We start from the raw sequence: 141,981 nt of genomic DNA, 5'->3' as shown, positions 1-141,981 counted from the left end.
TTTGTGGTGAAGACATGTCAAGAGACCGCGTCCTTCTTTATCCAGCTCTATCATCTCAGCTCTTGTCAGGTCCCCACTTCCCATTCTCCGCTCTACCATCAGGTCAGGCCATGAACTGCATCCTGCTCGCTGTGGTAACCTTGGAACAATGAGACAAGACTGGCTGAGAGTAGAGTACTGTTCTGTACTCTTTGATGCAACAAGTACATCAGTTGTGTTTTTGGTTCCGGTTGATCTAACTAATGCAGCCTAAACCCTCTGAAGATTTATATTATGGAAGAGTAGTGTATGCAAGATTAAAAAGATGCGTCTTTAGTCTAGATTTAAACTGACAGAGTGTGTCTGCCTCCCGGACAGTGCAGGGAAGACTATTCCAAAGTTTAGGCGCTAGATAGGAAAAGGATCTACCACCTGCACTTGATTTTGAAATTCTAGGTATTACCAACTGACAGGACGCCTGAGAGCGTAATGCACGTGAAGGACTGTAATACAAAAGGAGTTCATTCAAGTACTGAGGAGCTAAACCATGTAAGGCTTTATAGGTAATAAGCAAGATTTTAAAGTTAACGCGATGCTTTATAGGTAACCAGTGCAAGGTTGACAGAACCGGGCTAATATGTTCATACTTTTTTGTACGTGTAAGAACTCGAGCTGCCGCGTTTTGGACCAATTGGAGTTTTTGTAATAAGCCTGCAGGGCAACCACCTAACAGTGCATTACAGTAATCTAGTCTTGATGTCATGAATGCATGAATTAACTTCTCTGCATCTGCGATTGACAGCATATGACGTAGTTTAGATATATTCTTAAAATGGAAAAACGCAATTTTACAGGTGTTGGCGACGTGGCTCTCAAATGACAGATTACTATCGAATAGAACGCCAAGATTCTTTGCTGACGACGAGGGTTTTATGGAACATCCGTCAATAGTTAAACAGTATTCTTGGTTGTTACTTATAGCAGTTTTCGGTCCAATAAGTAACACTTCCGTTTTGTCCGAGTTCAGTAATAAAAAGTTGTTACTCATCCAGTTTTTTATATCGACTATGCATTCCATTATTCGATGGAACTGCTGTGTTTCATGAGGCTTCGAGGAAATATAAAGTTGAGTATCATCAGCATAACAGTGAAAGCTAACTCCGTGTCGCTTTATTATATCTCCTAGAGGTAGCATGTATAATGCGAAGAGCAGAGGCCCTAAGACTGAGCCCTGTGGTACACCGTACTGGACTTGCGATTTGCGTGACACCTCATTGTTTATTGCTACAAATTGAAAACGGTCGGATAAATAAGATTTAAACCATTTCAAAGCTATTCCCTTAATGCCGACATAATTTTCGAGTCTATGTAGGAGTGTGCTGTGGTCAATGGTATCGAATGCAGCACTAAGGTCTAGCAGCACCAATAACGAGATACAACCTCGGTCAGACGCCAATAGCAGATCATTTGTAACTCTGATCAAAGCAGTCTCTGTACTGTGACATGCTCTAAATCCAGACTGGAATTCTTCATTGATGTCATTCCTTTGGAGGAAGGAGCATAATTGAGCATCTGTATATCACCTTGTATAATGGTGTAGATAATTAATGCATGTACGTATGTTAAAAATGTGCTTTTGTTGTCTTCATGAATTAATTGTGGTTGAGCACACCAAGAAAATTCCAGATAAACTGTTATTTGGCAATCAATAAAATAGTTATCATGCACACAAGGAATTTGTTGTGGCTACATGAACAAAAACAGCGCATTTTAATATGTGGCCTCGTGGGCAGTGCTCCAACATGTGGCGCAGTTGCGCATCAGGCGACCCAAGTTCAAGTCATAGCTGGAGGTCCTATCCCGACCCCACCCCCTTCTCTCTCCCATGTCACTTCCTGTCGTCTCACACTGCACTGTAAAAATAAAGACAAAAAGGCCAAAACGAAATCTTTAAAAAAAGGATAAAAAGGTGTGATGGAAGTTATGTGCAAGTATGTGTATGTGTAGATTGTACATTTTTATAACCCTAAACAATATAAATAAAAAATGAGGGCTGTCAAACGATTAATCGCGATTAATCGCATCCAGAATAAAAGTTTGTGTTTACATAATATATGTCTGTGTACTGTGCATATTCATTTTGCATTTATAAACACATACACATACACACTTGTATATATATTTAGGAAATATTTGAATGTATTTATTTATATTTACCAATAACTGAAATTCTATATCAACGTTTATTCATTGTTATATTTAATATTTTTCTTAAAAATACGCATTGATGTGTATGTGTTTATAAATACAAAATGAATATGCACAGTACACAGACATATATTATGTAAACACAAACTTTTATTCTGGATGCGATTAATCGCGATTAATCATTTGACAGCCCTGCAAAAAATATATATATACAGTATATGTACATTTACATAAACCTTACTGTAATATATTGCACTGACACAGATAGGTAGTGGTGGATGTGCTGACTGTTCAAGGTGGAGAAAAAAGCGTTCTTGTGCCTAGATGTTGGAGTATGTAGGGATCTGTAGCATCTGCTTTGTGTCTTTGAGGGTGTAACCGGCCCGTTGAGTTCTTGGAGATCCTTTCAGCTGCGTTATTATTTGGTGGCTGAACCAAACCAGACCGTGATAGCTGTACACAGGACTGACTCGATAACAGCTGTGAAGAACTGTGGCATCGGCTCCTGCGGTAGGTTGAATTTGCTCAGTCGGCGGAGGAAGTAAAACCCTTGCTGGGTGTTTTGGACAATAGAGTCTATGTGGATCTCCCACTTCAGGACTTGGATGAGATGGTAGTGTCCAGAAACCTGAAACTCAGTGCTATCAAGAATGGTGAGGTGAGGGAGTGATGGGCGCTTCCTCCTGAAGTCTAGTGTCATCTCCACAGTTTTGAGTGTATTCAGCTCAAGGTTGTCTTGACTGCTGTTCAGCCTCTCTCCTGTATGCAGATTCATGGCCAATGACCGTGGTGTCATCTGCAAACGTCAAGAGCTTGACAGAGGGCTCCTTTGAATTGCAGTAATGGGGAAAGAACACGGCGCTGATGGTGCTGATGCTAGATGTGAAATTCCCCAGCCTCGCTAGCTGTTGTCTGTCTGTCAGGAATTTAGTAATCCTCTGACTGGTGAATGTGGTGGGTACAGATTTCTGGGTGAGTTTAGTCAGAAGGATGTTTGGTATGATTGTGTCGAAGGCCGAGCTGAAGTCCACAAACAGGATCCTGATCCTGTATAACGTATCCCCATTTTGACTGCATCTTCCACTGACCTGTTTGCCCGAGAAGCAAACTGAAGAGGGTCCAGTGATGTTCTTTAGGTGGGTTAGCACCCGTCTATCAACCGACTTCATGAGCACAGACATCAGAGCCACAGGTCTGTAGTCGTTGTGCCCGGTCATCTTGGGGTTCTGGGTTTGAGGCACGAGGGGGCTATGCACTGCTCCAGAGATGTATTAAAGATCCGTGTGGAGAAGGTTGACAGCCGATCAGCACAGGCCTTAAGATCTGGGCCTTTAGCTTTCCTGATCTTCTGTTTCTGGGCACACATCTTCTTCACAGAGAGGATGGTTGTGAGTGGAGCTTTTTTAACCCTGCAGTAAAACTCTGGACCACCGATGGCATCTTGTAGCTGGTGACGGCTTTCAGGCCTTTCCACACTGAAGCAGGGTGATTCGTTGAAAACTGGCTTTTCAGTTTTTCAGAGTAAAAAGTGCTTTTTCGGTTCATTATTCTGCTCTTGTATGATGAAATACACCCAACCTGCAGTTCCGTTCTAAGATTGATGTTTGAGTGCGTTAATATTACAATGTGTTGATTTTTTTCAGGTCATCATCAACAGCACAATCACCCCCAACATGAACTTTACTAAAACATCGCAGAAGTTTGGTCAGTGGGCTGACAGTCGGGCGAACACGGTGTTTGGACTCGGCTTTGCCTCTGAACAACAGCTGTCCAAGGTCTGACAACACACGCCACGCACGCACAGTTTACACATGCCTCTTAACCCTGATTTCTGAGATGAGTTTATTCTCTTTCTTTTATTTCTTTGCAGTTTGCTGAGAAGTTCCAGGAAGTGAAAGAGGCGGCGAAACTGGCCAGAGAGAAATCTCAGGAGAATATGGAGACGTCCAGTAATCAGTCACAGGTGACATCAGCATCATCATTCACATCTTGATGTTTTCCTTGCGTCTCTGCTGTCTTCTGTCTGCATCCATGCAAACCTGTATAAGCACTGTAAACAACACGCAATACAATTGTCAAATTGCAATAACAAGAAAAACACTAAGAGCACATGAACACATTCTCACACACACACACACACACACACACACACACAACAAGGAATGATGAATCTGTGGGACTGATAGAAACCTGTTCACTCAGACACCTGTCACATTGAGTCTTATATTTGTGTCTTCCTTCCGTCAGGAATCTGGGCGTGAAACTCCAGTTGCCAATCAGGTGTCCAGCCTTAACGGAACCGACGATGAGAAGATTTCACACGTTGGCCCAGAGACTCCAGAGCAGAAGAGCGAGAATGACCTCCTGAAGTCTGTTGTGGATCAGAGGTAACACGTTGACGGCAGGTGTTTAACTGTTCTATTGAAATGATCTCATTCATTCACATTCAGTACTGAACCGTACCAACCGTCAAACGTCTGCAGACATGCAGTATGTCATTGTGATGTGATGTAACCACGTGTTGATGTCAGACTCTGTGTGCTGTCTGATCCTAGAAAGCTGGAAACGGAGCTGCAGACGCTGAAGGAGAGCAACGCTCGTCTGGTGGACGCGCTTCAGGAAGCAAATAGCAACACAGACAGCTGGAAGAGTCAAGTGAGCAAATGTCAGGAGGAGAACACCGAGCTGAGGAAGCGAGTGAGTGACATCACAGCTTCACTGCTGTGGACGATCATCTCGTATGATCACGTGATCCAATTAAACACGCGTACGTGTGTGTGTAGGTCTCAGAGCTGGAGGTTCAGTGTCAGGAGGTGAATGTGGAGAGAGAGAGAAACGCTCAACTTACCGTCAGGATTCATGAACTGGAAGTGGATCTACAAGACAAACAGCAGGTGAGTCTCTCACACACACACACACACGTGTTCCGCGCATGCGTGTCATAACAAGCACATGTGATTATGTTTTTCAGGAACTAGAGAACCTTCGCAAACAGGCAGAAATTATTCCACAGCTCATGACCGAGTGTGAGAGCATTACAGCCAAACTACAGGTAAACTGACACACAGCATGCATACAGACAGACATAAACTCTAGAAATATATGGAGCCAGAAATATGACAAAACAATCTGAATTTGAATTTTGTAAATCTGAATTATTGACAAGTGTTTTTTAACAAAACTGAATATTATATGGGAGTTAAAATAGTTTTGAATTAGATTTTGATTTCGAATTTGAATTTTTTTTACTTGAATATTGAACATTTGAAATTTAACACAATTGTTTTTTTTAAGGCAGAGTTTTATAGGCATGCATTTTCAAACAACATATTTTTTGCTCTGAATTCTTAGATTGCAAATATCCTTTTTTTTTTAATACAGCCTCACGTTTTCAAGATGAAGAAGAAATTCGGAACATCAAATTCAATTTTCTAAAATTCAAAACGCAGAAATTCAGATCGTACAGAAAGTAGGTCAGAGGTCGTCCACAGGGAAGAGTAGAAGATCTCGGAAAAGTCAAACGGAGCGCTTTGGCCACAATGGCCAGTTATTTGTTCTTATTATCCAATCAAACTCCAAACATGCTGTTTTGGAGAGTGGAACTTCTTACATTGCAATAAAAAGGATTTACATTTTTCAAATTGCGACCACGCCCACAAGACTACACGGGTTGATCGTTTGTTGTTGCTGCAGCATAGCCAAGCTCATACCGCTGCAATCTTAGGCAGCTGCCCGGGATGTGTGCGCTCACTGCCTGCGTTTTTGCCTGCTGTGCCTCCACTGTTTGCGCTCACTCCCAGCGTTTGCTGTTGGTGCTTTTACCCACAGTGTGCTTAGTGCACGCTCGCTGCTAGCTGCCCCACTATGCGCGCTGGCTACGAGCGTTTGTGGGTGCATATACATTTAATATATTAGACATGTATACAATTTTTATAAAGAACGTTTGTGGGTCTAAATATAGCCTACTTTGTCAACGCAAAATAAAAAAGCTATCAGTTTATGCGTTTTAGTGAATACAGTCTAAATGAAATAAAAATAAACACATTTTCTATCTACTATACAGTAGCCTGCGAAACGAACGCAGCAAAATGCACCTGGATATTAAGGTATGGCGTTTTCATATATTACTCAACATATTATTTATAGTGAACTATATCCACAACAAACTTACATTATATCCTGAGGAATAAATGCTCTCTTGTTATCATTATCAAAATGTTTAATCTGCATGAAACAGAAAGTGCATAACCATACAAAAACACGAACATCATGGTTGCTTTACTGACAAAACGGGAATATAACATAGATCGATAGATTAGTTGGTTCAGCAGAACGTCCAGTCATTGAATGTGTGGTGTAGTGGTCTGGCACAGCAGTTAGGTGTGTGCTCCTTTCTGACTGACAAAGACTGGAATCGGCTCTAGTCATAAGAAAAAATCTTTACGTGTGTTGTGTCCAGATTGTTTCAGCTGGTCGTTAAATGTGTCCTGGATCAAAGTTATAGCATTTCAATACTATTACACACTATTTTTTTATTACAAAAGTTATTATTTCAGTCTGTAGCTTACATAGTTTATTCATTTTCTCTCTATTGTAGCATTAAATGTTATACATAACTTTTATTGCAGCGTGCCACGTACTTCATTAAGTGGGTTTCCATCACTTCGCATCAGAAACGAGTGATGGAAACGCCAAATTTTGAATTAAAAACCCTTAATTCGCAAAAAGTTTTTACGCTCGCTTGCCACGTAACTGCACTATGAGATGGCGTAACCTGACTAACCAGAGAACTGATCTTGTTACACAGCATGAGAAATGTTGCGGTCATTCTTAAATGCCTGAGCAAAGTCGTCAAAGTATTCTGTAATTGCCTCTTAGAACTGTCACGACGGTTTCCCAAACAGCAGACATCCACAAAAGCACCGCATTTATTGTGTTTCGTAATCGTCTGCTTGAGCAAGTATTATTCTATATGAAAATCATTATATTCAGTGGCTTCTCTTACTTTTCTTACTGATATTTAGTGCCAGTTTATTAGGAAGTGACGGTTGACTATTTGGATGGAAACGGTGCTTATTCGAAAATGTTTTATGCGATATTCCAATTTTGCGCATAAGCTAAATTCGCAACTTTGGATGGAAACCCGCGGCTATTATTAGAAATAATATGTTGAGTAATATATGACTGAAAACGCCATACCTTAATATCCAGGTGCATTTTGCTGCGTTCGTTTTGCAGGCTACTGTATAGTAGATAGAAAATGTGTTTATTTTTATTTCATTTAGACTGTATTCACTAAAACGCATAAACTGATAGCTTTTTTATTTTGCGTTGACAAAGTAGGCTATATTTAGCTTAAGATGGAGGTGTGTTCGTTTGCTAAATGAAAATCTTTTTGTTTTAATTGTACCTCATTGCTACTTGTACTTCATATAAATAAATGAATAAAAGTACTTTAAAACTGTAGTCTTTGTCATTTAAAAAATGTACATAGAAATAACACAACAATAGCTTTTATATTTTTCTCCTAATTTCTTTTATCTCATTGGTTGTCTGTGTTCAGTCTTTAGCTGTGAACACATATCTACCCAATATGAACAACTACTGAGCACAACTGGGGCATTGTCAACCATTATGATCAAATTCCATTCATAATATAGTGAATTAATAATAACATGATTAATGTTTACGACTGGCATGCTGGCTGCACTGACAAAAAAAATTCCTTTAGCCAAAGAATAGACAAGAGTACTATTACACACTATTTTTTATTAAAGTTTTTATTTCAGTCTAAATGCAGTCTGTAGCTTACATAGTTTATTCATTTTCTCTCTATTGTAGCATTAAATGTTATACATTACTTTTATTGCAGCGTGCCACGTATGTCATTGACTTTGCAAGACCCAAAAACGTTCTTTATAAAAATTGTATACATGTCTAATATATTAAATGTATATGCACCCACAAACGCTCGAAGCCAGCGCGCATAGTGGGGCAGCTAGCAGCGAGCGTGCACTAAGCACACTGTGGGTAAAAGCACCAACAGCAAACGCTGGGAGTGAGCGCAAACAGTGGAGGCACAGCAGGCAAAAACGCAGGCAGTGAGCGCACACATCCTGGGCAGCTGCCTAAGATTGCAGCGGTATGAGCTTGGCTATGCTGCAGCAACAACAAACGATCAACCCGTGTAGTCTTGTGGGCGTGGTCGCAATTTGAAAAATGTAAATCCTTTTTATTGCAATGTAAGAAGTTACACTCTCCAAAACAGCATGTTTGGAGTTTGATTGGATAATAAGATAAGATAAGAACAAATAACTGGCCATTGTGGCCAAAGCGCTCCATTTGACTTTTCCGAGATCTTCTACTCTTCCCTGTGGACGACCTCTGACCTACTTTCTGTACGATCTGAATTTCTGCGTTTTGAATTTTAGAAAATTGAATTTGATGTTCCGAATTTCTTCTTCATCTTGAAAACGTGAGGCTGTATTTTAAAAAAACTGGATATTTGCAATCTAAGAATTCAGAGCAAAAAATATGTTGTTTGAAAATGCATGCCTATAAAACTCTGCCTTAAAAAAAAAAGCAATTGTGTTAAATTTGAAATGTTCAATATTCAAGTAAAAAAATTCAAATTCGAAATCAAAATCTAATTCAAAACTATTTTAACTCCCATATAATATTCAGTTTTGTTAAAAAACACTTGTCAATAATTCAGATTTACGTAATTCAAATTCAGATTGTTTTGTCATATTTCTGGCTCCATAGAAATATTTCATGTGGTTATATCCGATTAGCCCCTCAAGAGACCCAAACAGTGACGTCAATCAGGAACAAACCTGAACTGATTCTTTGGAGACGGTCAGATGAGTGTCTTAGTAGATTCTTGAGTAAGTGACTCGGGGTTTAGGATTGAGTTCTGAGTCACTTTGGATAAAAGCATCTGCCAAATGCATAAATGTAAAGTTCAGCTGCATACAACCTATGTGAATAAGTTTCACTGAAGTCTTTATGTTCAGAAGAAATGTAATATTTAGGGAACCCTAAGCAAAATGCTTTCACAATTACTATAAACATTTTCGGTCACTATAGTAATCTAATACATAAATAAATGTAGTAATTTGTGTGAAATCGTGAGAATGACCAAATCAATATTTAGACATTTAGGAAATATTTTACATCTGTGAACACACCAAAAGGTGAATAACATTTTTTTATTAACTGTTTATCTTCTTATCGGAGAGACTGTTTTTCTATTATAATTTATATTTCAGGACTCAGTTTTAACAAATGAAATGTGTTTAAAGAAGTAGCAGCTTTTTTTGTCTCGGTTTAACATTGCAGCTGTCTGCGTTCCATCCTTTCGTCTAACTTTAGACCTGTGAAGTGTTCACACTAGAACCTCTCAAGTTCAGAATGTTCATATAAACCAGCAAACGTCTGTGAAACACTTCAGTAGAGTCGAGATAGTTAGAGAGGAAGGGTTTGTTTGTTTGTTTGTTTGATGATTGTCTGGTTTATAGTGGTGATGTCATGACTGTGGGAGGGGTTTGCTCGCTCATGTGAATCATTAAACAGCCCTGCATTTGGAAACGGTTGAATTCAGTGGAGCGCATAAAATACCTATAAACGTCTTGCATCCAGTTTGTGTTTTATAACCGTGTGTGTGTTTGTACGCGTGCGTTTGCTTTTTACAGGCGGCAGAAGTGACCAACAGAGACATGAGTGAGAACATGAAGCTTCTACAGGCTGAAATCGACACCAACCAGCAGAAAGAGAGAAACATGAAGATGGAACTGAAAAAGTTCATGGATGTTCTGGACGGAAAGATCGATGAGTTACATGACGTTCGCCAGGGGATGTCTAAACTGGGCATTGATAACTAAACACACACACACACACACACATTCTCTGTGTGTGTGTGTGTGCGCGTGTTTGTCATGTATGACTATTGATGGTCTGTCAGATGAGTCACACACACGAGTGTATTCTGGTACTGTTGGACTGAAGGGAGATCTCAGGGCTTCATGCAGTGTGGAATTGTTTGATATGCACACACATGCATTAACTGCAAAATCACAAAGTGCCTGACGGTGGCGCTCTCTGGAGTGTCCACCAGCCCACTGGTGATAATCTCTCATGGGGTTTGTTTGAAGGAAAAATGTCCCGTTTAAGATGAGGCTGAACAGCCGATTCTGCAATATTCGCCTCAGGCAACAGGACGCCGCTGTGTGTTTGTTTTTGCATAAAGAATATTCTTTCTTATTCTGCTGAAATGATGATAATATGAGCCAAATCTGCTACAATGTTAAAGAAATGTTGCTTGTATGGTGCAGGTTGTTTGTGATGTGCCCCTCCCCACCTCTGCTGATCCTGCGTGCGTGTGTGATATCAGTTGGGTGATGGGATAATTTGTATGTGTGCTTTTTTTAGAAAAATCTCTGCCTTTCCTGAGTCTTTGATGGAAGGTTAGAGTCTTTCGGCTCTGCGGGTTTGTTTCTTTAAGCTTCACATTGTGGCTAGTGTATTAACACGTGTATTGCTGTCACACCCACACACACACACACTTGTACTGAAAACTTTAAAGACACTTGACACTTTCCCTCTCTCTGAATCAAACTTTTGTTGATCAAAATTGTAAAATGAATAATTGTTGAAATATAGTTTCTAAAGGAAATCTGTGTGCTGTGATTTTTTTTTTACGGCTGTCTGTGGATTTATGAAGGTATTTTCTGTGTATGTTGATTTTTGTGTGCGTGCGTGTGTGTGTGAGAGTGTGTGTGTGTGAGAGTGAGAGTGTGTGTGTGAGAGACACTTGCAGACAGAACCAGTGGGCGTCCCGTTCTCGTCCTCTGATTGGTGAGAGGATGAGTTGCCTTAGCAACCTGCATCCCACACAGGGCTGCTATTGATTGTGTCAGTCTTATGAGTGTTGTGGTCCAGATGTTAAGATTCTCTTTATGTACATTCGTGTCTAGTTTTTTCCAGTGGTCAATTTTTGTGAAGATGTTGAAACTGTGCAAACCTTGTTTTCATAGAAACGAGAACTGTGTGAGGCTCAGGATCTTTGTGTGTTTGTCTCTCATACACGCACACAAATTGGTGAAGGAACATCTTTTCTCATGTGTGAGTGCAGAATCAGTTCAGTCTTTTACACAATTTTCCTCACATTTATTCCATGTTTCCTCATTGTTCTAGAGTGCTGCACTTTATAAATGATTCCTGTGCTCAACAAATGTTGAATCTGATTTTACTAACCAAAGGTTTGCGTCATTTTAATATATACAATACTAGATACTAAAAAAAACTATTACTTTGAGTGATTTCTTTATCTCTGGATTTTAGTGAAAATGATTTTACAAACTGTGAAACTCAACTAAACGTAGTTTATATGAAGTAAAAATGTTCAAATGTTAGGCAAGTAACTTCAACAAATAAAACTTAAAGTTAAGATTGACAGTATTCAAATTAAAATATTTAGTCATCTGCATGCCTTTGAAACCTTATGATTTAGAAATATTTAAAAAGATACATATTATAGAGCTATTTATATAATGACTGACTGAAGTGATGAATATATCTTCCAACTGCACATTAAGTTTGATGTTTGGTTGACATGTCAAGTTTGAGTTTGTCTTGTGTCTCTCAGTGATCACTGGTCATTCACATCACTGTAATTACACATACTATCCATGATGCTTTGTTTGTTTCTTTTTTTGTAACACTGCCGTTTTATGGGCCATTTCCATTTGCTTGTAAATCGTTTTGTAAGTCACTTTGGATAAAAGTGCCTGCTAAATGTAAAGATAACTTAATTTATTCACTTATTTGTTTCAACAAACTCTAACAACACACATATTTTAGTTTTTAAAATGTGTATTGGGTAGTCTCAGGTTATTACATTTTTTTATAATGGACCATGGATGCATTCTTAAACAGGCCTACAAGTATAACAGGACTGGATTTTTAACATCAGCCATTATATAGCTGCACGGTGAACATGCTAAATGCATGTGGACATAAAGCAAATTTTAACCCTACCAACTAACTGTATTTTTCAAATAACGGCTAAGAAATCATTTAGGTAACTGGACTGTATGTTAATATATTGTGGTTTTGAGATATTTGTTGCGCTGAAAAAAGAACTTGTAGAATTTACTTTAAATCCTTGTAACAATTAGCAATTTCGCATGCATATTTTTCAATTCAAGTACAACTGGAATCAAGTAAAATCTACTGAATAATACATTTAACATTTGTTACAATATAAAATAAATATGACTCGAGTAAACACATAAAATTGATCAAGTTAAACAAACATGTGTCTTACTCAAACTTCACAGTTTACTTACGTATTGAAATATAGCACAGCCTACTACAAGCAAGTAAAAAGAGACTAGTAGCTTCTATACGGCATGGCATTAGCACAGTTATTGCTCATGAGGGGAGTAATATACTTCATGACTAACATTGTGCCTCCCTCGGCCTGACACCGCTCTTCTGAATAATGGTTTGTTTAAAAAAAAACGTAGTAATTTTTGTTTGATTTATCTTTGAGATTTAGGAGAGTTTTGGTTTAATTTTTAACAAATAACTTAAACATTTTTGTTTTTCAAAATCATGTCATTTTATGTAGTCTCAATACTAAATAAATAAGTAAATTTAAGTGGGTTGAACATAATAAAATTGAGTTGGATTTACTCAGTAATTTATTCACGATCTAAATTATTACAAATTTAAGAACAATAATTAGTAGATTTCATTCCTAAGATTTTTGTTATTTTAACTTAATTTTAATCATTTATTTTCATAAAATCTACTAAGGCACAGAATCTTTTTTACCGTGTGTGTTTTGCACTAAAAAAAACAGCTCATCTAGAAAAATCTCTGAACATTGCACATTGGACTTTTCTGACAAGTTAACTTTTGTTGGTTTTCTAGGACACTGGAGGCAAAAACAATATGAATTCCCAAACCACTCTGTTACACATTTAGGACCGTTTTTAAATGTTTTATTTATTGTTCTTTAGTTCGTTTGAATATTTGAAGTTACCAATGCATAAATGTGTGAACAGAGGTAAGAGTAAAGCTTATTTTCCTTGTGTTGGAGCACTGATTGTTTTGCAGATATGAGTCGGAGGTCTTGACACAATGGTTCTGTTCGTGTTGAGTTGTGTTGTGTATGGGTGTGTAGGTTTTTTCTGTATGTTGACAGATTTATGTTATGTATTTGATCTAAAGGCATTTGCATATATATTTGACAAATCTAAATGTGAGAACACAATTGCCCAGTTTCACAGACAAGGCTTAAGGCTATAGTCCCATGAATGCTTACGCAGTCTAAACTGAAAACATCTTGTACTAACATATCTTAAAATATATCAATGCCATTGTTTTGTCTCAAGATGCACGCCAGTACTTAACGAAGGAAGTCCTGGCTTAAGCCAAGATTTGTCTGTGAAACCGGGCCAATAATTTCTATTCGAAAACTAAAACTTGTCTAATAAATAATGAGGAAAATGCAGTGAATAAGAGCCCAGAATAGATGCAAACTACTACACTGTTTAAAAATCATCTGAGGCCGGGTGACACCTGAAAACACTGTCTGAGAAGACACTGAAATATAACACAGATTGGATTTGTTTTTGTTTTATTTAGTCTCAACATAGTTCTCATTATCACATTGTTCTGATGTGTGTTTTGTTATTCTAGAATACATATTTTTACCAAATGAATAATTGATCCTAAACTCATTTCAGTACAAGAGTTCCGAGTCTGTAGACAAAATTTGACCTCACGAAAGCGCAATTCTTTGAACTGATAGCAGTGAAATCTTGTATAATGAAAGGGGAGAGAGCTGATTTGCTCTCGTGTATTTGAATACTCGTCCTTGACCGAGAATAAACATCGAAAAGACAGAAACGTGTTCTCCGAGTCGATTTTCTTTATTTGGATCATTTCAGTGAGAGACTGTTGGATTAAAAAAGGTGTCGTTATTTAGCAGATATTTTGAGCAAAACTTTGCAAACCATTGCCAGCTAACGTTTTCTTCTCTAAACTTGCTTAAATCTGTATATAAAAAAGGAGCTTGCAAAAATATCACACAATATTTTATTGAAATTCAGCAAATCCTTTACATAACCCATTTCACAGCAGATGTTAGAAACCTTTTCAATCCTGATCCGGCACTGCAGCATCTTCAATGTTTTCAAATAAAATCCATCGGATGTCAGCAAAACAATAATATAATTATATTATAATTAATAATAAATACGTTTCTACTAGCAACTTAAAGTGCCATTAACCCAACCTGTGATATTCAATATAAGGTTGATTCTAAAGAGTTAAGAATAAAACTCAATGTTGACTGAGGATGTTGGTTTGTCCCGCTGTTGTAACTGCAGCGTAACGGCTGAGGCGTCTTTGGCTTTATAATCTCTTGGAGAGGTGGTTGTCTACATTTAAGAGTCCCATTCGCCGGACGGCATATCTGAACTTTCTTCATCATCAGAATCATTGGTGACCTTCTTCATTCTCAACATGGCAGCTTTGATGCTTCGCTCCAACTCAGAGTCTGCTGCAGGGGCGGGGCCGGCAGAGGGCGGTACTTTCTTCAGTGCCACACCCTGTCGGATGGCTGACATGATGCTGTCTCTGACATCCACGTGCTCCGTGTGGTTCGGGACTTTACGCAGTTGCTTCTGACCTCGCTGCAGGGACGCTAAAAGCTCGTCCATTAACCCTGCAGCAGAAAGCGCCCCGTGAACGTGTGCTTTGACTTTTCATAGTCATTTTTACGCTAACGAAGTCAGACTCAAAAATCTATACTTATACTCACCAGTGTTTTGCTCCAGAGCGTTTCTTTTAGGCAGCTTCTCGCTGATCGGCAGAGCGGGAAGCAGAGGGAGGGGTGGCGGAGGAAGGGGTGGGGCAGGAGGTGGGGGAGGAGCTTGGGGTGGGGGAGGTTCTTGAGATGTAGGAGGAACCTGGGGAGGAGGTGTCTGGTCTGGAACCAGTATCTCCACAGGGATGTCGCTTGGCTTCAGGGCACGAGCCTTCCTACAGGGATCGGAGTTTTGCGGTCCCAGACTTATGATTGACAGAGGCTGTGATGAGTCATCATCGTCGTCATGTGACATCGGCCTCGACTGAGCAGCCTTTAACACACACTTACCCTGATGCCTCTGAACTCACACACACACACACACACACACAGAGAGAGAGACAAATAATTCACTGAAGCAAATGATGACGATGTTCATACACACTGTAAACCCAAATGAGTTGGCAAAACTGTAAAGGAATCAAAAGTCTTACGTTTTCAACGGAGTACAACTTTCACATTCTGATTAAAGTTACACAATTACAAGTACACAAAGATGCACAGTCATGTTAACATTTTTTTTAAAACTTTGACTTAAGAAAATCTGAATAAATAAGAGATTGATCTCTGAACACAGTTGACGCAACACACATCAAGATTGTCACGTAACCTCCCACAGTCTAAACACAAGTACCTGTCGTCTAAACAACACAAAACCGTAAAGATTCTTCGATTCTTTCACATGAAACAACAATTTACTCTCCTAACGCGGGCTGACGCAAGGAACTGGAAATCTTTCTATTGGACAAGGAGCAAACTTCTTTTTTCAGACTCGCACAGTAATGTTAAAACAAACAGAAATACGTGCAGTACAATGATATTTTGAAGTGACGTTTAATTCACAAATAGTTGAAGTTAAAGAAAGAAATCAGAGAGATCAGATTCAATCAAAGTTTCATCCGACTATTGATAACAAACACTCCTGGATGATGCTGGAAGAAATATTTTTTCATGTCTAATCTATTGAATCATTTTGAACTTTCCAATGAAAGTGCTTTAATCTATTGAAAGAATCATTTCTTACATTTCTCATGAAAACTAAAATGACACACCGTTCTGAAGCTGCGGAGTCTGTTAAGAGTTTTCTCTCTCTCGACCTCCACCCACTCCTTCATCTGATGCTCTTCCTCTCTCCTCTTCTCTCGCTTCTGAACACAAAACACTGCATCAAAACCCAACACAAGCTGATCAGAATACTGAAAAAAACATTAGAATGGACCACACTACTTTTAGTGATTTATATTTCTTTACTGAACTGTGTGCATTCTGGGATGGCACACCGCACTCAGCATTTCAGTTATGTGCGTTTTTTTCAGTGAGGAAAGACGGAGAAGACGTCGCTGCTGTCACAATAAAACCACATGTTCAGGTTGACGTTTCATGCTTTCATTCTGCTGAACACACATGTGACATGTACGACGTTTACTCACGGAGGGCAGAAACAAGCTCTCTGATAAACATATAGAAAGGGTGCAATGCATTCTGGGACTGTGACCCCTGCTGGACTCCTGAGGGTCTGACAGCAGGTTCAGTCGCCATGGCAACTCAGCCAGCCCACAGATGCCCACAAGATCCTGCAGCACTGTAACCGTGACTCATTATGGGATGCTTCGTGTGACGATGTAGTGGGCTGCGGTTACCATGGTAACGGGCAGATTACTCACCAGCTGCGCGGCATGGTGTTGGTGGTGCTGCTGGGATTTCTGCAGTACTGAACACTGCTGCAGCTTGTGAGCCTGAACACACACGTCCTGCAAACACACACACAAGATACACACCTTCAGTGAGTGTGTGTGTATAGACAGTTTCAAAGCAACAACACAAAGTTTACTGCAAATGCACATGTTTGTGGATTGCCTTTAACTTCCGGTACACATTCGCAAACAATAAAGTGTCAGTAGATTATTTCTGATAACAATCAAAAAAACTGAGAAGAAGCCTTACTTGGCTAAACTTGGCTCTCCAATATTTTGAGTTTTGACAGCGATACCAAACTCAACCTCTAGATGTCAATGTACCATACGGTTTCTTTAAATGCAACCAAGCTGACCTAGTATTTCTGTGCTCGAAACACTCCCCCAGCACTCCAACTTGTTTCAGAATGTTTTTGATACGTCTGGATCCCTGTTTCGTAACAGGGATTCTATTCCTTTTATTGGCAATTCTCCCGGAAAAGCATGCCCACGGCAAGGCAAAACAAAGAGCCCGCCCACACGCCAACCGACGAGCGAAAGGAAGACCCACTTAACAAGATGGTCTGCGCTGTGGGCCTGCAGCTGCTGCTCGTTACTCTTGCGATAGTGAGAGAAGTTGAGGTGTGTCTGTTTGTTCGGGGCATTTCAGTGATGGATGTTATATAAACGCTGGATTTGGAGATGTTTGAGACTGATAGATGGCGCGGTCCCAGCGCTAAAAGATGCCGGACATGAACCGCACGCGGTAAGTCAAACTAGGTAAGTCAAACTAGGTCATACGTCTGTGTTTTGTTGGCAATCGGCGCGTACGTGCATAATGTAAACAACAGGAAGGGATTAATGTGATGATGTGTTGTGTGCTCGTGCTGTAGTTCCATCCCACTCTCCCCACTAGTCCCACCTCCAACAGCTCATGTTTTTCCAGAAATAATGGTACAGCTGTATCTCTCTTTTATAAATGTGATCAAACTAAAGACTCTTCAAAGATACGACGTATGCGATACTACTGTACAGCCACTCAAGATTAATATGAGATTGGCAGAAACTGAGTGTGTTCCCCATCTTTAACATAAATTAAATCAAATTTAAATAGTTATAATTAGGGCTGTCAAACGATTAATTGCGATTAATTGCATCTAGAATAAAAGTCTGTGTTTACATAATGTATGTCTGTGTACTGTGCATATTAATTTTGTATTTATGAACACATACATGTACAGTATATTACAGAAAATGTTAACATTTATTTATATTTGCCAATAATTGTAATGATATGTAAATGTTTATTAATATTAATATTTAATTTTTTCTTAAATAAATGCGTATGTTTTTATAAATACAAAATTAATATGCACAGTACACAGACATACAGTATGTAAACCCAAACTTTTATTCTGGATACGATTAATCGTGATTAATCGTTTGACAGCCCTAGTTATAATATTAGACACTAACCAAACACAGACTGGAAGTTAACTGCAGTCCAGGCACGCGCATCCGATGAAACGGTCTATAAAGCTACAGACTATAACCAACTAGTCAACTAATGGTGAATCATTCAGCTGCTTTCAGGTTCTGTGTTAAGAAGAGAACTTAAAGGAAATAGTTCGGCCAAAAATGAAGATGAATTACTCACTTTCTATTTCTTCCAAACCTGTTTAAATGTCTTTGTTCTGTGAAACACAGAGAAATATATATGGAAGAGTGTTAGAAACTGAGATTTCTGGGGCATCACTGACTACCATAGTAGAAAAAAATAAAATGGTAGTCAAAGGTGCCCAGAACTGTTTGCTTTCCTAAATGTCAAAATATCTGCTTTCGTGTTAAACGGAACAAAAAAATAAATACAATTATTGTTCCTACTATGGTAGTCAATGATGCCCCGGGAATGTTAGTTGCTAACATTCTTCCAAACATCTTTCTTTGTGTTTAACAGAAATGTAAACGGGTTTGGAACAACTTGAGGGTGAGTAAATCGTGACAAAATTTTCATTTTTGGGTGAACTATCCCTTTAAGACTGAAGCGCCCATGAGTCATGACATGACACCAGAAGAGCAGCGTGTTGCTCAGAAGAGGATGGAGGTTTCACAGGTAAAGATCAACACACTACATGAACCCACAGTAACCCGCCCGCGTGTGTGTGTGTACCCGCTGGTTTCTGAGGTAAGCTCTGCGTGATGATATTGTTCCTCTTTTATTCTCCAGCTGTTTGAGTCTCTGCTGCAGGTGTGTGTGGGCGGAGCTTACATCCACCTGAACATCCAGCAGCTCCTCAGGGTCCTGACAGGTGTCATAATACACCACCTGCTCCTGCAGCTCTGTATCACACACACACACACAGTCTTTAGACCAGCAGGTGATGTTAAACACACAGATGTGTGTGTGTGTGTGTGTGTGTGTTCAGGACCTCTGATTTGTCGTCGTGTGGTGTGAATCTGTGTCAGCAGCAGCAGCTCCTCGTTTCTCAGGATCTCAAATCTGCAGTCATAAAGTTCCAGCTGTGTTTCATAATATTGCAGCTCCAGCGCACTGACGGCACCCGCGCTCTTCATCACACCACGGATCTGCGCGCACACACACACACACAAACACACACACACACACACACACACGCACACACACACACACACACACACGCACACACCAGAAACACTGAAACAGTCGCTGTGTCTCGTTTCAAAAGGGTACATCCTCTGAAGGGTGCGGTATACGGAGGGTCCTCAACTTAGAATTAAACAAGACGTCCTTCATAGGACATATTGGAAAAAAGGAAACAGGAAGTATGATGTTGCTATGACAACACGTTGCACTCTTACACATGTCAAATGAATAAAAACGAATTTAACATGATTTGAATAAATAATAAGTCGTTTAGTTTCTACCCTAAACAATGCCAGAAGAGTTTTAAAATTTCTTTCCTTACTGGTTTAAACATTTTAAATCACTAAACACTTCTAATCCTACTTTACTACATCTGTCTACTGAGGAAATAAAACGTTTAAAAAAATATATAAACACTACATATTAGCCGTTTTTCAAATAACAGACGTTGATCAAGATTTTGTGCTTATATCTACTCTTAATGCACACACACGCACTCTCACACACACACGCACACACACGCACAAACACGCACACACACTCTCACACACACACACGCACACACACACACACATGCGCACACACACACACACTCTCACACACACGCACACTCTCACACACACACACACGCGTGCGTGCGTGTGTGTGTGTACTTGTACATCTATATTTGTGAGGACCGGTTTGAGTTGTAGACCAGCGGTGTGAGGACAAGGAGAGTAAAGTGAGGACATTTTGGCCGGTCCTCACTTCCAGAGACCCCTTTAAAGGGCTGTTTGAGGGTGAAGACTTGGTTTTAGGGTTTAGGTTATAGTTAGGTTAAGGGTCAGGGTTAGGGTCAGGCATGTAGTTCTGACGGTTAGGGTGACGGGCTAGAGATTGCATTGCGTCAATGTATGTCCTCATAAAGATAGCTGCGCAAACACACAGGTTTGATTGACTATACTAGTGAGGACATTACATAGACTTCCATTGATTTTATATCAGGCTTATGATATATTCTATCCCCTATCCCTAACCCTGACCCTTAACCTAATAATCACACAAACATGTGCACTCTATTACATTTAAAGACAAACACTATTTGAGCGAATTATGAGCCTTTTTATTTAGTGAGGACCAGTCAAATGTCCCCACAAGTGGGTTCACACGTATTTCACTGTGGTACTGAGGACATTTGGCCCTCACAAATATAGCTAAACCAGTACACACACACACACACACACACACACGCACACACACGCACGCACGCACACACACGCACACACACACGCACACACACACACGCACGCACGCACGCACGCACGCACACACACACACGCACACACACACATGCACGCACGCACACACACTTTATCTCGTATGTGGAGTCTCTTGCGTTTGATGCACATCTCTCTGGCTCTCATGTGCTGCAGTGTCTCTTTAGCCAATAACAGTTTGAGTTTCTCTTGTCGGGGAGTGGCCATCGTCCAAGATGCCTGACCAAACCTTTTCTGATCTTCTTCCATCTGTTTCACCATACCTGAACACACACAAACAGATTGTAAATGATCAAACACTCCAAAAGTCTTAAAGGGGTCATATGACACGGTTAAAAGGAATATTATGGTTTGTTTTAGATGTAATGTAATGTGTATACAGGATTTAAGGTTGATAAACGCTGTATTTTCCACACACCGTGCATGTTTGTATCTCCTCTTTGCCCCGCCTCTCTGAAACGTGCAGATTTTTAACAAAGCTCATGGCTCTGATAAGCGAGGTGTGCTGTGATTGGCCAGTTCACCAGTGAGTAGTGATTGGTGGAATACTGTAAGCGTGTGAGGGAAATGTAACGCCTCTGACCATATTTGGAACATCAGGTTCCTCTTCAATTGTACTGAAAGGTACGCCCACCTTACTTGAGTATACATTTGGGTGGTCTTAGTCAAATCAGACCACCAACTGACGTAGATTTGTGGGGGTGTGGCTACACGAGGTGTTTCAGGCAGGTCTGGGTCTTTTGTTCCCACACTTTCATTTCTGCAATTTTACGTGTCTAATACATGCATGAGCAACTTATAACACACCAAAGACACAGAAAAACACGTATTCACGCCATATGACCCCTTTAACATTTCTAAAGGATCTGATTTTCTGTGTGTGCGTGTTATGATTTCTTATTTTCTTATCCTTGTTTTTCTTTACTAATGTTATAGATTTATTTGATCAGTTATATTTTCATTCCATTCTACCCATTAATCTATTCTACATGGATAAAGTCACGAGACAATGTTGTGAGTGTTTGTGACCTGTGAGAGCGTTTGATGTGTTCTTGAAGTAGTCAGCGGTGATGTCCTGTATTGAATGAACGGCCGCTTGACCTCGCTGCCTCCATTCATTCATCTCTGCCTCCAGTTCACGCACACGCTTCGGCCCCAACTCTTCATACTGCAGACACTTCTACACACAAACAACCAGTTGACAAATAATACCGTCACCTTCGTCTATTGAATATCCACTGTGTACACACCAGCATTTGTGTGTGTGTGTGTGTCTTGTTTTTATAAACCTGAATGCACAACAACTCACGTCACTGTGGGGACCAAAACTGAGGACCCCATGGGCAAAAAAGCTTAAAAAATCATGTGTGTGTGTACCTGAATCTCAGTTGTGTAAAGTGTGGCGAGCTCTCTCATGTCTCTGAAGGGCTGTAGAAGGTTCTGGTGAAAGTGGGTTGACACACTGACAAACTGTGTGTAGAGCTCATCTTCTTCATCATAGATCTTCATCAGCTGCATCAGTCCATCAGCACTCGAACGACTGTCAACAACCTAAACAACACAACTCACATTACATCAACACTGTCAACAATCCGATCAACACACACACACGCACGCACGCACGCACGCACGCACACACACACACACACACACACACATAAAGTAAAATTAAGCAAGAGCAGAACAGACAAATAAGTGTGTTTATGACAAATGTTGTTCATCTCACCGCGCGTAGCGCGTCTTCAGCGCGCGTGATCTCGTCCCGCATCGCCTTGCGTTTAAACTCGTGCAGATTTTCGTAGTATTCCTGCTCATCCTTTTCACTGACGCTGAAGAGCGCGTCCAGCACGATCCCGCGGCCGCACGCGTCCACAGCGAAGCTGAAGTATCGCTCCAGCAGCCTGCACGACGCGTCGACATCGCTCCGCGGCGCGCTGAAGAACAGCAGCTCCCACAGGTTGGGCTCGCGGAAGCGCGTCAGGTCAGGGAAGAGCGACGCGAGCTCATCGCGCACCGCACACAAATGCGCGTGCACGTGTCCCAGGAGTTCGCTGGAGAACAGTCCTGCGCAGCTCCCGCTAGCGTCTCCGCGCCGCTGTTGCGTCCGGTCATGACACGTCACAGCAAACTTCGACTCTATTTCGTTCCACTCCACGATAAACCGGAGTTTATGGTTCTCGCTGTTGTCGAACGCGTCGGTTTTAACGGCAACCCATCCGTCTAGACTGTCCGCTCGCTCGCTGTCCGCGTCGCTCATGGCGTTCATGGCCTTTGCTTGTGTTTCTTTTTTGATTTTGACGTCATCCTGCGGTCATGTGATCATGGGGAATTCCTGCGGCCACGTGATGGCAGTAAGTGTCTGCACTCCGTTGTCTTATCTGCAGTTGCTTCAGTCATCCGATACCAAATCCTGTCTGTATAGAGAAAGAAAGAAAACCCGAATGACAGATATCTGCAAACTCACGTCAGTACGGATTTCCTTCCGTAGATCTTCGTCGATTGATGATTGGCTGTTTTTACTAGAACATGTGACTGTCCAGATTTTCTCACAAACGTGATCGTGCAGATTTTCTCACAAATGTGATCGTGCAGATTTTCTCACAAATGCATGTGCAACAGCAGGTGGTGCTATTGGGAATTAGAGCAAGCCCTGATATAAACACAATATTAAATCAAGATTCCCTTATAAGAAAATATCCTTGAAAAAGTAGTTTGTTTTGTGAACGTAAACAGTTGGGAAACAAGAACGAGAGAATGAGATGGGGTGGAAGGGGTGACAACATTGCAAATGCATCCAGTTTGTTGTATGTTATTTGTATATTAAAACCAATGCATAATTCATTATTTATTATTAAGAACAGCAACTGATTACTATTAACAGTTTCAATAAATTTCATGAGACTAACTGAATGAAACTTGATGAATGAAACTAATTCAGTTTCTGGCACTGGCAAGGGTGGCACGCAAGGAAATGTTCATGGCTTCTTCCTATAGAAACTAATTCCCAATAGCACCACCTGCTGTTGCACATGCATTTGTGAGAAAATCTGGATGATCACATTTGTGAGAAAATCTGGACGTCACATTTGTGAGAAAATCTGGATGATCACATTTGTGAGAAAATCTGGACGTCACATTTGTGAGAAAATCTGCACGGTCACATTTGTGAGAAAATCTGCACGATCACATTTGTGAGAAAATCTGGACGTCACATTTGTGAGAAAATCTGGACGTCACATTTGTGAGAAAATCTGCACGGTCACATTTGTGAGAAAATCTGCACGGTCACATTTGTGAGAAAATCTGCACGGTCACATTTGTGAGAAAATCTGCACGGTCACATTTGTGAGAAAATCTGCACGGTCACATTTGTGAGAAAATCTGCACGGTCACATTTGTGAGAAAATCTGCACGGTCACATTTGTGAGAAAATCTGCACGGTCACATTTGTGAGAAAATCTGCACGGTCACATTTGTGAGAAAATCTGCACGGTCACATTTGTGAGAAAATCTGCACGGTCACATTTGTGAGAAAATCTGCACGGTCACATTTGTGAGAAAATCTGCACGGTCACATTTGTGAGAAAATCTGCACGGTCACATTTGTGAGAAAATCTGCACGGTCACATTTGTGAGAAAATCTGCACGGTCACATTTGTGAGAAAATCTGGACGGTCACATTTGTGAGAAAATCTGGACGATCACATTTGTGAGAAAATCTGCACGGTCGCATTTGTGAGAAAATCTGCACGGTCACATTTGTGAGAAAATCTGGACGATCACATTTGTGAGAAAATCTGTACGATCACATTTGTGAGAAAATCTGGACGGTCACATTTGTGAGAAAATCTGCACGGTCACATTTGTGAGACAATCTGGACAATCACATTTGTGAGAAAATCTGGACGATCACATTTGTGAGAAAATCTGCACGGTAACATTTGTGAGAAAATCTGCACGGTAACATTTGTGAGAAAATCTGGATGATCACATTTGTGAGAAAATCTGCACGGTCACATTTGTGAGAAAATCTGGACAATCACATTTGTGAGAAAATCTGGACGATCACATTTGTGAGAAAATCAAGCTGAGAGAATCTCATAAAAAGGTGAGACTTAAACACAGTACATTTATGTTACACCTTTGCATTTTCTCTCGAATTGCGTTATGTATTTGTAAAACGCTTTCTGTTTGTTTCAGATTTTAGTTTCTTTTGCAAAAAAGGTTGCGTTTGTTTGCAAAACGCTGGATTTGTTTGTTAAATTTAGGCACAATTTTCGCTCCATACAGCCACTTTCCGATCACATGTGCCATGATCAAAGTACCGCGACGTCAGCAAAACAAGACCGGCGAAGCAGCTCCTTGTAATCAGCTGACGACACACTTTCTTTTAATTGGCCGGAATGTACACGTGCATGTTTATTCTGATACTCTCGGTTACGCTGGCTTACTTACACGAATTTGCTTTTATATCTGCTCTTAATGCAAAACATTGATATGTCTGTTACGTTCACTTCATCGGTGACAGAGAAAACAAAAGCCCGTGGTGTGCTGCTCCCTACAGGACGCATAAAGTGTCTCTGCAGCATGCAGATCTCGCCAGGCGGTGGCAGGCTAGTATGGCTCAACTCGATCAAGCCTGCAGTCTTCTTCTTATTATAAACATTTATATTGAAAATATTACAAGGGATGCATTTCAAGATTATGTATAACAAAACATTTGTAAACATAATACAAAAAACGTCAATTATAAATTTAAATGAAAAATAATAATAATGAAAATTATAAAAAGTATAGTCTTTTTTTTAGCAGAGTAAGGGCCCGTCCACACCGGTACGACAATCGCGCGCGTTTATCGTTTTTTTGTTTGTTTGACGCGCCGCGTTTAAAACTGGCCTTCCAATGAGATTGGTGCTTTTGTTCACGTGCCTGGAGCTCCTGAAGTTACAGTAAAACACGACTTGGGGGCGCTCAAGCACAAAACGGTCTTGCCGAGCACACATTCCCTGCGTTCCTTTTCGAAGGGCTCATCCCCATGCCCTAAGCCCGTCGAATGGTTTACCCTCTGGAGTGAGAGCTTTGAAGGGTTAAAGAATGTAGGGGACCAAACAACTGTTTCTTGAAGTGCCCTTTTACGTCATCATCCCGCGCCCATAAGGGATGTCACTACGCAAAGAATCATGGGAGCCCGAAGTGACCATCAGTTGTACCCTTCGAAATCCTTCACTCTGAAGGGCCCTTTGAAGTGGCCAGTTATGAGCACTTCGGTTAGGAACGACCCTTCAGTATGGCGGCCATGCTTGTTGTCACTCCGAAGGGCTCTAACGGAGGGCGATATATCCCAGTTGGAACGCAGGGATTGACGAAGAGGAAGCAAGATGAATTCTTCTTCTGTGTGACAAGCGAGTGTCAGGAGCATAAAGTTGCGCAGCGCCACCTTGTGTACCGGGGTGTTTCTGTTTTTCCTCAAGCGGCATCTGTCAGAGTGAATTTGCACGTTCACTCGGCTCATCGCCAGTGAAAATCGTTTGGGTATGAACGCTGAAAAACATTGGCGATAAGTGCGTGCGATTAACGTCTCGGTCTGTACGTTTCTTAAGGGGGTAGAAAGGAATCAATTAAACATATTTCTGTTCACTGATGATCTAACAATTACATCTACATTTTCTTCAATTTATAAAGGGTTTCGGCAAAACTTTTTAACTCGGAGCAAAAAAACAATAATATTAGGATTAGAACCTATAACTTTACATTTATGGATATAACTTTTTCCAAGCAAGCACAGGATTCTGATAGCATTGTCCAATGTAGTGAAGCCAGTGTTGGAAAATAAACACAGGACCATTTCTTCTTTAATATCAAATTACTAAACAACTTAAAAATCAATAATGAAACCTCAGTCCAAAATAACCTTGTTACTGTACATCTAAAAAAACAAGTGAACCACTGAATCATCTTCATCACCCCAAAAAGAACAATCTGGTTGAATATCCATAAAGAAGCCTGCGGTCTCCGCACTTGACCACTTTCATGACGTATTTCCTGTTTTGGCCCACGTGTTCTAGTGGGTGTGAAGGTCCCAAGTGAGCATGTAATATTTCTATCCCGTGTGACAAACATGTAATTCATGTGGTGTTTGTAATTATGTGATAAAAAGCAGTTTTACAAAATACATAACTCTGAAGTTTACACAATTAAAATGTGCAGCACTTTACGTTTTACTATGAAATTATATGGAATCTTATTATATAGTCAAGTCAAGTAAGGTTGATTTTATAACACTTTATTTGTATTGTATCAAAACACCTGTACCCCCCCCAAAAAAAACACATGTTAGCCAAACAGAGAATAAATAAAGATATAACCTTAAAAAGTAGCAGTATACACTCGACAGCTTTCCGCAACATCTCACGAAATCCAGGTAAAAAGTCTCCTGATTTATTTAGAATTTAAAAGTTTTACTTAATTAATATTGCATATAGGAATTTATAGTCTGTTATATTTGACCTGTGCTTCTCTCTCCTTTATCCTAAATGTGTGCTCTCACTGAGCGTGTGTGTGTGCGTACTTGTCTGTGTACGTACGTGTGTGTGTGTGTGTGTGTGTGTGTGTGTGTGTGTGTGTGTGTGTGTGTGCGCGCGCGCATCCGTGTGTGTGTGTCTCTCTGTGTCTGTGTGTGTTGGTGCGTGTGCGTGTTGTGTGTGTGGAGTGTTTTGTGTGTGGGTGTGTCTGTCTTCTGTGTTTTCAACCTTTTCTTGTTTTTACAGGTACAACTTTAATTATTTTGCTTATAGTCAATATGTCTCATGTACAGCTGCTTTGTAACAATGAAAATTGTAAAAGCGCTATATAAATAAAGTTGAGTTGAGTTATACCTAGAACATGATGCATGATGGGATACACTTAGCCCTGAATAACAGTGTGGTTTTAGTGTGTGTTAAGGGCACTGCATTTTGCCGTTTTTAAGTCGGGGTATTTGGGCGAAGCCATAGAATACCTCAGAGATGACGACAGGTGTGTCCCAAATCGCGCACTTATACACTATTCAATGCCACGTAGTGTAAACAGTGTGAGTAGTGCGTACACATTGAAAAATCTCAAAAAAGAAGTGCACTTTAAGTACCCGTATGATGCACTTTTTCAATCGAAAATATGAAGTGTGGAACTGTGGACACTTCACGCACTTAACGGTTGAAAAAAGGGAGGCGAGGCTATCGGACGCTTCTCGGGCAAAACTCTCCTTCAGAGTGATAACTAGGATTGGGAATCGTTTCAATTTTATCGATTCCAATTCTGATTCTGCTTATCGATTTCGATTCTTATCGATTCCCAGTTTCAATTCCACAGTTGAAGTAAAACATTTAGATATCAACCTTTATGGTCATTTAGCCTGCTTATTGACTTGTTTGCAAAATATATACATATATATTTATGAGCACCGTTTTATATTTACACATAGAAACACACTTTTTCTGATTTATTACAATTTGTATTATCATAGTTGACCTACATCAAGGTTAAACTGCAGTTACTATAATGCAACTATGGTTAATTTGTGATTCCTGTGCTTTAATGCAAATTCTATAGCTAAACTATGCTTACTATAGTAAAAAATATCGTTAATTTTCATAAGGGCTTTTATTGAGATGTCAGCAGTTCATGCAACGCATGTACTTTTCTGAAAATATGCACACAGGAATTGATGAGGGGAATTCAAATTTTAATCTCAAGTATCCGATTCCTATTCCTTTCGATTCCGATCCGACTCCTAGCCTTTCGATTCCAATTCCAAATTGTAATTGATTTTCGATTCCCAACCCTAGTGATAACGCTTCAATCTGATGATGACTAAAGTCATGCTGTGCAAAACACATGAAAACTACATTAAACGTACAAGTTGATGTTTAGTCACATGCATTGTGCCGTGCGATTGACGTCATTTGCACTCGTCTGGGAAAGCGATATACTTCTGATTAATATAAAACCCGTTTAGTATTCCATTTGGGACGATACTACCCTTCATACACTACATGATTGAGTGCATAGTTTAAGTGCATAGTGTATAGTATGTCATTTGGGACACAACTGTATTTTTGTACGCAAACCCCAGAAGTGAGTTAGCATTTTACCACTTCCGGTTCCATCACCCCGAAGTCTAAACTATGCCCTTAAAGTATGTACTGCTTTTGTTATGGAAGAGTATATGCATTTTAGTGCGTAGCAACACTGTACACGCACTGGGACATACTAACACGCAACGGAAGTGGCCATTGTTGCCTAGATGACACTGTGATACTTACCTGTCACGAACACCAAAATACAGCTCTTCCTTGTATTTAAGTATTTATTCATTCGTTATTTCGTATGTAATGTTAACTGTATACTTACATTTATTAATTTAGCGAAGCATCTTTTATTTAATGTTATTAATGCAGTGTAGCATCACTAAACTCCACCCTCTCGCGGTGAGTTGTGGGTAATATCAGCAATTAAGTGTCCAAGGATTTATAGTGTCTTAAAAACGGCGGTTGCTAACAAGTTGCTAAAAGCGACTAACTTTGGGAGGGACGTTAGACGTCATAGCGCATTTAAATCTCACAAAAACAGTAACTGGTCATTCACGTAACATCACACAGTGTTAAGAATCAAAGTGCTTAATTTTTGCTTAGTTTTTTTCATTATTATTTTTTGTGTGTGTTGTTGTCTTATTCGTCTGTGCAAATGCCCCTTTAAAAAAAAAAATGTGAATTTATATTGTATGCCAGTTTGTTATGTAAATCTGTAATATTTTGTTATATTTCATTAAAAAAAATTTAAAAGTGCATATAAACTTTTGAACGGAGTTATTTTGTGTAAATATTCTCGTGTGGGCTAAACTTAAACATCAGTTATGTAAAAATAGCTTATTCATGTTTATTATGACATTTTTATGATCACACACATAAGAGATTGTGCAGCAGGGTGCATGTGAGCATCTGATCTGTATGTGTGTGTGTTAGCAAATGCAGTGACTTCAGACTGATGCGTGACGACTGGAGTCGTTCTGTTTGCTGTTACTGTAGGAGGTTTGTATCAGCAGAGAACACACACTCGATTGATCCCGCCTTCTATAACCTCCACACACACGCACACGCGCACACGCACACACACACACACACACACACGTGTATTACTATACTAGTGAAGACATTCCATAGACTTCCATTGATTTTATATCAGGCTTATGCTACCCACCTTATTAAGTAAACGATGTGACGTACTTCCTTTTTGTGTGGAGACTTCCGTTCTATTAGCCAGCCGGTGGGAAACAATGCAAGTAGTGTCGTGGGAGCACGCTCAAAACACTGTTAAAAACAGTTATGGTAAATATTTTCCACACCTGCGATGTATTACACAGTGGGAGGATGAAATGAAGAAGTGGCCTGATATATCGTATGAATATATATTTCAATATTTTCTCTGGGAGTTGACGGGACTTGGATGCGCAACTATAAAAGCACAGAGGCGTAACAGTAACTGTTACCTGCACAGTGGGTCGAGTGTTTATACATGAAATAGACCACGAAGTCGTGTTTTTAAAAGCAGATGTGAATGCCAGTTAAAATGGTGCAAACACTTTTGGGTCCTAACAACTAACAACGGGAGAAGCGAGACGACTGGTTGCTCTTGTTTTGCAGTGCTCAGCATCCACATCCAGCTCTGGTGCGTGGATGATGGTCAAAACAAATGTTCTGTAGACTTTATTTGCGTTTGTACTGGCTATTATGGCAACCTCTAATTGCACACAATAAGCTTGTGCATTTAGTTTACATAATAAATATTAACTAGCCTGTCAAAACTACACACTCGTCTCACTCGCAATACAACTGCCATGAGCTATAGCGGCTCACCGGAAGACTAAACACAAACAGCTCAAAGATGGCGGCGCCCACATTTACACCAAAACTACTGTGGATATTTTCTGCCTAACCCCACCCCCTAAAGCTAATAATCACACAAATCAAGACTTTTTGACTTATGAGCCTTTTTATTTAGTGAGGACCAGTAAAATGTCTTCACAAGTAGGTTGGCCCTCACAAATGGAGCTAAACCAGTACACACACACACAGTGTTAAAAAGAGACACACACGCCGGTGCTGTGACATTTCTCACGTAAGGGTCTTCAGTTGAAAGCACTGCACTGCTGAACTGATGAACCTGCAACACAAACACAAATTTACACACACCACATCAGCACGTGCACATGCCTTTACAAAACACAGTAATGTGTCTGATTGTGAGATGCTGATGATGATGTCACACCTCCTCTTGAGTTCTGATGTCAGTCAGCAGATTCCTGCAGTTTACTGATGTCTGAGTTCAACTTCAGCCACGATCCCATCATCAGGAATAGCATGTGGAGCCAGCGCGCGCACGCACACACACGCACGCACGCACGCACGCACGCACGCACGCACACACACACACACACACACACAGATGAGGAGACAGAATGAGAGCGAGGCATCATGGGATAAGGATGATGTTAGATAGTCAGTACTTTACTAGGCAGCAGCAGCAGTTTTTAGTCTCTGGCTATCAGCATGATGTTAATTTTAGCCGCCGCTGCCGCCTCACAGTGCCAAACACATTTCCCACAAGACCCTGCAGCATAGCCGCTTTGGGTTTGGTCCAATATTATCTGATCCCACCTGCCAAGGATGAGAACCTCAACAATGAACCGTGCGTGTGTGTGTGTGTGTGTGTGTGGTGTGTGTAGACCGCAGCAGTCTTGCAGCTATTGGTCTGTTCTGAACACCACGTGACTTCATGTAGGAGGGGCGTATCAACAGAGCTGTAGAGCTTCAACAGTCTGCCTTCATTCCCTCCACAAACGAAAGAACAAACACCGACAAACAATCCGCTTTCACATCACTAACAACACAAGAACGTCAAGTGAAATATGTTATCAAGTACTCGAGTATTACCTCATGAACACAATAAAACACTCACTGTGATGAGCGCGAGAGTCACATCACTCCACAAACACACTCGCGCAGCCACCCTCCTCCAGCGGAGGTGACGTCACTGACCCGTTTCCTCGTTCGTTTCGCGTTGTGGCTAGAAGGGATGCAAAATCTTGCCATAAAACTACATTAAATTACATTGGCTAACGCCTACACATACCCCAACTCTAAACCTAACCTTAGAATAAAATAAAATATTATAAAAAAATATTAATCAACTGTTTTCAGCGTGACAAAAATGATGCGGTATTGAAGTGCGCATGCCCAGTGGAGATAGCTGCATCCCTTCTAGTCAAAACCCGGCTGGATCTCTGTCGCGCCCAGCTCCCATTGGTTGTTGTTTCTATGGGCCTGTCTGTGAACACTCGCGCACAAGTTGACCTTGATGATAGTATGTATGAAAATCAAATGTCACGTGCTGCTGTGTAGACATAAACATTATATGACAAACTACCACAACGCAACAAGATAAAAGCGTTTACTTTTTAACACGACAAAAAAATTACGACGGTTAAAAACATGTTATATATATCGAGTTCATACAAACCAGCAAATTGTCACCTGTGAATGACTATATATCCCGTTGGCGGGTTTATAACCAGATGAGGTGTAGCGGCATCTTGTTCAGTAAAACTGGATTCTTTTACGGTAATGATGACCGTTCCAAGATGGCGGTGTCTGGCGCGCTCCAATGTGACGTCTACGTATATAATGTACGGCACTGAACAGCGCCGCCTGTCGTATATTGAAGTATTTATCAGACACTCACATGAAAAGTGACATACAGCTATTTCGTGATTATAAACGAGTTTCTGATGTTAGGGTTAGGGTGTCAGAGCAAACATCACATTACTAGTAAACATCAAACATCAAATTATTAGTATTTTTACTTAAGTATTGTGAGGTTATTAAACAGGTTCAGACATAATAATATGCCTCTATATGCCTGAATAAAGACAACCGAAATAAAGTGGATAGTTTGTAACAGTTTTACTGTCACATTTGTCCTGTAATCGTAGATTGCAGTACCTACCTGTGTGTGTGTGCGTGTGCGCGTGCGTGTGGGTGTGTTCTACTTCGAATGCCCTGATTTGAAGAACATTTTTGTTCCAAATGCTCAGATGTAAGTAGCATTTGTTTCTATATACAGGTGCTGGTCATATAATTCGAATATCGTCAAAAAGTTTATTTATTTCACTAATTCCATTCAAAAAGTGAAACTTGTATATTATTTTCATTCATTACACACAGACTGATATATTTCAAATGTTTATTTCTTTTAATTTTGATGATTATAACTGACAACTAATGAAAACCCCAAATTCAGTATCTCAGAAAATTAGAATATTGTGAAAAAGTTAAATATTGAAGGCACCTGGTGCCACACTGTAATCAGCTAATGAACTCAAAACACCTGCAAAGGCCTTTAAATGGTCTCTCAGTCTAGTTCTGTAGGCTACACAATCATGGGGAAGACTGCTGACTTAACAGTTGTCCAAAAGACGACCAAGACACAAAAGGTCATTGCAAAAGAGGCTGGCTGTTCACAGAGCTCTTGTGTCCAAGCACATTAATAGAGAGGCGAAGGGAAGGAAAAGATGTGGTAGAAAAAAGTGTACAAGCAATAGGGATAACCGCACCCTGGAGAGGATTGTGAAACAAAACCCATTCAAAAATGTGGGGGAGATTCACAAAGAGTGGACTGCAGCTGGAGTCAGTGCTTCAAGAACCACTACGCACAGACGTATGCAAGACATGGGTTTCAGCTGTCGCATTCCTTGCGTCAAGCCACTCTTGAACAACAGACAGCGTCAGAAGCGTCTCGCCTGGGCTAAAGACGAAAAGGACTGGACTGCTGCTGAGTGGTCCAAAGTTATGTTCTCTGATGAAAGTACATTTTGCATTTCATTAGAAAAAAAGGTCCCAGAGTCTGGAGGAAGAGAGGAGAGGCACAGAATCCACGTTGCTTGAGGTCCAGTGTAAAGTTTCCACAGTCAGTGATGGTTTGGGGTGCCATGTCATCTGCTGGTGTTGGTCCACTGTGTTTTCTGAGGTCCAAGGTCAACGCAGCCGTATACCAGGAAGTTTTAGAGCACTTCATGCTTCCTGCTGCTGACCAACTTTATGGAGATGCAGATTTCATTTTCCAACAGGACTTGGCACCTGCACACAGTGCCAAAGCTACCAGTACCTGGTTTAAGGACCATGGTATCCCTGTTCTTAATTGGCCAGCAAACTCGCCTGACCTTGACCCCATAGAAAATCTATGGGGTATTGTGAAGAGGAAGATGCGATATGCCAGACCCAACAATGCAGAAGAGCTGAAGGCCACTATCAGAGCAACCTGGGCTCTCATAACACCTGAGCAGTGCCACAGACCGATCCACTCCAAGCCACGCCGCATTGCTGCAGTCATTCAGGCAAAAGGAGCCCCAACTAAGTATTGAGTGCTGTACATGCTCATACTTTTCATCTTCATACTTTTCAGTTGGCCAAGATTTCTAAAAATCCTTTCTTTGTATTGGTCTTAAGTAATATTACTGAATTTGGGATTTTCATTAGTTGTCAGTTATAATCATCAAATTAAAAGAAATAAACATTTGAAATATATCAGTCTGTGTGTAATGAATGAATATAATATACAAGTTTCACTTTTTGAATGGAATTAGTGAAATAAATCAACTTTTTGATGATATTCTAATTATATGAGCAGCACCTGTGTGTGTATGTGTATATGTGTATATATATATATATATATATACACGTGTGTGTGTGTAAATAGACGGAATGAGTTTTTAGGGACATTTATGCTAAGCCCATGTTCATTCTTTGTTTGTACAGAGGGTTCCTGTTTATCTTCATTATATATTTATCTCTCATCTCATGAATTCTGGGCAACGAATTCATGGTATATTTCTACATGCTTTGGAACTCAGGAATACTGTGTTATTGAAATCATCTCGTGCATGTGCTTAATGTTCTGGATGTGGCAAATGTTCAACTTGTGCTTTTACTTGTATTAAGAACAGCTCTATTGTGTTTAAGCTTGGAATGCGCGAGTAGAGGAGCTTATGGATTACAAGGAATCTTCTACGCTAACCCTAAAGCTAAAGGTTAGCGGATGGTTCGACTAGCATTGACATTGTTCATTTCACCATTACTACAACTTCAATAGGATGTCTTTCATCTCAAAGGAACTTTGTCTCCCACTGGTATTTAAAGACTGAAAGACTCTCATATAGGTTTCTGATAGAATGTACTTTTGTTTGATTATTTGTTTGTATATACTCAACTTCACTTAATACACTTGACTCATGTAAAACTTCATTTCTGTGTGGCTCCCTCAATTTCCTATGCATCACTAAAACAAAGTGTTCCAAGTTTGTATGTGGTTAATGTTAAATATTCATTTGTGTTCAATTTTTCTCACAGTGACAAACTCGCAGCCGTCGCTACACCAGAATGACAGCCAGAAATAAAGAATTAATAAGAGTTTTTATAAGATCATGGCACGTTCTCTTCTTTATTTACAGCACTGCTGCTCTGAAAAACAAAGAGATCTCTGCTGTTCTTACAAAGATCCACCGAAGAAGCTTTATTGTAAAGAGGACAGGACAGTAAGGTGGACTCTAACAGTAAAATCCCAGAATGCACTGCAGTGGCCCCTTTCTACCACAATGAGGAGAAACGTCAGTGAGTGTTTCATTGACTTCTTTGGTAAATGAAATGCAACATCCACCACAGATCCTCGACTCCGAAACTGTAAAGTACTACAGTAAAAACATCTGAATGAGTGAGATACACTTCATTAATATTACAGACTGACAGACTCCTGAACAACCGGTCTGGATGACTATTTCAAGCCTTAATCAAATAAATTATGCATTAAAAAAATGAAGCCTGTTTTCTTCATAACAGGCACATTTAAGGTCATCCTATAAAAGTACAGAAAACATAACACGGACGTAATCTGTCATGAAAAGAATCTCTGTAACACACGTTACATGAGTTTACTATCATTTGTGCATAATTACATGTAACTAACCCCAAACCAACCCATAATCCTATAGTAAGTACATGTAGTTAATTTTTAAATGTATAATTACACTGTAACACGGGCACTGTAAAATAAAGTGTATGGTCTAAAGATGACTTCACTGTTGGGGAGGGGGTGAAATATGTCTGACTCGGCTCTTCATTCACAGCATTTCAAATCTTGAAACATTTCATTAACATGGGGAATAATGCAAACACTCGCTAGTTGTCATATATTAAACTTTATGATGGCGGTGGCGTGAACCGTTTGCGTGTGCGCTCCCAAATACACAACAAGTGAGTGTGAATAATGAAACTCTCTTCAGCGTCATGGAGCAAATGTCTCAGAACACGTCAAATAAAAGGCCGAGCGTGATCTCGGTTGTGTCCACTTCCACTTGACATCGTTCCAGTGTAAAATGTATTACCTATAAAAATATTGAGATTTACTTCACACAACGTGAGCGTGTTAAAAACTGCAGATGTCCATCGCAGGTCACCGGAGCGCCGAGCTGTATAAATATAACGTTACCGTAGAAAATAAGGCAGCAGTCTCGTCAGTAGATCGACCACATAGAAAAACGTCCCAATATTTTCACAGATTTACGCCAGACGGTGAACAGCGTCATCACGGGACCGTCGCATCACTCACGTCTATATACAACAGGAAGATTTCAACGGCTTCAGTCGATAAGAAAATAAAATGTGTTCATATCTCTAAATCTGCAAATACAGATCATTTCTGTTGATCACTTTGGTGTTTATACGTACTCTCGTTTTAGTTGTAGTATTTGTAATCTAACATGATTCTCCTCATGACTTGTGACAGAAATCAAAATAAATAGCGTTCCGCAGACGTGCCCGTGTGTAACAAAAGCAAACGAACAGAGCTGACGGCTAGCATTTCTTCACGGGTGTCATTCGGGAGGCGGTCGCAGGCTGCGCAGTTTCCGCTCGTCCAGACTCTTCCAGTATTTGAAGTTGTTGTCCAGGTGCTGCATCAGATTGGGCAGATCAGCAAACGCTACAGACACAAAACATCGTCATCATCTCACACCGTGATAATCGTGTTGAACGCAAATGCAATGGCTGATGAAGCAGGCGTGTAAGATTTACCGTCCCAAGCATCAAACATATCCGTGATGAAGTAATCGATGAAGGAGATCTGGGATTTGGGAACGCTGCAGGTGTTTCTCTCAAACACTGGCATCACCACCGGCAAACCCTGCTGCTTCTCCTCATCCGTCTGCACACACGGACATACTGTATTACAGCTGGAGTCTTGATGTCAAGAGCAGTGTTGGGTGTAACTAGTTACTAAGTATTTAGTTACTGTAATTGAAAATATCAAGTAAGGGATTACTCTTAGTTTTTCTGTAATTTAATTGCAGTTACTTCTGATGTATTTAAACTAAATACTGTGTGTAATATATGTGTGTGCGATAGTGGAATTGACATAAAAATTCAAAGTCTAACTTTAAAATCCCTGCTTTAATGTATCATTTTCACATTTGTAATATACTTTGGTCAGTTAATAATACTACTTTATGTAGTTTTATATTATTTATTTGAATTATATTTCATATCCTTGAATCACTTAACTAATCAAGGTTGATGTAGGATATAGAAAGTCATTAGTAATAAGTAATTAAATACTTTTTGGAGAGAGTCATTTGTACAGTAATCTAATTACTCTATTGAATATGTCATTAGTAACTAGTAATTCATTACTTTTTCAGAGTAACTTGCCCAACACTGGTCAAGAGTTATAAGTAAGGATCAAGATGACAAACACAAACGTCACCTGTGCAAAATACTCCTCTGATATGCGTCCAGCCCATTCTATGCACAGCTCCAGCGGTCTGCAGGGGTTTGAGATATCAGCACATTTGATCAACATTCGCTTCACCAGAATACGGTTTTCTGGAACCATCAGGATGCCCTTCGCCGACTCCTCCTCATCATTGCCCTGACACCAGAGAGAAGCACAATCACGTTTTCCAACAGTCCTCCCTGTGAGGTGCTGTAGAAACACAACTCCAGTCACATTCAAATGTGTGCGTGCACAAGCGTTTCTTACCCCGCTCTCCTCCAGAGCAGCCAGCGGTTTGTTGATGCTATTGACGAATTTGTTTACGTGTTCAAAGTGTTTTGTCATCTCAGTGGCGAGAACCATGTCAATAACAGCCTGCCGAAGCGTCCGGTATTCATTCCTGTGACACAACAACACTGTGTTTCTATACACTGTGTGAGTACAAAACCATCTAGTGTACATCTCCCATGAGGAATGGTGTAATTAAATGATTAAAAACACAGAAGGTACATTAGAAAAAAATGTGTTTCAGCACAGCAGTCTTCACTGGTAGAGTCGCTACAGAAATCTACAAGTTCTCTTAACTTAACTCAACTCAATTTTATTTATATAGCGCTTTGTACAATGTACATGAAACATGTCGACCATAAGCAAAACATTCAAGTTCTACAAGTAACAAGTAGTTTCAGGCTTGCTGTGTGTACCTCTCCATGTTCTTGAAGATGTTGCACTTCTCGTCTCTGGTGGTGATCTGAAAGGCGAGGGCAGCGTGGTGACTCTCCAGCACGGCCGTGTCGTTGTACAGTACGGCCAGTTCACTTCCTGCATTACACAGGAAGGAGTTTGTCCTCCCCGGATGATCAACGTCATGTACAGTCGCAGCGATGAGAGACGCCACTTCATCTATGGGGTCCAGACTTTGCTGAGGATGAGACAAAGCCAACGCATGATTCCTGCAGCCACATTACGGCAGGTCTGCGGATCAAACGTCTGCATGCTCACCTTCACGCGCTCCTTGCGCAGGAAGTATGCGGTGGCGTGCAGCACGTCTGCAGCGTGCGTAGAGTTGTGGTAGGAGTTACTGGAGTGATAGTTGGCTTCGATGACCTGCAGCCACGAGCGAAGCGTCGCCTCGGGACAGTTGAGAAACTCACAAACGCCGAAGCGTGAGAAGATCTTTAACCCCAGATAGGTTAAAGGGCTGAAAACAGAGCAGAAGAACAGAGACACAGACCCAAACGCTTCATCTCAATCCTTCAAGAGTCTTTTTCTTGCCTTGTGTGTGTGTGTGTGTGTGTGTGTGAGTGTGTGCGCGTGCGCGCGTGCGTGCATGCGTACCGTTTAATGGTGGCTGACTCCAGGTTAAAAATATCAAAGTCCCATGAGTCTTCATTCTCCATCGTTTGAGTGATGCATGCTGGGATATCATTGAGTGACAGTGGTGTGGTCAGGTGACTCGGGATGTGATGCAGTGCTGAAACACATGACGTGTGTGTGAACATCACAGTCAAAGGTCAGCGAGAGAGGGTGTGTGAGATCTGAACTTACGTTTGGTGGCTAAGATGTACTCATTTCCAGATGATCTGCGCAGTCCGTCCTGCAGACACACGGTCAGATGAGACGTTAATCGCTCTAGTCTGCACGTGTCACACATTCGTGTTGTGTGTAGAGAGGCTGTGTGAGACTTACGGTCATGAGACCCCCCACCAGATCACTGGTGTGAGGATCTTCTTCTTTAGTACCGAGTTGAGGTGAGTATAACTCTGTGGTCCGCAGGATTTCCAGCACGCGATCGAGAGCCTCGGCCACAGGCATCGGGCTGCTCTCCTGAGCCGCATTAATGATGTTTATCACCTACACACATACACGTCAGCCTTAAAACACGCCTTCTACAACAATTGCAGGATAATCACATGACGTGCAGCGACCTGTAGGCAGCAGGGGTACACATCAGTGTGTTAAATGTGTTGAAGAATTCACTCTACACCAGTTGTTCTCAAGATGGACCCAGGGAGGCCACAAATTTTGTGGCATTTTATGAAATATAGAAATTGGTCATACATTTTATGCAATCAAACATCAGAAAAAAAGCCCACCAACCAAAAGAATTGATGTTCCAGCATTGTATAATGGTGCTTTTCCCACTGCATGGTACCGTCAGGTTTAGTACGACTCGGCTCAGTACAGCTCACTTTGCTTTTCCACGGCAGTTTAGTAGCGCTTCAAAGTGGGTGGGGATTATAAACTTATCCTCATGGTTGCGCCGCCTCTACTGCCGTAGCATCATTGAGAACGCGACAAACACACGCACAACACACTTAGTATTGGAGCATATCCATGGCGGATGGCAGCAAAACAAAATACTGCTAAAATACCAGAGAGTTTGAGAAATCTTACACAAAGAGCAGACATTTGGTTTGCTCCAGCGCACGAGGGTAAGCTAATGTAGCATTTAGCATTGCGTTAAGGGTCTCAATCTCTATATTACTGTCACGAAGCATATAACGAAATGGCAATATTCCATATTAAAATGTGTATTCATGTGTTGCAAATCCAATGATGCTGGTCATGATTCTCTCTGGCCAATCAGTGATCTGTGTGTACAAGTACAAACCCCCCCAAAAGTGAGCTGTACGCACCGTACTATGCAGTGGAAAAGCGCCATAAATGACAAGAGAAAGTTCTGGCATGAAACCAAATACATTTCTATATGTACACTACCCTGCTAAACCCTCCGAGAGTTGTCATGACGGAACTGGATACGTTTTTGGTTTCATTAAAATTTGAAGTTTAAGATGATAAGTCTTTATTTGGGGGGGGGCGCAAAGCGATACACTCGACACAAAGGGGCCTTATGACTAAAAAGTTTGAGAACCACTGCTCTACACTGCAAAGCACTTCCCTGTCTGACTTTATTCTGCAATAACAACCAGCTGGATGTACATTATTTCTTATAACATCTCATCTGTCCTCTCCATTACACACACACACGCACACACGCACGCACGCACGCACACACACACACACACTCTGTGTACCTTAGTGATGGGTGCTTCAATAGTCATGGAGTGGATTCTGGCCATAGATGAGTGTCTCCTCTGAGAACTGCCTGTTTAACACAAGAACACTTTAATACTGCACACACACAGCCTAAAGACAGGTCAAAGGTCACGGGCAAATCCTGAGGGGCTTTAGGCTAAAGGGTTAGCGTGAGGGGTTAGTGGTAAAGGGTTTTATGGTCAGGGGTCAGTGGTTTCTCCTACCGTCACTTCCTCGAGAGGTTGTTGAGCGGACGTCCAGAGAACCTTTCCTGCGATCTTTGTGTTTGCTGGACTGCTGAATTTCTGTCACACAACAAAAACAGCAGATGAACATAAACACACACGCGCGTGTCAAACGTCACATGACTGACACTCTCTGAAGATGACTTTCATTCAGGCCTCCGGATGAAGAATTCTCAAAAGAGGTCTGCAAGGTTTGGGTTAATGTTTAATGAATAACGTGTGCTTGCGTGTTTGCTGTGTTGTGACCACAAAAAACACGAGAGAAAACACACACTTTTCACATAAACTGTTCTGCGCACGTGCTCCCGCTCTTGTCCTCGTCATCACGACACAGCAGGTGATGGTAAGATGAGTGCGATAAAGCAAAAGATTAGCGATGGAAAACGTATTACAGTTCTAAATGATGCAGGGAAAACTGCACTGAATGAATCGTGTCATTACTGTCAAGACCGGCCCGTAGTGTCCTTCCTCAGCATCCCTGCAGCCGCAGCGAGAGGAACTTCAGTGCCGCTGGACTAACTTTTAATCAGAGGAGGACGGCGCTTAAACCAACACTTCCAGAGGGTTCAACAATGATTTTTGACTTTTACACCTGTTCACCCACAGCAAAGTTTCGTTATTGGTAAGTCTGTGCTATTTCTTATTTTTTCTTGTGTGTTCACTGCTGAGGGGGCCGCCGTGCCTTGATGAAACTGTGTTTGCTTACATGGAGCTATTTGTTTAATTTCAAACAAAGCACATTTCAACAAAGCTTGCTGTTCAACGCACTTCGGGTTCAGGTTTAAAATGTAACTGTAATGGTCGGGCCGGGTTCGGGCTTTCGTTTAAAGCCCGTGCAGACCTCTAATTCTCAATATAAACACATCGCCTCTGACTGGACAACTAAAGCATGATTGACAGTGAGGAGGCGGAGCTTCACTGCTGCTGTGGTCACATGAGATTCTCTGTGTTTGTGTGCTTAATCTTAATAGCATGATTGAAGAAGCCACACATACACAAACAAACAACAAACATACAGCAAGTTTGACTACACAAACACATGCTTGTGTGATTGTGTGTTTTGTAGTAGTGTCCTGCTAATGCCTCTTCATGTACGACCAGATTCATGCAAACATTGTGTGGTCATACCTGTCTGTGATTCCGCCTGAACTCTCTCACAAGACTTTTCTGTCTGGATCAGAGCAAACACACACACACACACACACACACTTCATTAACATCAGCCGCACAAATAACATATATGACATGTGTGTGTTTGCTGAACTGGATCTTCTTACCCTGTTATTGTCATTTAAAGGCCTGTTTACAGACACACAGTGTCTGATTTTACTGCAGAAGAGAGAGAGAGATTCAGTATCATACTTTAGGTTTATCTCACGCAGTTCTTCTTTCTGACTCTTGACTACAACAGCAACATGACAATCATAAATGTAGAGTAAAACATTCGAGACGGAGAGAGTCAAAGAGCGCTCACCCTCCCTGACCGACCACAGGTGTGATCTTCACATTCTGCTGCACACTATCACCATTCTTCTTTTTGGCATAATAAACGCCCTGCCACTCCTGAAACACACACACACACACACACACACACACACACACACACACACGAGAGAGAGAATCTAACAGCATACAGAAGAAGGTCTGAGACAGAATGAAAGTTGAACCCCTGTGTGATGAAAGCGTAGCGAGTGCAGCTTCAAAGCTGTGTGTGTGTGTGTGTGACCTTTGTGTTATGTGAAGTCAGATGGCAGGTTATTCACACCCGACACCAGCAGCACATCTCTGACCGTCACACTGTTTGTACCCAGAATTCCCAGCTGAATTATTTACGTGGATGTGGATTGGACAGAGCACCTGAAGGTTGTGAGGTGGTCTGCATTATGACATGAGCTTCACTCTCTGACCTCCCACGGATCGTCCCTACATTACACCACAGCACACACACGCACACTCACTCACTTTTCCTCTGCGGATACAAGCGTTGATGGTCTCCAGCAGGTCAGCTTTGTTTTTCTCACTCTTAGGCACTTCTGTGTTTTCCTTCAACAGTTCTCCACGCTGAAAGCCCATGATGCACTCGTACGCTGGATTGACATACTGACAGACAAACTCAGATCACGGACACTGCAGCAGATATTCGACATTATTCTGTTTATCAGCATAAGAATTAACACAGATCTCACTAACATCACAACAACCAACATGTGTGACATTTCACTGCACCTCACGCACTTGTTTTTTTATCCCGGTGGGGACCTAAACCTGAACGCACACCAACTCATGGGGACTCGTGTCACTGTGGGGACCAACATTGAGGTCCTCACGGGCACAAAAGCTTATAAATTGTGCAGAACAATATTTTTTGAAAATCTAAAAATGCAAAATGTTTTCTATGATCTTTAGGTTTAGGGGATAGAATATACAGTTTGTCCAGTATAAAAAACATTACGCCTATGGACTGTCCCCACGGAGATAGTAAACCAGACATGTGTGTGTGCGTACCTGTATGAGTTGATCTTCATTGCTAATCTCAATGGCTTCTTGACTCTGTTCCAGTGCAGTAAACACAGCATTACAGGCTCTGAGGACACACACACACACACACACACACGATATAATAAAACACACAAAACACTGCTTCCTCCTGTAATAGCCACACACCAGACTCACCTGAGTTTGATCTGAGCTCGTATTTCTCCATGATAGAGTTGAATGAGTTCATTGTAACAGGTCATCATGTTGGAGTTTTCTATAAATCTCTGAGTGACAGTCACACACAAACACATCACACGCCAGCTCGAACAGCACAGCAACATGTCTACTGTTCTGATGGATTTGTTTTTATTTCTGTAGTGGCACAGACACACACTCACTCACCCGGTTAAATCCAGCTGATATCAGGGGCATCACAGTGGATTCTTCACGATCCGGCCTTCAAAATAAAACACATTCATTATTATGATTCTTTTTTAAATCACATGATACTTCAACATGTAATCTACAGCTACACAAGACCGTGCGTGCGTACAAACCTTTTCACAACTGCCACGATCACAGTGTTCAGAGAGCAGCTCATGGCTCGGATTGAACTGAGAGAGAAAGTTCACACAACATGAGAACTCTAGATCCAAACACTCATTCATCTATTCAATTCTTTTGATTGGACAGTAATGGTTGAGAGAGGAACGTACCGACACAGAGCTTCAGCATCAAAATGTCTGGAATGTCTGTGATCGATGAGAATCAGATCATGGTTCTTCTCCAGGAAACTCTCCAGCGCCGCTTCTGGTGTTCGAGCTATGTTACACCTGAACCCGGCTCGCTCGCACGCCCAGCAGAAGGCGTTACTCTGAGCATCGTCTTTGGCAAACACTAACAGTACCTAAAGACACACAAACACATCACAGCACGTGTGGAAAAGCGTCGGTCGTCAGAAGCGTCACACCTCCACAGAGACACAACACCTCTGTGACGCTCAATCTTCCCACTGATGATCTCCTGGCTCAACACGCTGACAGCAAACACAAAACATACAAGATACACGCAACATTTCACAACTGAACTGTGTTCATCAAGCTTATCAAGCTACTTCACATCCCTCCCTCACACCAAACATAAACAGCAGAATCGCTCGTTTATTATTTTGTAATGCTTATTTACTGCAACTGAAAGTGAAAACGGCGCATTTGTGACGCTCGACGTGATGACATCAGCTGTGAGGAGAAAAACAAGAAAAGAAAATTCCTTTTGTTTCACTTTCAATGAGACGACACTAATCTACTATTCACCTCAAATATATGACATCCATTCAACAGACGCTTTACTCACACAATACTCACAGGATGTTTGTGAAGAGAATAAGATGATGCACACACACACATGTCTGGTTTACTATCTCCGTGGGGACAGTCCATAGGCGTAATGAGTTGTATACTGTACAAACTGTATATTTGATCCCCTACCCCTACACCTAAAGATCATAGAACTATAATATTATAATAATAACTAAATATTGTTCTGCACAATTTATAAGCTTTTGTGCCCGTGAGGACCTCAATTTTGGTCCCCACAGTGACACGAGTCCCCATGAGTTGGTGTGTGTTCAGGTTTAGGTCCCCACCGGGATATACAAACATGAACACACACACACACACACACACAGACACAGAGCTCTTCTATGACACTGTCACAGTTTTAGTCAGTTTAGTTTGTTTGGTTTCGTCTTCAGTGTTTCTTGTCTGTGTTCATTATTAGTTATTGGTCCATCACTTCTTTCTGTTGATTACTCATTCAGTTCACCTGTGTTCAGTTTAGTCCCTCATTAGTCGTGTTATTCAAACACTCTGTTCTGTTCCAGTGGCGATCGGTGCCTCCTCTTCAGGGGAAGCAGGGATTCAAAATACGTGTTCAGCGCTTCACGTGAACCATGTGCATCACGCATCATGTCAAAATACGTGCCTGCTGCAGACGCGTCGAAAGGGTTTATGATAAAAGAGGAAAAGACCGTTCAGGGAGCAGGGAGATCTGGCATGCCTTACGAACTTCCCTGACCACTCGCTCTGTTTTTATTATCACCACGGCCTGAACGAACGTTCCCCGCGAGGAATTCGCTGCTTTTGTGGAGTGGGTGCTGGAGAGAAATGGACTCTTTTTTTTCTGTTTGCCCGGCTGAGGACATCTCCAGCCCCACTCCCAACCCAGAGACCAGCCAGCAACCATCACCCGATACACAGAGCGTCTGCCAGAGCCCCTGCAGATGGAGAGTGACGCAAGCGCCAGCACACGACTCAGCCCGTCATCGCCCTGGAGCCTCATGATGATAGCAGGGCAGTGTTGGCTTGCTCACCGGGAGACTGCATTTATTTATTTATTAGATAGTATTTATTATAATGATCTGGCTTGGTCTATAAACACCATGCACTGTGCTGTGTTTTACCTTTCTGTGTTTTTCTGTTTTTCTTATTTGCTCCTGTAAAGCTGCTTTAGAACAATGCACATTGTGAAAAGCGCTATATAAATAAATTGAATTGAATGATACGTCTGACCAGGTGTGTGAGCAGGCAACACAGTGTATCACCGTGGGAGTCCTCGTGGAGTTCGCGGGCCTTGAGGGAAGCCAAGTCCCTGTACAGCTCTTCATCAGGCAGCACCTCCTCTTCAGCCTCCAAGAAGGTCCCACCCAGCCTCCCTCCTCCTCTGTTATTGTCAGCAAGTCCATCTGCCCTGGGTCTGCTGGCATCCGGAGACCCCTCAGCTCACCCTCTGCATGCCAGCGCCGTTGGGTCGGATGAGCTTTGGGATCTCCAGCCGCTAGCTGCCTCGGGGGTTGAGTATCCCATGTCTCCGCCTCCGAAACCTGGACTCCACCTCAGTCCTCCGACCCAGCGGCTACACCTTGGCTCCCATCTTCCTCATCTCCCCCTTGGCCCATCATCCCACCAGCTCCACCACGCTCCATCATCCCTCCGCTCCCTTCGGCTCTGCCTTGGTCAGTTGTCGACCACTCTGCCTCGGTCGCCTTGTTTGGTTTCGTCTTCAGTGTTTCTTGTCTGTGTTCATTATTAGTTATTGGTCCATCACTTCTTTCTGTTGATTACTCATTTAATTCACCTGTGTTCAGTTTAGTCCCTCATTAGTCGTGTTATTCGTACCCCCTGTTCTGTTCAGCTCGTTGTCGGTTATTAATTGTGTTTCGCAGTGTGGATGCTCGTGTCTCGCATTTCAAGGTAAGAAGGCATCAAGGCACGTCTGAATCCAATGTTTGCTTTACTACCTGTCTCCTCAGATACCTCCATCAGGTTGATTTTTGAAGGCAGCATAGATGTATCCTTCGCTGCCTTCAGTGTCCCATAATTCTATGCGTGCGCTCATGGGGGGATGTGATTGGTCGAGCAAGGTCGAGTTAAAAAAAAAATGGCGGCCAAGAAAGCGGCTAGAGCACAGATTTTGTGTAAATAAAGTTCTAATTTTTCTTTTTACAACTTTTGATTGCATTTCTATCGAGAAATTAGTATTGTAGTTTTAAAATATTCGATTAGATATCACAAAGGCGCCCTCTGTTTATATTTCAAACAGAATTCCGTTACGCTGCCTCTGAAGGCTGTCCGAATGTGTTTCTCAGAGCTGCCTTCGTGCCTAAATGCTGCCTGCCTCATGAGACAGCGAGGCATCAAGTCGGCTTCCTAAGCTTTCGGACGCAGCCTATGTGTGATGATGACGACACAAAATGAACAAATAACTACACAAACACATCAAACATCTCTTCATTACGTGATGTTCTCACTCATTGATTGGCGTAAACATGTTACATGTGTACATGTATGTCAGTCAGTACCTGTAGCTGATCTTCATAGAGCTTCATTGGTCCAAACTGCAGCTCTGTTAAGCTTTTCTGAAATGACAGTAAAAAATAAACCTCAGTGCTGCTGCATGTGTCAATCTAACTCTTTACTGAAAATATCTCAAAAATAAAAAGAACTAATAAATGAACTTCTGAAAAGCTAAATATTCCAGCATGTTCAGTTACCATGGAGATCATTCCCCTGTGGGGAAACATCCCAAATGATCATTACACACACACACACAGGATGGGTTGTTACTGCATGTGTGAGTTTAAAGTTATAACTTAAACACAACAAGTTGTGAGATTTGTGAGCGGCACAAGCCTCAGCCGAGCCGCAGCCGAGCCACCGATGAGCCGCAGCCGAGCCACCAATGAGCCGCAGCCGAGCCACCGATGAGCCGCAGCCGAGCCACCGATGAGCCGCAAGAGCCACCAATGAGCCGCAGCCGAGCCACCGATGAGCCGCAAGAGCCGCAGCCGAGTCACCACAAAGCCGCGGCCGAGCCACCGATGAGCCGCAGCCGAGCCACCGATGAGCCGCAAGAGCCACAGCCGAGCCACCAATGAGCCGCAGCCGAGCCACCGATGAGCCGCCGAGCTGTTCGAGCCACAGTAGTGCTGCTTTTTTTTATTAACATCACTGGTTACAAATTGTTATTAGTCTGTAACTGGTTACCTGTCTATACCTCTAATAATAATAATAATAATAATGTTTTATTTATATAGCGCCTTTCCAGGGCTCAAGGACGCTTTACAAATGAGGCAAACAGTAGTACAAATAGAACAGAACACAGACATCAAGTAAAAAAACAGTTTATGAGAAATAACAATCATGAAAAAAAGTGAGTTTTGAGCAGTGTTTTCAATTCAGACAAGTTATTTGCACAGCAGAGTGATCTTGGAAGTGAATTCCATAATTTGGGAGCAATAATACAAAATGATCTGATACCGAGGGACAGAGAGGAGACTGGAGTCAGAAGTGAGCGAGACGGAGTATAAGGGAGGAGCAAGTCACTGAGATATCGAGGAGTCAAACCATGCAGACATTTAAAAGTTAGCAAGAGAATTTTAAATTTGATACGCTATGCCATTGGTAGCCAATGCAGATCGGCCAAAATAGGGGTGATATGGGCAGAACGTTTAGTGCGGGTGAGTATCCGTGCAGCAGAGTTTTGAATGTACTGCAATTTGGCAAAGGAGGTGGCGGGTAGTCCAATGAAAAGAGCATTAAAGTAATCAAGGCGTGATGAAACAAAAGTATGTATAACCGTTTCTGCATCTTTTAAACTAATGAGTGATCGAAGCTGGGCAATACGACGTAGATGGTAAAATGCTGATTTAGAAATGGAGTTGATATGAGACTGAAAGGAGAGGGAGGAATCGAAAATGATACCAAGGTTTTTCACAGTAACTGATGGAGTGAGGAGAGTACCAGTGATGTTACAGACACAGTCAAAAGGAATTTTGGAAGAAAGGGTCTCTGTCTTCTCCATATTGAGTTAAAGTTGAGCCATGCTTTTATTTCATCCACACAATCAGAGATTTTTCCAACTTGGTGGTCAAATGATGGCCCACAACTTGTATAAATCTGAATATCATCCGCATAAAAATGATAGATAAGGCCATGGCGATGTCAAATCTGACCCAATGGTAATGTGTATATGAAAAATAATAATGGCCCGAGCACAGATCCCTGGAGGACTCCTTGCTTCAGGGGGGCAGTGGGAGATCTAGAGTTCTGCACTGAGATGTAAAATTGTCTACCATGGAGATAAGAAGAGAACCAGGAGACAGCAGTCCCAGAAATACCCATATCAGAGAGACGGGAGATAAGTATCTGGTGAGAGATTGTATCTAGTGCTGCAACGACGCGTCGACGTCGTCGATTACGTGCGTGAAATGCGCCGACGCTTCGTATTATTTACGTTTATCTGCTGTAATAGCAGTTTCTGTTCCCGAGCGTGTGTAAATTAATCAGCAGAACAAGAGAAAGTATAATTCACCCGACAAAAAGCGATCGAGAGCCTCGGATGCAGTAAGTTAGTGAATGGACGGAGGAATTCCCCCTAACGTTACCCCAAAAAATTACTTTTTTGTAATTTACTTTTTTGTAATGTAAAACTACACTTTACATTAATGATTTACATTAACGCTATTGTAGTAGTGTAAGTTAGTGTATGTGATCCTTTGCAGATTGTGACCCTGCATAAATTACTCTTAAGCTTCAAAAAGGACTGACTATCATGAAACCACCAATGCACTTTTTATGTAATTCGATAGCTTTATGCGAGGAATAAACCAATATAGCATAATTAAGAAACTCTGACCTCCGCTGGTGCCGTCTGTCAATCTCCAGTCAGCATGCGTGTGTACGGTGACGGTCAGGATGCTACTCTTTCCAAGATGTTCCAATGTTTTCATTATTCTTCATAATGACAAGATGATAGTCTGTGGTTTTGTTTAAAATGTATTTTGCTAGAGACTGTGAGTTAACGTTACTCGGTGAGTATAGCTTAGTTTATTAGAAGCACTCATACAAAATAACTCTTTTTAAACCTCTGATTTAACTGTATACTGTCGGATTGATGCAACGCACTATGGCCCGGTTTCACAGACATGGCTTAGCTTAAGCCAGGACTATGCCTTAGTTAAATCAAGATATTTATGTCGCTTTTATAAAAATGCCTCAGAAGAATACATTACTGGTGTGCATCTCGAGACAAAACAATGGCACTGTTATATTTTAAGATATTTCTGTGCAAGTTATATTCAGTTAAGACAGGTCACACATTCATTTTAGTCTGGTACTAGCCTTAAGCCTTGTCTGTGAAACCGGGCCTATGTGTTAAACATGTAACATATCATCTCTTCTCGTTGTGTTCTAACTATTATTTACTTTGGGGAGCAAAATGATCCCCGGGACTTCAGAAGGAGTAGGTGCTTTAAGCGCATCATTGTGCGTCCGGGATGCGCATAACTGTAAATAACGAAGCGAATGCATTAAGCGCATCATTCTGAGTTCTGGGTGCGCGGGCTCGCTTTAACGCCACTCTGCATTAAAGTCTTTTATTCGGTGATAGTTTTGTACAATAAACAGAGACTGATAATAGTATTTTACTTTTACTCAATTATATTATGAGACTGACAATAGAGTCGGAAAAAAATACAGAGCATATATCATGCTCTAGTATTTCATATACACATTTTTAAAGTTTTTACATTTACATTTAGTCATTTAGCAGACGCTTTTATCAAAAGCGACCTACAGATGAGGGAAACAATGGAAGCAATTGGAACAACATAAGGACAACAAAAAGCATAAGTGCAATAAAACATTTTTTTCACCTTTAATACAGTACTTAAGTACATAAAAAATCTGTATTTTTTTTACTTTTAAAATTAAAACTACTTAATTAAAAGAAGATGGTGATTTTAATGTAAACACGGATTAAAATGTTAAAACAACAATATTTACTTATAAAATGTAGTGGAGTAAAAAGTATGATTTGCTTTATAATGTAAGAAAATTAGGGCTGTCAACATTAACGCGTTAACGCATGCGATTAATTTTTTCAAATTAAAGCGTCAGAAAATATTTATCGCAATTAACGCAGCATCCGTTTGTTTTGACATCCTTTGTCTAGCGTTACATTATGTAATCACGCTCTTATTCGTGTACAGGCTTTTAAACCACTTAAGCGCGATTTGAAACAGTTGCTTTGACGCGTTCAATGAAGATAGACAGCTTCTAAACTGTGGGACGCGGCAAAACGCAACGCGAGGTCCAGTCTGGTGTATACAGTCACGGGCTGAAGGCTGCGTCGGTGAATCTCTGTCAGACAGCGCATCCATGTTAAGTTCTCTTTCGTGCTTGAATGGATAAAACCACACAAGATTATGTCAGAAAGCCCATTTTGTCTAGCATTTTCTTAAGCACAGACTTCAAAGTGTAAAATAAAATCTTAAATGAATGCAAAGAGTTGTGAAAATGGGAGTGCGGTGACGGTCAGATCTGCGTACTGAGACAGCTCTTAAAGGGGCCGCGTTCTTAAACGTGCTGCTGTGACTCCTGTCACTAATGTTAATCAAAGAACAAAATAAAAGAAGAAATCAATGTGATTTTATAGCTTTAATGAGAATTCTTCTGCATTTAATTCATAATTTAGCATTAAAGACTGTAAAGTGTCCTTCAATTTCCTACATGAGCTCTCAATTATACTGTTGAATGGCTATAATTAATGTTAAAATAATCAATTTAATAGAGACATCAGTTACAATACTAATATCAAAATGTTAGCTTTCATAAAATGATGCTGTTAAAGAAATATGTTGTTTCTACATCAATTTGAAGATTAAATGTGAAATTATTAAAATGTAAAAGTATATTTTAAAATATAATTGTTGTGTGCGATTAATCGTGATTAATCACAGAAAAAATGTGTGATTAATCCGATTATTTTTTAATTGATTGACAGCACTAAAGAAAATACTAGAATTTATTGTTTATTTGCAAAGTTTGCCAAAGGATTAATCCAAAAAATCTTTATTAGATTAATAAAAATAATAATCGTTAGATTAGTCGACTAATCGAAAAAATAATCGTTAGATTAGTCGACAATTAAAATAATCGTTAGTTGCAGCCCTAATTGTATCAATTGCAGAGCTAAGATCAAGTAGCAGAAGTAAAGATAGAGAACCAGTGTCACAAGAAATCTCTCTAGAATGCATTTATTATCACTAACTCTCATTTTAATACTGATAGAATCAAAACACAATGAATGTACACAGAGCAATGTGTGTGTGTGGACAGTGACACTGTGGCCTGTTTTTCATGAGATAATGAGATTAGTGAAGCTCTATCGGCTTTCCACCATCTCACAGAATTAAAATATCTGTTATCTAATAGAAAGAACTTGAAGTTTTATTCCATTCATTCAACTGTTGAGCCGCTTCATTTCACGACATCAGCAGCTCTTCAAATCACACATTCACTTAACTCAATGAGAAACATGTGAAATGAGCAGACACAAACTCACTGTCTTACACACACACACTGCATCCTGTCTGTTAACTGCATCCGCCCGATGGATCACACACACGCACGCACGTGCGCACACTGAAGTGAATAACAGGAAGCTGGATGACATTGTTAAGAGGGGCAGACATCAGTGTTAGAGATACAGAGGGGCAAAGCTTCCTCACTGCTGCACTTCAGAGAGAGAGAAGAGAGACAAACATTCAAACTCATGCACACACAATGACACCTCGGCTCTCTCTCCTGACAGTCACGCATGGAAAAACATGTCTGCGGCCCCGGGGATCAACACAACACCAAATACACCCTCATAACACACCAAAGTTTACCAACACAAACTAATTCAATGAGTTCAGAGACACAAAACAAAGGCTTAGGCTTACAGTTAGTTTGCTTACACACTTACAGTTAAAGACCTCGGCGTTATATTAGACAGCAACCTGTCATTTAAAAATCACATCTCAAATGTCACAAAAACAGCCTTCTTCCACCTTAGAAATGTTGCCAAATTGCAAAATATTTTATGTGTGGCTGATGCAGAGAAGCTTATTCATGCATTTGTGACCTCAAGACTTGACTACTGTAATGCACTGCTTAGTGGTTGTCCTGCATCATCAATAAACAAACTACAGTTAGTTCAGAACGCAGCTGCCAGAGTTCTAACCGTACTGTCGTGTGTGTGTCATATGTGGTGAGTTCCTGTCTTGTCAGTGTAGTTTAGTTATTTTGTATTTAATTCAAGTGTTGTCTTAGTCTGGTTAGGTGTAGTTAGTCCTTGGTGTCATGTTTATACCCTTGTGTTTTGTTTTGTTTTGTTTTTGTTACCCCCACGTGGGTCTTTGTTTTGTATTTATATTTTATTAAATGTCTTGTTAACCCCTTACCCGCTGTCTGCACTTGGGTCCGTGCTTGCCTACTGAGTCTCTGGTCTCCACCCTGGATAACCGAGTTGACATAAAGTTACTGATTATTTTATAATTAACTTTTTGTTTAGAATATATTTTCTTTAGTTTATGTCTAAATTTTAATCATTGTTTAGAAATGTTTTGAAGTGTGCCTCATTATCAGCTGCCAAGGTAAATTGGGAAAAAAGTGATGCTGGCTGTCGGAAAATGGGAACAGGGTCTTCCTACTGTACCTGGTGGAATGANAGGTCCAGAAAATACGATCACATAACCCCAATGTTATCAACCCTTCACTGGTTACCCATTAAGTATCGTATTGACTTTAAAGTTCTTTTAATTACTTATAAAGCCTTAAACGGTTTAGCCCCTACCTACATAACAGAGCTTCTATCACACTACAACCCATCACGCTCTCTAAGATCTCAAAACTCCAGACTTTTGATAACACCTAGAATAACTAAATCCACCAAAGGGGGTAGAGCTTTCTCATACGTAGCACCTAAACTCTGGAATAGCCTCCCCGATACTATTCGAGGGTCAGACACACTCTCCCAATTTAAATCTAGATTAAAGACACATCTTTTCAGCCAAGCATTCACTAATACATAGCTAATGAACAGCAGCTACGCTAATTATTCTCTTTCTGTTTCTGCCCTCGCCTCGGGATGCCCATCCCGAGGTAGGGAGAGATTCCGCCAGGCCCAGATGAACGTCATATGCCCATCCACAACTAGAGATTACGCCAGCTACATCGGAAAATCCCGTGCCATCCTCCTGCGAGAGCCTGCGGACTGACTGACCATCCAGCTCCATCCAAGGCAATTCCATCACCACCCAAGAAAAAGGCGACCATCTGGCCGGCCCAGCTCAGACAATTCCATCCCCAACCGAGAGCAAAGACGGACTACCTGTCACATAAATGCTAAATTTACAATACTTGGTATTTAATGCTAAACTTACATCACACGACAGCAGTTTGAAGTTATGGCTGCACTCAGTGACTTTGATTGGAGGTAGCTGGGTGGGTGTTGTAGGGAGTGGGGGGGCTTGTTGGTTGTGGTTCGGGGCGTTTCATTTGTTGGGACTGTGTGGGTCTGGTCTGGTTGGTCTTGTTTTGTGGTCGATGTCGGACAACAGAGGAATAAAGTTAATTATGCCATTACTACTTTTCCCTGGTTGTTCCTCTGTTGTCTGTTGTTGATCGCGGAATGGGACCGGGTTGGACCTGCACGGTTTCGGCGGGTGGGGCTTCCTGGGTCGCGGCTCGTGGGCTCTCCCTGTTCTTCGTGGACGTTGCTCGGTGGCTTTGGTCGGGGTCACTGAGTGCAGCTATGACACGTCAGAGCTTGGAAAAAGAGTGGAATTAAGTATCTAGGAGTTTACCTTGGAGACGAGACTGCACAAAAGAAGAACTGGGAAGGCCTTGTGGAAAGAGTGGAGGGCAGACTAACCAAATGGAAGTGGATTCATTCACAGCTATCCTTCAGAGGAAGAGTGCTTATAGCTAATAATCTGGTCGCATCTACACTTTGGCATAAACTGGCGTGCGTGGACCCACCTGTTGGTTTGATGTCGCGGTTACAAACAATTCTTGTGAATTTTTTTGGGGACAAATTCCATTGGGTTCCTAAGAGTGTACTTTACCTGCCGAAAGAGGAAGGAGGGCAAGGCTTGGTGCATCTTGCAAGTAGGATGGCAACTTTTCGATTACAGTTTGTGCAAAAGTTTTTAACAGGCTCTACAGATTTAGTGTGGCGAAACATGACCAAAGTGATTCTTCAAAAAGTGGATGGACTAGGATTAGACAGTGCTCTTTTTCTTATGGATCCAAAAGAACTGTGTCTGAATGGAATACCTTCTTTTTATAGGGGACTCTTTAAAATCTGGGGCTACTTCACTCTGGATAGACCTGAGACAACAGAATCTCTCTTTTGGCTGCTGGAGGAACCGCTCATTAAAGGGGCTCGTCTTGATATTACTAATGATGTGTCAGGACTCATGCGAATGCTGTCTATCAGTAAATCCTTTAAGATGAAGAATTTAGTCAGCGTGGCTGGACCTGAGCTTAACAACTTAAAAGCAGTGGCTACCTTGCTGGGACAGAGATCAATTAGCCATACTCAGACAATACTGGACTTATGGAAACAAAAGCTTGCTCAAGAAGAATTTGATCTGCTTTTGGAGTATGGGTCAGGTATCTTATTTCCTGACGAAAGAGACCCTTTTCCAGTACATGGGATTACTCCAGATTTGAAAGATGTCTCTGGAAAGCTGTTGAACATCGATGAAATACAAAAATTGGACTTAAAGACAATTGAGGGTAAAGTAATGTACAAGTGTTTTGTTAAAACTTTAAATAAAGCTGCTTTGAATGGGAGGGTTGAAACAGTATGGAGGGATAAGCTTGGGTTGGGAGAAGAAGTTAACCCAGTTTGGAGGGTGCTTTACAAACCACCTTTGAATAAGCGTTCAGGTGATTTACAGTGGCGGCTATTACACGGTGCTATAGCCGTTAATGCTTTTGTGTCTGTTATAAATTCCAATGTTACGGATAAGTGTGTCTTCTGTGGCTTAAGGGAAACAATTTTTCACTGTTTTACAGAGTGTGCAAGACTCGCTCCGCTTTTCACTTTGTTGAGTCAAGTGCTTTTAAATTGTGGTGTTCATTTTACATTGAATGCGTTTGTTTTGGGTGCAGGATATAATAAAAAAAACAGGATACAATGGCAGCTAATCAATTTTCTGATTGGGGAAGCCAAACTTGCCATCTATATGACAAGGAAAAACAAAATAGAAAATAGGAATGGTCAAGATATCATGCATCTTTTCAAAGCATATGTAAAATCAAGAATTGTCGTTGAGTTTAAGTATTATAAAGCAATGAAGGACTTGGAAACTTTTGAGTTTCAGTGGTGTTGTAATAATGTTGTTTGTGCCGTGGTGGAAGGAGAATTAATTTTTACTTTGTTGTGGTGTTGAGTATATATATTTTTTTATTTACTTTTTTTGCTTTGTTTTGTGTTGTTTGTCTTTGATGTAATAATATTGTTAATAAAAGTTGTGGTTAAAAATCAAAAAAATCTTTCTGAACACCTATCAAACTCTCTCTCTCTCTCTGTTTCTGAACACCTATCAAACTCTCTCTCTCTCTCTCTCTCTCTCTCTCTCTCTCTCTCTCTGAACACCTATCAAACTCTCTCCTCTCTCTCTCTCTCTCTCTCTCTCTCTCTCTCTCCCTCTCCCTGAGTCACACGGTTGATGGTTTTGATTACGTTGTTTTTGCTACGACTGATTCTATGACGTGTTTCAATTGTGGAAGGGAAGGACCTGATAAAAATAGAGAGCAAAGTAATTCACGTGAGGCAGGTTTGCAACACAAAGATACAGCTGCAGAGAGCACAGCAAGGGGGGATGCACGAAACAATATTGAAAAAGAAGTGACAAAGTCCACAGAAAACATAATTGCATGTACAGCTGGTTCAAGCAAAGAAATAGAGATAGCAGGTGAAATTGCAGAGAATGTTTTGAATGGGCAGGAAAAAATGGACACTGAGGAACCAATTTTTAAAGTGCCAGTCACAAAAAGAAAAGCAACTAAGAGTGAACAGATTACCAAGAAGGGTCTTGTTAAAAAGCAATGTGGGACAAAGGAGATTTCAAGCAGGGCAGATGTAAATAGTGACATGGAGTTTTCTTCAGAATCGGACAGTGAGAGAGAAATTTCATCGCAAGTCATGACTGTCACAACAGGAGAGGATGATTATGATTTAGAAAGGTTTCGTAACTTTTTGAGAGTAACAAAAGGGAAAAGGAACATGATTGTTGATAAATACTTCCCTGATCGAATGAAGTTCATTGAATTGTTTTGATGAGAAATATGGGAGGGGATGGGCTTAGTGAAACGGAAGTCTATCGTCTCAAGAAATTAGTGCAGAAAGTGTGTGTACATTATTCAACTGATGATGTGGAAGACTCCCAAGAAGGACTGTAGATTTGATGAATTGTGTCTTTTTCTTTTTTAGGGGTGTTTTTTTCTTATGACTGAATGTAAGATCTCCTCTTTAAATCTAAATGGAGCAAGAGATCCAAGAAAAAGAGCATTACTGTATGAGTTGACCAGTTTGAAAAATATTGATATTTCTGATAACGAAGTGCATTGGCAGAGAGAATGGGAGGGTAATGTAATTTTGAGTCATGGGAGTTCTAGCTGTGCAGGAGTGGGTGTTTTATTTTCTAAGTCTTTTTTACCTGAGTCAGTTAGAGTTGAAGAAGTGATAGCAGGGAGACTGCTTAAAGTTAGTGTAAATTATGAAAGGAAAAATATGACGCTAATCAATGTATATGCTCCCATCAATGCTAGAGGAAGAATGTTTTTCCTAGAGAAATTGTCCGACACACTTGAAGGATGTAATTCTGAAGATTTTCTTTTTCTAGCGGGTGACTTTAACTGTACAGTCAGTAACTTAGATCGTAATCACGTTGAACCACATATGTCATCAAGAAATAAGTTTGCTGGTATTATAGAAAGGTTTGATTTAACAGATGTATGGCGTGAAATGCATGGGGATTGTATACAATTTTCTTGGTCTCAGTCCCGGGGAAATTATCTGTCAATGGCAAGAATTGACAGGATATACTGCTTTAAACATCAATCGCAGATTTTTAGGTCTTGTACTATCACTCCTGTTAGTTTTTCAGATCATTGTTTGGTCTGTGGAAATGTTCTTATTAACTCTTTTAAGGTTAAAAGTGCGTATGGGCATTTTAATGTTTCTTTGTTGAATGATGAAGGTTTTAAAAAAGGTTTCATGTTTTTTTGGTTGCATTGGAGATTGTCATTGCAGCAGTTTGAGTCAATTCAGCAATGGTGGGATGTAGGGAAGATTCAACAATTTTGTAAACAATACACTCTCAATAATTCCAGGAATATAGTTAAGCTAATAGAGGACCTCAAACTTGAGATTATGGAACTACAAACCCTAAGTGATTCCTCTCATGATCAAAGTTTTTCTCAAATAATTAAAGAAAAAAAAGATTTTTAGCAGATCTGCTTGGAATCCGAGGACAAGGAGCATTAGTGAGATCACGCTTTCAAAGTATTAATGAAATGGATGCACCAACTAATTTCTTTTTTTCTCTTGAAATTAAGAATGGCCAAAGCAAATTAATTCATTCCCTTTGGGATGTTGATGGGAGGGACGTGAAGGAGCCCGAAGAAATTCGTAAGAGAGCTATGGGTTTTTATTCAGGTCTCTATACCTGTGAATTTCAGGGGAATTCTGATTTAGCATAGGAGTTTTATGACGGTCTTCCAAAGGTGCCAGACGAAAATAATGTTGACCTGGAGCAACTTTTGACATTGCCTGAATTGCATTCAGCTGTGATGAGCTTGGCAAATGGTAAAGCGCCAGGTATTGATGGAATTCCAATTGATTTTTATAAAAAATTTTGGAGCATTTTAGGGCCAGACTTGCTTGCGGTTCTCAATGAGAGTCTTGCTGGAGGGCATCTTCAGTTGAGCTGCNCTCTCTCTCTCTCTCTCTCTCTCTCTCTCTCTCTCTTTCTGAACACCTATCAAACTCTCTCTCTCTCTCTCGCTCTCTCTCTCTCTGTTTCTGAACACCTATCAAACTCTCTCTCTCTCTCTCTCTCTCCCTCTCTCTCTGTTTCTGAACACCTATCAAACTCTCTCTCTCTCTCTCTTTCTGAACACCTATCAAACTCTCTCTCTCTCTCTCTCTCTCTCTCTCTCTCTGTTTCTGAACACCTATCAAACTCTCTCTCTCTCTCTCTTTCTGAACACCTATCAAACTCTCGCTCTCTCTCTCTCTGTTTCTGAACACCTATCAAACTCTCTCTCTCTCTCTCTTTCTGAACACCTATCAAACTCATTGTGTGAAAGTGTTTCTCACTCACTTCTTTAAACTGATCACAATGAAGGAGAAAGTGTGTCTCTGTTTCCATCTCACCAGTGTCACAGTGTCCTTTGGAAGTCATGTTTGTCTGTGTCTGCCGCTCTCTACGGCCAGACTGTGTTCACTGAGGATCCAGCTCTGTTTTACATCTCCAACAGTGTAGAGATAATACACTGTTTCTCTCTCTCTCTCTCTCTCTCTCTCAGCATTTTGATCCAGATTACAACTCAATCCTGCTAAAGCTGCTGAAACACACACACACACACACACAGAGCGAACACTTGCAGACTCATGTGAAGTCCCAGCATATAAAAATCACAGACACGGTGTAAATGAAGCTAAATATCATGAAAACTCAAAGATTAGACGTTGATTTGATTTTCGGGCTGAACATGTTTTCACTAAATGAACCAAACTGACCACCACCGTTTCACATAAGTGTAGTCACAGTCACTATGGTTCAGTTAGTGCAGTGTATAGTATAATTGTCATGTGTTGTTTGTGTATTAAATAAGGGAGTATTGTGTGTTCAGCACAGAGCCAATAATAATGATGTCATTTCCCTCCAGGAGCAACACTTACTGCACACGCTCAGATCAGCTCCTCTGTGTGCTCTGTACTACTTCCTGTCTGTGCCACCCAATCACATCTTAACAATCACCTGTCAATCATCTGAAGAATAAAGGCTCAGTGTAACAGACACACACTCGCAGTGACCGAAATAAACGAATCTTATTGAAAACCCCACTCACACAAACACTCGCTCACTGGTTCCAGCTGAATCCTGTGTTGAGGGAAGCAGAGCTGAAGAGCCCCAGTCAAGGCCAGTTAAACCACTAACCCTATATCAGCACTACACACACGCACATGTTGTGTTTTCATGTTTTACGTGGTCTTTCCATAAACATAAATTATGATTTTTTTAGTATACTGTACAAACTGTATATTGTATCCTTGGCTTTAACCGCTTTTACCATTTACTTTCATTTATAATCCGTTTAAAATCATGGCCACCACTGACTGGCACACACAATGTAGGTGGTTAAGACTTTTACGATCACGTTGAGGACATTTGTACACATGCCATGTACACAAACACACAGAGAGAGAAGCATCGTTAGACCTTGTACTTGAGTCTTATCATGGACAGAAAGTCACACAGATGCTGCTGCGCCCTTGATCTCAAACACACACACACACATTCCCAGCGTGTCGACGTGAAGTGCACATGCACCGAACATGATTCACATCATAAGTGCTGAAATATCAATATGTCAAACGAGATGACGTCACTTTGTGAAGTTGTGATTTATTCTAAAGATGAAAAGTGTAGCAGTACTTATGATCACACATGACACAACACAAGAGAAGCGTTTATAACTGAAGCATCTGAGACACCAAACTTCTTTGAATGTCATCATGATACACACACAATACTCTCTTGTGTTGACTTCAGAGCACTTTCCATGAATATGTGAAGATTCCACACAGGACATCACTGTTCTCAGGTCAGTAGTGTCTGTGTTCCTCTATAACACCTGAAGTCATACTTGTTAGAGTTCAAAGGGCTTGTGGATTTTGTCATCAGGGACACACAAATGTTTGATTCGGGCTGATGTGAATATGGTAAAGTCATCATGTTGATAATGGCGACACGACACCGTTATCAACCCATTAGGGGTGTCACAATATACTGATATTGACAATAAGCAGGATATGAACAACGCAATTATTGAAACGGTTAATTCTACATATATTGTAATACCATAAACTAATCAGCACCCATGAAAAATGTTACCATAATAGTTATAAACTCTCTCTCTGCCTTTATACACATTGACCAAATAACAGACAAAACACAAAATAAAAATAAAAATGAATTTCACTAATGGCATCATTTATTTCTTTTTGTAAAGGTTTTGATAAATATCGATATAATATCACTATCGTGATTTTTGGGGGAGCAAAAATTGTGTAGTGAAAATGGGAAATCATGGCAGCCCTACACCCAATGAAATGGCTCAACACTGAAACTGATAAAATGTGCTATCCATATCAAAAGTACTGCCGTATACAATCTGACACTTTCACTCACAACACACACACACATGATATATACAACACAACACACACTTCTTTAACATGTCCTGCTCTAAAGAAACAATACACACAACACTACAACACACGCTGTGATCTGTCTGTAAACCCACTCCTGTAACTGCATAATCCCACACACATCACACCTGATCTGAGAACAGTAGACTCTGTCTATCACTCACTAATGTCATGTCCCAGATAGCACAATCCATCTGGTTTACGTCTATTTGACGTCTGCATTTACATCTGCAAGACATCTTAAATACATAGTTTGCTCATCTGCAATACGTCTCGGAGACGTTTGAACGTCTGTAATACGTCTGCTAAAGATCTGGAGATCTGCTGCTTAAAAACATCTGCTAAACATCTTATAAAGAGCTGTTGTACATCCATTCTAAATCATAAACATCTTACAGACATCTTCTAGATGTCTATATGACGACTGACAGCAGACATCTCCGAGACGTATTGCAGATGAGCAAACGATGTATTGTAGATGTCTTGCAGATGTAAATGCAGACGTCAAATAGACGTAAACCAGATGTATGTGTGCTATCAGGGGTGGGTTCATATTCAGGTGGTTCAGTGTGTCAGATGAAATGACCTTTGACACGTAACACCAGTACTGTATTCACAGAGCACTCGAGCGTTACGGTGGGCGTGTGTGTGTGTGCGTGTGCGTGCGTGCGTGCGTGCGTGTGTGTGTGTGCGCGCGCGTCAGCTGACTGCGGACGGGTCACACACGCACGAGCTCTCTCACCTTATAGGCGTTGGGTTTGATCTGACCCGGCTGCGGGGGGCAGTTCAGCTGCGGTGTGTGCGAATCCTCGGACTCTTTTCCACTGTGATAAACCACCCGATCAGAGATGTGAATGCTGGATGCGCAGCCCATCATTCACCCGGCGCGGCGCGGCGCGGCGCGGCGCGGAGCGACGCGATTCTCCTCTTTTACTGCGCTGATAATCGCCCTTTTTCTCACATATGTACATACATGTATGTATATAGATATATGTTTATACAGACATCCGATCTGTGAACTCTATTGATCAGACAGAAACTCTGTTCATGGTGCTCATCCCACCCCCCTCACTGTTTCCACGTCTGATTCACACGAGCCCGTTTCTCCTCATCCTCGCACCAACTTCGTTTCTTAGCGGGCGGATTTAAAGCTGCTCGTCGATTCACTCGACACTTTCATCCATTTTGCCTGCGCGTTTTCGCGTTTATTCGCCTTCCACGGCCGCGAAACACGCCCGACGCGCCCGCACGGCCTCGCTTGCTGCCGCTTCAGTCACAGTCATTGGAAGTCACAGACACCGGTGCGTTTATTCCATCAACAGGCTGCTGAAATCTGCTCCGATCCCGCGGCAGAACGCGCGATTCGGCATTTACGACGCCAAACGAGCCGTTAGCCAAAACTCCAGAGCGGCGCGTCCACAAATCCTGAATTAAACGGCAGCTCTCAATCACGGGCCTACGACTCTGTCGCTCTTTAAGATGAAGAGAAGAGCTCAAACAGTCGTGAAGCTGTCAAACGCTGGGGAGAAAGCGTCAGAAGAAAGGCGTCGCGAGTTTCCTGATGAAGAACAGCGCGCGTTGAGAACATCAGCGGTGCGAATGTGACAGCAGCAGATCCAATAAAAGCACGCGCAAGGATTGACCTACAGCCTCGAATGACGTCAATGCAAATGAACCGCCGAGAGCCAATGGGCGGTGGTTTGCGCGCAAAGAGGAGGGCCGGTGCGCGTGGTGGGAACTTTAAAAACGCGATGACGTGCGGGTCGGATTGTGTCAAACAAACAGGAGAAAGCTCCACGGTAGATACACACGGCCTTTCACGGGACAGCAAAACGGACGCGCTGCAAATAAACATACGGACCTTTATCAGCTTTAGTGTGTCAGCCAGAAAATAAAACTGAACAAATCCGCTCAAATGAAAGCTCGAGAGTGGAGACAACAGCGATGTTTTCAAAAAGCAATGGGTATACGGGTATTTTTGCTGTCGTTTTTATCATTGGCTACACTTACAGAATTATCATGCTACCATAATATAAGTGCCTACTGTAAAAACACAAAGATCTCATAATAAATAGATGGTCATTACTGACAATGAACAAACTTGAGCAGTTTCATGTGCAGACGGGACTTTAAAGTGCGTAGGCCGGCGGTCACATATGTGAGAAACATTATTGTGTTGGGTCGACAGAGAGAATTTTTTGTTTTTCTCTAGTTTCATCAAATAAATGGAATCTTTTATTCAGCAGACATGTGATGTGGGTTTTCCATGTCACGAAAATGAGACATCTTGCCACACAACAAAATGCGTAACATAAGAGGACATTTGGCCAAAGGGTAAAAGAGCAAACAGGCCTGTAATGGGAACATCTGCAGAGGTGATGCATGCTGGGTGATAAAGAATTAAATACTGACATTATGCATGAGTGAATCGTGTGCTTTCATATAAATGCATAAAGAATGCCGCTAAAAACTCATTTCCAAGTTTATTTTGAATGGTTTTTCATTTACTTGAGACACTGAAATCATGGCACAAACACAACACAACACAACAAAAAATATGTTCCAGGTACACACGAGAGCATAGCATGGCGTCCCGACTCCTGCTATTGTGAATGACAACAGACTTGCAGATGTATAAAAAACACTTTTGTCAAGGGAAAGTCATTTAAGAGTTTGGAATCACTGTGACATTCCCTAAAGAAACATACTTTTATTCACCAAAGATGAATTCAGTTGACCAAGAATTACAGTGAAAGCATATTACAAATGACTTTTTCTATGCTTTAACATGTGAAGAGACATTTCTTGATGTCAGTAAAGTAATTCAGCTGAAAACAGGGCTTTACTATCACAACTAAAACTGATCTTAAAAGCATATGACATTTTAAGAAATAATGATCTGGTTTTGGCTGTATTTTGACCAGTAAAATGCTTCGTTGACGAACAGTTCAAGCATTCATTTCTTTAAAAAAATATCTTTATGATCTAAACTTTTGATCGGCAGTATATATGCAAATAAAATGCACATATTAAAATATTTACACTAGAGAAAGAGAACTGAAATATACACTTTGCATAAAGGGTAAAAAAGTATATATATATATATGAATAACTATAANNTATATATATATATATATAATAAAATTCATGATATGAAGTCATAGAAATACTGTAAATACGTCTTTGATCATCTTCTAGGAGGAGGTAGAAACTCTTGTCTTTAATGGTCTTGGTGATGTGGGGGGGGGGCTCTGTCTGCTTCACTGGAGTCACTACAACAGCCGGCCACAGATGCAGTTGTTATTGAGATCACTGAGGTTTCTACTCATTATTACGTTCATTGGATTCATTTGCTAAAGCCCTGACATGCACAGCGCTATCAAACCATCGCTGGAGCTCAACGTTGAGCTCAATAAAAACTGCGTCTTTCTGGCAGGCTAGAGGAAGTAAGACTGGAGGGTTCCGCGCCGACGGACGTCCGTCGTCCAGCAGTGAAATCCTCCGCCCAGTGAGTTGGCGTGTCGGATGCTGACCTTAATAGTCTTAATGCCTGCAGGAGAGAGAGAGACGGTTAAAGCTCGTTTCATCGTCTCCGGAGCCCCAGCACTAAAAACACCATTCTCACCAAGATTTTCAAACATTTTCTGGATGCTCGACTCATTAGCGTCCACCATGACACGCTTCTCGTCCAGCATCAGAACATTCATTGAGAGCCACTTGGACGACATCCACAACGGATGATCTGAGACGAAGACATTTGACAGAGATTTCAATCAAACGAACAACAGCGAGAAACTCAATGAATCGGGTGTGTGAAGCTGTTTTACAGACCATCTGGAATAAGAGGAGTTGGAGGCGTGACCACAGTCCACCCAGCCTTCTTAAACATGTCGATCTGCAGAAGAAGTTCAGGATACAGCGAGTGTGAGAGAGCTGCACATACTACACATCAACAGCAGGTGTCAGCGTGAGCAACTACTAACCTGCCGGCACGGTCGATCCGGGTTGGACAGCGCCAGGCCTGGTCCGATGATGTTGAACGTGGCGTCGATGTGCATGGGGTTCGGGTCTTTGAAGGAGATGATGTGGATCTTGTAGGTAGGGGCAAGATGACGCCTCATCCACTCGATACCCATGTAGTTTGTAACCTGTAATCAGCACAAATGTCACATGTCAAGGCAGCTGTCATAAGAAAACACAGCGTCTATCAGAGGCCAACGCGTCGTCACCTGACTCCTCTGTACGAAAATATCAGTGCCGGCTCGGATGAAGTCTGCAGCGTCGAAACACGGCTCAAATTCTGTGGTGACGAAATTCCCCTGAGCAGCTAACTTATGTCTGTCCTCCACTGTACGAATGGGATATTCCTACACACGCGCACAGGAGATGGATATAAAGTGTTAGGTCTCTTAGTAAAGGACACCGACACGCCACCTGAGGGCGCTACAGACACTCACGCCGAGCTGTTCGCTCAGCTGTACAGTTTGTCCAGTATAAAAAACATTACGCCTATGGACTGTCCCCACGGAGATAGTAAACCAGACGTGTGTGTGTGTGCGTGCGTGCGTGTGCGTACCTGATCGTAAAGCTCGTCGGCCATGGTGGGTTTGGGTGCCGTGGTCCACTTGGCTCCCCGTCTAAAGTAGTCTTTAATGAGGGGCCGATAGGCGCGGTACTCGAAGAAGCGAGCCCTCCAGGCCATTGGTGCTTCGATGATCTCATTCCCCACCACTATCAGGATATCTCTCGGCATGGCCGCGTACATGCCTGTGAAAAATAAAGGTGTGAATATGAACGGTGATGATGGATATGTGAGCGCTCAGGTACCTGTGGAGGTGAAGTCTGGGGTTTTGTATTCAAACGACCAGTCGATGGGTTCCGGTCTGGTCACATTAACACCCTCGTGACGCAGAATATTGCACATTTCCTCGATTTCAGCGACTGCTTTCTTCACGTGGTCCTTCGGGAATGTCTGTCCGCCGTACTTCTGGTAGAAGGGCCAGTACTTCTCGTAGGTGTTGGCCTGCAGACGCACACGACAACGCAGCTTTCATACAACAGCCAGCGAGTGACTTGAGAGTCTGAGCCGTCTCTATGGTCGTGCTGTTACTGCACTGGACGTACTACAGTATTCATTCAAGGGTCACAGAAATACACACATTACCCATGGTGTTATTATAGCACACGTGTAGTAACTATGTTCTTTTGCTATACGTATAACCAGAGCTTTACTACGCATGTCATGGTCAGGCGGTGTCCATGAAAAACGAGTTTCGTTGATACAGTTCAGGTGTTTTAAGAGGTTATTTACTGTACGTGACACCATTTAGCGTCGGTGAGTCGTGTGAGTTTGTACCTTGACCTCCACTGTAAACGGGGGGACGCAGGCGTTCTCAGCTCTCCCCACGATCACCTCCTCGAGCGGGTCCCACTCGTTGTAGGCGCACACGGGGCAGTCCTCTGGCGCATGCTCAGTAACGGGCTCGTCCACGGTGAGCGGCAGCGGCGCGGCGGCCGAGCTCGAGGTGCTGCGGAACGCGCGCTGCACCCATCCCGACAGAGCGCGACCCACCTGCGCGAGACGCAAAAATCAATACTGAGATCACATCTGGAAACCCGCTGAGCACGAGCGCATGCTGGTGGATGAACAACATGTTTAGGTCTCTAGGAGACGTAACTATGGTTTTATCTATTGCAGAAAAAAGAGAAATCATTTTTAACTAATGAGTTACAGTTTGTACAATCACAGGTTTCCTACAAACGACGACCCTAGATAACATTATAATGGTGTAACTATAGTAACCATGTTTTCTTTTTATTTCCAGTCAAAACCAGGCTTATTTTTTGCAAGGGGTGATGGTAACGTGTTAAAGTGAGAGTTGAGTGTAAACCTCTGCCGTCGTTGCGCAAATCGCCCTCTGACTCATTGCATTGATAAAAACGGCCGAGTGGGGCACAAGGCGAAAGAAAAGTAAACAGAGCGAGATAAAGGGTGTCACGTCGCCACTCGCCCACGTAGAGCTGCAGCACATGAGGTCTGATGATGATGATCGGATCACATTTATTCTTTCAGTGTTCCCTAGAGTCAAAGTGGGACACTTGAGGAGCCAGCTGTGCTGTCAATCAATCATATAACACATGACCTGCCACTGCGAGCCAGCTCGACATTTCTAAGAATATACAATTGTACAGAAAATAGATTGTCGATTAACTCCATGTGTAGCAAACATCACTTATGGGAAGATTTCTTCTAGAATCGTTGTGTTGTTCACGTGTATTGCATTAATAAGGCATTAGAATTGCCCGTGCGCGTGCGATTATACGTCACTCGATATAAAGCGGTATAGTCACCATAGCGCCGATGAGATGTGCGGCTTCAGCTCCGCGGCTTCCTCCTCTCAGGCATCTGACACGCAACATGTTGTTCTGGTTCGAGGCAGAAATTCGGACACATGCAGCACTTGTGATCCGGGAAAGTGAGAGACGCGCCGCGGAGACGCGCTTTTATAGGGCGCGGGGCCGCTGGCAGGGGTCGTAGGAGTGAAATTCCTGAAACAACGTGAGCGCAGAAGATCCTGACAGAAGCACATTCTTATCACGGATCGAAATGATGCAACGGGTGCGCATGTTTCTCCAAACGCGCTCAATGGCGGAGTACTGTCATTACTGTAGCTGTGTTCTCGTCCAAATAAACACATGCACGTAATGGCTGGAAAACACTACAAGACTTTTAAAATCTGAACAGATTTTTTTTAAGTAGATATCTCACACTTGCAGACTTTTTGAAAGTTTCAGATAGAAACACACTAACTCAGTGGTCACCAACCCTGCTCCTGGAGATCGACCGTCCTGAAGATTTCAGCTCTAACCCCAATCAAACACACCCTAACTATCTAATCAAGGTGTTCAGGTTTGCTTGATAATAACAGACAGGTGTGCTGAAGCAGGGTTGGAGCTGCAGTCTGCAGGACGGTCGATCTCCAGGAACAGGGTTGGTGACCACTGCGAACTGATCAAATCTGCAGACCGGCACAGACTTTCTGCAACAAGTCCAGACTGAAAATCTGAGCAAAAGTCTTGTAGTGTATGTTGGCCTTAACGTCTACGCTGCTCTATAACGTCCAACAGCGTCGACAAAAGAATCCGCAAACTACACTGAAAGACTTTCATTTCACAACATTAAAATAGTTTTGAGCTACATGTCTGAAACCAACACGCACATGTTTACTGCTTAAAAGCATATACAGCCTTTCTTATCAAATCCCTTTATTGTCACTCAACCATATACACAAGTGCAACAGTAGGTGAAAAACGTGGGTGCAGTTCAGACCAACATGGCAGTACGACAGATATGAGACAGAATTGTAGATTACAAGTAACAAAAAATGACAATACTTTACAATAGACATTTTCCTGTACACATTTACACAGTAAACATATCTGTACAAGTGTTTAACCGTAGTATAACTAACAACACATCATTTACATGTAACCACACAGCAGCAAATGGTCACATAATGTGCGTAGTGTACACATAATGCAATGACACATCATTTACATATAACTACATGTTCTAGTCAATAGTGTTTCCAGAGCCACAAGATTTACCCAAATGTGCATTTTAGGACGGGACGATGCATACAGAAGTGGAACACCACACTATTGACTACACAACTATTTCACAAACCTGCTGCTTATCATTCAGCAAGTAAATGGGTCAATTCTCTGCTCACGTTTTCACCCTGTTGATTTATTATTAGCAGTAAAGTAAAAGCATTAACAAACAAAAATAAACCAATGAAAGACACTGAGCACAACATAGCAGCTGATCAATGAACATGATTCCATGGTCATGTTTTATAACAGAAAACTATTTATAAGACACATTTGATAACGTTTCAGAGATTACAGGTTTACTGTAAATGACAAGTAATTTTGCCTTCTAACTGTAAAGAGGGGCTTAACCCATCCTGTTCCTCTGCTTATCACTGTAACCTCGAGAGAAACAGATCCAGATCAGCTCCTCAGGTCTGCACACTGACAAGAAGAACCCTCAAAATACAAATACATCTCATGCCTGAAAACACAAACCACCGAGGAAAAGGTGCGAGTCAGAATGAAAGTCACAGTGTGTGTAAGCGAGAGGTCATTGAGTTGAGTTGATCAGCTATAGTAAAACAGCTGTTATCATCAGAAGCTGATATCAGTGCTTGTCTTGTTACGCAACATTCCTGTGAACCCGCCGCACCGCCGTTCTGCCACTAAAACAGCGCCTTCTATAAAACCGACCGAGCAAAACTATGATGTGTGAGAGTCGGGCCGATACATTCATCGTCAGACGTTTACAATACTGTGAGTTTGGGATATTGTTTGTGCTGATACGTTTCTGCACTGTTAGATTTGAGTAGATCAAACACTAATAAGCCTGCAAGTTATTATTACCACACAATTAATCCAGTTTTCTGAAGGAAACACCAGCGCAAGGCGGTACAGGTAGACGTTTGTCCTATTCACAGTTGAAAATCTACAAAACAATGTCTGAATGGATGTTTTGTGTGATACGTGTGGAAAGCAGGTCAACCAGTGCGAGGTTGGAACGATGTGTTGTGCAACAACTTAAGCCACCGGCCGAGACAAAGCTGACCTACCAGAACCAGAACTAAACCCGATTGTAAATGACGTAACATTGATGTGCGCATGCCTGGTAGGGCAATCTGACAGATCGATCACCTGCAGCCGAAAGCCACAAGTCAAAAGAAAGCCTCAAAGGGATAGTTCACCCTTTCTGTCATCATTTACTCACCCTCAGATTTTTCCAAACCCGTATAAATGTCTTTGTTCTGCTAAACACAAAGGGAGATATTTGAAAGAATGTCAGTAGCGAAACAGTTCGCATCCCCCATTTATTAGTGTGACAGTCAATCTGTTTGGTTGCTGACATTCTTCCAAATATCTTCCTTTGTGTTCAGCAGAACAAAGAAATGTATACAGGTTTGGATCAACCCGAGGGTGAGTTTTGGGTGAACTATCCCTTCAATACTCTTATCATTACAAAGACCTGTCAAAGGATGAAATGTTAATACGAGGCTGACTGTTTAAAAGCGCGTTGTGTTTATAATCGCATTCGAGTCGCTCCGCCTTCACGAGAAACAGAGAAGAGTGTGAAAGTTCAGTTCTTCGGCCCAAACACACCGAACCGACTCACAAACATGTTCCTTCAGTCACTTCTCTTCACCGCTCTCGTCATCATCATCTCTCCTGTCATTCTCAAGCGGATTTCTCCTTATTTCTGGACGGACTTTCTCTATCACATTGATTTGTTGCGCATTTTCCTCAAGTTTGTTTCCCGCAGGAGGCTACGCCTCCGTTTCTCGCGCTGGACAGATTCTTACAACAGGTCGAAACGCGACCGAACAAAACGTTCGTCGTTTTCGAGAACAAAAGTTACTCGTTTAAAGACGCGGACAGAGAATGCAATAAAACAGCGAACGCGTTACGGACCGCGTCGGATCTAAGAGCCGGAGACACGGCTGTTCTGTTCATGCTCAACGAGCCCGCGTTCATCTTCTGCTGGCTCGCGCTGGCTAAACTCGGCTGCGCATGCGCGCTGCTCAACAGCAGCATCAGATCGAGAAGTTTGATCTCGAGCTTAAGATGCTGCAACGGCGCGAAGGTCCTGATCGCATCAGCAGGTGAGAAACAAACAAAAGAACCACGAGAGGAAACCACACTCCTCCTAGTCCTCTGAAAAAATCTTCATTCAACGAATTTCTCACATAATCCCGTTTAATAAACTGTGTGTCGCTCATAGTTTCTGTTGTTACTAGTGTGACTGTGAGTATGGAAACCACTGATATATCTAGGACAGTGTGCGCAGTCAGAGCAGCAGGGGTGTACACGCAGCTGCTGTGTTGTGTGTTGTGTGCTGTTGTGGGTGTCAGAGTTGCAGGCCGCTGTTGAGGTGGGTGAAGACCTCCAGCAGGACGGTGTGATGATGTTCATCATGAGTGACCAGATCACATCATCATGTATGAAGAGTCTGAGCAGACGTGTGCTGGAATCCTCAGACGCAGACGTTCCTCACACATACAGATCAAACATGTCCTTCACATCGCCTGCGGTCTACATATACACATCTGGAACCACAGGTAACACACACACATTTACATTCAGGCATGTAGCAGATGCTTTTATCCACAGCGACTTACACAGAAGATAAAGGAAACAAACACTAATGGATGTGTGTGTCAGAATATTTAGCTATTACAGTTTAAAAGTAATATATTCTGCTTGTGTAAACTCTAATTTAAACGACTCTTGTGTGTCAATGTTGTTTTGTTATCAATATTCTTGAAAATATATATGTATATTAGGGATGTAACAATATCAAAATCTCACCGTATGATAATACCTCGGTGTAAAGTCCACGGAACGGTATTTCTTGCAGTATTTAAAAGGACAAATGATGAGTTGGAAACGTGCCATAAGCATCCTCTTTTCTTTATCCTCTGATCATAACTGTTGCTCAGAGGTGTGAGTTATAGTATGAGATGGATCAAATGACCTAAAAATGCCTTTTATAAAATAAAAGTCATGTGACCAGGATAACATTGAGACAATTTTGCTATTGTGATAAATTGTGATACATCGATAATATTGTTACATATATATTTTGTGTTCAGGAAATAAGGTTTGAAATGACATGAGAGTCATGAGTAAACAGAATTTTTATATTTGGCTGAACTGTCCCTATAAGAAGGCAGCAGGATTTGATGATGATGATGATAGACTGGAAAAGAATAAAGGCAGCGGTGGAAATGATGTGTGTGTGTGTGTTTCAGGTCTTCCTAAAGCTGCTGTGATCAATCAGACACGTCTTCTCGCCGCTCTGGCTGTGCTGGCGTCTAATGGTGTAACAGAGCGTGATGTCATTTACGTGACTCTTCCTCTCTATCACACTGCTGGCTTCCTCATCGGTTTCATGGGCTCTGTGGAGACCGGTACATCATCACATCCTGATTGACATAAGAGTGAAACACCGCACACTACTGACTAACACACTCTCCACGTCCCTCATATTCAGGTTCAACTATAATTTTGCGTCGCAAGTTTTCTGCGTCTCAGTTCTGGGACGAGTGTCGGAAGCATGATGTGACGGTGATTCAGTATATCGGAGAGGTTCTTCGCTATCTCTGTAACACACCAGAGGTACAACACAACACATCTGTTAGATTTCATTCACATATCCAGTCAAACGTTTATGAAAAAGCTGTTGTTTGAAGAGTAAATGATGTGAATTATTATTAATAAAACAAAACATCATCACCCGTATCAGCCTCAGTGAGCGCCGAGTGAATTGTGTTGACGTGACAGTGAAAGTAAAACACTGAAGACATTTTGAGTTGAGGTTGTTGCAGGGATCATGGAGTGTGTGTGTGTTCTCATGTGAAAACTGACCCCAGCACAGCTGGTTCTTATAAATAACTTGAAGTGTCACTCTGCTAATGTCACTTCACTCTTTACACTCATGAGGGTTTTCAGTCAAACGTCTGATTTTTATTTCAGCGCTGGAATGTCAATCATTGAAACAGGATTCTGAGAGAGCACATGAGTGTCATGTGATCGGCCCTCCAGCCAATGAGAGAGCAGGTTAAGGGCTGGGCGCTAGTCTCAGAATAGCCGCTGCGCTTTATTTGGAGTAAAGCTTCAGGAGTGAATGAAACCGATCTCTTGAACGCATTATGACATGTGGAACAGATGACATTTAATGATGTGATTTCAGGTTACGCCGAAGCGTGAACTCCAGGCCGCTCTGTTTGTCTTTCAGAGACTCGACGACAAAGAACACGATGTGCGTTTGGCTATCGGCAATGGACTTCGTGCAGATGTGTGGAGGAAATTTCTCCAGCGATTTGGGAGTATTGAAGTGAGGGAGTTCTACGCCTCCACGGAGGGAAACGTGGGTTTTGTCAACTACGCCGGACGGGTCGGAGCCGTTGGACGCGTCAGCTACCTGCACAAAGTAAGGCTGTGTCACTGAAGTCACGTGACGGGGCAGTACATCTAAAGGCTCTTTAAAAGAGCGTGTGTGTGTGTTTTTCTCAGAAACTCTTCCCGTACAGCCTCGTTAAATACGACACAGAGCGAGACGAGCCGCTCGGAGACGCCAGAGGCCTGTGTGTGGAGGTGCCTAAAGGTCAGAGGTCACGAGACATCATGAATCCCGGCCGCCGCACTAAAACACTCCATCTTGAGTTGTGTATTACAGAGATGGTATATTTGTAAACGCTGACGTGAGCGAGCGTGTGTTTGCAGGGCAAACGGGTCTGCTGGTGTCCAAGATAACAGAACTGGCTCCGTTTGTGGGATATGCTCAAAATGAGCGTCAAACTGACAAAAAGAGGTTACGAGATGTTTTCAAGGCCGGCGACGTGTATTTCAACAGTGGAGATTTACTGAAAATTGATCTGGACGGTTTCATCTACTTCCAGGACCGAGTCGGAGACATATTCAGGTTGGCTTTCTATCAATCAGATCAGATCAGAGGTCATGTGATTGATGGTTTTGATTGATGGTGATTCTGCGTTCAGGTGGAAGGGAGAGAACGTTTCCACCACCGAAGTCTCAGACATCGTCAGTGCGCTGGATTTTGTGGAGGAGGTGAATGTGTACGGAGTGAGAGTTCCAGGTTCGGTCATTCGCTGTAAATTTGATGATGAATATTTCTGCAGGTGTGATGTCACTGACACGCTGCTTGTGTTCAGGTCAGGAAGGACGCGTCGGAATGGCTGCGCTGATAATCAGGGACGGAATGGAGTTTGAACCCACCAGAATGTTCAATCACATCTGTGGTTTCTTGCCCGCTTACGCACGACCTCGGTTTATACGAATTCAGGTAAAATGACTCTCATGAGGCGAGTATGTACGTGTGTCTGATGTCCTGGGTGGTGATATTATGGGATGTTTCTCTGTAGAGTTCTATGGAAGTGACGCGCACGTTTAAACAGATCAAGTTGAAGCTGGTGGAAGCCGGATTTAACCCCGCCGTGACTTCAGACTTGATGTACTTCATGTGTGAACGTGAGAAGACGTTTGTCTCTTTAAGCCCCATCATCTATCAGCAGGTCTTCTCCGGCAGCATCAGACTTGAACTTGTTTGAGTTATTATCATCAGTACCATCGTGTGTCAATGCAATACTGTTACTATTGTTGTTATTGAGCTGAGGTGAGGTGTCATTGTAATTGTGTGGTGAAAAATAAAGAAAAGTCCATTGAGCACGTGCATAAATACATCTTACCCTGATTTTTAAACAGAGAGATTTTAACAGTGATTGGTTTAAGTTCATTTGATGGGTCAGATTGTCATGGTTCTGCCCCACCTTGTCTTGCTTCTCTTGACCTAGTGGCAGAACCATGATAGAACCTCTTGTTTTATGTGGAGAGTGACGTTTTGTCCCTGATGGTCTTCCACTCTCCGGTGTGGCGTCTCTGTTCCCGCCCTTTCGTCTCCTCGTTATTGTTTGTTGATTAGTTCATGTCTCACACCTGTTCCCTCTTGATTTATCCCCTTTATAATGCCCTTGTGTCTTCTGTCTCGTGCTGGTTCATTGTACTGTGTCGTGTTTGTGTGATGTGGTGAGTTCCTGTCTTTGAGTTACTTTAGTTTATTTTGTAGTTGTGATGTGTTTTAGTCTAGTCCTGTTAGTTTAGTTAGTCTTGTTCCTGTTTCCATGTTTGTTACTTTACCCCCACGTGGGTCGTTGTTTTGTTGCTTATTATTTATTAAAATTTGTGTTAACCCCTTACCCGCTGTCTGCACTTGGGTCCTTTGTCCTTGTCTTCGTGTCTCTCACCACCCACCGTTCGTGACTCAGATTGCACATTCACTTCAACACAAAAATATAGAAAGTACTTCATATAGATATAGAGATGGTGACAGAGAGACAAAGGTTATTAGATTGCAGCTTTAATATTGTTACACAACTTCTTTGTTGACGTTTTTATTGATTAAAAAGGAGGAGGAATAATAAGAAGAACTTGTTATCGTTTGTGATGTAAGCTTTTCTGCTGTTATATACATTCGTCAGAATGCAATGCAAAACTCTTAATAAAGTGAGTTTTTATATTTTAAAAACCTGATAAATAATGCACTCTTCTGGTCGCTCCTTGTACATTTCCCCTCATGAACCTTTAATCAAATAAATGTTGTAAGTTAGTCTAGGCTATATAAGGCTTTATATTATGTTTGGGGACACAAATCATTTTTGTCAGTCAGCGGCTCTCGCGATCTCTCGGTGTTGTTTGGGCTTCTTCGTTCTTTCATTTGTTTTGTGTTGTGAACATCGCGAGACTGATAACTGGTCACTCGTCATAAGGAGTCATCTGCCGAAAAGCTAAAGCGCGTGTCAATCTTTGACGGGAACGCGCCGCTGTACGGTACATGTGCAGCACAACAAGAGTGATGTGAACAGATGAGATGCAGGAGGATAAACTCTTCTGAAGAAACACATGTTCTCATTACGTCTTTGATGAATTTATTGACCTAAACACCAAATCATATTCATAATTCACCATTTCTGTGGTTCTCTATAAACTAACAGTTAAAAAGTAGAGTCTGTGCTCAGAAACAATGATAATAATAAAACACTTCAAAAGAATTTGATGAAGATCAAGACAAACATGAACTCAGTATTTGATGAAGATCAAGACAAACATGAACTCAGTAAAGTATTTTTAAACGCTTGACTGGAAATGAATGCGTGTGTATTAATAAAGACATACATGTGTGTGTGTGCGTGATGTACGTGTTTGATGTGTGTGTGTGTGTGTGTGTGTGTGTGTGTGTGTGTGTTGTTGTTGTCAGTATGGGTGTTATTTGGTGGGCAGAGGGCGGCTGTCGGCTAAAGGGAAGCAGTTGAAGCAGCTCGCCCGGCTGGTGACCCAGCCTCTCTTAAAGGGGTGATAGAGCTGCTGCATGCCACACTGCGCCCACACCTGCGACAGACTGGGAACGCTGTGGACCTTCAGCAAGCGCTTCTGCGCCCGTGGCTCGAAGCGTGCCGGCCGCTCGGGGATCTGCGGCAGGGAGCCCGAGGGCAGGGCCTCGTTGGACGGGTGGCTGCGATCAGGTCTGGCGGGCGGGAGCTCGGCGCTGCAGCTCAGCGAGCGGATGGCTCGTCTCTGTCCCTGCCGCACCAGACGCTCGTCGATCATGGGCTCCAGACGCATTCTGCTCAGCTCGGAATGGATGCTCATCAGGACCTCCTCCTGCTCCTCCTCAGCGTTCTCCTCGCAGCTGTCGCCGTCGGAAACCAGGCTGGGCTCTCGCGTGAGCCCGCGGGTCTGCAGCACCTCTCTGGCCGTCTGCTGTATGAGCTTCCAGTCTCTCTCGATGTCCTGAGCGCTGGTGAACTGAGACGTGACCGTGAAGCGGATGATGAGTTTGTTTCCGATGGCGGCGGGAATCAGAAATATCTGCCCGGACTTCGTCAGTTCTCTCAGCAACTCCTGCGTCGGGCCGTTCCCTGCCTGCGGAGAACATGAGAACTTTTGACGTCAGTGTCACGTGACACAACAAGCAACATAACGTGAAGTCCCACGCATCTGCAGTCAAGCGGCACACAAACACTTTTCCATGTGAAAAACTGGAGCTAAGAGAACAGAACATGGGGAGGGCATGGGTACAGAACATGAAAGTGTTGTTTCTCGCTCACCCTTAAACAGAAAACCACGAGCCCGAGGTGACGCTGAGCTGGAATCTGGAAGTTTGTGTCACTCCTGACCAGAGACTCGAAGAGCTTTGCCATCTCCACACCCTGACATCACAGGAAACACATCATCACAAAACACATCTTTCAGCTGTTATTCTCTCAGGTAGTCTGTCGACGTCCATGATGGCCACTCTTACGTGTCTTATGTGAGCCTGCAGGTTCTTCAGTCCAAACGAACGCATCACAAACCACAACTTCAGCGAACGAAAGCGTCGACTCAGAGAAATCTGCCAGTGCTGCAGAAAGCACGAGATGAACGTCAACGAACAACAGCGAAAGAGACGAACACGTGATGATTTGAAATGTGTTTGTACCATGAAGTCAGTCGTGTCAGAGTTGTCATGTCTCAGGTAAAGCGGGTCCACGGTAAACGTCTGCTGAAGCTTCAGTTTATGTTTCACCCTGCAGACGTTAATGAACATCTCTCACGTCAACACACAAACATTTGAATCAACATAAAACTCTGTGACACTTTTACACGTTGACTGGATAGAGAAAGAAAGAATACCGTGTTTCATCACAATAAGAATGTGTACGAGGCAAACGTACGGACTTCAAACAATGCTTTACGCTCAATTATGTTTGAGAAGTCATTCAAACTGTGGGGGGGTTTCATGGCAGAAAGAATCAGAAATCATCAGCATCTCTCACCAGAACGCCGTACAGTCGAAATGAACCATCATCCACTTGGACGGGTTGAAGACGAACGAGTCTGCAAACTGGATTCCGTTGATGAAGTAGCGCAGCTCAGGACACAGAAGAGCTGAACCTGCGTACGCCGCATCCACATGCAGCCAGAGACCTTCACGCGCACCTGAACACACACACAAGTTCACACAACACTCACAAAAACAACACAATACTGGGAATCAAGTCATTCATGAAATCCTGAAACACACTTACACACTGGACCCAGTTCATCCAGACGATCAAATGAACACACACCAGTGGAGCCGAGCGTCGCACACAGCTGCGCAACACACACACACATTGGTTTTATGAATCCTACATTTCAGCAGAATGAAATCATCTGAATGTGAATCTGAGAGCGAGAGAGAGACCATGACAGGTATGAATCCATTCTTTCTGTCTTCCTCGATGGCACGCTGAAGAGTTTCTCCACGCAACGCAAACGCCTCGTCTGTCTCCAGAAATCTGATCTTCACCAGCGAGATCAGACCTGCTTTCTCCACCGATGAATGAGCCTGAATATAGCAAACGCAACAAATGCAGTAATAATGATGATGAAGTTATAAATCCCATTCATGTGAAGGGTGAAGGTCACACACCTGATCGGATGCGTATGCGATGAGTTTAGAGTTCAGCACAGACTCGTCTGTGTCAGCGTGACACGATTCGCTTTTCATCTGCAGGATTCTGTCTTTCCTGGCAGCCAGAAGAGCCACAAGAGTACACTCGCTGACCGTACTCTACAACACACACACACACACTGAATACTCTCACACTCATGCTGATGTAGTGTCAGTGTGTGTTGTGTGTGTTTACCTGCAGTATTCCTCCTCCAGTGCTCTGTGGGTGATGGTGTAAGTAGTGATCTGGTAAGCCCAGCGCTTTACACAACCAGTCCAACACACACATCTCCAGCTCAGTGCACGCCGGACTCGAAGCCTACACAACACAAACATTCAACACCTCAACACAACAGGCTGATGGAGGACGCTTGATGTGTGTGTGTTTTGTTTTTAATACCCAGGTGAAGCCGAGACAGTTAATAGCATCTGCGAGCATGTCACCCAACAGAGACGGCCATGAGTTCAGCGCTGGAAAATACGCATGCATGTGAGGACTCTGCCAATGCACCACCTACAACACACACACACAACATTACTTCATATATACAATCAGACAGACTCAGACAGACCGACCGACCAACAGACAGATAGAGAGACAGACAGATAGAGTCAGACAGACAGACATACCGTCAGACTGACAGATAGAGTCAGACAGAATCAGACAGACAGACAGACAGATAGAGTCAGACAGCCATACCATCAGACAGACAGATAGAGTCAGACAGACAGCTGAGAGACAGACAAACAGAATCAGACAGACAGCTGAGAGACAGACAGACAGAGTCAGACAGACAGACAGAATCAGACAGACAGACAGACCCCGGGCAAGATGATGTTCTCCACGTCCTGCAGGATGGAGTTCCAGTCCTCTGGTTCATGCGGGGCACAGGTGGGCAGCAGAGGACGCATGAAACCTGGCTGCACGTCTGGAACGACACGCCTGTCACGAATGCCTGTGAGATACCGCCGGATGAAATCTACCATCTCCTTCCCTACACGCACACACACGATTAAAAAGCATCACCACATATCAATCAAATACAGTACAAAACAGAGCAACACAAATACACACAAACACTATATGAGACATTAGATGAGCAGAAAATGAAAGTTCCAAAAAGAAACAAAAATCATATTAAACTCTAAGCAATTAAAACGTTAGGATTCTTTGAGGATTCTTAAAGCATTGTTTGAACACACAAAAGAACCAGAAGTACCTCTCCGTGTGTAATCGTCTGCCTCCATCCTCACCCGTCTGTCTGTCTGTGGATGTGTTTCTCTCGCTCTCTCTCTCTCTTCACAGGGCTTTTATGTTCACACAGCTCTGCCCGCTGACGTACAAGCACTCAACATTTACTTACGGAGAACCACAGCGTGAGAGAAACATCACCTGCACATCTATTTCACATGTCATCTACAGGAACTAAAGATCATAGAGACGCAGGAATTCTATTACAAACCCCTCAGAAAACAACGCTTTTATTTGCCACTGATAATCTGATGGGATCTGTTTATCTTCTGAAAATAAATCCAACAGTTTTGGGTTTTAACAAGCAGAACATTTATGAGAGAAAATATATCATCACAGACATCCATCATGAGGAAACTACAAGTCAATAAAAATATCTTCATTCTTACAAGATTAAAAGACATTTTCAGCACTGAAAGAATCTGAAAAAAGATCTCACAGCAAAGCAGATGTTGAACATTTTTCTCTATTAAACATTCCCACTGATACTCATCTGATGAACAACAGAATTCAGCATCGCAGTCAAACATCTGCAAACATCAATGGCAAAAGATTCTGTGCGCAGTCTTTTCCTGTTGTTTGTTACTACACAAGAGACGGAACTCCCAAGATCTTCGAGTAAAAGTCCTGTATTGAATCATATACTGTGGTTAAGCATGAGCTCCTGATACACATTTATCCCACAGATTTGAATCTGGATTGAAACATGCGGATTCAGAAGATATTGGCAGAAAATGTGTTTCATTATTGTTCTATACAGTTGGGTTGTTTTCCATCTGAATCTGCTTATAACAGTTGTTTCATTTATTTCACTTTTTTATATTTACATATTCAAGGTTTCATTCTTTTTTAAGCTGTTATTAAAATGTTTTGTAACCTAATTCAACAGAGCAATAATACCCCCCAAAAAGTTCCAGCAATTATTGTGAATATTTAATATTGTCACATGCTTATATTCGAGCGTAACCAGTGTTGGGTGTGTTATTACTAAGTAATTAGTTAGTGTAATTGAATTACTTTGCCCTTTAAAAAGTAAAGTAAGGGATTACTCTTATTTTTTCTGTCATTTAATTACAGTTACTTCTGATGCAGTTTCCCAGACAGGGCTTAAGCCTAGTCCCAGACTAACTGAAATGTCAGAGGTGTCTTCATCGAAAACAACTTCTTAAAATATCTCAGTGTGATTGTTCTGTCTCAAGATGCCTTCCAGTAATGTTTTTTGTAAAGTATGTTGTATTTGTAATACTTTGGTAATACTTTATGTCGTTTATATGATTTATTTGAATGAATGAAAAGAGTCGTTTCATGTCTATCCTTCAATCACTGAACTAATCAAGGTTGATGTAGGATATAGAAAGAATTTAGTAATAAGTCATTAATTTGTAACTGTAATTTGTACAGTTATCTAATTACACTATTGAATATGTAATTAGTAACTAGTAATTAATTACTTTTCCAGAGTAACTTGCCCAACACTGAGTGTAACAAGATCAAAGTCTTTACTGATGATTGAAAATTCCAGGCCTGAAAACCACCGATCCCGTGATATTTTCAGGATTTCTATAATCGAATCCAGATAAACGTGATGTTGATGTGTCACAGTGTTTTGTTGGCGCTCTGGCGTGTGATGGCCTCCAGTTTCAGTCTGTAAGCTTCTGCCTCCTGCTCTTTCTTCAGAAACTGTTGTCTGTATCTCTGAGCTTCACGATTGGCCTCTTCTAGCTGCTTCAGCAGAGCCACTTTCTCCTGTCACACACCAATAAACATCTGTGTGAGCAAACGTTCGCAGCTAACAAAACAAATCACCTGCTAGGTTGTGGTTTGTTTTCAGACATGTGAGATGAGTATGTGTGGATTGATCTGATGTTGTCATGATTCAGATGTTCCTCCACACATACGAAGGAGGTTTGACTGGTCAGTTCTGCCGATTTTTGTGTGACAGTGTTTGTCGTGTCAGCACCTGAAAGTCGTCCAGCGAGACGGTTTGCCGGATGTGAACATCTTGCGTTCCGATGGTCTCATCGTCGTCGTCTTCTTCTTCTTCTTTCACACGCTGACGTTTAAAGGTGGGCTCGTCGCTGACGACGGTTTCTTCTGCCACCTCCGTGTCGGACACTGTTAATACTGTAAAACACACTGGAATGAATTCATCCGCCACCAACGTGTGAAACCCTTCCGTTCAAACTCACCCTGCTGCCCATCGGGCATGGTGACTATTATGGGCTGGCCGATGGCCGTGCCAGTCTGCAGGCTGCCCAGCTGAATGCCATCTGTTACTATGGTAATGACCTGCTGACCTCCAGAGCTCACGACCTGTTGAATGGCCCCGTCGACTGTGTCAGCGGTTATCACCTCCTCGCCGGCCACCACTGACGGGACAGGAGAGCACGTTCACATCTGACAAACGCCACATGATGAAAAGCTCTGACATGAGAGGCCATTTCTATTGGCCACTGGTGACGCAAAGCTTTGATGAGACACTCTGTTCAAATAACCCCAAGGCAATTTTCAGATAAACACACATCATGTGAACAAAGGGCCCTTTCACTGAGGCTCGAGTTCATTCATGAAACACCAAATCACCCGTGGATTTGCTGGGTGAGACCAGGTTGACCACTCCCCCGGGACCGATGATGAACTGCGGCAGCGCGTCGGGACTCTCGGGGTTGGTGTTGATCTGGTTCCGCATGGCCACCTGAATGAGTTCGTCACACGCAGAGCGACATTAAAAACATTCCGATTTTTACATTTCAAGAGTGACGGAGCGTCCGAAGCTACCTGCAGGATCTCGGCCAGCTCGTGAGAGCCGTTGTCCAGGGCGATGTCCAGCGCGTTCTTACAGAATTTACTCTGCGCGTGGACGTCGGCTCCGAAGCGCAGCAGAAGTTCCACCGCGTCTCTGTGACCGTGCTCCACGGCCCAGTGCAGAGCGCTCATCTGAAGCATGTCCTTAGCGTTCACGTCTGCTCCGTGCTGTAGAGACAGCATCAATACAGTCATTGTTACCGAGACGCATCATGAAAGAGACACTTAAAGCAGCAAATGACAGGCAAATGCACCCAGAGCGAACATCAAAGATCCGTGAAGTCACCTTCAGCAGCAGCTCCACGATGCCGCCGTGACCCTCAGATGCGGCCATGTGCAGAGGCGTTCGGTCCACTTTTGTGCGGGCGTCTCGGCTCACCCCGGCCCGCAGCAGAACCTCTGTGGTGGAGAAATGACCGAACTGTGCCGACAGGTGAAGCGGAGACGTGCCCAGCTGCCATACGTGACAGAGAGAGATCACAATCAAAACTCGACCGGGCTCAATTAAATCATCGTCTCATTTCTGAGTGTTTGGTTATTTTTGGTAGCGGTTACACCACCAGTCTCCAGAATATCTTATCGGGTACAAACAGTGAGGAGGAGGAGGAGCACTGCAATAAAATCAACTTTTGTGTCAAACGCTCACCCAGTCGGTGGTGAAGGGCGCTCCGTTGGCCATCAGTATCCGAACCTCATCGTCCTGACCGGCACGAGCCGCTTCCAAGAGCTTCTTCCCCAAATCCACCAGAGACATCTAGAAGATCAGACATTCACACGATGTGACTGCACGAGTGGATAACATTACAGACACGTCTGTGTCATCCGTCAGAGTTTCTCTGATGTGCAGAACCAGTCAAAGTTCTTTATGTCGACTTTCCCACCCCTACAGACGCTTTCATTGGACGCACGCGCCTGGCCCGAAGTTTCCTTCCGGTCTGCGTTTGTTGATTGCTCTAGCTAGTGGCTACTAATAAAACCATTTATATTTGATTTCATTTCATTTATATTCATATTTTATTGCATATTCATCCTATTAAATAAACGATTTGTTGAATGGGTCGTGTTCAAGTTTAGTTGCTGGTCACTCAAAATAATACTGGCTGGACATACTTTATCTTGCTATAGCCAAATCATTTACTTGTTTCGTTTGCTTATGATCAGAAATCATCTACAGGGACTCAATTCTTTGCAGATGTGAACCGGAAGTTCAGTTTAGGCCACAGAAGCGTGCATGAGCAGAAACATTTGTTTAGAATCGTCTATAAAACAACCGTCACTGTGGCAATTCTGTTGTGAAAATATATCTAAACGTTGTTTTATATCTGCATTCCAGCACTGTCAAACTAGCCAATCTTTGACTAGAATTCGACAAAATGGTTGTCTGGTCGTGTTATCAATCCACTTCTTGTTAAGGTCTCAAACTGAAGAAGCTTTTAGAGATTAGGGGAGCACGGGGCACAAAGTCACGCAGATGTTTTTCATAGTGACGCAGGGTCGAGTGATTTGTGCTTTCTGTCTTTTCCTCTCATTGCCAGATGACGATCATCTATGAATTTTTAAAAAGTCTCGATGTATTGGTAGCATGAAAGTACATTTCTTCATCGTTGTTTTTCTTATTTGGCTGTGTAAATCACCAAATCCAACCTCACATTCTCTTAATCACTGTCCTGTTGCCAAACACACAGCACCATATTGAAACATGTCAGTCAGTTACACAACTATGTTTCGTAACACAATTATTACAATTAATCTCAATGTGTGAAAATGTCTTCAAAACAATGAGATGAAAACCATGTTAATTCCATGAATGGAAATCATAACTGAAGTTACAACATTAGCGATCAGCATTTTCTCATATACCTTTGGATTTGTATTGATGTATGATAGAAGGACGGTTAGATGAGGGATGATAGATTGTCGACAGACCATATCCACCTCTAGTTTAAAGACAGAGTAATATTGAGAACTGGTTAGCAGGTGCTACAACGAACCCCACCCATGAGGTAAGGTGTAACGTTGGCACTTTTGCTGTAATTGTGCGGGAACGCTAGGTTCTAGAAACAAACTTCAAGTGTTCATTCGTAGCAGAGACGTGATTGAGCTACAACCAAAAAGCCTTACGTTCTACCCCGCTGTCCCCTGTTGAAGGACTTCACATCTATTCAGTGCTCTTACGACTGCTTCATGATTTAAGAACAGAAATGTTGACACAATAATATCTAATATATAGACATCTTGAGAACAGAACACAGTTTTGATTATTAGAAACATTTCAGTCAAGCGTTTCCAAACTTTTAACCGGGACTGTACATGTGTGTCACATTGATTGTGTAAAATCAGTGTCCATACACTCAAACAAATAATCTGATGTTTAACTCGAAGTTTGGTCTTAAGACCCTTACTCTGGTTTTACTATAGTAGTGTGTGAAATGTAAGCAGGGCACAAAGTCATAAAAGAATCTAATTCATTTGCATTTACAAGCAGCTGTACGTTCTCAAGGATCTTTAAACCATCAGTTTCTCATCATAACAATTAGACTTGATTTCAGATTCTTGAACTGAACACGACAGTCACGTTCAATATTTACCATAACATTCTGTCATAGGGAATAATTCCAAAAATGAGAATTCTGTCATCGTTTATTCCCTCTCATGTCGTGTCAAACCTGTATGAGTTAGTTAGTTTGTTTCTTGTGTAGAACACAAAAGAAGATATTTCGAAGAATGTTGATCATCAAACAACACTGAACCTCATCGACTTCCTTTGTATGAACAAAAAACCACTGAGACATTTCTCAAGATATCTTCTTTTATTGTGTTGCACAGAGTCCCTACACATGAGACAGAATAAACGATGGCAGAACTGTCAAATCCAAAACGTTTTCACTAAAATACCAGAATGACAAAATGGATTTACTTATATTTTACAGCAGTAAGAGACAGTAGACATGGTAAATGTGTTTGTGCGGGTCAGTTGAAAGCTCAATTTAACACAGAAACAGAATCATTTCATTTCTCATCCCTATTTATGGCTGTGGAAAAAAATCGACGGGCATTATTAATATTTCATCAATGATCATGAACACGCGCGTGCGGATCCTCGTCAGAGTTTTCTCATCGCGTGTATATAAATGAAACTCTTGTCATTTAAATCCCGAAGGCCTGAAACAGACACGAGCACGAGAGCGGCAACGGCCCGTTCCGCGTGACAAACAGGAAATCGCTCGTGTTCCGGGGGAAGAGGAAATATTAATACCGTAAACTCATCCATTTCCACATCCGGCGGACGCGATCACGCTTACCGTCCGATCGCTGCAGAAACCGAAGAACCGACCGAAATCTGCCCGAAGACCAGCAGAGATGAAAATAGTAGAACGGCATCAACGGCGGGCACGAGCACAAGAGTGCGCGTATGTGTGCGGGTGCGTGTGAACGTGCACGAGCAGAGACTCGAGTATTGAAGAACACACTGAATGAATGCAGAAAACAATTAAAACACAAACTCACAAGTTAGGTTTTAGCGAGGGCTTTGGGTCTACTTATTACGTTATGAAACGTTATGATGTTTTTTATTTTAATACATTCTATTAAGATTTCGTCACTTTAAAATCTATCGCTCGAAATAAAGGGAGCGCGCATGCGCGCGGAGAGACGCTCGCGATTCACCTCTCCACTTTATCGTTGCCAAGAAAGAAAGAACTCATGAAAAGTCGATTCTCCCTCATGTTTTGTTAATGACGTGTTTATTATTCACTGCTTCTCTGGTTCTGAGCGTCACAATCACAGTCCAAATATAAGGATAATCGAATAAAACTGTGTCGTGGCATTAGGGTTTAATCACAAACAGAAACCATGATGATGTACAGATGTTTATGTGTGTACGCGAATATTCGTGGTGAACACGCTTGATATTTTTTGACCTTTTAAATGGAGGCGGTGTAAATAAAGCTTGCGCAGTTTGAATCCGCGGACTAATATTGGTGCTTCACACTCCAGTCTAGTAGGTGGCGGTAATGCACCAATAGCTAGTTTGCCAACCGCCATAAAACGTCAGAAGAAGAATCCGCGGACTTCCGGGTTTGACCGAACACTTTGGAGTGTTTACTGTCATTAGTCGGATTAAACTTCACTTTCTCAGCGATCTTCAGTTGTTTGCTGCTGTATTTTCACTGTTTAATTTATTTCACATGTGTGTGCGGGGTCAGTTGAGTGTGTTTATATGTAAACGCTGATGATTTCTCATATTTAAATACAGTTGTTGTGAATGTGAGCATTACTGGTAGCATCATTCTTTTTCAATCTTTCAGTTTGCTCTTGTGTTTCCACAGGTCTGATGATTCAGTTAAAATCAATGTGTTTGTTTTTGTAGGAATATGAGCTGAAATGCCGTCCGTGAGCACTGGAGTGAAGGATCTTTATCTTTCTACATCACTGGGAGATCTGAACAAGAAAGCAGAAATCAAACCAGAGAGAACCAACACTAGACAGTAAGACAGCACACACACACACACGAGGAAAATCTACACATCCTTCATTAAAATAAAATGTCTATAAATCCTGTTTTGCGTGCGTGCGTGCGTGCGTGCGTGCGTGCGTGCGTGTGTGTGTGTGTGTGTGTGTGTGTGTGTGTGTGTGTGTGTGTGTGCGCGTGTGTCAGTTATGTCCAGAGTGCATGTAAGATCTTCAAGGCGGCTGAGGAGTGTCGTCTTGATCGAGATGAGGAGAAAGCTTATGTCCTGTACATGAAGTATCTGACCGTCTATGACCTCATCAAGAAGAGACCGGACTTCAGACAGCAGCAGGTGGGGGGTCTGCCTCTAGCAGCTTTGATAGCCTTTAATTGACAGATGAACCCTTGAGCTACATGTTGTGTGTGTGACAGATTACATTGTGTATGTGACAGATGTTGTGTATTTGATGGATGTTGTTTATGTGATGTTTATTGTGTATTTGATGTATGTTGTTTATGTGATGGATGACGGATGTTGTTTATGTGATGGATGTTATGTATGTGACAGATGTTGTTTATGTGATGGATGTTATGTATGTGACAGATGTTGTTTATGTGATGGATGTTGTTTGTGTGATGGATGTTATGTATGTGACAGATGTTGTTTGTGTGATGGATGTTATGTATGTGACAGATGTTGTTTGTGTGATGGATGTTATGTATGTGACAGATGTTGTTTGTGACAGATGTTGTTTATGTGATGGATGTTATGTATGTGACAGATGTTGTTTGTGACAGATGTTGTTTATGTGATGGATGTTATGTATGTGACAGATGTTGTATATTTGAGGAATGTTGTGTATGTGATGGTTATTGTGTATTTGACGGATGTTATGTATGTGAGAGATGTTGTATATTTGAGGAATGTTGTGTATGTGATGGTTATTGTGTATTTTACGGATTATGGTACAGAGTTATATTGAGAATTTTGATGTGACGTTGTGTGCGAATTAGTACAATTCAATTTCAATTCAATTTTATTTATATAGCGCTTTTCACAATGTGCATTGTTCCAAAGCAGCTTTACAGGAGCAAATAAGAAAAACACAGAAAGGTAAAACACAGCACAGTGCATGGTGTTTATAGACCAAGCAAGATCATTATAATAAATAATATCTAATAAATAAATGAATAAATAAATAAATAAATGCAGTCTCCCGGTGAGCAAGCCAACACTGCACTGCTCTGCTGTGGCGAGGAACCCAAACTCCAATGCTGAATAATGGAGAAAAAAAAACCTCGGGAGAAACCAGGCTCAGCCGGGAGGGCCAGATCTCCTCTGACGTGTCATGGCTGCACTCAGTGACCCCGACCAAAGCCACCGAGCAACGTCCACGAAGAACAGGGAGAGCCCACGAGCCGCGACCCAGGAAGCCCCACCCGCCGAAACCGTGCAGGTCCAACCCGGTCTCATTCCGCGATCAACAACAGACAACAGAGGAACAACCAGGGAAAAGTAGTAATGGCATAATTAACTTTATTCCTCTGTTGTCCGACATCGACCACAAAACAAGACCAACCAGACCAGATCCACACAGTCCCAACAAATGAAACGCCCCGAACCACAACCAACAAGCCCCCCCACTCCCCACAACACCCACCCAGCTACCTCCAATCAAAGTCACTGAGTGCAGCCATAACTTCAAACTGCTGTCGTGTGATGTAAGTTTAGCATTAAATACCAAGTATTGTAAATTTAGCATTTATGTGACAGGTAGTCCGTCTTTGCTCTCGGTTGGGGATGGAATTGTCTGAGCTGGGCCGGCCAGATGGTCGCCTTTTTCTTGGGTGGTGATGGAATTGCCTTGGATGGAGCTGGATGGTCAGTCAGTCCGCAGGCTCTCGCAGGAGGATGGCACGGGATTTTCCGATGTAGCTGGCGTAATCTCTAGTTGTGGATGGGCATATGACGTTCATCTGGGCCTGGCGGAATCTCTCCCTACCTCGGGATGGGCATCCCGAGGCGAGGGCAGAAACAGAAAGAGAATAATTAGCGTAGCTGCTGTTCATTAGCTATGTATTAGTGAATGCTTGGCTGAAAAGATGTGTCTTTAATCTAGATTTAAATTGGGAGAGTGTGTCTGACCCTCGAATAGTATCGGGGAGGCTATTCCAGAGTTTAGGTGCTACGTATGAGAAAGCTCTACCCCCTTTGGTGGATTTAGTTATTCTAGGTGTTATCAAAAGTCTGGAGTTTTGAGATCTTAGAGAGCGTGATGGGTTGTAGTGTGGTAGAAGCTCTGTTATGTAGGTAGGGGCTAAACCGTTTAAGGCTTTATAAGTAATTAAAAGAACTTTAAAGTCAATACGATACTTAATGGGTAACCAGTGAAGGGTTGATAACATTGGGGTTATGTGATCGTATTTTCTGGACCTGGTTAGAACTCTGGCAGCTGCGTTCTGAACTAACTGTAGTTTGTTTATTGATGATGCAGGACAACCACTAAGCAGTGCATTACAGTAATCAAGTCTTGAGGTCACAAATGCATGAATGAGCTTCTCTGCATCAGCCACACATAAAATATTTCGCATTTGGCAACATTTCTAAGGTGGAAGAAGGCTGTTTTTGTGACATTTGAGATGTGATTTTTAAATGACAGGTTGCTGTCTAATATAACGCCAAGGTCTTTAACTGTATTTGTGGAGTAACAGTGCAGCCTTCAATTTGCAGGTCATAATCCGAAATATTCTGCTCACGTGTCTTTGGTCCGATAAGTAATATTTCTGTTTTATTAGAATTTAAAAGAAGGAAATTACAAGTCATCCAATGTTTTATATCTTCGATGCACTCTGCCAATTTGGATAGTTGGAAGGAATCATCTGGTCTTGATGAGATATATAGCTGAGTATCATCTGCATAACAGTGGAAGCTAATTCCATGTTTTCTAATAATGTTTCCAAGGGGCAGCATGTATATGGAGAATAGCAAGGGTCCTAAAACCGATCCCTGAGGTAATCCATAATTTACTTGCGTTAGATTTGATGATTCCCCATTTAAATGGACAAATTGATGTCTGCCTGATAAGTAAGATCTGAACCATTGTAGTGCCTGTCCCTGAATACCGGTATAATTGTGTAAGCGATTTAGAAGTATTTTATGGTCTCAGTATCGAACGCAGCACTAAGGTCAAGCAGGACTAGGAGTGAGATGTTACCTTTATCTGATGCTATAAGCAGGTCGTTTGTAATTTTAACGAGTGCAGTTTCAGTACTATGATGCGGTCTAAAACCTGACTGGAATTTTTCGTGTATGTCATTATTTTGTAAGAAAGAGCACAACTGAGTGGACACTACTTTTTCTAGTATTTTAGACAGGAAAGGGAGATTTGAAATCGGTCTATAGTTTCCTAGTTCATTGGGGTCTAAGTTTGGTTTCTTGATAAGAGGCTTAATGACGGCCAGTTTAAAGGCTCCTGGGACATGGCCTAGATTAATTGACGAGTTGATAATGTTATAAATGGGCTCAATTGCAACGGGTAATAACTCTTTTAATAATTTAGTTGGTATGGGGTCTAATAAGCAAGTTGTAGGTTTATTGTGTATTTGACGGATGTTATGTATGTGAGAGATGTTGTATATTTGAGGAATGTTGTGTATGTGATGGTTATTGTGTATTTGACGGATGTTATGTATGTGAGAGATGTTGTATATTTGAGGAATGTTGTGTATGTGATGGTTATTGTGTATTTGACGGATGTTATGTATGTGAGAGATGTTGTATATTTGAGGAATGTTGTGTATGTGATGGTTATTGTGTATTTGACGGATGTTATGTATGTGAGAGATGTTGTATATTTGAGGAATGTTGTGTATGTGATGGTTATTGTGTATTTGACGGATGTTATGTATGTGAGAGATGTTGTATATTTGAGGAATGTTGTGTATGTGATGGTTATTGTGTATTTGACGGATGTTATGTATGTGAGAGATGTTGTATATTTGAGGAATGTTGTGTATGTGATGGTTATTGTGTATTTGACGGATGTTATGTATGTGAGAGATGTTGTATATTTGAGGAATGTTGTGTATGTGATGGTTATTGTGTATTTGACGGATGTTATGTATGTGAGAGATGTTGTATATTTGAGGAATGTTGTGTATGTGATGGTTATTGTGTATTTGACGGATGTTATGTATGTGAGAGATGTTGTATATTTGAGGAATGTTGTGTATGTGATGGTTATTGTGTATTTGACGGATGTTATGTATGTGAGAGATGTTGTATATTTGAGGAATGTTGTGTATGTGATGGTTATTGTGTATTTGACGGATGTTATGTATGTGAGAGATGTTGTATATTTGAGGAATGTTGTGTATGTGATGGTTATTGTGTATTTGACGGATGTTATGTATGTGAGAGATGTTGTATATTTGAGGAATGTTGTGTATGTGATGGTTATTGTGTATTTGACGGATGTTATGTATGTGAGAGATGTTGTATATTTGAGGAATGTTGTGTATGTGATGGTTATTGTGTATTTGACGGATGTTATGTATGTGAGAGATGTTGTATATTTGAGGAATGTTGTGTATGTGATGGTTATTGTGTATTTGACGGATGTTATGTATGTGAGAGATGTTGTATATTTGAGGAATGTTGTGTATGTGATGGTTATTGTGTATTTGACGGATGTTATGTATGTGAGAGATGTTGTATATTTGAGGAATGTTGTGTATGTGATGGTTATTGTGTATTTGACGGATGTTATGTATGTGAGAGATGTTGTATATTTGAGGAATGTTGTGTATGTGATGGTTATTGTGTATTTGACGGATGTTATGTATGTGAGAGATGTTGTATATTTGAGGAATGTTGTGTATGTGATGGTTATTGTGTATTTGACGGATGTTATGTATGTGAGAGATGTTGTATATTTGAGGAATGTTGTGTATGTGATGGTTATTGTGTATTTGACGGATGTTATGTATGTGAGAGATGTTGTATATTTGAGGAATGTTGTGTATGTGATGGTTATTGTGTATTTGACGGATGTTATGTATGTGAGAGATGTTGTATATTTGAGGAATGTTGTGTATGTGATGGTTATTGTGTATTTGACGGATGTTATGTATGTGAGAGATGTTGTATATTTGAGGAATGTTGTGTATGTGATGGTTATTGTGTATTTTACGGATGTTATGTATGTGACAGATGTTATATATTTGAGGAATGTTGTGAATGTGACGGATGTTATGTATGTGACGGATGTTATGTATGTGACAGATGTTGTTTATGTGACAGATGTTGTTTATGTGACTGATGTTATGTATGTGACAGATGTTGTGTATTTGACGGATGTTGTTTATGTGATGGATGTTATGTATGTGACAGATGTTGTTTATTTGATGGATGTTATGTATGTGAGTCACATACATAACATCCATCAAATAAACAACATCTGTCACATACATAACATATTTGATGTATTTGATGGATGTTTTGAATGTGACAGATGTTGTGTATTTGACGGATGTTGTATATTTGAGGAATGTTGTGTATGTGACAGATGTTGTGAATGTGACAGATGTTGTGAATGTGACAGATGTTGTGAATGTGACGGATGTTGTGTATTTGAGGAATGTTGTGTATGTGACAGATAACGTTGTGTATGTGATGGATATTGTGTATTTGATGGATGTTATGTATGTGACAGATGTTGTGTATTTGAGGAATGTTGTGTATGTGACAGATAACGTTGTGTATGTGATGGATATTGTGTATTTGATGGATGTGGTGTATTTGATGGATGTTGTGTATTTGAGGAATGTTTGTGTCTTGAATTTCCTTCATATCCAGAGTTTGTGAGTGTCTGCTGGTGCTCTTGTTTCAGGATTTCTTTCTGTCTATACTGGGGCCGACCAGCTTCAAAAAGGCCATAGAGGAAGCAGAGAAACTTTCAGAGAGTTTGAAATTCCGGTCAGTGTTTTGCACACTCACACATGTCTGGTTTATTATCTCCGTGGGGACAGTCCATAGGCGTAATGTTTTTTACACTGTACAAACTGTATATGTTATCCCCTAAACCTAAACCTAAAGATCATAGAAAACTTTTTGCATTTTTAGATTAAATTTTTTTTTCGTTCTGTACAATTTATAAGCTTTTGTGCCCGTGAGGACCTCAGTTTTGGTCCCCACAGTGACATGAGTCCACATGAGTTGGTGTGTATTCAGGTTTAGGTCCCCACCGGGATATACAAACATGAACGCACACACACACACACACACACACACACACACACACAAATACAGCTGTAAATGGGGTTCAAAAAATTTAGTTTTCTTTATTTGCTTGACTTACTCACCTGTCAATCAATCTCACCTGATGTTAACACTGGACTCTGTTTTCTTCCTTCACCTTCCAGCTATGAGGAAGTGGAGGTGCGGAAAAAGCTGGAAGAGAAAGAGAGAAGAGAGGAAAAGAATCGAAGAGAAGAAAGGACAGAGCAAGACAGGCGTGATTCACCCAGAGGAACATCAGAGAAGAGCGGTCAGAAGGTACAGAAACATTAAAACATTCAAAGAAACACAAACACTGCTCTTAGCAGTTTTAATAACCCATCTGAGAGAACATTAACACAAATCTATGACATAATGACCGAGCTGAATTCTGACAACACTGCAGCAGCGACGCATGACATGCACTCTCAAATGATTCGAGAAAGATTTTCCGCGCACCTGAGAATGATTTCTTAAGCAACTCGCACAAACATCTTAATGAGACTATGAAGAGATGCAACAGATTTATTTTGAATGTGTCATGCTGAAAACATTTTTTACACCGTGTTTATTAACGATTAATGTAATTGCTGTATGGTTACAGTAATGTGTGTGTGTGTGTGCGTGTTTTCCTGCAGATTCAGGATGAAGCCAATAACAAGAAGAGTGCTAAAGGTAGCGTGTGTTCTCAGGGATCTGCAACCCTGCTGCTGGAGAGCGACCGTCCTGCAGACTGCAGCTTCAACACCTCTGTTTGTAATTATCAAGCAGCCCCAACACCTTGATGAGCTGCTTCAGCTGTGTTTGAGCTGAGATCTTCAGGACGGTAGCTCACCAGGCGCCAGGCTTGAGACCCCTTGTCTGTACGGTTGTTTGTTTTTAGGCTTTTTTTGAAGGTTCTCTCTCACTCTGTCTAGCAGGCAGCATCAGTGCTGAAGGTTTATATCATCTGATGAAGGACAGCAGTATAAATGTGCTGGTGATGGATGCTCGGCGCAGAAGAGACTTTGAGGAGTCACACATGTGTGTCCCGTCTCAGACGTGTATCAGTGTACCTGAAGAGGCCATCAGCCCGGGGTAACGCTCGCTGCAGAAACTCTCTGCACTCATTTCATGATTAGTTAAAGGGATAGTTCAATCAAAAATCAACTTTTTGTGATTTTTTTTACTCACCCACATGACGTTAAACATGTTTAGAGAACTTCCGGCGTCTTCGGAGCACAAATAGAGATATTTAGGTGACATCCGAGAGCTTTCCAGGCCTCCTCATAGACATCATGGTGTCAGTTTTTGCCAAGGTCCAGAAAAGTACTAAAGCATCGTTAAATTGGTCCATCCGTGGCTCAGTAGAATTCTTTTGAAGCGACGAGAATGCTGTATGTGCGAAAAACAAAGCAAAATAGCGACTTTAATGGATATATTCTCCTCTGTCTTGTTGATGTATGGCGTGCGTTCACGAGAGCACTTCTTGGATGAGAGCACTTCAAAAGTAGACAGGTTTGTGCGCTGAACGCCGCATGGGGCTCGCCCCTATTGGATGCCGACGCTCTGACTCACAGCGCGGAAGCGCAACTCTGTGTTTACATGCAGAAGACGAAGAAGAAGTGCTCTCGTGAACGCACGCCATACAATGACAAGACAGGCGAATATATCCATTAAAGTCGCTATTTTACTTTGTTTTTCGCACATAAAGCATTCTCGTCGCTTCAAAAGAATTCTACTGAGCCACTATGAGCGGATGGACCAATTTAAGCATGTCTTTAGTACTTTTCTGGACCTTGGCAAAAACTGACACCATGGTTTCAATGAGGAGGCCTGGAAACAAAGCTCTCAGATGTCACCTAAATATCTCTATTTGTGCTCCGAAGACGCCGGAAGTTCTCTAAACATGTTTAACGTCATGTGGGTGAGTAAAAAATCACACAAAGTAGATTTTTGGTGAACTTCCACTTTAAAAACACAGACCGGATTCTCCTCATTTTTCGGTGATTGTCAGGGTGACGGTGAATCAGATGGAGTTGAAGCTGCCTGCTGAATCTCTGGATGAGTGGAAGCGTCGAGCGTTTGTGGATTATGTGGTTCTGTTGGACTGGTTCAGCAGCATCTCTGACCTCAAACTGGGCACCACTTTACAGAGTCTGAAGGATGCTCTCTATAAGGTAGTGTAGCACTGACCCTCTCTAAACGCTGGCGCTCTCTTTCGGGTCCCGTGACATTCTTGTGTGTGGTGGTTTTGTGCAGTGGGACAGCAGTACTATCCTGCGCAGCGAGCCGCTGGTGCTGGAGGGGGGATATGAAAACTGGCTGCTCTTTTACCCCATGTACACCAGCAACGCTAAAGTCAAACCGCCCCGACAGCAGGTGACCAGCGCTCTGCCACAATGTGAGTATGTGACTCTCACGGAGGGATCTGTGGAGCGGCTTTTGATGAGTCACATGATGAGTTCAGCGGGTTTATGCTTTGATGCTTTTTTATGTGTTATTTTAGGGTTAAAGTGCATGCAGGTTTGATCTGTAAACCTTTGTTTTGTGACTCTGTGATTTCAGTGAACTTTGCGTATCCTTCACTGGAGGAGCCCAAACCCGTGAGCGTGAACTCGGAGCCCGCACCGCTTACGCAGCTCAACGGCAGAACTTTGGACCAAGAACCTCACACAGAAGCGCCCGCAAACCCCACGAACACACAAACACCGGCCCACCAGCCTGTTCCTCAAACCAGCACAGACGTCATAACGCCGCCGTCCGCCTCACCCAGACACACTCCACAGGTGAGTTTCATCCAGAACACACGCACAGATAACTGTCAGAAACACTGAGCCAACATCTGCTCTACTCTCACCCAGGTGGATCGCTCCAAAAAACCAGCCGTGAGCGTCACATCGAGGGTCAGTGATGAGTCAGCAGTGAACGATACTTCCGCGGCACACAATGACCCGGTGGTGCCCGACCGCTCGGCCAAACCCAACCTGGACCCGTCCAGAGCCCTGAGCGAGGAGGAACGCAGGGAGATCCACGCAGAGACTGTCAGTCTGATGGAGAAAGCCCGTAAAGAGCAAGAACAACGCAAGCGTGCTCAGGAGGAGAAGAGAGAGAGAGAACAGCGAGCCAGAGACGAGAAAGAGCAGAGGGAGGCAGCAGAGAGACGTCAGGGAGACGAGAACGAGACGAAGGAGGAGGAGAAACAGCAGGAGAGAAAGAAACTGGAGAGACAGACGGCAGAAGAGGAGGATCAGGGAGAAACGGAGCGAGACGAGAAGGTCAGAAAAGCGCAGAAGGACGCTCAGATGAAGAGCATGTCACTGGATTCACCAGCGCCGGTGATGGGTGTGAGTGACATCAAGGTCAGTGACATCATTACACGTGATCAGATGCTACAATATGACTTACGCACTACAGTATTCATTGTGAACATGCACGTGACGAATAAATGCCATACGCATGTAACGTGTGTTGCAGAGAGATACTCTGACGCGAGCACGCAGCGAGGAGATGGGCAGAACCGTACCCGGGTTGCCGGACGGCTGGATGAAGGTAAGATGACACGGCAGCAGTAATCCGTCGTGACTTCAGCGTGTGTGGTGTTTCACGCCGAGCCATTTGTGTGTGTGCAGTTTCTCGACACGGTGACGGGAACCTACAGATACTACCACTCTCCCACCAATCGCGTGCATCTCTATCCTCCAGAGGTGAGCGTGCCGCAGGTACCGGCCAGCACGCCCAAAGCCAAACCGGCACAAGCTGCAGAGATGGACAGAGAGAAGGAGAGGGAGCAGTCCAAACTGAAGCGATCGTACTCGTCTCCTGATATCAGCCAGGAACTGAGCGCAGAGACCAGCAGAAAACCCGCACCTGTACCTCAAATAAACCGAGAAAACAAGTACGCGCACACACACACACACGTGCAGCTTCTTCACAGACGTGACAAATAAACACGCGTGTGTTCCCTGCAGGCCTCTGGCTGCTGCTGCCGCCGCTGCATATAAGGCTGAGATCGCTCGGCCATCGGCGGCGAAGATCCGGAACCTGAACCCGGTGTTTGGAGGTCAGGGGCCGTTATTAACAGGCCTCCGTAACCTCGGCAACACCTGCTACATGAACTCCATCCTCCAGTGCCTGTGTAACACCGTCGCCATGGCAGATTATTTCAACAGGAACTTCTATCAGGACGACATCAACCGGTACAAAACACACCAGACGTGAAAGAACAGCGCGTCTTCATTCCGAAAGAGAAAATGACGTGTTTGTGTTTGACAGGGCCAATATTCTGGGTCATAAAGGGGAGGTGGCCGAGGAGTTCAGCGTGGTCATGAAGGCGCTGTGGTCGGGACAGTACAAATGCATCAGTCCTCAAGATTTCAAAGGCACCATCTGTAAAATCAACAACCGCTTCTCCAGCTACGAGCATCAAGATTCACAAGAACTGCTTCTGTTCCTCATGGACGGACTGCACGAGGATCTCAATAAGGTACCAGAGAGAAAGGGCTGGGCAAATCGATTCATCGTTTTTTGAAATGCGCTCGATTCATTATCGATTCTCAAAAGCTGTGAATCGATTTTTTTTCTTTCATATTTCCGCAAGCGCTGAGCATTCATTAACGTGAATGTTACAGCTACTACTATCCACTAGATGTCACTTTTCTTTTTACAACAGGTGGATGTTACAACAGGGAGCGTTTCATTCTTTCATTGCTTAACTAACATGGGGTGTGTCATGGAATTTAACATCACCTTCACATAAAAGGCAGCGGTGATTGCAGTCGCTATTTACAGCTAATTTTGTGAAATTTTGTTTGTTATACTGAGTCTTAAATGTAAAATAACCTGTTGTGTTTCAATACACCTAAGTGTGTTTAAAGTTTAATATACAGGTTTGTGGCTCTTCATTTCATTTTTTAATTCACCATTGTAATGTGATATTTAGTCTTTTTTAGAAATATCTATAGGATTTGTATTAAATCTATAATCATTGACTCGAATGGAATCGAGAGCTTGTGAATCCCAACGTCAGAATGGATACGCAGCCCTAAGTGTGATCTTAAGACAGTTGTAAGTGATATGTTTCTTTGACAGGCGGATAAACGCAGGGGTTATAAGGAAGAGGACATCGATCATCTGGATGATGTGAGCGCTGCAGAGTTAGCCTGGAGCAAACACAAGCTGTTGAATGAGTCCATCATCGTGGCTCTGTTTCAGGGTCAGTTTAAATCCACAGTTCAGTGCATGAGCTGCCAGCACAAATCCAGAACCTTCGAGACCTTCATGTACCTCACGCTGGAGATGACGGCCAGCAGCAAGTGTTCTCTACAGGTCTGACACGCACTCGCTCACTCACTCACGCTGTGACTTGGGTCTTGAGTCTCGGCTCCTCGTGACTGGTTGTGTGTTTGTACAGGATTGTCTGAAACTCTTCTCCAAAGAGGAGCGACTGACTGACAGCAATCGCTTCTACTGTCGACACTGTAAAACGCATCGAGACGCCATCAAGAAAATGCAGATCTGGAAGGTTCCGCCCATTTTACTTGTGCATTTGAAACGGTGTGTAAAATCTTCGGTTTCTATCTTTAGAGGTTTCATATCCCAGAATGCAAATACAGAAACCCGTGCGTGGTTGTGTTCACAAGGTTTAAATACGACGGCCGGTGGCGGGAAAAGCTGCAGACTTTGGTGGATTTCCCGCTGGATAATCTGGACCTGTCGCAGTACGTCATTGGGCCCAAACAGAACCTGAAGAAATACAACCTGTACGCCGTGTCTGTGAGTACACAAGTACGCAACACGCCGGCTGTATTCAGACTGTTTTGTGTTGTAATTGTGTTGTTTTCATCATCAGAATCATTATGGCGGAATGGACGGAGGTCATTACACTGCATACTGCAAGAATCCCATCAAACAGCGCTGGTTTAAGTTTGATGATCACGAGGTGTCTGAGATCTCAGCCTCGTCCGTCCGCTCGGCGGCCGCCTACATCTTCTTCTACTCGTCCTTATGAAGGAAAGCAACAGGTTAACCAGAGGTGACCCACGCACACTAAAGACGCAACTGTGGGCGGAGCTTAAGGTCTTTTATATGAAGACTGCTGATGGAACGTCTCTCTCTCTCTCTCTCTCTCTCTCTCTCTCTCTCTCTCTCTCTCTCAGTGGGCGGTACAGCAGGGTCTGTAGGACTGCAGCGGCGGTCTGACACACAGGCTCAGGTCTCAGAGCATCCGTCTGTTTCCTCCACGCTCACAGCAGGACTAACGTCATGTAGACAGACATTTCTGAGAGATTATACATCACTATATACACACTATAATCCAAACGGCTCATCAGACGTGCACTTAGCGCTTAAATAAATCTTTTATTTATTTAAATAGTGACCAAATATTCCTTGTAAAATGCAGTACGTCTCTAGTTTAGCGCCAGGCCCAAAAGAGAACCAATGATCGCCACCGGTCATCCTCAGTCCACTCACACATTCACATGTATGTGTCTGTAACGTGTGCCTTCGGGCCGGTTCTGTCGGTTAGCGTGCGGGGGACCACTAATGACATCCCTCCCGTAGCATTAGCAGTAGAAGTCAAAAACTCGGTTTATATTATAACCCAGAATGTTTTCTCTCTCTCTACTAATATTACTCTGAATTCAAGCTGCTTTATATCGAGTGTGTAGGTGAAAATGACCAAATGGGACACACATCACCATGGAAACATCTCATGATTATCACTAACATTATATTTGTGGCATGATGTTTGGCATGAACTTCTCTCACCTGGTTTCTTATATTATTATTATAATGCTCATTCTTAACATCCATTTATTGGCTTATAAACTCCTAAATCATTGCAAGTGTACTGCTTCAATAAAAACACAAACAGATGTGTGTGTGTGTGTGCACGTGTATTGTGTTGCCTCTGCAGTTGAGTAAGAACACAGATGTTTCAGCTCTTTAACATCATCTGATGGTTGGATGAACACTACATGTTTAGCCTCAGATGACACGCATGGGTTTAATGATCTTACCAGGGGTCCGTTTCAGAAAGGAGGTTTAGTGAAAACTCTGAGTAAATTAACCCTGAAATGAGGGAAACTCTGGGTTTTCCGTTTCAGAATGTGAGGTATGTCAAACCCGAGAAAGCGGGGTAACTCAAGCCCGTTTCTAAAGGAGAAGTCACTTATACTCAGAGTCAGTAACCATAGTAACTTACTCTGTGCCTAACCTGGTCAGGAGCAGGTTTTCTTTGGTAAACGTCTCCAGTTACTGTCGTAACCTCGGTTCCCTGATAGGCGGGAACGAGACATTGCGGAAGCTTCCGCATATGGGAACTCCTTCCTTCTCACCTATCCTGAAGTCTTATTGGATAACGCCAGTGAAACTAGCCAATTGTCGCGCTCGCAACCGAATGTAATTACTGGCGACCCGAGACAGTATAAATACAGTGCACAGCGACAATACCTCAGAATCTGCGATAGAACGCCTCCAAGGCTGACACGCGACGAACACGGCGGCTAACGCAATGTCTCGTTCCCGCCTCTCAGGGAACCGAGGTTACGACAGTAACCGGAGACGTTCCCTATCGAGAGCGGTCTCTCGACATTGCGGAAGCTTCCGCATATGGGAACTGTATACAATCCCGCCGTGAGAGTAGCAAAACAGCCGTACACCGACCGCATACATTCACCAGTGTTAAGCACACAGATGAACCAATCGCGAAGTCGTCTTGAAGGGCCCGCAGCTGATTGGCTGAGACAGACCAATGAGCTGCAAGAACGGTCTTCTACAAAATTTGCATATCTCAGCCAAAGAAATGAGCGGGCTGCACTGAGACAGGGCAGACACCACAATAGTAAAAGTCAGCGCGGAAACCCGGGCAGATATAATGCAAGTCCAGTAACACCAAGCACAGAGGTAACAGTAACACGGTAACAACTGCACAATATAGGAGATCAACAACTAGGTAACATTGAGCTGTCCGTACTCACCAAGAGGACATGCGAGGCTAAGGAGGATACATCCAGCCTGTAGAATCTGGCGAAGGTGTTCTGTGAAGACCAGCCAGCCGCACAACAGATGTCCTTAATAGAAACGCCTCTAGCCCAAGCCCACGAAGAGGCAACAGCCCTAGTTGAGTGAGCCCTGACGCCGAAAGGGCAGGCCTGCCCTTGACTCTCATACGCCAGGTTGATAGCGTCCACCACCCAGTGAGAGAGCCTCTGTTTAGAGACAGCCCGACCTTTAGTCCCCCCGCCGTAGCACACGAAGAGCTGATCAGACAGCCGAAACCCGGCCGTACGATCAATGTAAGCACTCAAAGCCCTAACCGGACACACAGCCCTCTGAGCGTCAGCATCACACGAGGCAGATGACTCGGAAGACAAAGCGGGCAACGAAACAACCTGCTCTCTGAACGGGGTAGACAGTAACTTAGGCACATAACCCACTTTCGGCCATAGAGTGACGCTGCAGTCGCAGGCCCCAAAACGAATGAAATCCGCGCCGATAGAAAGCGCACATAAACCCCCTATGCGTTTTGCCGAAGCAAGAGCGAGAAGGAGAACGGCTTTAAGAGAGAGCTCCCTTATAGAAACAGCTTCCAACGGCTCGAACGGGGGCAGAGAGAGAGCCCTCAGCACCAGAGACAAATCCCACGGGGGTACTGAAGGAGATCGCGAGGGAAACAGCCTCCGAGCTCCTCTCAAAAATCTGACCACCAATGCATGCCTACCGATCGATTACCCGTCAACCAGGGAACGAAACGAGGCGATAGCAGCCACATAAACCTTCAGCATTTAAAACATAAAACATCAGACATGGGACATGACACCGGGTCTATACCGCACTCAATACACCACTTCTTAAATGCATCCCATTTCAGAGCATATAAGCGTCTAGTGGAAGGCACTCTCTGAGGGAGGGGTTCTAAGACCCCTGAAGCAGCCAGGCATGGAGGCTCCACAAATCCGGTGCCAAATCAAGCCGTTCGCCTGAGATAACAGGTCGTCCCTGAGGGGAATCCGCCATGGAGAGGACACCAGTAACTCTCTCAGGTCTGGGAACCACGGCTGATTCGGCCAAAATGGAGCAACGAGGATCACCGACGCTGTCTCTGATCTTGCCCAGCACAAGGGGCAGAATCTTCACCGGAGGAAAAGCGTAAAGCCGGGCGTCCGGCCAGCGCGTCATCAGAGTGTCCGTCTCCCTGGGGGAGTGCGGCAGCGAGAAGAACAGCGGACAGTGTGCGTTCTCGCTCGTCGCGAACAGATCCACCTCCACCTTCCCAAAGCGATCCCAGATCATCCGTACTGAGTTGGGGTGAAGTCTCCATTCCCCTTGGGAAAGACCTCCCCTCGAGAGCATATCCGCTCCGCAGTTCAAATGACCGGGGATATGCGCTTCCCTGATGGAAAGCAGGTGCTGATCTGCCCACAGCAGCAGCCTCGCAGCCAACTCGAAAAGGGCTCTGGAGTGGACCCCTCCTTGGCGATTGATGTACGAAACCACGGACGTGTTGTCGGTGCGAATCAGTACATGACGCTGCATCAGCTGAGGCTGAAAAGTCTGCAGGCATCTGTGAGTTATCCGCACGCGCGCACGACCCGAGGACCATGCTCTCCGTGGAACTTGAGTATTTAGCCACAGCTGCAGAGGACATATGTGCAAAAGACCCAGGTGGCAGACTGGTGACGCTGACGCCATCAGTCCCAGAAGTCTCTGAAATACCCTCAGCGGAACGGACCGGTCCAGGCTGAAGGCGCGCAGTGCGGCGGAGATGGACTCCAAGCGCTCCTGAGAGAGGCGGGCGCACATCTCCACTGAGTCGGAAAATACCCCTAGATATGTTATGGACCGACTCGGCAGAAGCTTGCTCTTCGGCACGTTCACCCGCAGCCCCAGGGATGACAAGTGACGAAGCAGCATCTGCGTATGACTGACAAGCACATCTCGTGAATGGGCTAGAAGCAGCCAGTCGTCCAGATAGTTCAGAATGCGCATACCACTCGCTCTGAGAGGGGAAAGCGCTGCGTCCATGCATTTCGAGAACGTGTATGGAGCCAATGCCAGTCCGAACGGCAGCACAGCAAACTGGTACGCCGCTCCGTCAAACACGAAGCGCCGGTGGCTCTGGGCTATCTGAACATGAAAATATGCATCCTTCAGATCCACGGACGCAAACCAGTCCCCGGGACGAACTTGTGCCAGGATCTGTTTTAGCGTAATCATTCTGAACGCCCTCTTGTGAAGCGCTCGGTTGATGGGTCTCAAATCCAAAATAGGACGGAGTCCGCCATCTCTCTTGGGCACCACAAAATACCGGCTGTAGAAACAGCACTCTACCTCGCTTGGAGAAACCCGCTCTATCGCTCTTTTTCCGAGCAGGCTGTGAATCTCCTGTCTCAGCACCGGAGCGTTGCATGGCAATGTGAGTGACGGGACAACTCCGCTGAAGCGGGGGGCCTGCGTCTGAACTGAAGGGAATACCCGTGTTCTATCACATTTAGCAGCCACGGAGAGATACCCGGAATGGCTTTCCACGCATTCAGAAACATGCATAGCGGCCGAATTACCTCAGGCGATACAGCTTGCTGATATTCCGGAGACGCGCTCTGCCCTCGTGAGGCTAATTGCACTGGCGGGGGAATGTGAAGCGCGTGAGGCTCCGGCCGCCGCTCGCCCACGGGAGGTTATAGCGTATTCTAACTGTGGCTTCACGCTGCACCGTGGCAGGGCAGGGGACACAGTGTGGTGTGAGTGAAGGGGAGAGAGCTCCTTTTGTGAGGAGGTAAGTGCTTTTAATACATTTACACACACAACATTTTGAGCATTGCAACAATCGCCCGCAACAGCGGGGGAAACAAGATGCAAATGGCGCCGCTTGAGCACCGGTCCGCTCACGAACTCTCCCTTCCTCTCTGCAGACCCGTCAGGAAGGCGGCTTGGCAGCCGAAGACGATCCGCTATCGCCTCGATGAGCTCTCTTCTGCCCGTACTTCTTCCTAGCTGGGGCAGACCACTGCTTAGGCCGGACGTCCGGCCCAGGGTCTCGGGGAGCCGAAGACGCGGGCTGCTTAGCCAGCCTGTTGAAAGAGCGTGAAGCAGACGAGGATCTCGCTCTCGGCGCCAGCTGCAACGAACGGCGAGGAAGCACGTGGCTCATGGATTTTGCGCGCTTCTGCGCCTCCGCGAAGCATTCCGACACCGACTCCACGACATCCCCGAAGAGACCAGAGGAAGTAATGGGAGTGTTGAGTAGCAACTTCCGGTCAGCGTCCTTGAGGTCCGCCAGCGTCAGCCACAAATGCCGGTGAAGGACGACCATGAAGCCCATCGGCCTGCCGATAGCCTGTGCGGTGCGCTTCGTTGCCATCAGCGTGAAGTCCGTCGCCACCCTCAGGTCCTTCGCCTGAAAGACCTGTAGAACCGCCATCGAGTGCAGCGCGGAGGCTGCTTCCCCGGCGGAGGTGTACGCCTTGTCGGCGAGGTGGGCGGTAAACCTGCACGGCTTCAACGGCAGACCTGGTCCCGCGCTCAGCGAAGAGGAGGAGGGGCACAGATGTGCAGCGAGGGTCTCCTCCACGGGCGGCATGCGGGTATAACCGTGGGCCTCCACGTGGGCGAACATAGCCTGTGTAGCAGCGTGGACTCGCACCGATTGAGGGGCCGTCCACGACTTAACCACGTGCTCGTGCACATCAGGGAAAAAAGGAGTACTCCTCTTCGGTGCAGCCTGGCAGCGGCCCGCTTGAAAGTACCAGGAATCGAGCTTACTTTTACTTTTACCCCTCCGGGGCGCTCCAGCTAAGGTCGAGCTCCTTAACGGCCTTTTCCAGCACCCTCACGAACTCCTCCTGGAGGTCTGGGGTGTTCTCCGAGTCGGTGCGGTCCCGCTCCGACTCCACCCAGTCCTTCACCGAGGCCGAGATGGACATAGAGTTGTCGTCTTCCTCGTCGAGGCCGAAGGAAATGGCATCCGCAACGGCGGGAGGGGGACGAAGGCTCTCCTCAGTGAAAATGACCGGGGAACGAGGCGACGGCAGAGGACGGCGGCCCTGAGCCGGGTCGCCGCCGCCGCCGCCACCATGTGGCATGGGTGGGCCCACCAGCGGCCCTTTGGCGGCAGTGGGCCTCGACCCGAATAATCCTCGAGCAACGTTCCTGCGAGTCCTCAAGACACGCGGCGGCAGGTCAGCACAGTGCACGCAATCGGACTCTCCGAACGCCGCCTCAGCGGGGTGTCATCACAACAGGCTGTCTTTAATCGGCTCTCACTTCTGTTTTGCACGGGGTGAACGCAGCCCAGCTGTTCTGAAACCAAAAACTCAGTTTTTAATTTCTAAGTAAACCAACTCTGAGTTCAAGGTTTAACCTAGAGTTGGTCCTTATTGAAACGGGCCCCAGATGTATTCACGTTAACGTATCACTCTTCAGCTAACGTTAAATGACTCTATTTACCTGTGACCATATGCTTTATCTATTATTAATCAGAATAAAAAATGTGAGTTATGTTATGTATGATGTTACTTATGATTTGTGTAAGTCATAAGATACATGTTTTATATGAATTATGTGAATTTAAGCTAGCAAACGTGTGATTACCTCGAGTAGAAATCCAGTCATGTTTTTCTTTGGTTGAACACGTGATTTGATTAAACGGCGCGCTTTTCTCTGAGGTGAGACACTTCAACAAAAAAATGCATTTTATCTGGGAAAGTAAAATTAACTTAAACACTAACGGTCAGGAAAATACAAAATAAAAAATTGTGCTTTTTACATTTTAACAAAAGTATTTTTGGGATACGCAAATGTATATGTATAATAAAGACATTTTGTCAAGATCCGATCCATCGAAACTGTTCGCGCGCAGATTCTCTCAACTCTAAATCTAGTTATTCCTGCCAGGCACACATTTTCGATAAATGTGAATCTGCTTTTACCTCATACTCTAAAGCTTTTCTGTGGACAATCCGTCGTTTTCCTCACCAGATAGCAAACTCAGATTTAAGGTCAGTAGTCTGATCAGGCGTGTCTGATGATGACGATTCACACCTGCACATATGAGACACTGAAGCTCTGCTCCCTTCAGAGTGAGTACTACATAGTGATCGTCACTTCACAGAATAAATTAGTGAACACTCTTTTTTTTTTAAGGAAATTAAAAGATAAAAGAACTATAAGTATAAAGAATCAAATACGAATCTTTTTATCGTCTTCTGCTTCATTTATTGATCATTTTCTTTCCTTGCATCGTAGCTCCTCAATCGTCACGGCATGACAGTGAAATTGAAAATACACATGAGCATAAATGTCAAATATTTGTTCAAGAAGACATGTCTAATGTAACATATAGAATTGGTTCTAGATCCAGAATAAACCCTGATGCAGTTTTAAATGAGGTATACAACAATAACACTGCTGCATGAAGCATTGAAAATGTGTTTAATGATCATCAGCTCATCTGGATAAATCACAACACAAGTCATGAGCGTCTTTAAGTCTTTTATTGTTAAAATGTACAGTAAAAAAATGTTTACAGATCCATTAATATCTCCAGCATCAAATATTGTCTCGTTTCAGCTGATATAATGGTGTCAGATAGATGTATCTATGAGATACACGAGATCTCTCTCACACACTATAATACTCCAGTGACAGTAATAGACAAGAGTACCGCTGTAACATTAGAAAGTTGTGTTCGGCACATACTCCGCTATCATTTGCATTGCAATCTGCCCATTATCTACATGTATGAACCTTACACGCCATGCTGTGCATGTGTAGTTTTCTGTACATCAAAACATATTCTGTTGGCATTCAGCTCTGTACAAAATCTGATTCGAACAAAACCAGCAAGTGACTGGCATTGCACTTAAAATTGCTAATTTTATAGAAGGCAACGTTTTGTAGTTTAGAATAAATACTTTATTTTACATTGATACTGTACCAGTTATTAACCACTTTATCATTTCATATGGACATAAAAACGTTAAAAAATACTCTTAAAAGCTGATTATACATGTGACTTTAGAAAACATATCTGAACAAATGAACAGATGCTGATGCCGTTCAGAGGCGACACAATCTCATCGTCACGTCATATAAAAACACACACAGGTCCTGCACACAGTGTTTCTCATGACAGCGCGCGCGTGTGTGTGTGTGTGCGGCTCACAGCATTAAGCGCATTGAAGGACGCTGTTCTTTAGTGGCGCCCCCTGTAGGCGTGGAGTGGGACGGCCCCTCGGAGGAGTCGTGCTGTGGTGCCAGTTTATCTGGAGTGTAGTCGTTTCTCTTCAGATCTGAGCAAACAAAACATTTCAAGCATGAGATGAGATGACGGCTAAATCATTCCCTAATCATTGAAGTCACTCACCTGGAAGTTTGAGTTTTCTGCAGCAGGAGTTACAGTGATGTTTGGCACGGAAATTGCGGATGGCATCATCTCCCAGGTTTGCAGGACCGAAGATCATATCATAAGACCTGTCACGTTCACCCACAGTCAGACATAAAGATTGCAAAACGTCATCACCTCACATGTGACATGTTAGAGAACTCACCCTTTCTCTCCACTCTTGATGACGGAGGGATCTGTTAGAATCTCGCCCACCCCTGTGGACAGATAAGACTCACATTCAACACAACAACCCAAAAGCATCTATGAATGTCTTCTTTGTGGCATGAATTCGTCAATAAACACGTCTCCGCAAGGTTTAAAACCTTTCTGACAAATGGCTGGCATTACTGACGCAGTATGTTAAGTGACCGGACAGACACTCTCGTTTACACAGAAACATCTGAAGTCAAATCTTGATGTATGAAGCACACGCAATAATACCAGTACTGTGACCGATCTGACGCTTCTCAACACTTCAGAGACGCCGCACAACAACACAGTGCAAGTAACCAGATCAGATAGACGAACCCTGCAGATCCAGCACAAGCAGCTCTCCCCGTGTGTACTCGTACGTCCAGTGACTGAACGCCAGCATGGTTTCTTCCAGCAGATTGGTGGGAACGATTTCATCTCCGTTGTTGTTATTGAACTTGCGGAAGTCTCCGGTGATGCACTCCTCGATGGCGAACCACTGACCCGCAGAATGACAATACAGCAGAAAAACCTCCAGGAACCTTCAGCGAACACAGAGATTCAACTTTATAACATTCAGGTTTGGCTTCATCTGTGTTTATCATCCGTGCATGATGATGATGATGATGATGCGTTACCTGGGGGAGTAGGGGATTGTTTTAGGTCTGATCTGATTGAAGGCAAATGTGAGTTTCTGAGCTGCTCTCTGCTGCTGAATTTCCTATCGAGAACAAACAAACAAACACACGTGAACGTCTGGAGTTGTTCTGCTGTTCTTAGTCAATGAAAGAATGAACCAAAGCCATTCTTTCTTTCTGATCCATCTGAACAACTGAGAGTGAGATCGACAGAAACAAAAAGTGCTAATCCTTCATCTTAACACCGCTAACAACCGCTCACTCACTCACTTGTAGTAATGTAGCTTTGCTTATTGTCATCTCTTAAGATCTCTCACTCGTTCGGATAAAAGTGTCTCTATTGTCTATTATCAGGAGGAGAAACTGAAATGTTTTCACATGTGTGTGTTTCTCAGTTGTGCGAGATAAAAGAACAATATACGATGGGATGTTTCTTACCCTGAGACAGAGATGCAGGACCGTCTCTTCTTTGTAAATGCTTTGCCAGGTGTTGACCACCCCAGGTAGGAAGGATTTGACGATATACAGGTGTCCTGGTTTCAGAATGTCGTACTCTGACCAGGTGCACAGAACTTTCAGCGCCCTCCGCAGACCGCCGCCCATCTCCTCTTTACTGAGGAACTCGATCTTTGCACAGAGTCCACGCTGAGCCCACGATGACATGCTGTTATTTATGCTGTTTGGAGAACTTTCCTCCAGTCGATACACGGTGACGGGTTCACCTGCCGAGAGAACATCACGTCACGCGTGTGAACACTTCTGCTTTTGCTCGAGTTCGTTTATGCAAAATAAGGCAACAGAATCCATCAAACTGGGGTGAGCGCTGTGACTGCACTCTTATAACACGAGTACGTTTATACACCCCACTGGTGATTCAATGCTCACTGATTGAGGCTTTTTCTATCATAGCCACTTATTTGAAGTGGAACTCTCCTCCAGATTCAGCCTCAGCTGTGTTGTCATTGCATTGTGAAGAGAGATTGTAAAATAAATGGTTATTGCCATAGAAGTGGGTGGTGTTTCAAAGATTTCAAGCAGCTTTTTTAATCTAATTGAACCTTCTACAGTAGTAACCGACTGTAAACAACGGTCTCGTATGATCATCGTTTCTGATGCAAATGCAACGAAGAAGACTGTAGACCACAACCACAGTATAAACCATAAAGCATCACATGGCCCAGCCCATCTTCAGAACAATACAGAGCAAAGCATGATGGGAAAGAGGGCAGTACTGTGTCTTACCTTTAGGGGGCACTGGGGTAAATGGAATACTCTGAGACAACCGCATCAGGTTATTACGTTCCACCGCTAACACACGCGTACACAAACGACACACAACACACACACACAAAGGGCTGCTGTCAGTACACGTCACAAAAGCTGCTGGCACATGTCTGTTTCAAACCCAAAGCATCACGTCTGAATGACACGTTTCAGCTCAGTCATTACGGTCCGTGTGTTTGATCTCCTGCCTCGGGTTTGGATCAGCATGTGTTTATAGTTTCTGTAAATGACACAAACGCACACACCTGAGTACTGGTAAGTCTCCATGGGCTTGAAGGGAGAACCGATCGCTGCTCACAAAAACACAAGTAGACAAACAGATAAACAACAACATTACAAAAGAGTTAAACATATTCAATTCATCCTTTTTTTCCAAGCAGCATAAATGAAACTGCTTGGTGGTGTTATGAGACATGTCTTCACTGCATCACAGTAGTCAGAATAGCAGGGTGATGTCACTCCTGTACTATGGTACATGCCAGTGTTCTTTATAGTGAAGCAGCAGGTGTGAGACTTACAGTCCTTACGTGCACTGAGGTGTGTGTGTCGGGCGGCGTACACACCCGCTGCAGCTGAAACACACACACACACACACACACACACACACACACATCGGCTTGGGTTCACTGTGTGTGTGAAAATACTTTCAATGAGACACAACACTTACCATTAGAAACATCATCTCCTGCAGTCCTGATGAAGAGCAGAACACAAACAGACACAATGATAATAACACACCTGTAACCGTCACCTGATCTTTCCTTCTGAACACAATGACACGGTCATGCAGGAACAGAGACGTGTTACTCACAGTTTGCTGGATTGCACTGATTTACCCTGAGAATGAATGACATCAAGAGTTACACGTCTGTGTGAATGATGTTCTCTGTAACGCAGCACGTTGTCGTGTTGTGTGTTTGACTGACCAATAGCACAGCAGCTGACAGATCCTCATGCCGTGAGATGTCCTCCAATGACACGCGACTCTTCTCCTGTTTACTGAGCGCTGAAACACACACACACATGCGATGTGAGAATCTTTCTCATTAGGACTTCAGATGATGGACACGCTGACAGAATTTAACAGCTCGTGTCATGTTTTTGTCTCTTTTGACTTCCTTTGAGTTGTGTGTTAATACTGTAAAGGGTCGGGTATACTTGACTTTCCGCGTCCGTCTCGCGCACAAATGCATCCGCACAGCTTCTTGAGCATCAAGGATAAGCGCGGACAGATGAGTTCGACACGTGCAGTATGTCACCGAGTGTACTCGGCCGATTCGACATTTTTTTGCGCATGCGCCGTTATATGCGTTTCGTCCGCAGGGTCTCAAAAATCGTGCTGCAAGCAGACGGGATGTGCGGATGGCCATGGACCCTCCTGATGACAAAAATGACATCATGCGGGTGGCGCGCCGACGCGGATGGCCGCGCTATACTCGCCCCTTTAATCCTTGTGTGGTCAGAAAGACAGGGGGCAGTTGTGGCCTAATGGTTAGAGAGTGGGACTCGTGACCAGAAGGTTGCCGGTTGGATTCCCAGGGCCGGCGGGTAACGACTGAGGTGCCCTTGAGCAAGGCACCTGACCCCTACTTGCTCCCCGGGCGCTGCAGTGATAGCTGCCCACTGCTCTGGGTGTACGTGTGGTCACCACTTGCTGTGCGTGTGTTCACTACTCTCTGGATGGGTTAAATGCAGAGGTCACATTTCGTTGCCTTGTACTTGTACATGTGCAATGACAATAAATTGAATCTAAAAAAATGTAGTAGTAGTTTCATCATGTGGCAGCCGTGTGGAGGTGTGATGTGTTAACACAAGGTTAATGTTTAAAGGCTTCACTGGTGTTGTGTAATGTTGTCGTTCAAACTTACTGGACTCTGGATGCAAGAACGAAGGGTTTCTGCCAAACTCTGTGAAACCAGCGTATGAGTTCACTGTCCTCATGTGACCCTGTGACACACACACACACACACACACACACACATCATCATCAATCACACAGATCAACAGTAACGGGAAATCTTTTCATCTTAGACACCCACCACATCTTGATCCTTTCTGGATGGACTGAGCTGCCGGCCGCTAGCCGAAACCTCTTTAGGGAAGGACCTCTGACCCTCTGAATCATCCTTGTGACCTTCAGAGAAATCAGTCAAAGAGGATGGATTATTACAACACGAAAGACAAGAGATGGACAGTCAGTCACCGTGTGAAACATGTAGTTTGAGCTCTTCCGACAGCACCACCCCAGTGTTAGTCTCTCACACAACACAACACTTTCTTTTCTCCCAAAGACCCGATTCAGAGTCCCTCCAACAAACCACCGACAGACCGAGACACCCGTCTCACCCTCTAACCCACACAGGGGCATGCAGACGGGCGGGCAGTGGGTCAGGGGTCACAGTTAGGACAGGGTTACGATGCCTCACGTATCACCAACAGGCCAAAGCCCACCTCTGGACCGAACGCAAACCTCTGTTCTTCTGCAGCGGGCATCTGCTGCGGGCCGATCTCTGGAGCGCTTCGCTAGGCTGGGGTCCCTGGGGCGGATTATCAGGAGAGCGAGAGAGCCGAGCGATTCTGTCAGGCTGCTCGGTGATCATGGCTTCCTCTACTCTAACCTCATCATCATCAGTGAAGGCAGGATTCACGTATCCCTCGCATTTGGCTTCACACACGACCACCACTGGGTCGCCTTCCTCCTCATACTCACCCACGAAGGCCCCAAACTCCACGGCGGGGTGCAGCGGCTCCGTGCGGCCGGCGTGAGGGGGCGAATGCGTCCGAGAGTCCGCGAGCTGCGTGGGCGTGCTGACGAAGAACGTGGCCGTTCCAGCCGGGGCGCTGATGGGACCACAGGGAGCGGCATCTTCGGCATGGCCGGCATTCCCCTCGCGCCGACCCGGCTGAGGAGAGCGCCTGTGAGAATCCCTGAGCGAGCGCGTCTGCGGTGCGGCGTGACCAGACGACCTGGCCTCGGGCGCCAACGGAGCGAAGTACCTTCCCGGGCTCAAAGGAGGCTCGGCCTCGTGATGCTGTGTTCTGTCTTTGGCTCCGCCCCCGAACAGCGAGTCCGCTATGCTGGTGGCGGGGGGCAGGAAACCCACGCTGCACCGCACCAGAGCGCTGGATTTGGAGTGTCCCGTGATGTCACCCGGGCCGGGCCCCAGGTTCTTGGAGACGCTGAGCTCACGGGTGATCTGGTTGTGGACTTTGCTGGCCTCAGATGCCCGCTGTGCCGTCAGGGCCTTCAGCGTGTCCACCGTGAGCGCCGAGAGATCCTGCAGGTGTCCGATCTGAGAATCCAGAGTGTGCAGCGATCGCTTAATGAAGTTCACTTTGTTCCCGACCTCCTTCAGCTGAACGCACATCGTCTCCACCCTAAGAAAACACATGCAGGCACAATTTATTCACATCGTCATCGTGTTTCAGAGGAAATGTTAAAGGCTAAAGGAGTTCAGATCTGTGAGCTGCGCTTGAACAACCTGTCAGATGTGAGTCGGATTCTCTCTTCACTCCCAGAATGAAAGTGGTCGTCTTTCTCATGGAAGTACGTCTCCACACACTGTTCCTCAAAGTCGTGAAGCTTCTTCTGGTCCTCCTCTGTCAGGAAGAGTTCTGTGGAGAACATTGAGATCATGTTAGAGACGCAGTGAAGAAACATCCACGAGACGAGAGCCGGACGTCACTTACTCGGCCCATAGGTGCCGCTGTCCTTTTTTCTCTTCCTGCAGATGGACGACAGCAGAGACACCACGTGACTGAGCAGAATCAGAGGGGGGGGCAGGATGGGTTTGTCGTGATACGCCAGGATGAAATGGTATCGCTGGTATTTCCACACCAGGTTTGACATGGACATCACCTGCAGGTACACGTTACTGCAGAAACAAGAGCAGGAAGATGAAGAACTGAAAGAGAGCGATCGGTCGGTCGGTCGGGTCACTCACTTGAAGAAGGCGATGAGCAGATTGACCATTAGAATATACTGAACGAAGAGATAGACGGCCTGAAGCAGAGGTGTCAACCACACGCCCGCGCCACACAGACCTATAACATTATTATCGGTGGAGTTTGCACACACTGTTCACACACACACACACACACACACACACACACACACACATGACTCTCTGTGTGCAGATGTGAGGTTTGTTCTCAATCAATATGGTAAAGATTTAACTAACATAAATGATCTGTTGAAAGCAGAGGTAAGCTCACGGCTCGTGTCCTGTTCGACATGCATAAACTGAATCAAAAACACATCACACGTACCGTCAATCTCATAGGCGTACACTTCCCCGTACATCATCCAGTACGGCTGGAAAACCGCGTCTTTGGCTAAAGTCCACGAGGGTTCCTCGTTCGGGTACAATATGGCTTTACGAGGAACTCCGAAACTCAGCAACACAACCGCCATGATCACCACGATATAAAACATGTTAGCCACCTGCAGAAAGAGTCAAACACACATGAAGAACTCATCACGCAGTGACACGAAGAAACCGTCGACTGGGAAACTCACCATTTTTCCGATCATCATGACGTACGGGCCGGCGTGCTGATTGACGGCCAGAATATCCAGCAGCCGCACGTACCAGAAGATGATATTCAAACAGTAGACGATCCGGCCCGTGATTAACACGTTTCCCACCCCAAAACGCAGACCGAACCCCACGAAGAACATGAGGATGGCCAGAAAGTCAGAAATATTGAAATAATCTGTAAACCAGACTTTAATCTTCTGACTGATCTTTCCTCCTTCTGACATGAACATCTATCCACAGAAAAACACACATTCAACTTCTTCAGGTGTTCTTCAACTGGGAGACCAAACATGCTTTTTTCACAAGTTGTGTCAAGGGTTAGAATAGTTCTATATTGGGCAGAAATGTGTGGCGGGTTGGTAAAGAATAGCAAGTTTAGAATCAAGTGCTGGTTTGTAGTTTCTGTATTGAGTGTGAACGTTTGTTTTCTGTACACTCACTCTCACATGAGTCTTTTAACAGCACTAACACTTCATTTGTCACGTTTGTTCTCTGAATTTCACAGTCGATCATTACACATGAAGTTTAAACATTCAGCTGAAGTTTGTTGGATTATAACACAATAAACAAATAATTAAACATTTCTGACATGCCTCAAAAACATCTAAGCACACAAGTACCTCACGTATCTTCTCCACAGCCAGTGTGAAGATGTAGAGAATGACGACCCATTCCTGAGGTGATGGAAGGGGCTCCATTTTCACCAACACCACATATGAATATAACATCAGGAAGCCGATATAAAAGAGCTGCAACACACATGCACACACACGCGCACACACGCACAAGTGCACACACACACACGCACAAGCATACAAACACACATGCACACAGTTGTAATGACATTATATACATTCTTTATGCATTAATTCAACACTACACAGCACATGTGAACTCATGTTTCTCTCTACTGCACCTCTCACATCACATCATCACATGACAACAAACGCTGGACAACACACAACACAGTCAATCAATGTTGACGGTTTAATTTCTTCTGAAGAGTCACACACACATCAACAAGATCTAAAAGAATTCTCTTAAAGGGGTCATATGGTGTGTTTTTCTGTGTCTTTGGTGTGATAAGTTGCACATGCGTGTATTAGACGTGTAAAATTGCAGAAATGAAAGTGTGGGAACAAAAGATGCGTTCTATATGAGAGCGAATGCTCACCCAGACCTGCCTGAAACACCTCGTGTAGCCACACCCCCACAAATCTACGTCAGCTGGTGGTCTGATCTGACTAAGACCGCCCAAATGTAGACGCAAGTAAGGTGGGCGTACCTGTCAGTACAACTGAAGAGGAACCTGATGTTCCAAATATGGTCAGAGGCGTCACATTTCCCTCACACGCTTGCAGTATTCCACCAATCACTACTCACTGGTGAACTGGCCAATCACAGCACACCTCGCTTTTCAGAGTCATGAGCTTTGTCAAAAATCTGCGCGTTTCAGAGAGGCGGAGCAAAGAGGAGATACAAACATGCACGGTGTGTGGAAAATACAGCGTTTATCAACCTTAAATCCTGTATACACATTACATTACATCTAAAACAAACCATAATATTCCTTTTAACCGTGTCATATGACCCCTTTAACCACATTCACACAAACACCTGTCAGCACAACACACACACACAGATAAACATCAGACATCAGAGGCTTTCAGTGTGTGTGTGTCGTTGTGTGTGTTCATGTTTGTATATCCCGGTGGGGACCTAAACCTGAATACACACCAACACATGGGGACTCGTGTCACCGTGGGGACCAAAATTGAGGTCCTCATGGGCACAAAAGCTAATAAATTGTACAGAACAATATTTTTTACAAATCTAAAAATGCAAAAAGTGTTCTATGATCTTTAGGTTTAGGGATAGGGTTAGGGATAGGGGATAGAATATACAGTTTGTACAGTATAAAAACATTACGCCTATGGACTGTCCCCACGGGGATGATAAACTAGACATGTGTGTGTGTGTGTGTGTGGGAAGGGTAAACCCTACGGTATGGGGACAAAATGTCCCCACAAAGATGGCAATATCCAAAACCCTTGCCCTTGTGGGGACATTTTTTGGTCCCCATGAGGAAGCAAGCTTATAAATCATACAGAATGAACTTTAGTGAAAATGTAAAAGAGCAGACAGTTGTGTGTGATTGTTAGGGTTAGGGGGAGGGAATATGAGATACAGTTTGTACAGTATAAAAACCATTGCGTCTATGGAATGTCCCCATAAAACATGAAAACCCAACATGTCTGTGTGTGGGGGGGGGGGTGTTAATGCAGTGGGTTTATGCAGAGAAGTGTCTGTGTCTGATATTATCACAATGGGAACCAATCCAGGGTCACTTACAGGAGCCGAAGGCCTCACACTCACACACACGCACACACAGAGCGTGAGAAAGCAGCGATACGTACCGTGTTGAACCAGAACTTGACGATGGGAGCGTGGTAAAAAGCGTAGAACTTGCGTGTGATGGGTAAGCGGCGAGAACGAACATGGACCTCCGATTCACTTTTGATTTCTGCGTTGTCATTGGTACGAACTTCCTTAAACACGTCCTAAAACACACACAGAAGTAAAACCCATTCTCATGAAGATTCTTTAGTGTACAAATGTTTCCCAAGTTATAGTGGTGTGTGATTTTACCATCTGGATGTCATCAGGGTTTTGCAGGTTGTGTTCGCTGTCCTCCATGCTCTGATGGGCGTCTTGAGACTGGGGAATGTGGGACATCTCAGCTTTGGTCTTGTACTCCAGCAGAAGGATTGCCGGAGGAACGAGGATGCTCAAGATCACCTGACAAACATCAACAACACCATCATCAGTCCTCGGCAGATCAACACATCGCATGACACGCGTCAAAGCGTCTCGCTCCGAGAGGACCAGCGGCAGCAGGAGCTCTCACCTTGTACCAGGAGTTTTTGCGCATGTTCAGTCGTCCCATCCACATGTCGGACAGCAGCATCTGTGTGCAGGTGTGAGCCACGAAGGGGCGGAGTCGAGACGACACGGCCAGCTTCAAACAGGTGGAGTTGCTCCAGTTCTTCAGCTCGTACGTCAGGAGCTTCATGGCCATGGTCTCGTCCTGCCTGAACGACTGCTCCAACAGATCCACCGCCAGCGTCCCGAACTCACTAACAGAGAGCACACCAGCGTTAGAAACCCACCCGGCAGCCGTTGTTTGCCTTCTCGCGTCGCTCACGCACTCACTTGGAGTATTCCTTCAGCTCCTCTGAGGTGTCGTCCACCACGTCGCTCTTCTTGGCCTCGTAGCCCATGGAGCGCAGGAGTTTGCAGGCCACCAGAGCTTTGGCCATGGACTCTTCTCCGTGCTGCCAGAAGAACAGAGACATCTTCTGTCTCTTCATCAGCACGGCCCACACCAGCAGCTCATTGAAGGGGTACGGGAAGCGCCGGGTCTCGGGGTCATCGATGTCCACCACCTCCTCTTTGCTCTTCTTCTTCTGCTGCTCAGAAGTGGAGTCCGGCTGAGGAACACGAGTGCGACACGTTAAAGCAGACACACACACACACACACACACACACACACACTAAATGTTTACTTTGGGTTTGTAGGGCTGTGCCGTCTTGATGAAGTGATTGTGTCTGGTTTTCTCTTTTTTATCTGCTTGAATGCTGAAGGACTCGTGCGAGGTGCTGCCTGTGTGTCTCCCTGACCGCTGACGGACAGACAGACAGACATTAGAAGTTGATCTTCTGAAAGCGAGTCACAACACATGAGCTGGAATCTTTCATTACCCGACTGTTTCCGTGCAGGTTGTTGTAGATGATGCGGAAGCGTTTGCGGGTGTAGTTACATCTGTACGTTCCTCCCATGAGATACTCGATCACCAATCCAACATCGATTAATGTGATTTTGTAATTGGGGGGGAGGTTACCCTACAACACAAGATTAAAAAGTCAAGAAAAACTCAACATGACTTCAGACTGAAGCTGGGAGCGCTCTTTACCTGTTTGACGTCTCTCAGCAGGTGATAGAGCGTTGGGTTTGTTGGTGTTTGTTTCTGTGACGAGAGTCAAAGCTCACTTTATATCAGAACACCTTCACACAAGAATAAATGACATTTGATCCACAATCAACTCCTCAGGTGTGTGTACCGTGTTGTAGAGCTCCTCCAGGCGTGTGATTGTCAGGAATCTGTGCATGCTGACGCCGTTCTCAATGAGAAGTTTCACGAACTCCACACGATCCATCACCAACGCATCCAACATGGCCTGTTCAAGAGAGCCCACCTACACACACACACACACACTTCACATGAACATCACTTCATCCTCACAAATGATGGGACTGATCCAAAACTCTTATTATATGATTTTAACAAACACAATAAACAACACAATCATTGTGCACATTCTTATCCTACAGTTGAATGTAGTTTGAGGGGTCAGAGGTCATTAAACCCAGTGTGTGTGCGTGTACTACAGACAACACGTGTGTTACTCTTGTTGTTGTGCAGACGCTCACTAACCAGCAACTGTTGTCCATAAACAAAGACGTGATCTTTAGCGATGTCCACCCTGTCCCACGCCAGCGTCAGGACCAGCTGATCAAAGGCTGATGCGTTTGTGCCTGTAAACACACAAACACACACACACACACAGATGGTAATCTGACAGAAAACGTGTGTAGTGATGCGTTTGAAACACTTTGACCTCTGCTGATGAAATCTCTTGTGTTTCTCCAACAGTTTGTTAACGACTAAACAGATGAAGTGAATGTGTTTGTGTAGTTTAGACTTTAAGTCATTCTTCTCAGACTGACATGAAGTTAATGTTTGAAACACACGCTGACCTTTGAGAAGACTCTTGAGAATCGCCACATCAATGTCTTGATCTTCTGAACCAACGTGAAATACTGTGATCTGGAACACACAAACACACACAGAAGTTACTCGTGTACAACCTTCTGATCTGAGGCGTTTGTGTGTGTGTGTGTGTGTGTGTACCAGCTCTTTGCTCTTCATGCACTCCATGAGTGTTTGGAACAGATGCAGCGCGTCACTTTGACTGAAGTTGAACATTTTCTTGATTGTGGCGATAATGTCAGCTTCAACACCGTCAGGCAGTGCACTGAGACACGAGGAATATTCACACAGTTCAGACACAGTTCAAGTTCTTCACAGTAATTACATCTCGTGTGTGTGTGTTTGTTTCATACCCGTCTGGCTCTGTCTGTTTGTGGACGTATGCCAGTATATCAGCGGCTCGTCCGGTTCCCTCACACACCACCACAGGCACCGGTGGGCTCTCCTGCAGATACTCCAACACCGTCAGGATCACGTTCGGCCCTCCTTCAAAAATCAGTGCTACCACAGGGACTCCCTGACCGATGCCTGCTCACACACACACGTTTGCGCAGCTATCTTTATGAGGACATACATTGACGCAATGCAATCTCTAGCCCGTCACCCTAACCGTCAGAACTACATGCCTGACCCTAACCCTGACCCTTAACCTAACTATAACCTAAACCCTAAAACCAAGTCTTCACCCTCAAACAGCCCTTTAAAGGGGTCTCTGGAAGTGAGGACCGGCCAAAATGTCCTCACTTTACTCTCCTTGTCCTCACACCGCTGGTCTACAACTCAAACCGGTCCTCGCAAATATAGATGTACACACACACACACACACTGTAAAATATCAGTTGTGTCTGTATAAACACATTTCTTGACAGACTTAAACTCTAATGATGATGGAAAACTCTGAAGAAGGTCAGATTGGTTCAACATTGAACACTGCCATTACATAATTACTGTTTAACTGTACATGTGTGTCATGTGATCATTTCAGCAACATCACGTTTATTGTAAAACACAGAATCCGTGGGTGTGTCCAAACATTTGATTGACAGTGATTATGTGTAATGACACAGAGTGCAGGATGATTACTGTCATTAAACACAACTGTGTGTTTATACACAATCATTTGTGTGTGTGTGTTTATATACACGTCTGTCCCTTTGGGGTCAGTTTTGTCAAAAGAGGGTCAACAGTTCTTTTTTCCACTCGTGTGACTCACGTGTGTGTGTGATGTGCGCTCGTCCTCACGTGTGTGTGTGTGTGTGTGTGATGTGCGCTCGTCCTCACGTGCGTGTATTCTCTGGAGGTTGATGTGTTTCTCCAGCTCTCTCCTCAGTTTGACTTCAGCTCCGTATTTCCCCACCGTCCCGTCATCCACCAGAATGAAGTGTGAGTGAAAGTTATTCAACACGTTGAGTTTACTGAGAGGGTTCAACAGAGTGTGATACGGTGCAACAACCTGCACACAAACACGCAACCCACGTGTTATTACAGTACAGTCATCATAGCATGTCATGTCATTGATATAAAGACTTTTCTCTCCCTAGCATCTCTCTGCAGTCAAATCTCATTTAGTCTTTCTTGGTGAAATGTTTATTTGATGGGTCAGACATGTGTGTGATGAAGTCTCACATCTCTTCCGATGAGGTCGTTTCTGTTTTCGATCACTCCCCAGGGTGCGATTCCAATCGTGCAGATTTTGCGTGATGATCTGGATAGATGTTCTTTCAGCGCGTCGCCCACATGCTTGGCCACACCTGGAAACCCGGCAGACAAACGCCACAGTCAACAGTTTACAGATGCAGTGACATCACTACTGCACGTGCACGTGCTGCAGCGAGCGTGTAAACACTCATCAAACATACAGACCTGATCTTTACACTCACATGACTGTCATTACTGCGCTCAAGTTAATCCACACACACACACACACACCTGTGTTGACTCCGCCCGTCAGGATCCAGGCCCCTGTGGTCACGGCAGCTTTAATGAGTCCTTTTCCCACCACATGTTTGATCCGTGGATGCAGGTCAAAGTTCTGGGTGCCGCCGTGAACGCTGATGACGATCTTCGGCAGCTCCATCTGCCATTCCTTCAGCATGAGTCTCAAGATGGCTTCCGGTCGAGAGTCGTATGACAAACGCACATACTGCACAGCCAATCACATCGCTCCATCAGACACATTATGTACTGCAGTATGTACTATGTAGTATGCACACTTTGCACTGATGGCCACGTTTAACTAAGAAATAGAATCGGACACTCTCTACAAATGACCTACCGCTTTCACTGAGATGAACAAACGCACACTGCATGCAATACTGTATCCCACGATGCAATGTGTTCAATTTGACCTCTCAGTGTGAAGAGTGAAGCAGAAGTGTGTGTGTGATGTGTGTGTTCAGACCTTGGCTCTGTATGAATGAGATCCGCCCTGGAAGTTGATGACTCCATAAGCGTCAGTGGGCGTCTCCTCGGTATGTTTTTCCACAGACCACCGCTCCACATCTGACAGCTCCCCTTCAGCCAAACGCACGTCTGAGTATTTCACCGGCAGAGTCGCACTGAAGCCCACGTGCTGCCGGACCAAACGCCCGCAGCAGCATCTACACACACACACACACACACATCTTCAGCAGCCGTCGCTGTGTTACACGCGTTCATGTGTGTGTGTGTGTGTGTGTTTTCTCACTCACCGTACGAGCTGCTGACAGATCTGACATCCCGGCAGACATCTGCAAACACAACAACATCGACACTGAACACACATCACCGTCACACTGAATGATGACAGTGTTTTGGTCACATGACTACAGCTCAGAATCCATCACAACTCAATGACTCGTCTTCTTAAAAACACAGTGACGGACGCTGTCACTTTGACAAGTAGATGGATCCAGACACTGAACACTTGAACATAAACTCAGTTCATGATTGTGTTTGTGTGAGTTTACCTGTGCGGGTCTTTGGACACGGGCAGTATATAAACACATTCCCTCCTGGTGAACGTGTTTTCTATCCAGGACTTCTGGGACTGCAACAGATCAACAAGAAAAACTGATCTGAACCGAACACATCTGTCTATAAATCTATGATGAGAAAGATTTGATATGTACAGTATTTCTCTATTTTTGTTTCTATTGGTCTTTGGACGTTTTGTCAGACGAGTGACAGTCAGTTGCTGTGTCTGAAACCGCTCCCTCGTTCACTCCTTCACTATTCCCTATATAGCCAATGACATTTGAGTCCAATGCATGTCGAAGAAGTGAATGAAAATGAGTGAAGGATTTCAGACACTGGCGTAATATATCATGCGTCTGACAGCTCTGTGGCGGACATTCGTCATAACGCTCATATCACCTGCGTGGCTTCATGGATTGCGTAATAAAATGGTAAAGTTGATTTTCATCTTATTTGTCATGTATATTGTATTAGTTTTTAATAAAGAGAACAAAACAACTGTTTGCCACGTTTATTACGTTTAATAAAATGATTAAACATATTTCAAATAAAGCACCACTGTCTATAACATTCATTGAAACTGTTTAAAACACAAAAATAACTGTTGATAAGAACAAACACAAGTGACAAAACATGCATTCGTGGCATTAACGGTCACTCTTCTGCAGCTGATTCTAACCAAGCGGTCGTCGCGTGTTGTATCATGGGAAATAGTGAGTGAGCGAGTGGATGGACGGACGACTGAAGGGATGATGATATCTGTAGAGATCACACACACACCAGCACTGATGAATCCACACATTCAATCACAGTGTCATCATTCACAACACCACCTGTACACATTCTCACATTAACATCTGTTTACACCAGACACATGTCAAACACGAGCTCCGCCCACCTCAAGACAATTTCATTTCTATACAGTGGTTGTCGCAGTTTTGTGTTGTCGTAGTAAAATGAGAAAACACAGGAATCACAGCAAGAGCCTGTAATCCACATCATCGCTTTAATAAAGCCGCCATCACATTCACATCACTCTCGTGTTCACTTCAAACAGGCTCCTCACAGTCAGACGCATTTAACAGAGAGGAATTTTTCATTAAATTTCCCAGAATTCCTTTAAACTCTGCGAGCGAGCGCTCAAAACTAACATACCCCAGAGATTGAGACACATTCTAGTTCTAAAACAAAACAGCTCAAACCTCCTCATCTTCATCTTCAGCGGTGTGTCTCAGCAGAGAATAGAGAAACATCAGCGCTTCACAGAAGTCAAACACACTCAACCTTGTGTTTCTCAACACGGTTCAGTAGCAACAGACGGGGGGGGGACGGGGGGGGACGTGATGAATGTTTCTGACGGAGAACAGGGATATTAAAGAGAGAGAGCTCAGACACATCAGGTCGTATAACCAGACACACACACCTCACACATCACTGTCTGTACACAAGTCTTTCATCAGTGGAACACAACAGAGATATTTAGAGAAAGGTCTCGGTGGTTTTGTGTTCATGCAATGGAAGTCAATGGAGTTCAGTGTTGTTTGATGATCGACTTTTATTCCAAATATCTTTTGTGTTCTGAAGTAGAAACTCATACAGGTTTGATATGACATGATGACAGAATTCTCACTATAACCTCTCCAGATCACATCCATGACCTCTGCATTGATCATGTAATGTGTTGTGTTGTCTGTGTAGGAAAACTGTGATCCATCAGAACTATTTGAAATGGTTGATCAGCAACACGGACCCTGACTGGATTCTCTGATGATCTGTCATGTCATGAAGGGCAGATGAATGTTCCTGATAACCCCACAAAACCATAAAACATCATCAGTTTGAATGATCTTTATCAGTTTATCAGATCCTCTCTCAATAAACACACCTGCACAGATTCACAGCACAGCCTGACCTGAGCTCACACAAACACATCATCTACTAACACAACAAACCCACATCTCATGTGCAGGGGTCAAAGGTCAGCGAGAAACCCTGCCTGAACTCACTTCAGAAAGATCATCATCACATCTGATCCGCAGCAACGACTGTAAAACACAAACCTGTGTGTGTGTGATATAACCTCAAACAGTACCATATTAGCCAAAACACCGGCCTGTGTAAACACGCACGCACGCACACACAACAGAGAGAGAGTTCAGTATCTGAAAAAGTGCAGAAGAGTCAGACTGCTGACTTTGACAGTTTAACACACAGATCTTCAGCTGAAAAGCATGGAGAGTGAATAATAATCTTCGTGCGTGCGTGCGTGTTTCAGGTCTGTTATTACAGTAATCTCACGCATGTGACACACAGTGTGAAGGAAGGATTTCTTCCACAGTTCTCTCTGTGACACATATAAACTCTGGTCCATCATCATCATTACATTCCATTTAAACACAATACAAAGAATAAATAACAGCAGCCAATTACACAAAACAAACAAACATGGGGGATGTTAACCCCACTACACCCTGTTACTCCAGTCTGTGATATCTAGAGAATGGGGTTTGACTACCAGATGAATGACAATTCCTTCATATTCATGAGCTGACACACACACAGATGTTATCTGATGGTAAAGAGTAAAAAGAGTTGGTGATGGACAGAAGTGAAATGACTCGGCTGGTTGTTTAATGAATGAATGTGAGTTGAGCTGCAGATCAGACGCTGTGTGTCTCTCTGAAACATCAACACTTCATTTAAACACTCACTTAGAACATATGACCTGTTCAACACACACACAAAACCTGTACAACTGTACAACAAATGTGAACATTACTGAACAACAATACACTGCGGTCACTCGATGACATCATTCACCTCTTGTACTGACCTCAAACCAGTTTCACCAGTCAATCATTTCACCTGCAGCTCTGTGTGTGTGTGTAATTTTAAAGAATTTTGAGTGTTTCTCACACCAAATGACTGTTAACAGAAAACAAAAACAAAACTTCCCGCTAGTGCTGGGCGGTATGACCAAAAATTTATATAACAGTGTTTTTCAGATTTATACCGGTTTCCCGGTACGTGGCGGTATTTTTTTAACTGATTAAGAGTGGAAATAGTGCTGTTGATTGACTTAAAATGCCCTTTTATACTGTCATGGTGACAGTATCTCCTATAATAACTGCAAAGTTTAGACTTCTTTAACAATTGAATAGCATGCGAAGGTAACTTGCATACATAATATTTAAGCAAACAAATAGAGCACTGGGCTCGAAATGAACTTTTTTCCTTGAACTTCAAGAGTTTGAGCATCCACCAAAAAATTAATAGTTGAAAACAAAATAGTAACAATTATACCATTAAAACATGCATGTGACGTCTGTTGTGTTTTACATAGTCACAATGGCTTCATGATTTCCTGAAATCATATTTTTTAATCATAAAACAAAGGCTTAAATTAGATATGTGAGAGGAAAGCGATCGCATCACGCTGTCAATCCTCCTTACTGACACTTAACGTTATTTCTCATTAAAGCATATAGAGAAACAGTTCAAACTAAAAACACATCATATTATATGCTTATATTGAGCAGATATGAGGGGAACATGAACGTTTTTTTGAAAATGTTTGTTCTTGAGTATATTTAACATAACGTAATGCGAACTTGTAATTGCTACACTTGTGCTGCTGTTCAGCCGCGAGGTGCGCGCTCCCATTGCGACAGGAAAGAAATATGTAATGTCACCGCTCATGCGCGAGACTCACGCAAACATCAAAATGCCACCGTTTAGCGCATGTTTATATAGAAAAAATATGATAAAATAGTGCCGCGGCATAGAAGACGCATTCTGTGTGAATGGCCGGTCACAGTGCAACAGTGAAAACGGGCCCCACTGAAACAGTGTCGCGCTGCGCCGCGTTTCGCACGTTGTTTATGCGACATACACCGGTAATGCGGTATATTAAAATTCCATATCGTAACAAAAATACACACCGGCATTCGGTATGAGCCGGTATATCGCCAACACTACTTCCCGCTCATCAACGTTTGCATTATCATGATGACGAAATTAATTTGCTTTAAACTCAAAGTTTCATTCCTGGACATGTTTGTATTTGGCAGCAGAGCACACTGTACACACAAATACACTCACTAATGTCACAATGACACAACATATTCCTACCAAACAACTCAACCTGATATCAGATCTACCATAAAGACACAAGAGCTGTGTAACAATATTCAAACCAAATATCGCAATACACCACCAACGGTACATACGGCAACACTCTCATGACACACTCCAATTCTATATGAATCATTATTATTATTATACGTTAAAAGTTAAATCTGGTGTTCTTTAACATTGCTGGAGCCATGAACCCCGTGCCCACAGTAACAAAAGGCTCCAAACCCAGACATCCTCACACATACTGTTCAAAACAATAACACAGATGCAGCCTGATGACACTGTGAATGAGTGTCGTGGAATTATGGGAGTTGTCGTCTTCATCTTCACTGCAGATGGGAATCAATCCGACAAGAATCACAAAAGTTACACTGAGGATAACACAGACATGCGATGAGAAAGAACATTGTAAGTGAGCAAAAAATATATGTCACTCTTCGAGTGGTGTTGAATATTTTCATGCAAAACCTTCCCAGTTGGGACCTTAAATTGAAACACCAAAAGGTTGCTACCGTGCATGCGCAAACATTCGCAACACTTTACCAAAGTGTAAGCTTTTAAGGGTGTAAATAGTTCACTGAGTTTAGACTAAAAATTGCCTGCAGGCAACGAGATGGACGTTCAGCCCGACGTGCAAGTTATTCCAGTCGAACACAAAGAGAAGCTCGTTCACTTCTGGAAGAACCTGACGGGGTCTCTGTCTTCAAGACCGTGAGGTGTCACTTTATAATGATGTCAGAATCACATCTCTTTACTCCGAGACCATATGAGGACACTCACTTCACTTCCACCACAGCATCAGAACACACGAGTGTGTTAAAGCCGAAATGACACTGAAAGCACATGACAAAACGATATGAAAATAAAGACACAAGTTAAGTTACTCAAATCAACTGAAGCAAAGCAGCACAGCTGACAAGAAACACGTGGACAGCACGATAAAAGAGTGGCGTGTTCATAACACATATGTGCCATGACAGGACGATGTTTATAGTGTGAATGTCAGTGAGATGAGGAATTAGCAGCGAGCTAAAGTCTCTCTGATCTTACAGCTGATCTCGCGTTTAAACGTCATTCAACACGACAGCGGTGGAAACATCTGTCCTGCCCGTGACGCTCGCTGTTTTCAACCCGGTTCGCCGGTAACGTTACCGGACTCGGCGCACGCGCGTCTCAGAGCAGCTAAAGCTAGCAGCGCGCGGGGCACGAGCCAAAACCCCTCGAGCTCCCCAGGCGCGCTCAACGCAACGCATTCGGTCGGTCGAGCTCCGCGACTGAACGCGGCACACTTGTCAACACAGACATGCGCGGAAAAACAGCGCGCGACGCGCATTCCATCTCGCGGAGCCGCGGCAAGCGCAGACACGCCACAGAACCGCATTCAGCATAGATTTTTGCCACATTCGCCACGCATACAATACCAGAGCAGCGCGACGCGAGCCGTACCATTCTCTTCAGCGTTCAGACTGAGGAAAAGCTGATCCGGATCTTCTAGCCATCTATCGGCGAGGTGCTGCTCGTGAAGCCCCGGAAGGGAAGCCCGGTGACGGCGGTGATAGTCGTGTGCGTCCGCTGCGGCTTCAGCGGAAGGTGGAATTTTCATAATTGTGCGACTCTGGACTGACGTTGCGTGACGGAGTTCACTTGAGCCCGCCCCGTCAGGCGTCACATGCTCGGTGCGTCACATGACTCGAAGTATCGCGAGAGTGATTCAAAAGCGGTGCTTTCGAATGGCCCTCGCGATATTTTGTTATAGACCGATCGGTCTGCGCAGCGCCGCGTTATGCAAGCATATTGGTAGTAATTTTCTATTTTAAATAATAGGCAATGCAGTATGTAAAATGACAATGCAATTGTGTATTTAAATATACATTTTAAATAACATATGTGCAACATTAGGTGCAAAATGAAAAAAAAAAATGAAATTAATTTTCTGTCAGTGCTGATTTTCATGCACTTGCATGCCTCATATTGTAAAAAGACGTTTGGTCATGTCAAGGTCTTGTTGCTGAGCAGCAGGCGGACTGTTCTCATGCCGTTGAAGACCACTTTAACAGCATCCAGACATCCATATTGCACTGCAAGGTCCCTGAGACCCAGATTAGACTGCAGGCCCAGCATGCACTGCTGTGCTCCAACACGTAGTGTTTTAAAGGCGCAGTTCTTGAAAATCAGCGGCCACTAGCGTTGTATTATAGTTTTGCAACGAATCTCTGAGTCATTTGCCCACCCCTCCCTTTCGAATTACGACGGTGGCCGCAACAGTAAAATAGATGTCGTCTACTGAGACAGCAGATAGTAGTGATACAAGCAGGTAAGGCAATATATTAACGTAATTGATCATTTAACATGTATTCTATTGCGAAAGTTACTGTTACAATTCTATAATTAGATATATTTCTTGCGTGCTATCTAGTACACGCTGAGAGTAGTGAAGTAACTAAAGTTAGCTAATCGTAAATAGCAACGCTGTTCAAAGCGTTTGATCTGACAGCGACATAGGCAGTTAGGTGTAAGTTAGTAGACGTTTGTCTCCCCCTTTGTAAAGTCAGGAACAACCGGAGTACGTACCGCAGGGACGGAAAAACATGATTATTCAGAGGTTATATGGCCATTGGTATAAAATGCTAACGTTACCTTTTCAACAAAACAGTTGTTTGGTAAACATTGAAAAAGTGGAAACGTTGAAAATGTTGAATTATCTTACCAGTCTAGCAGAAAACAGGCAACTTCGGCGTCGCCTTGAAAACATTTGTCCTTCAACAGTGCCTTCCATCTGGTAATAGATACACCGATGTTTATCCTGGATTTCTGCCGCCGTTTGTCTCTAATTCATCTGGCAGCATCACGTTTGCGCTTCTTTGACGACGGAGATTCACGCTCTGTCGGCGCTTGTGCACAATACGCATGGTCCTCCATTTTATCCTTATCATTTTAAAACTTCTAAGACAGAACAATCAATTGCTTCAGCTAGACGACGACTACTCCTCCTCCTCTCCGTACTACGACTTACTACTTTGTGCGTCTTCAACTCAGTGATGACGCAAGCTGCGTCTAAAAACACACACGAAGACCAACATATACGAAACGCGATCTGTAGAGCTGATTGTCCGTTAGAGCTTACTGTACAAAACATGGCTGCGCAACATAACAAATTCCATGTAGATAGGCCCGCTCCCTATGTAGATACAACTGGTTTATTCTAAGGTAATAAAAACATAACTTTTCATTACGTAAGGTTTTTATACACATCTAAAGACACAGTTTTGTATGTTATATTGCATTTCTGTTAATAGATCATACAAAACATCCCGCACTGTACCTTTAATTAAGCATACTTTAAAAGTAGATTAAAGCAATAAGCCCCACTCCGCTTCGTGCCACAACGCCCTTAGCTGTTATAAAATGCACTGTAACCCACTGCTTCGCGGGGCTTATTGCTTTTATAAAACGGTTATTCCATATGCTTAGCAAGGTTTCATAAAATAAAGTAAATAAAATTTTATTTAGGCTATGTGGTGCGGTCAGCCGTTATATATTGAGGTATTTTATAACGGCTTAGAACTCCGCTCAGCCAATCAGAATCAAGGACCAGAACTGACCGTTTTATAATTACAATTATACTATGCAGTAGGTACTTATAATTATTTTATACTTTACGTACTACTTATTCATACATTTAGTTGATAAAAGTGTACTTTTACTTAGGCAACATACCTTTGTGAAGCTCATAAAAAAGATGCTTAATGTATACTTTCCTGTAAAGGTTAAACGATGTATACTAACAACACACTTAAGTAGTACATAAGTAGTACAGTTTGTAGTGAAATAACAACATTTTTTCAACAAAAATACTCCGTTTTGTTCTCACTTTGGCATTTATTTGACAATTCTATATGAATGACAGAGGAACAGTTAAATTATTCACTTCTATAGAAAGAAATATTTTAAACATTACAGTATAAAATTAAGTAAAAAGTGAAAAAGAACGAAAACCGCAGGTTGATTTAAGGCCCCTTACAGATTTATGTTGTCTTTGTCAGTTTAATGGATTCATCAGATGTGTGGAAACTGTCCTGTGTAGTTAACAGATTCCCTTCTGTTGTGTTCCTTCTCCGCCGGCGTATTCTACGTCCCCATCTAGAACAGACAGTGCGAGAGAGAGAGAGACAGCAGTTACACATCAAGCTATTCAGTCACTGACAGTGTATTCATTGGTGTGTTAATAAGAGCAGATGAGCAGGTGAGTCTTATTAACGAGGGAGGCAAGAGGAGGGAGAGCACTGAGCAGGTGAAGAATGAGAGATTAAAACATGAAGTCAAACCTGATAGTAAGGGCTTCCTGGATTCATCCAGAACCTGACGGACATACATAACACACAGAGACGTTATATCCAGTTACACACACACACACACACACACACACACTGAGGCAAGTACACAAACATGTATTCTGGGACATTATAAACAATTCACTTCACACAGGGAGTCATTACATGAAAGCGCTGTTATTTGAGAAGCTACAGCTTTTCAACACTATGGCCCGGGTTCACAGACACGGTTTAACTTAAGCCAGAATATATTTATGTCGCTTTTATAAAAATGCCTTAGAAGAATACATTACTGGTTCGCATCTTGAGACAAAACAATGGCACTGACGGCAAGTTATATTGAGTTAGGACAGGTCACATATTCATTTTAGTCTGGGACTAGCCTTAAGCCTTGTCTGTGAAACCGGTATAACTGACAACGGCAGAACCTCTGTTGAGCCAAACACAAGACGACTCACCTGGTAGATGGTACCGGCCCAGAACTGCTGGAACTCCTTCCGGACGCAGGCGAGAATGGAGCTGGTGAGAAGCGTGCAGGGAACCAGATACAGCAACGCCGGCTGTCCCATCTTAGAGACCAACATCACTGCAAACGTCACCACAAGACCCACGCAGTACGCTACACACAAAACAACACAATCTAAACTTCGCTGCAGATCCACATCAGTCAGCATGAACATGACATAAAGCTTTTGCACACTCTCGTACCAAGAGCGCAGGAGATGAAGTAGATTCTTCTGGAGTTACCCATCCACACATCAAACCTGTGACAGTACGCAACCAGCAGTCCTGCGCGCAGAACACAACAGTCAACACACACCTGTACCCAAGTGAAAACTCTGACCTACACATTATCATGAGAGAGAGAACACAATCTCACCTGGTATGATGATGTCACCGTAGCCCAATATGGAAAACTGAGTCATACACAGATTGTGAGCCAGCGCGAAGAACTGTGGGATACGCATTACTACCGGCAACTGGAAAACACACACGTTAATGTTCTCAAAATGAGTGAACAAAGGTGAACAAAACGTAAGGTTACTCACGTAACCCCGGTTCTCTGAGAACAGAGCGAGGTATCTCACTATGGGAAACGCCTCAGGTGTGATAGACTATGGAAGCACCAATTGCACCACGTCTGCCCGACGGGCGGGCCAATCACAGCTTAACATAAGAGCCCGCCTCTCTCCTATATATTCTGCTGTGATTACCTGTAACGGCATTCTAAGCACGCTCTTCCCCCGTGTAATGCGAGAAGGGAAGCTTGGTGAGATACCTCGCTCTGTTCTCAGAGAACCGGGGTTACGTGAGTAACCTTACGTTCTCTTTCAAACAATCGCTCGGTATCTCACTATGGGAATGATATGGCCCACTCCCGTAACGCATGCTTTCCAAAGCCATCGAGCAGACCTGGCGATAAAACTCAGTTCGCTGTGGAGCCAACTTTAAGAACTGCATGAGCCAAGGTTGGCGCAGTGACATCCAGACGGTAAAATCTGATAAATGTATGAGGGGAAGCCCAGCTTGCTGCCGCACAAACATCTCCTACAGAAATCCCTTTGAACAATGCCCACGATGTAGACATGCTCCGCGTGGAGTGAGCCCGTAAGTCTGACCCATAGACTTATAGGCCAATTCGATCGCCTCCACCATCCAATGGGAAAGGCGCTGTGCGCAGATCGGCTTACCCTTACATTGCAAAGCCCACGACATGAACAGCTGATCGCTCCTCCGGAACGATCGTGTCCTGTCCACGTAGCAGCGTAACGCCTGTACCGGACACAGAGTATGTATGAAGTCTACACTCCTCCTCTGAGGAAAAAGGAGGAGGGTAGAAAGCTTGCAAATCCAAAGTAGTGCAGTTATACGCAGAATCACTAACCTTGGGAACGAACGCCGGGTTAGGCAGCAGCGTAACCTTGCTGCCATCCGGACTAAAACTCAGACATGCTCTGTGAACCGACAAAGCATGTAACTCGCCGACTCGCTTAGCCGAGACTAACGCAAGAAGCAAAACCGTTTTTAAAGATAGAAGCTTAATGTGAACACTCTCCATAGGTTCAAACGGCACCTGCATTAATGCATTCAGGACCAAGGACAAATCCCACGATGGGACGAGCAGTTTTGACACTGGTCTCAAGCGCCTTGCTCCCTTCATAAAACGGCACACCAGAGGATGTCAAATTACAGACACTCCTTCGAAGCCGACGTGGCATGCTGTAATAGCGGCCAGATACACCTTAACTGTGGAAAAAGCTCTGCCATTGTTGATCAAGCCCTGCAAAAAACAGCACATCACCCACAGAGCACTGAAAAGGAATGACTCCTTTACGTGAACACCAGTCCTCGAACACTTGCCACTTCAGATCATACAATGATCGCGTTGACGGGGCTCTAGCGCTCTGTATGGTGTTTACCACCTCCAGAGGAAGCTCGAGTGCATTCAAGTTCAACCTTTCACGGGCCAGACCCAAAGATCGACCCGATCCGGGTAGGGGTGAAATATCTGCCCGCCTGCTTGTGACAGTAGGTCGCGCCGCAACGGGAGCTGCCACGGCTCTCCGTGAAGGAGCTGAACAATTTCCGCCAGCCACAAGCTCCCCGGCCAACGAGGGGCTACCAGAAGAAGAGACAACCTGTTTTCTTTTATTCTGTCCAGGGTTGGAGAAATTAGACTCAGCGGTGGGAACGCGTAAAGCAACACGTTCGGCCACGGGTGAGCTAGCGCATGCACACCCAAAGGCACATCCTCGTCCTTGAGAGAGAAATAAAGCGGACACTTTGCGTTTGCCTGCAAGGCGAAGAGATCTATGGCAGCCCTGCCGTATCTCTCCCAAATTTGATTCCCCACCTGCGGGTGAAGTACACATTCACCGTACAACGGATTTCCCCTTGAGAGGAGATCCGCGCCCACATTCAGTCGTCCCGGGACGTGTGTCGTGCGCAGCCCCCCAGACAATAAGCTTGCGGGCTAACTTGTGCAGTTGCAACGAGCGAGTTCCCCCCTGGCGGTTGATATATGCTTCCACAGTCGTATTGTCTGTCCTGACCAGGACATGAAACCCCACCAGGAATGGCAAAAAATGTCTCAGGGCAAGAAACACTGCCATTAATTCCAAGAGGTTTATGTGAAGTCTGCGAAGCTGGGGCGTCCAGCGACCGTTCACCGATCTGCCCTGAAAAACGGCTCCCCAGCCCATAAGGGATGCGTCTGTTGTCACCACTTTTCTCATGGACACCCCCCCCCAACGGAACACCCGTCCGGAATAGCGAGGGGTCTCTCCACTGATGAGAGCCTCCATGCATTGCATAGTCACCCTCACTCTGTGTGCGAGGTGCCTGCGAGGACACAAACGCTTCGCAGCAACCCACCGCTGGAATTCCCTCATTTTGAGCAAACCCAGCAGGACCACAGACAGAGCCGAAGCCATAATGCCCATAAGGCGGAGACAGGTTCTGAACGAAACAAGACTCCCTCTGCGAAAGTGGGATAGGCATTGATAAAACGCCATTATTCTCCTCTACGAGAGTATAGCGTGGTACGCTATAGAGTCTATGCGAAGACCCAAATACTCTATCTGCTGAGACGGTATCAGCCAGCTTTTGGCATAATTGATACTGAATCCCAGATTCGAAAGATGAGACGTGAGAATCTCCGTGTCCTGTTCTGCTCGCTCTTGCGAATAAGCACACATCAGATAATTATCCAGATAAGACAAAATCCTGAGACCTCTGTGTCTCAGCGGTGATAGCGCTGCATCCATACACCTGCTGAACACTCACGGAGCTAGGCTGAGCCCGAATGGAAGAGTGACAAATTCGTACACTTCGTTCTGAAAAGAGAACCTGGGATATTTTCTGTGCGGGGTAAATGCCTATATGAAAGTAAGCATCCCTGAGGTCGACCGCGGAAAACCAGTCTCCCGGGCGGATCGACTGTGCGAGAGCCCCGACTGTGAGCATCTGGAATTTGTACTTCCGTAATAAGTTAAAGTGACCTATTAGTCAGATATGGTGACCCATACCCGAAATGTGACCTCTGCTTTTAACCCATCCAGAGAGTAGTGAACACACGCACAGCAAGTGGTGAACACACGTACACCCGGAGTAAGTGCTTGTTTAGAGCACGCAGATCCAATATCGGGCGCAGGCCCCTGTCTTTCTTTGGAATTAGAAAATAACGGAATAAAAACCCTTTTGAGTTTCCCCCATCGGCCCTTTTCTCTAAGAGGGAGAATATCTCTGCTTCCAGCATCCGAGCCGAGTCCCCTTTTGCCACAGATGCTATGACCCCGTTGAAAGAAGGGGGTTTTATCGCAAACTGAAGCCTGTAGCCCTTGGTTACAGTCGTGAGGACCCAGGGATGCACTGAACACTCTTTCCAAGCCTCTTGATGAAGAGCCAGTGGGTTCTGCTGAACCGTTTCCATAGATGGAGATCTGGCGCCATCTAGTGGACAGAAAAAACCGGCCGGGATTTGTCTGGCCCATAGACTCGTTTAATTCCCGGTTCGCCGTAGTTATGTTTTTTGTGTTTCTGCGCCCTCGGCGTTCAGCCTGGATGCGACAGAATTTTTTATTTGTTTTGAACCCAGGGGCTGAACTGCTTTGTGACTGTGCACTTGAAAACTTGTGCTTGAACGTACCAGACCACACTCTCGTAGTGGCTGAGTTTTCAGCACTGGTGGTAGCGAGATTGCTGTCTGCAAAACTCTGAACCTTGTGTGTTGAGGAGAAACTGAACGGGCCTGAACACAACTTGTAAACGAACTCCCATCCGTGCTCCACATCCTCCGTTTCTTTGCGGGTGGGGGAACAGATGTGGCGGACTCGGGGGGAACATCACAGAAAACCCTAGGTGCTGTCCGTCCCCTCCAGTCGAAGGCTCTGTCCTAGGAGTCCTTCTTCTTTTTGTACGAAGATTGGCCGGACCTAGACTTCGCGGCGGCCGCCGCAAAAGACTGCTTACCCCACGGTTTAGTAGAGCTTGGAGAAGCGGGGGGGATGAGCCGTCTGCTCAGCGCTGCGGGGTTTAACGGTCCTAGGCACATTCACAAACCTCCTGTTCTGCATCGAAGGATCCGGCCGCGGGGGAGCTGGGAAACGCTGAGCTCTCTTACGTGGCAGACAGACATCAAACGCTTCTCCTTTTTTCTGGAGGTCGCATTTCTGTCTCATATCCACCACCGCTGGGCCGAACAGCCCCTTAGGATCTACCGGAGCATCGAGAATATCTATTAGAGATTTGAGAGAGATTTGGCGAGAGCCATTGTATGCCCGCAGCTCTGCACCGCACCACGCGAGGTGCGCAGATTGAGGTCGGTGATATTGCAGATTTCCTCCCAAATCCTCGGGTTTGGGTTGCCGGAGTCTAGTTGAGTGCCCAACTCCTCTAACAGTTTGGCCTGATAGGCCATCAACAACGAGGTCACATTAAGTGCTCGCACAGATAGCGCTGACGATTTGTAGATCTTCTGGTAGACGGACGCGGTGAAGCATTCCGCTTTCCCCGGGAGGGAGGGACTGGCAGATGATAGAGTGGCCTTCCTGTTTGGATGCAGGTGATGGGCCACTGATTGCTCACTGGTTGCTCAACCAAGGGCGGATTAGACAGCCCGAGCTCCTCCATCTCGCTTACATCCAGAGAAGAGTAGCCTTTGACAGGCACCCGGTGAGAGAACGGCTTGTCCCACGACCGTTTCATCTCTGCTACACATGCTGGCAGCACTGGGAACAGTTGCTTCACTGGGGGAAGGCGAGACGGGAGCCTTTTCCCATCATAAATATCCCGTTTAACCCCCGGATCCCCGGGAGTCACTGGCCACGCGATATTTAGCTTCGCTGCCGCACGTTTACAAACCTCCACTAAATCACAGTGCACCACGGTAGACGCCACTTCGCCGCTTGGCCCGCTCACGGGCCTAGACAGCTGGGCCGCCGAGAGGATAGCATCCTCCTCCTCATCGTCCGGTTCCTCTCTGAGGAGGCGAGCTAACACCTCTTCGTCCTCCTCATCCTCTCCCTCCAACTCGTCGCCCTCTAGTAGTTGATCAAAAAGTGGCGTAGGCTCGGGGAACTCAGCCTCCATAATATCTCCCCACGAGGAGAGGCCTTGCGGGGGAGACAGCTGAGTCTCTTGAGCTGGACGGATAGCAGAGAGACACGGATCAGCTCTAGAGGATGCCGCCACTCGAAGCCGCCTTTCCAAGATCCTGGCCGGCATGGCACGACAGTGAGCACAGCTTTCCGCATCCACCAGCGCAGCCTAGGCATGCTTAACACCCATGCACGCGATGCACATCGGATGGGAATATCTACCTGAGATCATGAACCCACACGCTGCCGGGCAAGAGTGGGAAGGGATGTCTTTCCCTTTCTCTGCGGTGACCTTCAACGCGGACATAACGAAGAAACAAGTAGCTCGCCTTGACGCGTTAGCTATAGTAGACCAGCTAATGAAAGCGTTAAAAGAAACAAAAAACTCAGTAACGAGTTCGGAGAATCCGCGACAGATTCCAACTGCACTGCGTTCGGCAACGTCGACCTTAACGGCACGTTTATGAACTGGAGCAGCGCAGCCAGGGTGCTGAGGAAAAATCTTCACGGGGAAGAGACAAAGAATGCCGTTACAGGTAATCACAGCAGAATATATAGGAGAGAGGCGGGCTCTTATGTTAAGCTGTGATTGGTCCGCCCGTCGGGCAGACGTGGTGCAATTGGTGCTTCCATAGTCTATCACGCCTGCGGTGTTTCCCATAGTGAGATACCGAGCGATTGTTTGAAAGAGAACACAACATGACACACACACAAACACGCGCATACACAAACACATGCACACACACACACACTCACGCACACACACACACACACACACACACACACACACACACACAGGTGAACAAAACGCAACATGACACACACACACTCTGATGCCTCCGGACACCCAATAAAACTCAATCTGTCTCTTTCATCCAGTATCACAGAAGAAACGGAAGCTGATTTCAGGATGTTGTTGGAGCAGATTTACAGAACGTGATTGTAAACATTTGTCCCCGACTAAGAATTTACATAGTCGAATCAGAATTGTCACATCTTGCCTATAGTCGACTGATAGTCGAATCAGACGTGTGCTTGTGTGCACACACACACACACACACACACACACACACACAGGTGAACAAAACAGAACATGACACACACACACTCTGATGCCTCCGGACACCCAATAAAACTCAATCTGTCTCTTTCATCCAGTATCACAGAAGAAACGGAAGCTGATTTCAGGATGTTGTTGGAGCAGATTTACAGAACGTGATTGTAAACATTTGTCCCCGACTAAGAATTTACATAGTCGAATCAGAATTGTCACATCTTGCCTATAGTCGACTGATAGTCGAATCAGACGTGTGCTTGTGTGTGTCCATGTGTGGACGACACCAGGTGGTTAAGGGTACAGCGCAACATTGATGCACCAAAAAACAATCAAACATTAATTTACAGAATTTGTTTAGAACAGAACATACCTTTATAATAAATAAATGAAATAAGCCAGAATCAAGTCACAATGTGCAAAATAAATGTGTTTAGGCAAAATGTCTGAAAAGCAGGGGAACATAATTTTGAAAACACAAGCCACAAATACTAAAATTAATTTTCCTTAAACATCACGTAACAATGCTGTGCCATACAATACTAGAACAGATCTCGCCTCAAAACTATTTTTAAAACTACTCTATAATAATGAATTCGTTTTTACAAACGGGAATACAGCACGATAATTTCCAATGAACTACCAATAAAGTGACTTTATTTACCGCATGTAAAGGAGGTACGCAATAAAGCATCTCACCATTTAAACAGTCAAAAAGTCCCTTTCACCTTTTTCCCTGCGCACTCTTTCTCTGTCCCCCTGATGCTTGCTTTCAGTTCCAAAACTCTGTGCCGTGCTTGCTATATCTGGTGATTTTGGTTATTTTACTTTATTTTTATTTTTTTCTCGTGTAGCGCAAAGTTCAGTCTAAGTAACGGACTACGTGCATTTAAAGAAAAGGTGTTAATTCATATTTAAATGCCCAAACATTCAGTAAGTGACAAATGTTTGGAAACATTCATTTGCGAGTCATCTGCGGGTGAGTGCGGAACGTGCTGCTTCTCTATACCGGTCTCACATCACAGAAGACGAGGATAGACGCGAACCTGCGCTGGGTCATAGACGGACCTCGCGCTCATATGCGCTGGGGGTTTCAGTACCCAACCCTAAAAATGACCCATTTCTTTACATCATAAATAGCGCAGTGCATGCCCATCTGTTACGCCACTGCCCATATAACCAAAATGACATGATCCCCATTGCATAACACCTCTGCGAAGATTCGACTGTGAGATTGGTAGTCGAATCAGGCTCCTCCGATCGAAGCATTGAATCGTCGACGATTCGGGGTCACCCCTAGTAAACATCTACTTACTTTCTCGTAGGACGATGAGGGGTCAGCAGGAATCTCCACCGTTTTACCACCAGACTACAAGCAGAACCAGAAGCTACGGTCAATCACTCATAAGACACACACACACACACAGATGAGATGATGTGAAGATGCTCACCCGTCCTCCCCCAGGACCAAGAGCCACCTGCACCATAATGCTCTCTCCATTCTGAAATCACACACATTATCACATGTTAAGTGTAAAGCAGCCTATCAGCAGTGACTGTGACAGGTGAGATACTCACAGGTGTGAGGAACGGTGTGATGAAGACAAAGAAGACATCATACACGAGCAGCAAACTCAGCAGAATCACGCAGATCTACAGAAAACATACAAATACACATCAAACTGACCGTTGCAGCACCGCATCCCTGAGCGTAAAACATGCGTCACCTTAAAGTTTGAGAGGGTGATGGTTTTCAGAAAGTTCAGACAGAAAGCCACACCCAACAGATCCTGAAGAATCCAGATCCACCTGCAGAGAGCACCCAGATTTATTTACCAACTGCAAACCACAGATGTTTATCTTCATGAACAAAATAATTTCTGCAGATGTCATCTGGGCGTCTGTGTTCATTTTGCACAGTTTTTCCAATCTCACATTCAGATCTGACTGATATATGCTGGTATGAAAAGTATAAAACCACAAATCACTGAATCTGAAACAGTACAGCACACAAGTGACAAATCTGTCACAAAAACACGTGTGTGTGAACCTGTCGTCATTGCGGTAAACTCCCCAGACCACAGCCAGTGTGATGCAGACAGCGGCGAGCAGGAGCGAGCGCACACACACAGTTTTCCCACTGCATGACAAACTGAAAAATAAATGACACACGATCAGTAAACAACATCTTCAGTCACAGATCCAATGAAGCAAACAGAGGGTGGAGTCTTTAAAAGAGGGGGTGTGTCTAATGATGAAGTATGTGCATGTGTGTGCGGTCACCTGAGCGTTCCAAATCCCATAGCCGTCATCAGCGAATCCAGACAGTTAAAGAGCGCCGTCGCTGATGCCAGGCAGAAGATGACGATTATGCCATAAACTACAGGACGACAGATGACATGATCACTGCATGTCTTTCTGGAGATCATTCTCACTCACACTCAATCACACACGCACACTCACTCTCACACACGCACTCACTCACACTCGCTCACTCACTCACTCTCTCACTCGCACACACGCACGCTCTCACTCACACACACTCTCACTCACTCTCTCACTCGCACACACGCACACTCTCACTCACACACACTCTCACTCACACACACTCTCACTCACACACACTCTCACTCACTCACTCACTCACTCACTCACTCACTCACTCACTCACTCACTCACTCACACACTTACTCAAAAACACACTGACTCTCTCACTCACTCACTCTCTCACTCTCTCACTCACTCGCTCACTCACTCACTCGCTCACTCACTCACTCGCTCACTCACTCACTCGCTCACTCACTCACTCACTCACTCACTCACTCACTCACTCACTCACTCACTCACTCACTCACTCACTCACTCACTCACTCACTCACTCACTCACTCACTCACTCACTCACTCACTCACTCACTCACTCACTCACACACTCACTCACACACTCACACACTCACACACTTACTCAAAAACACACTGACTCACTCTCTCTCTCACTCACTCACTCGCACACTCACTCACACTCACTCACCCTCACTCGCACCCTCACTCACTCACTCACATACACACACACTCACTCACCCTCACTCGCACCCTCACTCACTCACTCACATACACATACACACTCACTCACTCGCACACTCACTCACACTCACTCACACACTCACTCAAAAACACACTGACTCACTCACTCGCACACTCACACTCACTCACTCGCACACTCACTCACACTCACTCACTCACACACTTACTCAAAAACACACTGACTCACTCTCTCACTCACTCGCACACTCACTCGCTCGCACACTCACCCTCACTCGCACACTCACCCTCACTCACTCACTCGCACACTCACTCACCCTCACTCGCACCCTCACTCACTCACATACACACTCACTCACTCACTCAAAAACACACTGACTCACTCTCTCACTCACTCGCTCGCTCGCACACTCACTCGCACTCACTCACTCACTCACTCACACACACTTACTCAAAAACACACTGACTCACTCTCTCACTCACTCGCTCGCTCGCACACTCACTCACTCACTCACTCACTCGCACACTCACTCGCACACTCACTCGCACACTCACTCGCACACTCACTCACCCTCACTCACCCTCACTCGCACCCTCACTCACCCTCACTCGCACCCTCACTCACTCACATACACACACACACTCACTCACTCACTCACTCACTCACTCACTCACTCACTCAAAAACACACTGACTCACTCTCTCACTCACTCGCTCACTCACTCGCACACTCACTCCGCACACTCACCCTCACTCACTCGCACACTCACTCACTCGCACTCACTCACTCACACACTTACTCAAAAACACACTGACTCACTCACACACTCACTCGCACACTCACTCTCCCTCACTCGCACACTCACTCCGCACACTCACCCTCACTCACTCGCACACTCACTCACACACTTACTCAAAAACACACTGACTCACTCACTCACTCACTCACTCGCACACTCACTCGCACACTCACTCACCCTCACTCGCACCCTCACTCACATACACACACACACTCACTCAGTCGCACACTCACTCACTCAAAAACACACTGACTCACTCTCTCACTCACTCACTCGCACACTCACTCCGCACACTCACTCGCACACTCACTCTCCCTCACTCACTCGCGCACACACACACTCACACACACACTCACTCACTCGCACACTCACTCGCACTCACTCACTCACTCTCACACACACACTCACTCACTCGCACACTCACTCACTCTCACACACTCACTCGCACACACTCACTCGCACACTCACACGCACACTCACTCACTCACTCGCACACTCACTCACACTCACTCACTCGCACACTCACCCTCACTCGCACACTCACTCGACACTCACTCCTCACTCACTCTCACACTCGCACTCACTCACACTCACTCACTCACTCACTCACTCGCCCCCATCACCCCACTCACTCACTCACTCACTCACTCTCACTCACTCTCACTCACTCACTCACTCACTCACTCACTCACTCACTCACTCACTCACTCACTCACTCACTCACTCACTCACTCACTCACTCACTCACTCACTCACTCACTCACTCACTCACTC

General features: G+C 43.7%; 10 protein-coding genes and 1 pseudogene across 16 annotated transcripts in view; 3 read left to right on the top strand and 8 right to left on the bottom strand.

Annotated features, from left to right (window-relative positions):
* LOC130562535 (uncharacterized) overlaps positions 1 to 2,446 on the bottom strand; it is a 5,099-nt gene extending 2,653 nt beyond the window's left edge. The window contains exons 1-2 of the mRNA XM_057347620.1: positions 2,429 to 2,446; positions 1 to 1,892 (exon numbers count right to left, since the gene is read on the bottom strand). The exon at positions 1 to 1,892 is cut by the window's left edge and continues 2,653 nt beyond it. Coding sequence (XP_057203603.1) covers positions 272 to 1,174 — 903 coding nt within the window. The 5' untranslated portion in view covers positions 1,175 to 1,892; positions 2,429 to 2,446 and the 3' untranslated portion in view covers positions 1 to 271. The remainder of the gene's footprint in view (positions 1,893 to 2,428) is intronic.
* homer2 (homer scaffold protein 2) overlaps positions 1 to 10,893 on the top strand; it is a 17,583-nt gene extending 6,690 nt beyond the window's left edge. For both annotated transcript variants that reach the window (XM_057347619.1, XM_057347618.1), the window contains exons 3-9: positions 3,831 to 3,962; positions 4,058 to 4,150; positions 4,435 to 4,574; positions 4,743 to 4,884; positions 4,971 to 5,081; positions 5,159 to 5,239; positions 9,882 to 10,893. In XM_057347619.1, the coding sequence (XP_057203602.1) occupies positions 3,831 to 3,962; positions 4,058 to 4,150; positions 4,435 to 4,574; positions 4,743 to 4,884; positions 4,971 to 5,081; positions 5,159 to 5,239; positions 9,882 to 10,070 (888 nt within the window). In that variant the 3' untranslated portion in view covers positions 10,071 to 10,893. The remainder of the gene's footprint in view (positions 1 to 3,830; positions 3,963 to 4,057; positions 4,151 to 4,434; positions 4,575 to 4,742; positions 4,885 to 4,970; positions 5,082 to 5,158; positions 5,240 to 9,881) is intronic.
* A 3,149-nt stretch (positions 10,894 to 14,042) lies between these two features.
* LOC130562533 (WASP homolog-associated protein with actin, membranes and microtubules) lies at positions 14,043 to 23,166 on the bottom strand. Of its 2 annotated transcripts, none has more exons than XM_057347617.1 (10): positions 22,346 to 23,166; positions 21,997 to 22,170; positions 21,649 to 21,799; positions 20,713 to 20,882; positions 19,170 to 19,326; positions 18,911 to 19,080; positions 16,732 to 16,818; positions 16,120 to 16,212; positions 15,023 to 15,368; positions 14,043 to 14,926 (listed from the first exon to the last, which is right to left on the bottom strand). In XM_057347617.1, exons 1-10 carry the CDS (start codon positions 22,883 to 22,885, stop codon positions 14,646 to 14,648), a joined length of 2,169 nt encoding a protein of 722 aa, XP_057203600.1. In that variant the 5' UTR covers positions 22,886 to 23,166; the 3' UTR covers positions 14,043 to 14,645. The 2 variants fall into 2 exon arrangements, with proteins under 2 accessions (XP_057203600.1, XP_057203599.1); XM_057347616.1 differs by having other exon boundaries at positions 14,052 to 14,926; positions 16,120 to 16,215; positions 22,346 to 23,165.
* A 12,025-nt stretch (positions 23,167 to 35,191) lies between these two features.
* Positions 35,192 to 62,718, bottom strand: pde8a (phosphodiesterase 8A). Of its 2 annotated transcripts, none has more exons than XM_057347614.1 (22): positions 61,816 to 62,718; positions 47,095 to 47,151; positions 43,952 to 44,142; positions 43,793 to 43,849; positions 43,638 to 43,692; positions 43,431 to 43,519; positions 43,263 to 43,341; positions 42,720 to 42,857; positions 42,232 to 42,320; positions 42,035 to 42,086; positions 41,886 to 41,928; positions 40,737 to 40,817; positions 40,512 to 40,582; positions 39,163 to 39,327; positions 39,022 to 39,070; positions 38,812 to 38,947; positions 38,476 to 38,674; positions 38,178 to 38,395; positions 37,741 to 37,873; positions 37,465 to 37,629; positions 36,777 to 36,906; positions 35,192 to 36,684 (listed from the first exon to the last, which is right to left on the bottom strand). In XM_057347614.1, exons 1-22 carry the CDS (start codon positions 61,948 to 61,950, stop codon positions 36,578 to 36,580), a joined length of 2,439 nt encoding a protein of 812 aa, XP_057203597.1. In that variant the 5' UTR covers positions 61,951 to 62,718; the 3' UTR covers positions 35,192 to 36,577. The 2 variants fall into 2 exon arrangements, with proteins under 2 accessions (XP_057203597.1, XP_057203598.1); XM_057347615.1 differs by lacking the exon at positions 61,816 to 62,718 and adding an exon at positions 59,013 to 59,203.
* A 1,507-nt stretch (positions 62,719 to 64,225) lies between these two features.
* On the bottom strand, positions 64,226 to 69,901 carry gatm (glycine amidinotransferase (L-arginine:glycine amidinotransferase)). Its single transcript, XM_057348125.1, has 9 exons — positions 67,425 to 69,901; positions 66,430 to 66,645; positions 65,901 to 66,096; positions 65,650 to 65,840; positions 65,303 to 65,440; positions 65,057 to 65,221; positions 64,905 to 64,968; positions 64,699 to 64,815; positions 64,226 to 64,623 (listed from the first exon to the last, which is right to left on the bottom strand). The coding sequence occupies exons 1-9, from the start codon at positions 67,491 to 67,493 to the stop codon at positions 64,511 to 64,513; spliced, it is 1,269 nt and encodes a 422-aa protein (XP_057204108.1). The 5' UTR covers positions 67,494 to 69,901; the 3' UTR covers positions 64,226 to 64,510.
* Positions 69,902 to 70,087: 186 nt separating this feature from the next.
* Positions 70,088 to 74,565, top strand: LOC130562613 (long-chain fatty acid transport protein 2-like; annotated as a pseudogene).
* Positions 74,566 to 75,595: 1,030 nt separating this feature from the next.
* hdc (histidine decarboxylase) lies at positions 75,596 to 79,503 on the bottom strand. Its single transcript, XM_057347730.1, has 12 exons — positions 79,374 to 79,503; positions 78,976 to 79,148; positions 78,554 to 78,667; positions 78,350 to 78,472; positions 78,133 to 78,273; positions 77,905 to 78,048; positions 77,747 to 77,813; positions 77,495 to 77,657; positions 77,158 to 77,245; positions 76,981 to 77,079; positions 76,787 to 76,888; positions 75,596 to 76,601 (listed from the first exon to the last, which is right to left on the bottom strand). Exons 1-12 carry the CDS (start codon positions 79,399 to 79,401, stop codon positions 75,945 to 75,947), a joined length of 1,899 nt encoding a protein of 632 aa, XP_057203713.1. The 5' UTR covers positions 79,402 to 79,503; the 3' UTR covers positions 75,596 to 75,944.
* A 171-nt stretch (positions 79,504 to 79,674) lies between these two features.
* On the bottom strand, positions 79,675 to 85,627 carry gabpb1 (GA binding protein transcription factor subunit beta 1). Of its 2 annotated transcripts, none has more exons than XM_057347733.1 (8): positions 84,071 to 85,504; positions 82,857 to 82,964; positions 82,497 to 82,664; positions 82,184 to 82,378; positions 81,989 to 82,100; positions 81,595 to 81,774; positions 81,366 to 81,529; positions 79,675 to 81,151 (listed from the first exon to the last, which is right to left on the bottom strand). In XM_057347733.1, the coding sequence occupies exons 1-8, from the start codon at positions 84,137 to 84,139 to the stop codon at positions 81,002 to 81,004; spliced, it is 1,146 nt and encodes a 381-aa protein (XP_057203716.1). In that variant the 5' UTR covers positions 84,140 to 85,504; the 3' UTR covers positions 79,675 to 81,001. The 2 variants fall into 2 exon arrangements, with proteins under 2 accessions (XP_057203716.1, XP_057203717.1); XM_057347734.1 differs by lacking the exon at positions 84,071 to 85,504 and adding an exon at positions 85,513 to 85,627 and having other exon boundaries at positions 79,680 to 81,151.
* A 620-nt stretch (positions 85,628 to 86,247) lies between these two features.
* usp8 (ubiquitin specific peptidase 8) lies at positions 86,248 to 99,794 on the top strand. Of its 2 annotated transcripts, none has more exons than XM_057347729.1 (20): positions 86,248 to 86,476; positions 86,580 to 86,697; positions 86,868 to 87,012; positions 92,552 to 92,637; positions 93,084 to 93,216; positions 93,576 to 93,612; positions 93,858 to 94,014; positions 94,934 to 95,096; positions 95,179 to 95,320; positions 95,485 to 95,705; positions 95,781 to 96,278; positions 96,394 to 96,468; positions 96,549 to 96,814; positions 96,888 to 97,115; positions 97,192 to 97,402; positions 98,008 to 98,244; positions 98,330 to 98,472; positions 98,559 to 98,691; positions 98,768 to 98,950; positions 99,075 to 99,794. In XM_057347729.1, the coding sequence occupies exons 2-19, from the start codon at positions 86,594 to 86,596 to the stop codon at positions 98,924 to 98,926; spliced, it is 3,138 nt and encodes a 1,045-aa protein (XP_057203712.1). In that variant the 5' UTR covers positions 86,248 to 86,476; positions 86,580 to 86,593; the 3' UTR covers positions 98,927 to 98,950; positions 99,075 to 99,794. The 2 variants fall into 2 exon arrangements, with proteins under 2 accessions (XP_057203712.1, XP_057203711.1); XM_057347728.1 differs by having other exon boundaries at positions 93,855 to 94,014.
* A 6,599-nt stretch (positions 99,795 to 106,393) lies between these two features.
* trpm7 (transient receptor potential cation channel, subfamily M, member 7) lies at positions 106,394 to 127,465 on the bottom strand. 2 transcript variants are annotated; one of them, XM_057347726.1, is made up of 40 exons: positions 127,331 to 127,465; positions 121,741 to 121,820; positions 121,483 to 121,521; positions 121,194 to 121,392; positions 120,722 to 120,935; positions 120,419 to 120,543; positions 120,074 to 120,245; positions 119,146 to 119,320; positions 118,934 to 119,057; positions 118,780 to 118,849; positions 118,457 to 118,557; positions 118,083 to 118,217; positions 117,935 to 117,988; positions 117,723 to 117,863; positions 117,527 to 117,643; positions 117,174 to 117,451; positions 116,869 to 117,097; positions 116,610 to 116,759; positions 116,378 to 116,521; positions 114,581 to 114,709; positions 113,939 to 114,190; positions 113,689 to 113,863; positions 113,364 to 113,496; positions 113,110 to 113,294; positions 112,902 to 113,034; positions 111,890 to 112,797; positions 111,459 to 111,553; positions 111,288 to 111,366; positions 110,346 to 110,425; positions 110,231 to 110,256; positions 110,087 to 110,112; positions 109,938 to 109,991; positions 109,665 to 109,709; positions 109,378 to 109,443; positions 108,574 to 108,857; positions 108,136 to 108,218; positions 107,834 to 108,039; positions 107,469 to 107,520; positions 107,285 to 107,391; positions 106,394 to 107,210 (listed from the first exon to the last, which is right to left on the bottom strand). In XM_057347726.1, exons 1-40 carry the CDS (start codon positions 127,331 to 127,333, stop codon positions 107,080 to 107,082), a joined length of 5,799 nt encoding a protein of 1,932 aa, XP_057203709.1. In that variant the 5' UTR covers positions 127,334 to 127,465; the 3' UTR covers positions 106,394 to 107,079. The 2 variants fall into 2 exon arrangements, with proteins under 2 accessions (XP_057203709.1, XP_057203710.1); XM_057347727.1 differs by having other exon boundaries at positions 112,130 to 112,797.
* Positions 127,466 to 129,739: 2,274 nt separating this feature from the next.
* zgc:123258 (uncharacterized protein LOC641502 homolog) overlaps positions 129,740 to 141,981 on the bottom strand; it is a 15,459-nt gene continuing 3,217 nt past the window's right edge. The window contains exons 7-17 of the mRNA XM_057347732.1: positions 139,651 to 139,747; positions 139,418 to 139,519; positions 139,095 to 139,176; positions 138,946 to 139,020; positions 138,819 to 138,869; positions 138,683 to 138,736; positions 131,096 to 131,195; positions 130,924 to 131,004; positions 130,674 to 130,834; positions 130,210 to 130,243; positions 129,740 to 130,024 (exon numbers count right to left, since the gene is read on the bottom strand). Of these exons, the coding sequence (XP_057203715.1) occupies positions 129,969 to 130,024; positions 130,210 to 130,243; positions 130,674 to 130,834; positions 130,924 to 131,004; positions 131,096 to 131,195; positions 138,683 to 138,736; positions 138,819 to 138,869; positions 138,946 to 139,020; positions 139,095 to 139,176; positions 139,418 to 139,519; positions 139,651 to 139,747 (893 nt within the window). The 3' untranslated portion in view covers positions 129,740 to 129,968. The remainder of the gene's footprint in view (positions 130,025 to 130,209; positions 130,244 to 130,673; positions 130,835 to 130,923; positions 131,005 to 131,095; positions 131,196 to 138,682; positions 138,737 to 138,818; positions 138,870 to 138,945; positions 139,021 to 139,094; positions 139,177 to 139,417; positions 139,520 to 139,650; positions 139,748 to 141,981) is intronic.

This window comes from Triplophysa rosa, linkage group LG12 (assembly GCF_024868665.1).
Source record: "Triplophysa rosa linkage group LG12, Trosa_1v2, whole genome shotgun sequence".
NCBI classification, from domain to species: domain Eukaryota; kingdom Metazoa; phylum Chordata; class Actinopteri; order Cypriniformes; family Nemacheilidae; genus Triplophysa; species Triplophysa rosa.
This window is presented reverse-complemented; position numbering and strand designations above follow the sequence as displayed.

Coding starts and splice junctions, on each gene's coding strand:
- gatm (XM_057348125.1), bottom strand. CDS start 67,493: ATGTTGCGTGTCAGATGCCTGAGAGGAGGAAGCCGCGGAGCTGAAGCC. Junction 65,222..65,302: donor TTTTCGTACAGAGGAGTCAG/GTGACGACGCGT, acceptor TGCTGATTACAG/GTTACAAACTACATGGGTAT. Junction 64,969..65,056: donor CGGATCGACCGTGCCGGCAG/GTTAGTAGTTGC, acceptor CTTCTTCTGCAG/ATCGACATGTTTAAGAAGGC.
- gabpb1 (XM_057347733.1), bottom strand. CDS start 84,139: ATGGTCTGTCGACAATCTATCATCCCTCATCTAACCGTCCTTCTATCA. Junction 81,530..81,594: donor CATGCCCGATGGGCAGCAGG/GTGAGTTTGAAC, acceptor TGTGTTTTACAG/TATTAACAGTGTCCGACACG. Junction 81,152..81,365: donor TCTCGCTGGACGACTTTCAG/GTGCTGACACGA, acceptor GGTGTGTGACAG/GAGAAAGTGGCTCTGCTGAA.
- hdc (XM_057347730.1), bottom strand. CDS start 79,401: ATGGAGGCAGACGATTACACACGGAGAG. Junction 78,473..78,553: donor ACTGTCTCGGCTTCACCTGG/GTATTAAAAACA, acceptor TGTGTTGTGTAG/GCTTCGAGTCCGGCGTGCAC. Junction 76,602..76,786: donor TCGTGGTTTTCTGTTTAAGG/GTGAGCGAGAAA, acceptor TGTTCTCCGCAG/GCAGGGAACGGCCCGACGCA.
- pde8a (XM_057347614.1), bottom strand. CDS start 61,950: ATGATGGGCTGCGCATCCAGCATTCACATCTCTGATCGGGTGGTTTAT. Junction 43,693..43,792: donor ATCGTGGCAGTTGTGAAAAG/GTTTGTACGCAC, acceptor TTTATTTTGAAG/GCCGGATCGTGAAGAATCCA. Junction 36,907..37,464: donor CAGAGGAGTATTTTGCACAG/GTGACGTTTGTG, acceptor CCGTGTGTGCAG/ACGGATGAGGAGAAGCAGCA.
- trpm7 (XM_057347726.1), bottom strand. Junction 109,710..109,937: donor CCTCAGTGCACGTAAGGACT/GTAAGTCTCACA, acceptor TTTTGTGAGCAG/CGATCGGTTCTCCCTTCAAG. Junction 108,040..108,135: donor ACAATCCCCTACTCCCCCAG/GTAACGCATCAT, acceptor TGTTCGCTGAAG/GTTCCTGGAGGTTTTTCTGC.
- usp8 (XM_057347728.1), top strand. CDS start 86,594: ATGCCGTCCGTGAGCACTGGAGTGAAGGATCTTTATCTTTCTACATCA. Junction 94,015..94,933: donor GAAGAGGCCATCAGCCCGGG/GTAACGCTCGCT, acceptor GGTGATTGTCAG/GGTGACGGTGAATCAGATGG. Junction 96,815..96,887: donor CAAATAAACCGAGAAAACAA/GTACGCGCACAC, acceptor TGTTCCCTGCAG/GCCTCTGGCTGCTGCTGCCG.
- LOC130562533 (XM_057347616.1), bottom strand. CDS start 22,885: ATGAACGCCATGAGCGACGCGGACAGCGAGCGAGCGGACAGTCTAGAC. Junction 21,800..21,996: donor TTTACACAACTGAGATTCAG/GTACACACACAC, acceptor GTTTGTGTGTAG/AAGTGTCTGCAGTATGAAGA. Junction 20,883..21,648: donor CACATCAAACGCTCTCACAG/GTCACAAACACT, acceptor GTGTGTGTTCAG/GTATGGTGAAACAGATGGAA.